At 34.5% G+C, this 144,179-nt stretch overlaps 3 protein-coding genes across 6 annotated transcripts; 1 reads left to right on the plus strand and 2 right to left on the minus strand.

The window, feature by feature from the left end:
* Positions 1-7,082: 7,082 nt before the first annotated feature.
* Positions 7,083-28,961, minus strand: LOC123557044 (heat shock 70 kDa protein 12A-like). The gene is made up of 4 exons (XM_045348235.2): positions 28,408-28,961; positions 11,626-11,841; positions 11,267-11,423; positions 7,083-9,804 (listed from the first exon to the last, which is right to left on the minus strand). The coding sequence occupies exons 2-4, from the start codon at positions 11,797-11,799 to the stop codon at positions 9,272-9,274; spliced, it is 864 nt and encodes a 287-aa protein (XP_045204170.1). The 5' UTR covers positions 11,800-11,841; positions 28,408-28,961; the 3' UTR covers positions 7,083-9,271.
* Positions 28,962-45,803: 16,842 nt separating this feature from the next.
* Positions 45,804-67,955, plus strand: LOC123557045 (histidine--tRNA ligase-like). 4 transcript variants are annotated; one of them, XM_053543357.1, is made up of 15 exons: positions 45,804-46,136; positions 53,789-53,951; positions 55,408-55,494; positions 56,398-56,517; positions 57,418-57,513; positions 57,923-58,048; positions 59,262-59,369; positions 60,442-60,540; positions 61,380-61,473; positions 62,932-63,059; positions 64,159-64,231; positions 64,640-64,827; positions 65,749-65,865; positions 66,533-66,679; positions 66,852-67,955. In XM_053543357.1, exons 2-15 carry the CDS (start codon positions 53,859-53,861, stop codon positions 66,912-66,914), a joined length of 1,539 nt encoding a protein of 512 aa, XP_053399332.1. In that variant the 5' UTR covers positions 45,804-46,136; positions 53,789-53,858; the 3' UTR covers positions 66,915-67,955. The 4 variants fall into 4 exon arrangements, with proteins under 4 accessions (XP_053399332.1, XP_053399333.1, XP_053399331.1 ...); XM_053543358.1 differs by lacking the exon at positions 53,789-53,951; XM_053543356.1 differs by lacking the exons at positions 45,804-46,136; positions 53,789-53,951 and adding an exon at positions 54,944-55,108.
* Positions 67,956-71,639: 3,684 nt separating this feature from the next.
* Positions 71,640-92,028, minus strand: LOC128556999 (histidine--tRNA ligase-like). The gene is made up of 8 exons (XM_053543360.1): positions 91,896-92,028; positions 87,017-87,148; positions 85,925-86,011; positions 78,118-78,237; positions 74,682-74,777; positions 74,090-74,215; positions 72,538-72,645; positions 71,640-71,840 (listed from the first exon to the last, which is right to left on the minus strand). Exons 2-8 carry the CDS (start codon positions 87,104-87,106, stop codon positions 71,646-71,648), a joined length of 822 nt encoding a protein of 273 aa, XP_053399335.1. The 5' UTR covers positions 87,107-87,148; positions 91,896-92,028; the 3' UTR covers positions 71,640-71,645.
* Positions 92,029-144,179: the final 52,151 nt, after the last annotated feature.

Consider the following 144,179-nt stretch of genomic DNA (forward strand, 5'->3'; position numbering starts at 1 on the left):
TAATAGAAAATATTTTTTTCAAAATCAAAAAGATTCAGATGAAAGTACTCATTGATCAAAGTACACTGCTTCTCAGAAAAATCAAAACTAAAAATCAAACATTGAGTGTGAAAGACATAAGAGGTGGAGCAGTAAACAATCTTATCCATACTGACAAAGCTTACAAAGCTCTGGCAAATATCCGAGGTTCACCACCATACTTTGAAAGGTGAGCAAAGACCTTTTTGCGATGATATGACAACTAGGAGCTGCTACTTTCTTTGTGACTCTGTCTGCAGCTGAAACAAGGTGGACACATCTCTTAGCCATACTTGAAAAAGTTGTTGACAAAAAAATTAAACTGAAGAGGAAATAGCTGCATTTACATGGGAAGATAAGTGTCGTCTGATCCAATCTGACCCTGTCACCTGTGCTAGACACTTTGACTATTCAGTGAATAAGTTTCTCAATGTGTTTCTCTTAACTCAAGCATCTCCACTCCACTACATCAAACTGAAGACTACTTTTACAGAGTCGAATATCAACATCGTGGATCACCCCATATACACATGGTTATTTGGTGCAAAGATGCTCCTTCCTATGGCACAGACAAAGAACAAGAAATCTGTAAATTTGTAGATAACTACATCACTTGTTCATTGCCAGAAGAAGATGACCCAATGTATGACCTTGTCAAACTCCAAATACACAGGCAAAGTCACACATGTCGAAAGAACAAGCAAAAACAGTGCAGATTTGGTTTCCCGAAACCACTACTTGAAAAGACTGTCATACTTGAACCACTTTCTGAAGCAGAGTTTACAAAGAATGATATTGCCACTCATAAAGCAACATGGAAGATCATCTATGCTGCCTTGAATGAAATAGATGACTCGGAACCAATCACATACACAGATTCCTTGAAAAACTGAATGTAACAGAGGAACAGTACATATCTGCAATCAGGTCTTCCAGCAAACGAGCAACAGTCTTTCTGAAACGATCACATGCAGAGACACGTATCAACAATTACAACATGGCTGTTCTGTCAGCATGGCGAGCAAACATAGACGTCCAAGTTGTCACTGATGTATATGCATGTGCAACGTATGTTGCATCATACCTGACCAAAAGTCAGCGAGGAATGTGTGAGTTGCTGAGAAAAGCCACACATGAAGCCATCCAGGGTGACACTGATATCAGACACAAAGTAAAAGATGTTGGAAATAAGTTTCTTAATTCCGTTGAAATTAGTGCACAGGAAGATCTCTACATATGTCTACAGTTACCAATGAAAAAGACATCTAGACATGTTATATTTGTCAACACCAGTCCGCCAGAGGAAAGAGTAACATTACTAAAACCAAAGCATGTACTTGAAGCTATGAATGATGACGATGAAAATATTGATTGAATGTAGTAACCTTTTATCTAGGTATTCTGAGAGACCAGAGAATTTGGAAAGTGTGACACTTGCTGAGTTTGCTTCATTTTATGAAGAAGTGAAATAACACTATGAGTCAAGGAAAGGAAAGCTTATTAAGAATACAATGGACAATTTACTACCAGAACCAGAAGACTGCATTAATGAAGATCAGGATGAAAACTTGTCTATCACAGCTTCTAACACTAAAACATCCTCAAAGAAGAGAAAATATAGAACAAGAATTAGAGGGCACATCATCAGATCTGTTCACTTCAACCCAGATGTTGACTCAGAAAAATACTACAGAGAGCTTGTGATGTTGTACTCTGCATGGAGGGATGAAGGTAATCTTCAGCATAGTTGTTCTACTTTCTACGACAAACTCAAACAATTTCAGAACCAAATAGAAGATTGTAGACAGAACTTTGAACCATATGCTGCTGTAGTAGATGAAGCACAAAAAGTACTCAGTACAGAACCAGATCTAGAAGATATCTGGAATAAAACTGCACCAGCAACTGAACATCACAATTTAAAAGATAAAGACAGGCAAGATGCTGGTATTGAAGACTACAACATTGCTGGAGACCTTGGCTTGCCAATTTCCACATCAAAAGATGATCTCCATGAATTCTATGAGGTGCCTGATGAACAATATAGAGAGCTTATGAGATCCCTAAACAGTAAATAGATAGAGCTTGTATGTGACACTATTCAACATTTGAAAACTTCTGACGAACCAATATTTAGATATTTGGGTGGAGGTGGAGGACCTGGTGTGGGAAAAAAATTTGTTGTTCGAGCGCTGTACCAGACAGCATTGAAATACTTGAATAAACAAGCTGGAGGTGACTTTGGTACTAGAAGAATTCTTCTTCTGGCTCAAGCAGGAAAAGCAGCATACCAGCTTAGAGGATCAACAATACACAGTGCATTGAAAGTTCCCGCTAACAGTAAGTTAGAATACAAACCTCTTAGATCTGGACAACAAATACATTGTGAAATGAGATTGGCAGTGTAAAACTTATATTCATCGAAGAAATATCAATGGTAGGGTTCAGAATGATGAATATTATTCACCAGAGGTAAATGGAAGTTATGCAGAATCCAAAACCATTTGGGGGTGTATCAGTAATTACGGTGGGGGGTCTTTTTCAGCTTGAACCAGTCTCGGACTCCTACATATTTATTCCATCACAAACTGGGTTTATGCCACTAGCAACCAACATATGGACCGATCTGTTCAAGATGTTTGAATTGAAACCGATTACGAGACAGGCTGAAAGCAAACAATTCGCTGAACTTCTCAACAGACTCAGAAAAGGATACCAAACTGCTGATGATATTAACATTCTCAAGAGTAGAATAATGAACTCCCCCAACTACCCACATGATGCTACACACCTAATGTACACAAACCAAAGTGTGGATGCACACAACAGCCAGGTGATCTTGAGGTCAGAAAACCCAGCAGTCACAATCAATGCTAAATATCGTGTTATTGGCTCAACTCCTCCAAATATGCGTCAGAGAATTTTGCAGAATTTTAGAAAAAATCATGAAAAAGAATTGTCAATTGCCAAATGTTGTTGTCGCATGTATAGGCATCTACTACGACCTGACTGTACATATGAACACAACAGATGGACTTACAAACGGGGCTTCCTGTCAAGTTATGAAAATAGATGTTGACAACTCCAACACATATGCATCCGGTACAATATGGGTCAAATTTCTAGATACATCAACAGGAAAAGCTCTCCATACAGAAAATCAGAGATTGCATAAGGCTGCCTATGATAAAAGCTGGACACCAATTCAACCGGTACTTAAAAAATATTCGGAAGGAAAATATGGTCGAGCCCAGATTCAAAGATATCAATTCCCACTAAGGCCAGCTCATGCAAAATCAATACACAGAGCTCAAGGGGATACGCTAGATGTTGCTGTTATAGATCTGACACTCTCACGGCGAATAAACCACATTCATTATGTTGCACTCAGTCGGCTGCAATCACTTGGTGGTCTGCTTATCACCAAGCTACAAGAAGATAAAATAGCTGTTGACAAACGAGTACAAATAGGAATGACAAGGTTAAGGAATTCCCCTTTAACACTCACTTATCGACTCCTAAGTGACGAACAACTGCCATTCAAACTTGCATTTGTTAATGCCAGATCCCTTAACAGATACATAGTGGATGTGCGAACTGACAGAAATGTGCAATCAGCTGATGTTATTTGTTTTTGTGAAACTAGGTATGACAGTAGTAATTCCTTAAATGACACATCTCTTCCAGATTTCACTCAATACAGGCAAGATTACCAGCGTTCAACTGCCACACAACGATCACCATATGGACTGGCCATATATTCAAAATCCAACTTCACACTTGGTCCCTGTATTGTATCCATGTATGTAGAAGAAACAGTCTTTAGTGTACAACAGAGGTCTGATGTTGTTATTGCCTTCATATATAAATCGCAAAAGGTTTCAAGTAAGGCACTACTACATCTTCTACAACAGATACAGACCAAATACATCAAGTCGTCAAAAGCTGTCTTACTTGGAGTCTTTAACATAGATTGGACTGGTCAATCTTCTGAAAAGCATGCCCTTGAGAAACTCATGATCCACACACTGCACTACAGCCAGGCAATCACAGGGCCAACTACTGATTACAACACGGCAGTCGACCTCATCTTCACTAACATCGAAACATACAAATGTGTGGAACCATAGAAGCATATTACACAGATCACAAGTTGTGCTGGATAGGCTGGTAATAAGGTATCTTTCCAGACAATATTTCCATGGGAAATACATGTAAAATTGTTTTGATTTGACCAGTTCACTTAAAATATTGAACAAGCCTATTTTAGTCATGACATATATTACCAAAATATTAAACTATAACCAGTGTTTACTAAATAACATGGTCTGGTCCCAGTTAATCTAACTATCAAAGATACCTTCGGGCGTATATTCTCCGCATTGCGGTGCTCTTGTTTCTTTACTGAACAGCAAAAGAAACTATCCAGTTTAATAACTGGGGTATTTTTTTATTTAAAAACTTTAATTTATAAATCACTTTTGTTTTTCATATCACATTACACTTGAAGAACTTCACGTGTAAAATTTTAAAAAATCAATCAACCGTGGAGACAGTAGTCGCACAATGGCCGTTTTGCACGAAATTGACGTGCGCCTGTAATTAACAATTTTCTTTTTGAAATTTTATTGTCATTGGAAATATTGATAATTGACTAACTCGAAAAACAGCATAACGTTTAAAAAAATATTGTTGGTTGCACCGCACGACTGAATCAAATTTAGCGCGAGCGCCCATTTGGGATGTTACAACGCAACTGACGCGCAGAATATATAGCCTTTCAAACGGCTATTGTGGGTCTACTGACTTCACGGTTGATTGATTTTTAAACAATTATAACGTGAAGATCTTCAAGTGTAATTTTGGTTTGAAGAAACAAGTCAAATTTGAAAAATTCAATTTTTTATTCCAAAATATACCAGTGATATATCCTGATAGTTTCTTTTGGTGTTCAGTATATTTTAATGATATCAAAAATACAACTGATGACATGACCTGCATCTGAATACCAAATGTTTAAGTTACTATATTAAAAGTGGGAGCATTACAGTATGTGTTGTGTGTAACTTTGAATAAGGTATCCTTAACACATTTTTATACGATTTCGCCAGGCATACGTTTGTTTTTGAAAACACAGAAAATGAAGTCAGACGACTTTCAGTTTTAACTGAAAGTGTAGAAAAGAAAACGCAAAGGCTAAACTTGAAAACGAAATTCGTATTTGCATTGGTCTGTAGTCGGGTTCACATGTAAGGGTCATACCGTCTAAATGTATGTGCGTTAACTCAATTTACTTTTTTTTTTAAATTTGGTTTTGGAAATGGGGAGTAAATTTTCAGCACTTTCTAACAATTTAAAAATGCCTGGGCTTGAGCACGACATGTCAGCTTTTCATCTACGAAAAAATATTTCCACTCGATAAAAAAAACACAAGTCCCACAGGGGTCCGTAACGGAGCAAGGGTATATGGAGAGTTTTGGAACTTCGTTCAAAAGTTCCTTTTTGATGTTGAAGTGTCAGTATATGCCTCGGATGTCAGATATTTCCGTAGTTGAGAGCTGAAGACCTAGACATTTCACAAATAATTACAAAATTAATTTCGTATAATAAATGTTGATTCTATGGAAGCGTGAAAGGGCCATCAGACGTCGATACATAATATTACGTTACAGGGTACCGTTTTACAAAAAAATCTTAAGATTTCACTTATCTTAGCGTAAGATATTGACTTACGAGAACTTTTGAGATTTTCTTTAAGTGTTTTACAAACGCTATCTTAAATCAGTTCTCGGGCCTAAGATAAGATCTGTAGTAAGTTATTCAAAACAATGGTCCAGTCTAACTTGACGTGACGTCACATGATGCGCACTTATCACAAGGAAGCAACAACAACAACAAAATGTGCTGAACAAATGAACCTGCGGGGAAAATTAAAGTTTTTGATCGATTTTCCGCTAATTGTGATATTAAAAATAAGCAATAATATTTCAACGACTCATACAGGGTAAGAACACTGTACGATGCTATGGCATCATTTCGTCTGAGTGGTGAATTCGGACATTTCGGGTATTAAGAATGATGCCGATTCTTTTACAACTGATTGATTTGCAGATTTGTATGTTGACGGTTTACAAGTGTACAGGTAGAACTTAAAATAGTATTACTCATTTTGCCTGGATGGCTTATTTCATGATCTAATATTTTACAGATATCATCCTTCTACGCTTTACCGGGGGAAGTTACCCGTATCTGCATTTTCCTGTTAGGAAAACTTAAAATTTGCAAAATCTAAGTAAGTCATTAAATACTGGTCAGACTTACTTGCTCCAATTAATTAAAAATTAATCAATACTCATGTAGAAACTTCAAATGGGTTGAATATTGACCCGTTCGACATTATATACTCGGTATAGGATAAATCCCGTTCTCCGGTATTTCCGTAAATAGGGTCAGGGGACTGGCGGGATTAACCGATATAACGACCGTGCACAATATAAGCGATCATTTAAAAGGATTTTGGAAGTTCTTACTTTCTCACAATAAAAACCTCGGCAACAAAATCTTTGCACAAAAAATTTGTTTACCTTGAAAAATGCGAAATATTTCGCACCATCGGCAACGAGCTACGGGAGCGGCATTGTAGAATAAAATATAAGATTTCAAAAATACAAGTAATAAGCTTTCAAAAATAAAGTAAACTTTGGGGATATGTTTGCTACATCTTAAATACAACAATGTTTAATGATAATATGCAAGATTTCTTTTATAATTTCTTTGTTTAAACCTTGAAAAAAGGATAATCTTAAACACGATCACTATATAGCGTAATGGCCGATAAACCCCTCAAAGTAAAGCGGAAACGGGTATTTATTGGTGGCTAATACCGGAAAACGGGATTTATCCTAGAATATCGATATGGGGAATAACTCATAATTTTAAATAAGAGACTTAAAACGTTGGATATGATGTGAACAGGTGCGAGGAGATATGTAACCCGAAACCGGTTTAATACAACAGAGACAGGGGATGACATGGAATTGCAGAAACAAAACACTAAATATAGATTCAAAACATTTTAAGGCGGCAACTTTTGCTTGAATGTCAACATAGTCATTATAATAGTTGTAATCATTACAAATACATTGTACATACACCAGAAAATGTTTGCAAAGGATTTCATCATGGATTTCCCAACAGAAATATGCAGAATAAGTTTGGAAGTGACAGTGCGGACAGGATATGATACATCCGACTGGAAAACGTACTGTTTCACTTCGCGTAGACTGAATAAATAAAGATGTGAGACAAAAAAAGAAGTGGGTGTTAAACCTGTAAACATATTTATTGACTATTTCATTATGTTTTAAGGAGGTCAACACACTGATTTCGTCAAGAATAATATTATGAGAAAAAAAACCCAAAAACTAACAAACAAATTACCAGCATTAAATGTTAAACTGCTACCCATTACCTTACTGTGGTTAATGGTGTAGGGAGACTGCGTTTTAGGAACGCGGCTTTCTCTGTTGAATATTCATCCTTTCTTCTTTCAACTTTCCCCCAACACCTCTATCCTTTAATCAATCCGTTTCTTGTATTTTGCATATAATTAAAATGTACTTTTTGTTGGATTTTTAAGCTGAGCGTCTACTATATTATTCGGTTGCAGTTTCTTTTTGTTGCGAACCTACTTTGCCATGCATAGCTTTATATATATGTTTGAGGTTTCTATGCTTCCGGAATCTACCCTTACCTTTTATCTTTTTATTTCTTAATTCCGGTAAGGCGATCAGCGTGATGAATTTATAAACAAGCCCGTCTCGAGCCCATATTATATATCTATCAACGTGATAGAAATCTACAGGGAAATACATGACTGAGGGGGGACACCAATACATGTAACAGTTTAAGCTAAACCAAGTATGTGATATCCCGTCCGAAGCCTTAACGTACTAAAACGTATTAGCGTCTGATGGCCCTTTCACGCTTCCGTAGAATCAACATTTATTACAGCTCTCAAATACGGTTATATTGTACATCCGAGGTATATACTGACACTCTCAGACAACATCAAAAACGACCTTTCGAGCTATTTGATGAAGTTCCAAAATTATCAATGTACCCTTGGTCCGTTACGAACCCCTGTGGGATTTGTGTTTATTCCGAGCTCAAATATCTTTTTGTAGATGAAAAGCTGACATGCAGTACTAATGCCCAGGTAATTTCAATTCGTTAGAAAGTGCTGAAAATTGACTCCACAATAGCAAAAAAAAAAAAAGAAATCCACGCGTAAGCAGGATCGCATAAATATGTGCTGGCCGTCCTAAGGTTATACTGGTTGTATTCAAGATGTTTACTTTGCAAACTATCATTTACCAGTGTATTTACAAATTTTGAAAGTGGTTCATCTGTAAAATCTGTAGGAGACCCTTTCATTTACCATATCGTAGGATATCTTATATATCCAACTGGTTGTTTAAACTGTTGGGTATATGTGGTCAGGTGGTTGATTTAGCTATCTTCGAATAAAATCGAATAAAGGTCGTTGGTTCCCTTTTGTTCCTGAACAAATGCCATTATAATACTTGGGGTATTTCTCCACAATGAAAATTGGACGTGTTTTAATTGTTCTAATTTAAAGATCAAAGAAACAAGATTTTAACTCCATTGGTGTGTAAGCATCTTTCAACGATCACAAAATGTAAGGCTGATCGAGTATGACAACAATTTCTACATTTTTAATCATTTGGTAGCAAAACATAATATTTAAGGGTAGATTTCTCGGAAGCACAGAGCACTAGAACACAGCTCCAGAGCAACGCATTTGCAAAGTAGGCCCACAACAAAAAGCTGTAATGGAAAAATATTTCAGACGGGTTGCTTCAAACATCCGACAAGTACATATAAGCAAAATGTATGAAAAAGAAAACATACATAATTCCAGGCTATCAAGAAAATGAATAAACTGATCATTCTTAACATTATAAATGCGATATTTCAAAAATTATTTACAGTGTGATTTTTATTTACTGACACAATTGTAAATAATTTTCTAGTTTGAAATGACAGGGAGTCTCTTAATGAAATCAGTGAAATAAGAAAGGATTAATGCCCCAATGGAGTATATGTGTCTGTGTTTCGTGATCCGATTCATACCAGACATCGGACTTAGGAGGTGTTTTAGTGACACTTAAGGGTTTGTGAGCAAACTGTACAGCTCCTCTACATACTGCCTCACTTGGATTAAGTGGAATTATTTACCGTTCGGTAGCGCTTTCCTTATGGCGTCTTGAAAAATAGGAGATTCGGATAATTCTCCGACTAGTATATAAGTAGTTGCTTCTACACTGTTAGGTTTTAAAAGTATTTCCTGAACGTGATGCACTATTTTATCGATGCATGGTTTAAAGAAGGTTTCATATGTCTCTGTTTTTATTCCAATCTTGCCTACAGCCCAAACGATCCCCTCGTCAGGTTTAGTCGTTTGTAGAATGCCTTGCATGATACAAAGTGCAAATTTGCATCGATACAAAGTAATTCTTACGTTTATCTGAGACTTTTGTGTTCTCATCCATTTACTCTTAAGCGTACGCTGAAAATCCAAAATATCAATTTCATTAAAGTCTCTTAACATCTGGTGCACCGAACGTCCGATAACAACTGAGAGCGTTGAATACAACTGATCATCGACACAGGTTCCGCCCCATGGGCCTTCATATGCCTTATGAAGCTCCAGCTGTTCTGTTTCTGTATTTCGCTTGTACACTGATATGTGCGTATCGTCATCTGAAATAAAACGGATAATACATAAATGTTTTGTCATGTTTACTTAATATGATATTCGCAGATACTAAAACATTATCAGTCAAACTGGGGGAAATGCCGTTTTCAAGGGCAGATAACTCTTTTTCGATACCGGTGACCTATGATTTTTATTGCATTTTTTTGTTTCTTAGATGATTGTCTTTCAATATCCAAAGTTTGAAGAAATTCTGTTATTTGGAAAATTTTCGCACCAAATTCTAGCATACGTCCTTAAATATGGCAAATTTTAAGCCAGAGTTATGAGACAAGATCATCTGTGGTTTTGGACAAGAAGATTTAAAAAAAATCCTTTATGTTGTCATGGCAATCAGAGTTCTACATGGACTTCAAGTTTTTGTGCAAATTTGATAGGGGGTCCACCCAAGGATTATTTACGTGAAGTTTAGTGTAAACCTGCCCAATGGTTTTGAAGAAGAAGATAGATTTTGAAATTTACAATATAGCTATATAGAGAAAATAAGCCCCGCTCTCTGGCGGCCATGTCTTTACCGAAACAGAATGATTTATGCAATCTTGGTAGAGGGTCACCTAGAGATCATTTTGAAACCCGTCTAACGGTTTCTGACAAGAAGATTTTTTAAAGATTTTCCTTCTGCATGGTTTTCAAATATTTAGGTAATTTTGAAAGGGGGTCATCCAAGGATCGTTCTTGTGAAGTTTGGTGTAAATCTGTCCAGTGGTGTTGATTTTTTCTTTTTACAAATTGATGACAAACGACAAATATCGCACGACGGACGATGGACACCGAGTGGTCACAAAATCGAATAATATATTTTCGCTTGTATTAATTTACAATTTAGTTTGTTATTCGGTATACTTATTCATCTCCCGTGTTAATAACTTCAGTCGGATTCTGTTCTGTTTGTGGTACTTTTAAACAAGTTTTAGTTAATCGTCTTTAACTTTACTGCATTATCGAGAAAGAAAACTCGACTTTCGTCCAAGTGCAAGTTAACAAAGAAGCCACTCTTGTGAGTCTCATTTTCACATAAACAGATAAAAAATGATATTATTTTAACACTACCGTCTATTCAATTAGAAGCTGTAAGAAATGATTTCATCAACAAAGCAGCAGAGGATTAATATAGTATGACACCGGACGTACTGCATGAATTTGTGCTATCCATAATGCGGCTAAATATTATAACTGATATGAAAGATATACGATACTAAGCTGGACACATTTAAGATATCCTAGTTTGTAGTTTAATAATTTTGTTCTATCAAATATTGTAGTTATGCCAATTAAAATAATTACATGTATTACAAAATGTTTCAGAGTTATGTTTGTGTGCAGGTATTTGTAACATTTTTATTTGATGTGGCATGCATGCATGGTGTACCATGATAAACAACAATAAAAACCGCAATTGTCTGTAACAGTTTACACTTTATTAAAATGAATATCTATCTAAAAACATACGTCCTGCGTTGATGACCACGATGTTGTCTTTTTGATTACCAACAGTAGATTCGGTGCCACATGCTTCGCCCATCTCTGTTTTATGCATTCTTTGACAGAAAGTAAGTGCAGCTACTGACTGAGTTGTCATTGAAAGACTGTCTTTTTTTATGCCTGCCTTTGAAATAATAAAGTAAATACCATTCTTAAATTATTAAGATCTATTTCAAATAGTAAATCTAGTGTATATTATGGACTGTTTTGAGACATATTACGAGATCACGTATATATTGATTAATGTTTGCTACGAAAACAGTTACAATTTAAAAATTCATTTCAGAAGTAAATATTAACATTATAAATTTATGATGTAATCTTACTTTATACGCAGCCTCTTGGATTAAAAGATGGGCATCGAGGGGCCATGAATCCGGAACTGCAATAATCCAAAATATGTCTCCTTCAATCAGTCCAGTTGATTTATGAAAAAGTTCCTCACATAACTGGCTTTTTAGATTGCCAATAATTGCGCCAAATACGTCTACAGCTTTCATTGACTTTCCATAGGTGTCATCTATTTCAATGTCTGAAGTTATCTGTTCAAATAAATGATTAGAACATAAGTGTAAGTCCTAATCGTTTAGCGTTTTTCTTTACATAAATCAAATTTTTTTTATTTATTATTCCTTCAATAACTTGTGATAAGCATACCTGCTTGAGTATTATTATTGTTTCTTAGCAGCCTTCCAGTAAAATACATACACAGTTTATAACACGAAAATTCAGTACAAAGTGCCTGTGCGGCGTTAAGACATCTTTTGTGGGCAGACATGGAAATACAAGGTAGCGGACGGAAAATCCTAGAAATGTTTGTTTTTACATGATAAAACAGTAAAAGAAAGTTGGTTGTGCACAAGTTCTTTCAATCTTAGAGGTCGGTTAAGTTAAGTTATGCTATAGTTAACGACAGAGAAATATATCTAACAGGCATATATAGATGGCAAAGAGCTGATACTTTACCCGAAGGCAAACGCATTTAAGTTACTCAGAATAGGACCCAGTATCGTTCTCTCTCGCCTTCTACCCATCCCCTCAATATTGATCATATCTTTATCAGATCTGGTGGTCCAAACATTGATTAAGTGATGAATTTTGTGCAGAAAACGTAGAAGAAAGGAGACATTTATTATTTTCAAGTATAAAGATGATTTTAAGAAATTACTACCTGTAATATACAATAACTTGTGTACCTTGGACGCAAATGAGTTTCTTAGCACGTATGTTCATTTAGCTGAGAATTATGCCATTTTTTCAACACCTATATACAGTGCGACTGTTAGTTTTTTTTTTTCAGAATATCGCTTGAAATTATACAGTGCTTACAGAAATCTAGTAGTTATCATGGTTATTTTAACCTTTTATATTCAAATGTCAACTTCTGAAGACAAGGCTTGTGCATTTTCATAGAAAAATTCGAGTATGTTTCTGAAAAATCGTCCGAGAACCTAATGCGATGCAGTTCCAAGCAAGTCGTTACGCAACGCAATCAATTGGATACCGTTCCGTTTCTTACTTGCCAAAAATGTCTTCCCATTACATAAGTTTGCATGATAATTACCCTTAATTCACAAAAAAAAATGCATTTCAACATATTGTATATTTATATGCTTTAGGTGTACCAACGGAGCTGTTTGACGGATTTTTTTTTATTTACTGATTTACTTAAGCACATCATTGATAAAACTCCATATATATTGCACAACTGGTATTGTATTACAAATGTATTTTATCAATGAAAAAAAGAAACAATTGGTATACTAATCAATCTGCACTATTTATTTGAAAGTGATCGTGATAAAAGGTTTGATATTGTTCGCATATCTATTTCATTGAGCATATCTTTTTATCATGCAAATATATCTGTTTGTAATTCTTCGGAACCCCTGACAAGTTCTTTATTTTCCATCCGTCAAAAGTACCGTTAAATTATAGAATTTCTTTTATCTTTTATTTATTAAAGCCACCGACACCACACTTAATATACGTGCTATTGTTGCATTGGTTGTTCGTGTCCAACGTTGTTACATTACGAAATCTTCCAAGAAGTCAGTCCTAGCAATTTTAGGTATCTTACCTGTAATAAACCTTATAAACTATTAAGTTTGTACCTACTTTCTTGAGTTTGTGTCTTTTACTTAATGTTAGTCGTGGCGTTCTATGCCTTTCCTATGTCCGTTGTTTGTCTGAAACTCTGTCGAAAATTTATCTTTTTTTCATCAGTCTAATTGTTAAAAGTAATTATCCGACTTTCTGACTTAGTTAAACCACACACCCTGTATTACAATCGTTCTAGTCCAAGTCGTGTCGTAATTATGACTTTCAATTAATTTTAGCTTGATACCACGTCAAACTCATCCATGTCAGAAGACTGGAGTAATAATTAGTGATTTGCAGCCGTGTATTAATTGTAAGATCAAAAATATAACCTTTTCGTTTGTTGCAAGTGGTATATTTATCTTGTGAATAGATCAATGTTTTGGCTTTTTCTGCATTAAATGTGTAGAATAAAAAATCAGGCATTGAATGTATACATGAACATGTGGCAATTAACAAAGTATAAAGCTAAGATCGATTTGGCGACCAAAGGTTATCCATGGTGTTCATAAAATAGCTGCCAAATGAAAATTATAAGATAAAGAGTAAACTCTTTCCGCAAAATTATTTTGTGAAATAAAATGTTGTCAGAATATAATAGTTCCTTATAGGAATACAACAGTTAATTTCATATGAGACAATGCACTAAGAATTCACCTGGGATGTTGTGCTTTCCAACAACTGCTATCCGGCACCTTAACGGGAGTAAAGGGGATCAGTGATCTTTATAGTGCGGCGATGAAGATAATGTCGTACATCTGGAGATCATAATGGTAAATGAAGTACAACAAGTCCTTGATGCAGAGGTGAAGCTGAAGGAAGAAGATGACCCATGTAGCTAAGGATTGACGTTGAAGGACGTACAAGCTGGGCAGGACAAAGACCAAGAGTTGGTCGTGTTCTTGAGGTTGTTAGAGACCGGAGAGAGACCAGGACAACTGGCATTAATTTTAGACTGTTAAATGAAATACAATGCTTAATTTATATGAAAACAAAGTGATGATATAGGTCAGTGCTAATGACGCAACATAGTGTGTTATCGGTGAGTATTGCATCATTCTTTAAATTCTGGTAAGATAACCCAATGTTTCCTATATCCACATGTTTGTGAGTTTATATATCTTATATATAACCGAACTGTTTGTAGCAGCTATCAACACGTATATTCAAGACGGCCTTGAAGATGGTCGCCAAAATATTTTATGAAATTACAGAAATACATATTTTGGCGGTGCCAAGGAATTTGAGACGGCTTTGAATGCACTCCCTTTTAAGTAAACTTTTCAATGACATCTTGATGTATTTTGATAATAATATCCTTGTTCTATTAGGCTTGGAGCCAGACAAAAATGTTTCGGAAGGACATAAAACATACATTATTTTAGACAGCGTAGATGCTAGACCCTTGTGTTGCCTAATTGATGTTATGACCGCTAATATGTTTCTCATGTAACATATTTTTATTATTTTTCTCACACAATGGTTAAGTTTTAATGATTACGTGTTACTTACTTACTATGAAAAATATGCAAAATCATTGAAAGGCAAGTCTTTGCCTTGCTTCGCTTTGCTTTGTACGATCAATAACTTACGACAAATTATGCCGAATTTATGAATGTTACTTCCTAAAACGAAAAGATTTAATAACAAACTGCTGTTGTTATATAGAACTTGCTTATGTGTGGATCGGATACCTTAACAATAATTGATAATATTTAAGATTATTTTTGAAAAACTTATTTTGAATGATAAATTCGGTTACGTATTGGTGTAAATTATTTTCATTAACCTTTCAGAACATAGTCAGAATAAATGTACACTTAAATTGCTCATAAACAGAACATAGAATAAAGGCACACTTAAATTGCCCAGAAGCCGTAATTTTCTTGTACACTTAGATAAAATCTATTTATTACACAAATGCAGTTACTACAAAATATCTTGAATGTAACAAAAATTATTATCACATACAGATGTGAATTATCATAAAGACGTTTAAAATGTTTCATTCTATAATGAAATGGTCGCGTAGAATATGATTTTTTTTTGTTCTATCTGGTGTGTGTGTGTGTGTGTGTGTGTGTGTGTGTGTGTGTGTGTGTGTGTGTGATATTAGTGTTTTAAGGTAACATTATGTTTGAACTCATATTAAAAGGAAACCATTTTATGCTTTCGTAAAGTTACATATTTTAATAGATGATGGACCAGACGACTCAGATATGATATCTTATTTAAAATCAAGCTCATTACAAAATAATAAATGATAATGTGTTCTTATAAGTCAATGAAGTTTAATCGGTATTTATAGGTGACGTACGTATTTTTTGACTGTTACGGAAAATACCCAGTCCATCAATATTTTGGTTTAAACAATATCTATTTAAAGCAGATATTCAGCAAACATACATTTACACAAATCAAGGATTGAGTAGAAAACTAAGCTTATTTAAAAACTTGTTCCTTATACGAGAAAGATAGCAGGGATAGCTGGTAACTTAGAAAATAAAGTATTTATAAACTATGGAAAACATGCAAATGAAACATGCATATCAATAATACATTACCAAAGACAACTATTTATCTTATTTAATTTGTCTTAAAACAGTAATGCAGTAACTGCATATGCAGTCAGAAACAATAAGTATTCCTTACATTGGTTTGGTTGTAAATTTACATTTATAACTTAGAGATATTTGAGCGAAGTAAAAAGCGGAGAAAGAATAGTGTGGTAGAGATAGAGATGGAGAAATAAAGAGATAATGTCATGTACACGAGCTGGGTTTGCGGTTGATTCTAGAATTATCAGCATTGAAAATAATGAAATAATAATATCGTATTATAGTGTATAAAAAGGGGAATGCTATGTATCAAAATGCTTGGTTGTTCTTAAGACATTATGGACCTGAGCGAAGATTTCACTATTTGAATCATGTTAGAGTTTTGGTCTCCAAATAGAAGTGTAGACAGAGAAGATATAGTAATGTTTTGAATGTGATTGAAGAGTTCAGTGCGTTGTTTGCGATAGGTATGACAATCAAAGAAGTAATGGTGAGTACTTGCGATTTGACCATATAGAAGACTGTTAGATTATGTATGTTTTTATTTTTGAAAACAGATGTTCGTTTAATGTGCTGCAATGAGTTCTGAGACGAGAGTGTAGAATATCTGATGCTTACGGTTGCCATTGTAGACATTGAGACTGCTTTTGAAAGAACTGAGTGTCGTGCAGTTGCGGTGACAAGAGGAAACTGATTCCAGGCATGTACAACCGATGGCAGGAATTAATTTGCATAGAGATGTGTATGACAATTGATATCCCTTGTGTTGTTGGCGTTTCGAAGGTTGTATGTAGTCGTATCGCCAACGTTATCAGGTACGAGAGAATTGAGATATGGAGGAGATAGGTTGTTTGTCGTTTTATTAAAGAGTGAGTTTATGTTTTTCTCTTCTTTGTTTGAAAATTTCAAAGAAGGTTTTCCTATAAAGATTATCGATAGAAACTAGTTTGGTTGCCCAACAGATAATTCAACACGCCTCAGTTGCATTTTCTCTACCTCGTATTGATAACGGAGGGAAAGATTGTCACAAAAGATGTCAGAATATTCAAGGAGAGGTCGAATGAAAGATATGTATAAATAGTTTCTAATGATTTTTGTCAAGAGTAAATTTGAGTGTGCACACAATACTGATACGCTGCAATGCTTTTGTCTTGATTGTCTCGATGTGCTCATGCCAAGTTTCATCGCGATAAAATGTGACTCCTAGATGTTTGATACTTGTTGGAGTTTACTTCTGCTGTAACTTTGTCATTCAATGAGAGAGGAGGTTGATATGGTTTGTTGTGTTTTCTTGAAATGTGCAAAGAAGTTGTTTTATTTGGATTAAATCAACTAGCCATTTTTCGGCCCAGTTTGTGATAGTATTGAGGTCCATCTGAGGTAATTGCTGACTGTACAGAATCATCAACAGTTATGTAGAGGCTTGTGTCATCAGCAAAGAGACCAATAGTAGAACCGATGTCCGTAACGGTGTCGTTGCTATAAAGAATAAAAGGAAGAGTACCAAGGATGGAACCTTGTTGAACACCAGCAGGTATAAGTACAGTTTCAGAAAAGGAACCTCAAAGAACGACTCTTTGCCTTCTACCAGATAGATAGTTTTGAACCATGGAAGAAGCTGGCCTAAAATTCCTTTTGATTCCAGTTTAGGAAGAAGACCACGATGCCAAACTTGGTCGAATGCTTTCGAAATGTCATAGAATACAGCCCTGACCTCTTTTCCCTCGTCAATGGCTTGAAAGAAAGAGTTGTAGATAGAAACAAGTTGATTGAAAGTTGAGTCGTTGGGAATAAAGCCTGACTGAAGTGAAGAGATAATATTGTTGGATATGAAGAAGTTGTATATGTGCTTATGAATGCTTTTTCAAGAGTTTTACTGATAGTGCTTAGCAGTGATATAAGTATGTCATTAGAGACTGTATGTGGATCATTATTCTTATGAAAAGCACAGAAATTGCTATTTTCCAAAGAGATGTTACCTAGCCTATATGAAGAGATCTGTTGAAAAAAAGAACATAGAGGACTTGCTATTTCTCGTGACAGATCTATGAGTATTCTACTGTTTATCTTGTCTGGACCTGCTGCTTTGCCTGTATTTAGTGATTTAAGTGCAATCTCTACTTCGTCATCTGTGATTTGAACTTAAGTAGGGACATTTGCATCTGGGTTTACTTGTAGTGGTGGAAGTGTTTTATTCTGATCGTCGAGTTGTTTTTGGGTTTGAAAGAAATTGTTCAGAAGGCTGGCTTTGTCTGTGTTTTATGTGACTATGTTTCCATTATCATGTAATGTATCGAGGCTTGATATGCTGTTGGGTGCTATGAATTGTTTGAGTAGTCATTGTTTTAAGATCTGGCTGGTTTAGTTTTAGTTCTATAAATAAACGTGGGACTTCAGTATTTTACAATTTTGACATTTCACATAGTCCGACGTTTTATCGAAGTTATGAATTTCCCGGTAGAGCTTTCGCAAAATTCTTGCGGAAGGTTTTACAAGTTCACGGTGGAAGTGACTAAAAAGCGATAGCTAAATACCAACAACGGACAAAGAAACCTATTTTACACATCCATTGAACATATATCTTACTTAAAATATTGAAGATCTGTCCGCCCTTTGAAAGTGGAATTTCGAAACTGTCAAATCTTCTTTATTATAAAGAATGATTTAAGACGAAAAAATATTCTCACGGTCGGATTTGAAAAAAAATGCGACCCGTTACTAACGTATTGTCTATGTAGTATGCATATGTTTATAATCGATGGGTGTAATCAGCATTTATTGGTTGTTATTTAATTAAAAGTTATTTAAATTAGTTCTAAGTTCATATCAAAGCAGTTTAAAAAGCTAGTCCACATGCATTCGGCGGTATCCATGCGTTAAATAATGGCCTCAGATTTTTATTAGTGTCGTTGGCTAAACGGATTTGTTTTCGTCTGAGCATGTATAATTGATTCTATATATTTATTCAGTGTTGATTGTTCATGATATTTCATTAAATTACGCTAGAAGGGTCTGTGTCATGCGTCGGGGAAGTGATTGGTTGTGCAGTTTGAATTACGGTAAACCAATGTACCACCTGTTTGAGAGTTTTCCTACATTATACTTTAATAAAATAAGGTCGAAATTTGTGCTATGCAAACGGCTGTTATTCGATTAAACTTGACACAGAGACATGTTGAACGTCCAAATATTAAAAGGCGCTCTGTTCAAGTTTAATGTTAATGAACTAGTTTAGTTTATCTGAAATCTTTAGGAATAAGTGGTGTTTGACTTGTTTGAGCATGTCAGCTGTTTTGTTTCTAAGCTGTTTGTATGCTTGCCAGTGTCGAGGGTTTTGTGATATTTTGGCTTTGTCATAAGCAGGTTGTCTTCTTTTGATACAATTGCTTGTGTAAATGTCGATATTATAATCAAAGAGCGACTGCAAATCAAATGTTGAAGCTTCTTGATGTAGACCTTCATAGTCCCCTTGATCAAATTTCCATACTCTCAGTTTAAACGTCGCTGATTTTGGCTTTTCATCCAGACAGCAGAAAATAGGACAATGGAATCTAATATTTTGGTCAAGAAAGGGTTCGGCGACCCCAGAAGTTTTGATCAGACAGGTAGGAGACAGTATGAAAAGGTCAATAAAAGTGTTTGAGTTTTCTGTGTAGTGTGTATGTTCTGTGATAAATTGTTTCATGTTGTATTGTATCATTATGTCTTGTATTTTGGAACGTGTTGAGGGTTTGTGGGTATCTTGATTGAAATCACCTGTGATGATAATGTCAGATAGAGAAATATCATAAGCAAGACCAATATAATTTTCTGTCTGAGTTAGAACTATAGGAGACGAGTTTGGTGGTCGGTAGAAGGTACCAAATAGATTTTTTCTGTGTATAATGTTAATCTCTAGCCAAATACACTCAATGCCGTCTTCTTCTAAATCAGTGCGCCTAACTGCGGAAATGAACTTCAAACGTACACGATTACACCTCCATGATTATCGCCTTTACGATCCTTCCGGAATATTGTTGCAAAGTTTTCAAACCTGAGAGAAGAAGACTCGATTGATCATTTAGCCAAGTTTCAGAAAAAGAAAGAACGTCGAAATGTTATAGTTCGGCCAGGAGAATATCCCTTTTATGAAAGAAGCTTTGTTCTTTATAATGGACAAATGACAGTTTTGGAAATCCTCGAAAATGCAAGAATCTAAAAGAGAGTTATCCATGGAAGATGACGTGGTCCGGGGTTTTGATAAATGTCGCCAGCTCTCAGAAGAAGCATTGACAACCAAATAATAATCCAAAGGTTGTGAAACATGCTAGACCTTTAAAAATGACATTTGAAAGGAAGCAAAAAGACCAAACCTCATCCTGTAAAATTTTAAGTCTGTACCTATCAGGTGATGCCAGCAGAAAATTCGTGTTTGGGTTGTTGTTGCATAATTATGAGACCGTAAGAAGATAAAGAGAAACTAATCTTAGAAGATGCAGGAAAAATAAGAGTTGTAAGGCTGGAAGAGACCGACATGTTGTTTCGAATTTCGATCTCAACACGTTGGAATGGCATTATCATATTCGTTTTCTTTGGACATTCACAGTAAAAAAGTGTGAGTATTAAACAAATTTGTATTTGTTTGAAAGTGCTTGCGATAAAATAGCTGTTTTACATGTTGACATGTAGCTGCTGGAAACGGAATCTATGAAATATAGCTAGTTGACCATCTCCTTAATGATGTATTCGATATTTGTATAATAAATGGCTATAAAAGTAATAAATGTTATTTTATAAAATAAGTCTATATTGAGAAGTATAGTATTTTTTACTAAATCAATTTGAAAATTACTATGAATCGAATCGATAAATGGATTGTTATAGTATCTATACAACCATGAGAGATCGAGCGATTCATCGGTTGAATTATTGAGTTATTATTTAGTACAACGCGTGTTTCAGTCACATATTTAATTACACGGGCGTGACATTTATGAATGAATACGTTTGAAGCGTACGATGTGTACTATATTGTTTAGCGTCTGTATTTTCTGAAATGCAATTGTTGGAATTTAAGTGTAGTAATTATTATAGTTTGGAGTGTTCTATAAATTATGAGATGATTGGAGACCATGTTTTGTAACAGTCAGTTATTGAAATATAATGCGCATGCAATTAAAATTCAAAAAGTCTGGATACGTCAGTTTAACATCATTTTATACATTAATGCAGCGGATTGCATGCCACATAAGTTATTAATTCGATTTCCTTCTTCAATGGGTATGGACAATGCAGTTAAGGAATAACTCGTTATATAATGGATTGGAATATTTAACGTATATTATATGGAAAAAAAACAATATTTATTCAATTAATTGTTGGAAAGCATGTGGATTAATTATGTCTTTTTGTGACACTGCCTTTTGATAGCTGTCAGTCTTGTATAGATACGCTTAACATATAATGCATGCATATATTTTTTCTCTTTTTGTCGTTGATAGTTTAACTATAACTGTTACGAAATAAAGTATTTTAGATTTAATTCTTCTTTTACTTTAATAATTATTCATATGACCAGACTGCTCTCCATAATTTAGCAGTACCATTACTGGAGTAAAGTTGCCTAGAGTAAAGACTTCCAATGTGTGTAGAGCGGTTCTACCAAAGTGATGCTTATGTTCAGGTACATGTTGCTTTGAAAACTCGGGCGACGTTAAATCCTACAAAATAAAATGAAATAAATTGAAAACTCGGTGCGCGATATTAATTGTCAATTGCAAAATATCAGATATCAATGCTAAATGCCAGACACCTTTTGCAAACTGTTTTGAACTCGAAATGACATTTATTAAGTGCATTGAGTACTGTGTAAGGCTATGGAAGCCGGTGCGCCATGCTGATTGCCAAATGCTAAATGACCAATAGTTCTTGCAAAATACTATTTGCTATATGCTTAGTGTCAAATATTGCCTTCTAAATGGTAATTGTTAAACAATTTATGATACTTGTTAATTGCGAAATACGACGTGCAGTAAATCCCAAATGCATATTGCTAAGTACTTATTCAGATATAGAGCTGAATATACTAGTGTATAAATGCATCCTTTAAATAGTCATTGGCCTTTGTAACATAACTATAATTATTATTATTAGTAGGAGTAGTATACCAGATTTATATCTCCCTATTAAAAGTAATTTCTTAACATTTTAAATTGAAGAGTTTCGATCACGTCATCTTCTAACCTTAAGAACATGTTATTTCTTCATATTGGGAGTAAGGGATAGTGCGTGGGGGTGGTGGTCCTGGATTTGGCCACCCGGAGTTATTCATTAACACTCGGATTTCGTCTTTACACATAGTCCTATATTTACATTCTCTTGGCTTTTCAAAACGAGATTATGGTATATGTATGTTTTTAATACTAAAGTCTTATAATGTAATTCATCTTAGTTAAACGATCATTTGGATTTCTTTTTTCATTTTGTTAACACACTGTAAAGTGATTTGTATATAAAAGAACTAAAAGAATGCGATGAGCCGGAGTTATCATACCAGATATTTTCTTCGTAACCGCATGCAGAGGATGTATACTGCTACTTCATGAAAGAAATATCTGAAAAGCTGTAAAACAGATATACTCTTTCCAAGACATCGTATACTCCATTGCTTTTTTCCATCAGGAATATATACAAATCATGACTGTACTTGATAAAATACCAATGGTGATGATATCTCCTGAATGCTGATTGCATAATACGATAAAGTAGACATTTGCTAACCAAACTGATTCGAATTAAACGTTCAGACACTTTGGTTTTTGCCGAAAGAACAGTTGCCTTGAGTACCCTTATCAGAAGTTTTCAATGTGCAAACGCATTACAAAGGCATTGACTTTTTCAAAATTTATAACAGTCTAAAACAAATTTGATAACTATTTGAAAAAGCACTGTCAGCTCAGATTTAAATGTAGTAAATTATTAATTTATATAAGTCGTTCCCGCTGTATAAGGATTGTCATTTCAAACTTATCATAATTATGCAATTTTGTTTGTACCTGTTGTTTTCTATGGAAACTGTACTTTGAAATAATAGGCATGCGATTTACCTTCTTTACGTTTAAATACACTTTTTGAAGCGATAACACTATTACAGGTAAAGTGATCTTAGCCTGCAAGTGATCATTTTGCAGCATTCAACAAAATGAAAAAAAAAATATAATTGATCTATAAAAATGAAACGTTTATCTTCTGAAATAAATATTTTCGATTTTAAAGTAGTTGGTTAATATATTTTAAGCGCGCTGTGATCAAATGTGAAAGAAAAGACAAAAGGACTGGCAAACAATTTCATTACGATATTCTTTTCTGTCGATTGTAGCATTAAAAAATCAGCAGTAACATAAAAGTAAAGCTATAAATATAATTTTATAGAAGAAATTCTTAAACAAAACTAATTAATTATTATGCACGAGCCACTTGGTCACTGAGATAGTAATTTCCATTATGCTAAATCCATGTCGTGGGTATTCAGTTTGATGTTATTCAAATAGGTCAAGTTTAACTAAAAATATTCTGTAGTTTTAGTTTCAAATATTTTTTTTTTTAAATCGGAATTTTCGAACGTGACCACTTTCATTAACCGTTGCCACGATTGAGCACACTGCTAAATTTCACGACCGATCTTGTAAGCCAATGTCTTATTTTACTTGATTGTTTTATCATAGTAAAAATTGATTGTAAATGGGTAAAGTAAGTGTAGCAGATATTTTGGAAACTGCATCTTATATTTAGCATTTGCCAGTTAGCATGGCACATCGGCTTTCCATAGCCTTTCATAGTACGTAATAAATATCATTTCGTTTTCAAAACATTTGCATAAAGTGTCTGGCATTTAGCATTGATATCTGATATTTTGCAATTGACAATTAACATGTTGCGCCGGGTTTCCAAAGAAACATGTACATGCACATTAGCATCACTTTCGTAGAACCGCTCTACACACGCTGGGAGTCTTTACTGTGCTCTAGGCCTGTTTTACTCCCATTGATGTACCGCTGAATTATGGAGAGAAGTCTAGTAATATGATTAATTATTAAAGTGATATAAGTATCAAATATAAAACACTTGATTTCGTAACATTAATTGTAAAGATATCAACGAAAAAAGATAACAATTTTATGCATGCATTATGTATTAAGCGTATCTATACAGTACAGACAGCTAAGAAAAGACAGTGTCACAGTATGACATAATTTATCCACATGTTTTTTTAAATATATTTTTCAACAATTGATTTAATAAATATTTTTTTTTCTTTTTTTCATATGATATACATTAAGTATTCCAATCCGATATTTAACGAGTTATACCTTAACTGTATTGTCGATGTGTATTGAAAAAGGAATCGAATTAATAACCTTTATGGCGTGTAAACCGCTGCGTTAATGTATAAAATGATATTAAACTGACGTATCTAATTTTTTCTTAATTTAAATTGCATGCGTATTATACAACATTTTCAAACCAAAAATCAGCCATAGTTGTAATTAGCCCAATCAATTATTTTCTGATTAAAACCATATTGGTTCAAAATTTAATGCACGTGCTAAAAACTAAAATTGCACGTACTGACGGCCGTTAAGAAATTTAGCAAGATATTTAGGATATAATCACTGCAAACAATAGCTATTCAGAACTTAATGAAAATATGAAAAAATCAAGTTAGTAATTCTACTACCTTTTGAAATATGACATAAGAAAGTTTCTTTCTTTTTTTTTTCTTTTTTTTTTTTTTTTGGTTTGCTTTCTTTAGTTTACGCGATTACCTGCTTCTGTAGCCGTTTCCATGGTTACGGCACACCGCTAAATTTCTACGACTGATCTTCAATGTCAGTTCTTATTTTACTTAATTATTTAATCATAGTAAAAGAGTTCTGTATGATGGGTAAATTAAGAGTGGCAGATATTTTGAAATATTCCTCGTATACAGTAAACATTCATGAACAAAAATAACTTATAAAATACCATTCGCGTCAAATTCTGACAAACTGACTAGACTCTCATTGATGATCTCAGAAAGAGACTATTATCTTCCCAATATTTCCCAAATGTACACGGAATTTTCATGCAATACAAAATGTCATGTCCTTATTGCTGACAAATATATTTACAGGTGTGTAGAAAGGTTGGCATTTTGTTATATTAATAGTATCCGATAGATTGTAGCATAAAAAAACGATAATGAAAACATTATCTAAAAAGTCGATTATGTCTTTATTTGTATTTCAGGGTTAACTTCACGGTAAATAAGGGTTTTCTTTGCAGTAAATACGATTCAAAAGAAGTACAAGTCAAATGGTTTATCGCGGCCAGAAATTTATACAAACCGGACAGAAGTTGCGAAATTGTCATTTGTGCAGGAAAGAAGCGTTTACCTAATGTCCAGTACTGGACAGGTATAGTGACTATGCACGGACACAGCCAATTTTCTCAGAGGGGGTCCGATCCCCTGCCCTCCCCCCCCCCCCCCCCACCCCCGCCTGGAAATTTTGAAATTTAGCACTTCATTTTTTGCATTCTGGGACAGTTTTATGGACTAACCTGTTAAATTTGGGAAAAATGATAAAATCAAGCTTTCTTGAAGGTAAAATTCTTAGTTTCTTTTAGATAAATAATATGAATTATGTCGGGGTCGTATGTAGCAGCAGCTGCATATACTTTACATGCAGTCCTAATGTTGCCTTTTCCGAAAAACATTTTCTTTCCTTCTTGTCTTCTTTCCTTTTTTAAAGATTTTACAGAGGGGGTCCGGACCCCCGCTCCCCCACACCCCCCACCCTTGGATCCGCGCATGGTGACATATCATGCTTTCTGTTTATGCAGGTAAACTTGTGTCTGGTTAAATTTCAACAGTGCACAATTGTCTGAACAGTGTACAAACTCATTACTGTTTTTTCAGGCAAGGGTGGAAAGTGGTAGAAAATGAAAGCAGTAACATTTTTATTTAAAAAAAAACACAATGAGACAAACATTTCCAACATCTTTGGACGGTTCAAAAATCCCATGTTAAACATACGATAAAGCCCGAAACGCGTGAAAATGTTCCGAATGTAAATCGGGTGAAGTAAGCGCTCTATGTATGCGTCTGGATTGATTAAACTGGGCGAGTCTACTTACTTATTACTTGAGGATGAAAAAAAAACGTGTTTTTAAATGTTGCTCTTAAACAAGGGTGGCGGTTGAACTTCTAAAAGTACAACAACAGTTAATTCACAACAAATCGTACGGTATGTTTTATAATCAGTAGAAGCTAGTCGTATTTACGCTTATGAGACCTGTTTCACCCACAAGTAAAGAATTCACAGGTCCATCATGAAATATTTTCCCCAGCGCACATATACTTGTCCTATTCAAAATGATCGCGGAACAACTATTTTGTCACAGATAATGGTTTCACTACCCGACTTCCCTTTTCTCAGTAATAGCATTAACATGTTATTGTTACAAATATCGCTTCTCTCGCTCGGTTCACAAATCCCTCACAGGTCTATAAACACAATGCAGACCTATTCCTTGAACAATAACTATTACTTAGAAACAGTCATCATCACCTTCAATCATCATCATCCTCTGAAACTGTTTCAAGTGTATATATTCTAGTAAGACTTTTCAGCATTTTAAGAAGCATGAAGAAAACATGTGAAACACAAATGCAAGTCTGTCATTAAAGTATTAACATAAGAATCACTTTTTCATATCTATAACTTGAACATTCAAATAACTGCCATTAACAGCCATATTATAATAACTTGATATTTACCATGCATATTCACACTTGTTACAACCTAAATCATGCATTATAAGCATGAATGCATCTGAAATTCATGGTCATTTAATACTAACAATACTCATTTTTCCTAAAGAAAGTCAGCAGTGAGGTTAATACTGCCATTAGCAGTCATTATATACACTTGATATCATTAGCATGTATATTTAAACTTGTTACTTCAACCATGGAGCATCAATGTAAGCATAGATGTAACTGTCATTCATATTGATATAATACTAAGTTATACTCATATCAAATTTACCTACACTAAAATTAATATTTATCTAGAAAAGTATGACCTATGTAAATGTAGTATCATATATGTTCTTTTTCATGTTAGAATGTTTTTCATCATTCCACACACATTATTTCCTGAAATTTTCATATTGTAATCAGCATCATCATCATGCATGTACTGTTTCCTATTGGTATCATAAGTATCAATTGACAATTAGGTTTGATCCTATTCATAACTTGAACATTCAAATAACTGCCATTAACAGTCATAATAGAATTACTTGATATTTTACCATGTATATTCAGACTTGTTACAACCTGAATTATGCAATTTAAGTCTTAATGCATCTGAAATTCATGGCCATTTAATATGAAGAATACTCATTTGTAGCATAGCAAGTCAACACTGAGGTGAATACTACCATCAACAGTATCAATTTACATGTAGGTTTAATCATATTCATAATTTGAACATTCAAATAACTGCCACCAACAGTCATATTATAATGACTTGATATTTTACCATGTATATTCACTCTTGTAACAACCTGAATCATGCAAGTTAAGCATAAATGCATCATTCATGGTCATTTTGTACTTATACTCATTTTTACCAAAAGAAGTCAGCACTGAGGTTAATACTGCCGTCAACAGTCATATATATACTTGATATTATCAGCATGTATATTCATACTTATCACTTCAATCATGGGTCATACATTCAATATAAGTATTTATGCAACTGTCATTCATCATTGTTAAAACTAAGAAATACTCTTTATCAAATTTACCTACACTGAAATTAATATTTATCTAGAAAAGTATGACCTATGTAAATGTAGTATCACATTATGTTCTTTTTAATGTTAAAATGTTTTTCATCATTTGAAAATCATTATTTTTCAGAAATTTTCATAATTGTTAACAAAATCATCATCATACATGTACTGTTTCCTATTAGTATCAAAAGTTTTATAATCATATACGTTACATTCTAATAAAAATAAGTAATAAAGCACAGAATTTGATATTCATTGATGAGAATGAAGCTGAAATTTTATCAATGTATGTATGCGTCTTGTAAGCAAAACATGACTGCCTCTTTCAGAAGAGGTGACACTATTTTAATAAACAGTTCACTAGTGCCCTTACCAGGTATGTTTCTGTATATGCAAACTTTAACTAAATTGATAGCGATAATATTTTGAGGTCATTCTTGGCGAAAATGTGAAATTGAAAAATATACTCAAAAAATGACATTGTGTTTTAATTTAAAACCTTCTACGTTTCTACTAAAATATAACATTTTGCAGAATAAAAACGTTAAGGAAAACCTTGCACAAACTAAGTATATTTTACAGGATTTTATTTTAAAGTAATACTGAAATATAAAAAGAAGCACTTACTCTTTTCCCTTGCCAAAACGTCTTAAATTCTCTAAAGAAGTACCAATAGAAGTCATCATTTTGTACAGATAATTCTGCGTACTTGTCTTCTGCAAGGAAACCGAAACTATGGGATGTTTCTGACCCATCAAACAATACCGCTAACGGGACCTTTGTTTGAACTGTATGAGTAGGTCCTGCCCAAAATTTCTTTACATTAATATTATTAGGTTCCCTTCTCAAATTGTCACAAAATCCAAACGAGTAGCAGCCGTGACTGTTCCCTATTTCTATCGCAGCTATTATGAGGTAACTACTTTTGCGATCAACTTCGTATCTGCTGGCAATTGTAACTGAAATTATAATCGTATGCCAAAACAAGCAAATTCGATGAATTGGTATCCCATGCCGAAAGGGTTTGTGGTGAGAAATGGCAAAACAATATATCCGGCAAAAAGTTAAGCATGTTACTAGGACGCAAATAATTTTATTAGTCAAAATCAATTTAACAGAAAACGAATGTTTAAAGTGTGCATAATAAATTAATGTTACATTGATACTGACTGAAGAAATTATTTTGAATGGAATATGTTTACTTTATAAGATTAGTATTTATAATTCTATGACTGGATGGAGGAGCGAGATGGGGGAATGGTACAACTTTGCATGTTGATAACTATTCATGGAAGGTTCGAAAAAATCTAAAATAAGGAATGATTTTTGGGGGGATGGGGGTTGGGGTGGGGTGAGGGTTAGGGGCTTGTGACCAAGGCAAGGGGGTGACCAGGTGTGGTAACACAACTTCGCATGTTTATAATAAATGTTAATGGAAAAGAATGAAAGAAATTTAATGAAATTCTACTAAATGGTAAGTTTGTTATGTACAAAAATGTGGATTAAAGAGAAATAACTCTGAAGTTACAAAAGAAATTCGGACGAAATTGTGTGTTACAACCACATTTTATATAATGGTTTGAATTCAATTTAAGTTTCATAGTTCTAGGTCAAATATATCACAAGTTATGAAGCAGAAATAGCCATATTTATATTACCCTATACAATTAACACTATAAACTTCTAAGGGCCATAACTCTAATGTTACTTGGGCAATCTGACTGAAACTTGACGGAACGCATAACCTCGTAGTGGTGAACATATATTAAAAAAAAAATTATTTAAATATTCCCAACCACTTCCTAGATATGGCTCCGGACGGATGGACTGAAAGTCGGATGGAAGGGCGTATGGACGGACAAAGCCAAAACTTTATCCCTATAAAAGGCAACTTTTAAATACGTCATCAACAGTTGGACTTGCATTCTTACTTACAAATAAATGCACGTCAAATGTTGTTCTGTAAATAGAAGGTGACCAATTCTACAAAGAGAAGCTAAAATGATATCATTTTAACAGCAAAATGTTTTATTTACAAAAATAAAATGAATAAAACTCCCCCAAATTTAGAACATTTTTTAAATCACTCGAAGATAAGACTGGAAACGGAAAAGTTAATAGCGTTACAACATGACAAATTAAGTTAATATTATAACAAATGGAATGGATTTGCTCTACAATTATCTACATAATAATATGAAATTAGACAACGCCCCAATCGGGAATCGTTACAGCCCATCAGCTTGTCCAGAAATATGCGTTTGTATCAAGTTTAAGGTAGATTTTGGAATAAAAAAATAACAATACTGCACATATTTGTACGGATGTGCAAGACGTTGCTGTTCGCACTAATTATGTGGACGTTTATTACGCACAAGGAAAAGGCGTATTCTTCCAAAAAAATCGGAATTCAGACGCTCTGTGGACGTGCCGGAAGAACACTTTTTTAATTCGATAGTATATCTCATTCGGTATATATTGCATGTTACCGTAGAGGGATCGATCCCGATTTTCTTAGCTTCTTGATATGTACTTTAAACAAATAATAGTATATGGGCGTCAATTTATAAAAATGAAATAGTAGTAACAGACACATATCTTATATATAAAACATGTTGGTAATATTGTATATGCATTATGTAAACGTTAATATGAGTCAGCGGTGTGTTCATAAACCGGAACCAGAAAACATCGAAAAAATTGCCTCAGTATATGCAGACAACAAAGACGAATAACTATATACGGACGTTACCGTCTCGCGGATTTTCATCCCCTATCATTATTGTCTGTATGATGTACATGAAGGGAAAAAATAAATGATAAAAAAGCAGAAGTTGATTAGACCTTTGAAACGTCTGTTCCAATATAATACTTAAGAGAATGTCTTACTCGCTTTTCTTTTTTTTTTTTTCTTTTTTTTTTTTACGAAACTGTCCAACAGTGTCTAAGTCATTGTTATGCTGTCGTTCCAAGTATACATTAAAGTATTGCAAAATCTTTTCATATTCACAGACAGTTTGCATAAATCTAGACATATATTATTAAACAAATTCATATATAGACAAACACTTGCGATACGAAAAGCACCAATATTACTTGTATTACTTGAATATTTACTTGTTAGATTTTTGAAGCAACCTGTAATATTTTTCCGTTATAGCTTCTTTTTGTTGTGGGCCTACTTTGCAAATGCGCCGCTCTGTGGCTGTTTTAGTGCTCTGTGTTGCCGAGAAATCTACCCTTTCCTATTATCTTTTGTTATTGTTATTCAATATTTCGTCTGACTTATTGCATATTTGCGAGGTAGAATCTAGGTGTAGTTCCGCCCCTTCTCTGTCCCAATCACGCAAAAAAGGTTGAGCATATATTTTCATATAGAATAAAAATTGTCCAACGTTTTGGATCGCTTTTAATTCAAACCTTTATATCGGTAGCATTTTGACTGCTTAATTAGTACGACCAAATGATTTGGTAAAACTGATTTTTATCGGAACTTACAAATTTATAAGATAACATGGTGTCTTTCTTTTCATGCTCAAACTTTGTCGAATATACGTCATACTGCATCAGTTGAGGTAAAACATGCCTAACATTGTCCCAGTAACAATGTCCCTGGACAAACCCTCCACACCCCTACCGAAATTCAAATTCCTTGAACCGTCCTTCGTTTGAAATTCATATTCAACGTTTCGTTATTCGACTGTTATTCTAAATTTTGTTATTATTATAACTTATTCAGTGTATCATTATTCTGATTGTAAACGTTCGATATTTTCATTATATATATTATAAAAGTCATTATTGATATTATTTCATATTTCATTATTGTTATTGTATATTTGTGATTGTCATGCTACATTTCGTTGTTTTTATTTTCTTTTTATTTTTCCTTTTTTTTTTAACTTTCGGACATATTGTTTAGATTTTAAAAAATCTTAGATATTTCCGAGTCATGGTCCTGTGACATATTTTGCCCAGTTCAGTATATTTTTACGGCCCGCCAAATGTTTTTTATAGTTTTAATTTGAAAACTTCTTGACTGTTTGGCCAAAGTATAAGGCGTATATTAGCATGCACTTTTCTATCATTCTGGCTTTTACTTCCTATTATTGTCATACAAGATTATGTGCTCTAGTTGCTCTCAAATCCTTTAAGAGATAAACCATGTAGTAGTTAATAAGTACAGTCCAGGCTAACTTAGCAATCCAGTTATTTCAACTGCATCCTGTGTTGTATGTCCTCTCTCTCTCTCTCTCTCTCTCTCTCTCGTGTATTCAAAACACTTTTGTGTATAGCGACTCCCTAGCTGACACGAGTATTCGGCCAGCTCAGAAGCAACCTTTTCACTGGAACGTGATGTCACACGGTATGCACAAATAATCAGCTATAGGTGGTGACGGAAACAAAAGAGAACATCTTCCATATTTGTATGAAAAAAAGAGAACATAAAACATTTTAACAGTAATCTGCGACAATGAATATCACAACCTGACTTTTACGGTGATGGTATTTACAACTTCGTAAGATATAAAGTTATGACATAGTCCGCAACATTATATGATACACACCGCATATTTGGTGTCAACCTCTTTCGTGTGTGTTACATAACATCTGATAGATCCCAAGCAGTTTTAAAAAGTTCACTTAATTGATTTTCTGCCGTGATTCGTTAAATAATGATGTTTAACTTGTTGCTATGACCTACGGTAAGCATTTTGATACCATAACGTGTACACAGAGCCCGTATAAATCATCGTTAAAGTCTGAAAATATAGACTTAAGTTTAAAATGCTAAAGTTCTCAGTCTAGTGATTTGATAAAAATAAATGTGTTTCTCATTTCCTAAATTTATACGAATACTCAAGCCCGAAATTTAAGTTTCGTTCAATACATTTCATACTATTAAACTCACGTTAATAAGTAAATCGCACAAAAGAAACAGATACGCTCAATGGCAGGAAGTCGTTTTTTCTCGCTCCCGAACTCTGAATAATTGACTAACACGTAGTTATGTTAAATGCCTCTGCCAAACACAAATCACTGTGAAATAAGTTTTAGTTGCATATAGTTGCATGGAATTCACTTCACAGTCCAGTACACCCTTTCAAAAAACAAGTTATTTAAAAAAGTTTCTTTGACAATATTTTATCTTTTTTCAAGCACACGGGTGTTATATTTTAGCGATGTCTGCGAGAAGACTTTTCTCCGGCGATTGCTGTAATATCCAACTTATTTATTTAATAAAAAATATCCGAAACTTTTAAATGGCAGGGCACTTTATGTCTGTCTTACACATTCTATGTAAATTAATCATCAAAAATCTGTTATTATAATAAATCAATTTGATAAAGCTGAAGCAGAAAACACTATCCACATATTAACAACAAGGTTATTTGAATATAAAGGTGACCTTACCTTGATGTGAAATGCCACAATGTTCAAAACATGTTGTGATTTAGATAAAACCGTCACATTATCATAGATATTGTGGTATCCGCGATGTTTTCAATTTATACGCTATCAGTACTGAGACACTCCGTCAGATTGTGAACTTAAGATATAATATGTTCGAATATTATAAACTTCACTTCACAATTCAGGTTATTTATTTATTTATTTTTTTTTTTTTTTTTTTTTTTTTTTGCTACAAATATAGGGCGTAAGCGGCTTCATGCGGTTGCTACATGCCTTAACATTGTCACAGCTCTATGAAAGGAAATGGACAACAGTGAGTTTCTCAGCAGTAGATAATTTTCAACAAATATTTAAATAGAAGTTTTAACTTTGCTTCTTCATGTCAAGTTTAACTGAACATTAATAAATATCTTTGTCTCCCCTCTCGCAACCAATTAAGGTGAGTACATTTGTAAGTAGGTAGGAAGGATTATACATTTTACATTTAATACATTCTAACCGGTCAATAGGTGATATAGTTATCCATACGAATGTTACATTAGTGTTTATGCATTTATTGCAACTGCATTCGTACAAATGGCCTGGTGGCCGTATGGTTAAATTCGCTGTCTACGGATAACCCTTGAGACCTCGCTTAGGATGTAGAATTCTTTGTGATTATGACATCCAGATGACTTACGAGAGGTCGTTTGTTCTAACCAGGTGCTGGCATTTGATGAAATAATGTTCGTAGGGGCACCTTGGGGTTTCCCTCACCATCAAAAGCTGGAAAGTCGCCATATGTCTGTGTGACGTTAAACCCGACAAAACAAAATGAACAAAGCATTCGTACCACTTTCAAGTCAACTCATATTTCTTTTTTTTTCACTGTTATATCAAAACTTCTATAACTGTCTAGCATAAAACTGCTGTTTTTGTCACTTTTCGGGGGTGTTTAAATAGGAGGTAAAACGTGTGTTAACAGAGAGATTTTCGCGCTCGCGTGCTTTTATAACACCTTTTCATATATGCACGTTCCGTGGCAACGCGTAAACGTCAATCGGCACCAAAACGGATAATTCAAAACGAAATGACGTCAACGTAAAAATACAATTCAGACATTCCCGTGCATTTCTTAGAAAATATCGTTGAGTGACATTGTATTCAGTATTTACACGTTTTTTGCTAGAATATTGTTACCGCATGTTCATTTTGTGTTATAACATTTGCAGAATCCCTCGGGATACGTTGGTGTCTTTCGTTAGAAAAAATGCAGTTAGTGCTAGAACACATTTATACTGTCACAATGTTGCGACCGGTTAGCATAACGTCAAAAACGTTTCGTTTGAACAAAAATAAAAAATATATGTACAGAGGATATTTGTTTGTTTTCAGTGAATGTGGTATATATCTCACTGAGAAGTGAGAATTTTCTAATCTTTTCACGAACGCGTTTTTAATTGTTTCGTTTTTATTGTTGTTTTTTGTTGTTTTTTTTTTTTTTTTTTGCTATAAAAGTCTCATTAAGTAAATTAATTTGAATCGAGAAATATATCATAAAGAACAAAGTGCGACTACAATTTTCATCCTGTTTCAAGCAAATAATTTAAATACAAGTAGATCTAGTTCGGTATTTACAGTGAGTGATATGCAGTGAGTGATATGGATTTTATCTCACTGATAAAACACAGTATTTCATCAGTTAGCATAAGATAAATTTATTTATGTATGTGTTTTGTGTGTTTCTTATACACATCTTTTAGGTCTACCCGCCGTTACATGACTGAAATACTGTTAAAAACGGCGTTAAACCCAAAACAAACAAAATCTTTAGGTCTAACATGACACAATTCCTAAAGTGTAAGCTATCTTAAAGTAATAGTATTGTTAAAATGTCGAAGTGGAAGAACGAGTTAAATTCATTTTAGACAAAAAATAAAAAACTTAAAAACTGTAGGATTCCAGAGCACTCATAATGGTAGAATGGCGCTCTAGCGACATGAACTATACTAGCAGGAAATCTGGTCTTTCCAAATTACCGACACCTTATGCTGGAAAAATTTTGAGACAATGTCTTAGCTGCTGTAGGCACATAATTTCCTCAAGTTTGACATTGATTTTGTTAAATAACGTGTTTTACCTGGAAAGAAATCCTGATACTTTGCAAATATTGCAGTAGTTTCTTTTTTACTTATGTATCATTTTAATGCTTTATAATGCAATTGCTTTTAAAAAAGTTTCTTATGGTGGCGGTTTCTGCATGCAAGAGAAATCAATGTAGCACAGTAGTAGATAAATCTACTTTATAATTTTTTTCATAAAATTAGAAATCTTCAAAGAGCTATAACACATATCTAGACCCATTTAAAAAACGAATTACTAGCATATATAATGTTCGTGATAAGTGACCTGTAAAAAAAACAAATAAATACAAGAAATGTAGGGAACATGTATCTTCTTAGAGAGATTTTCTTGGCTGACAGGTCAGCACTGTGGAATAACTTCCAAACTGACAGCTAAAATGTGGGTATGAACACGTGTAATTACCAATAAGTTTTATTTATATTTCTGTAAATGCAAAAGATCTTCTTCAAATGCTACCATAATGTCAAGTATAGGTCCACAATATGAAATAAGAAAAGGAACTAGCTTACATTAAATTGCCACTTTAACTGGGAAAACAATGATGTCCATTAACTGAGGCCGAAAGTGCTGTTCGATTACCTATTTAGTAGATTTTATACCTAAAGAAAATGTTTACTACCGACAATTTATTTTTGTAACCAATAGATATAACCATGCAGGAACTTCTAAATGCTTGAAAGTAAATAATCTGTAGTGTTTTATCAAACCGTGGATGAACAGGAAATTGCAGAGTAATCAAATTACATGAACTCCTTTCACATAAAATGATATGGACGGGCGTCTCCTCAATCTTGCGCTTTTATTATTTTTGTTTAATATTTGTGCAAATCAAACGAAGCCGAGTTTTAAACATCCATAAACCGGTTCATTCAATTCTGTATTTGTCAGAAAAACAGGCAAAGAAACATGAAAAATGGCTAACACCCTGACGAAAAAGTGCAACATTGTGCAAATAATTGCTGTGTTTAGTTACTGTAACACATGTATTAAGTGTCCAGTACTTAAAACGTACTGTTTAATTCTGTTCATCACATAAATTTGTTAAGAGTTTATATGTTTGCTTAAGCTAAGGTATTCATTGGTATGAAATTTAGGTCCAGTACGCCTTTGCTCTAACCGGCTATTGGTTCTCCTGTGGGACAGTAACCAATTACTATAAGTGGCATTTAAAGCATCTGCCGTTTCGTATTTTGGCCGACGTAAGTCCAACGTGTGGTGTTGCGTCAGCTGGATGTTATATTATTTTTTTTCTCAAATTAGCTTATCATTTTCTTGTTTTGAGAATGACTTACTTCTAAAGTGTGTAACTATATTTTAAATTAGTATTTATTATTTTGCTTAGATGTTATCTCAATTTTTATATCAACAAAGTAGATATAGTTGAAAACCCGAATGAAATATGATTACCAGTGATTTGAAATTGAGTGTGTTTAAGTTTGTGTCTATTGCATATGAATAATAACACCACATAAACAGTTCTGCACTATAACTTTGCTCTGTATAATCGGTTTAATTAGAGAATAGTATAGTTTTTTGAGTCGGCTAAACGCTGAAAGCGTTTGACGAGTCCTTGCTATCGCCCGATTTCTCATTCTCATTAAATGGCCTCACAACACAGCGAAGTGATGTAGTTTCAGCAACATTTACATATCTCTAAACGCAAAAGTAAGTATACTTTAAATTCACATCACTTATAATATGATTGAACAATACCTAATATATGACACGGTTATCGCCAGGTCCGTTATCTCTAAAATATCTGAACAGTTCTTTCGTCCATCCGTTACAAATTGTATGTGGCAATTCGCTGTAAAATTTTAATATATAAATTGCCATATTCAAATTTTATCATGTGCGAATATATACCAGCCGATAATGGCCTCCTTTGGAATTGCCGAAGGCAAATGTTTACTGGAAAAATATATATAGTCATGGGCAGTATCTTAGTGTCAGCTGTCAAATTGTAGTTTGTACTTTCAACATTTTTATTTCTGCGAACCACTCTTCAATTTTAGAGAAATATATTGGGTTTAAATACTTGTATAATGTCAATCAAAGTTTTACACGTTAGGCACCGATTGAATGTTCATTTCATTGATTGTAACAAAATCTCTGTTTAGTTGGGGAAAAAACTAAAAACAAACTGAAACTGGTAGACTATACTACCAATACATCAATCATTAGTCGACTCTCAGGCCCTTCAGGCCTTTGATTAATCTTTCTAAGAGAGAGAGAGAGAGAGGGAGAGAGAGAGAGAGAGTATTTTATGGTCTATCTTTTTTAAGTTTTTGTACAGCTTTATAAAGGAATGATTTAAGTAAATGATTTCAGCTAATTATCGTATTAATTAATACTATGTTTAAGTTGGCAAATTTTCTTTTTCCTATTTTTATCAATTATATATCAAAAGAGTATCTATGTGTAGCAAGTGAGAAATGATATGCTTATTACAGATAACAATTACAACTGTTCCAATTACAACTGTTCCACAACAGAAATATCCGGAAAATGGAAATAAAATGAACTATGAGCAATAGTTCTGGGATTGGTTCATTTCCATCGCCAAACGTTTTGGATAAAAAAAAATTCAAATAATGAAGCATACGGATTCTCGTGTGAGATATGATTTATGACCATGTCCTGCCATTAAATTTGTGAACGGAGCAGATGTTCATGTATATGATAGTGTAAAATCAATGTCTTATTGCCACCTAACTATGCTCGATCTATAACTGAAATATTCTCAACTTGGGTTTTAGTTGTTTGATCCACCGTCTGTTACATGAACTGGTCCGCATTTTCGCGATTGTAAGCTCCATTTTGATCGGCCCTTTCGTTCGAACCGTTGCATTTGAACTCTCAACAAGGATTTTATTCAACGAGAAAATCACAGTTTATGATATATAATTTCTTAAGGTTTCGATGGAGGCATTGAGAAACAAAAATCAAACAACACCAAATCATAGAAAGAAAGAGTTGTTTGACATGAAAATTGAACAGCATGTAAAACATGTATATTACTTTAAGAAACAAGTGTCAGTATACTGATATAAACATTGAATTCCGGAAAAGGGCTGCCAAAAGGAGCTCCACTTCCGGACAGTTAAACGCCTTTAAAAACTCACCATTTTCAAAGAACTGTTACACATGTTCGTTTTGATGCATTTGCAATAGCGTGCGAGTGGTGAAATTTCGCATAACAAGGTGGAACACAGTTTTCAGCAATTGTTTATCTTTATTTCTTTACAAATGGCATTCATTTTCAAAGGGAGACAACTGTTCCTGATTATTTTAAGTACAAATGGCATTCATTTTCAAAGGGAAACAACTTTTCCCGATTATTTTAAGTAATCTTTGAGAAAAAGTTGTCTCCCTTTGAAAATGAATGCCATTTGTAAAGAAAAAAAGATAAACAATTGCTGAAAACTATGTTCCACCTTGTTACGTGAAATTTCACCACTCGCACGCTATTGCAAATGCATCAAAACAAACATGTGTAACAGTTCTTTGAAAATGGTGAGTTTTTAAAGGCGTTTAACTGTCCGGAAGTGGAGCCCCTTTAGGCAGCCCTTTTCCGGAATTCAATGTTTATATCAGTATACTGACACTTGTTTCGTAAAGTAATATACATGTTTTACATGCTGTTCAATTTTCATGTTAAACAACTCTTTCTTTCTATGATTTGGTGTTGTTTGATTTTTGTTTCTGAAGGCCTCCATCGAAACCTTAAAATAAAAGCGTGTTCAATATAATTACAGCGAGTAGCTTCGTATAACTATGATCGTTGCATTTATTAGACACGGCGTCAAGCAGTAATGAATCGTTACACAGCACTTGCTTATCTTGCGCCAATCGGCTTCACATTGCACTGCATGGCATCAAGATTTTTGTATGTCGCTTTGCATTACACTAAGCGGTTTCAGTATGCATTAGAACAGATATGAACAGATATTGCGCTGATCGGCTGATTCGGCTGATTGACATAACCATTTTAACCTTTAGCATGCTAGATGAATTGTCGTCTGCTGGAAATGTCGTCTGCTAAAATTGTAAAGTTCATTCAATTTGCTCCAAATTGGAAGAAATATTGTCAGAGTTAACAGCTTGGAACCTGATCAGACGCCGATTTAATCGGCGTCTGATCTGGTTCCAAGCTGTTTGCAAAGGCTGTTAAATTCGCCTGCAGCATGCTAAGGGTTAAACTGCTTTGCGTTATACATTGGACGCATATTGGTCAAGAGTGTTAAAACGCTTTGAAGGTCCCAGGTTCGAAACCTTGTCACCCACTGAGATGTGTCCTTGGGCATGGAACTTTATCGCAACTGTCTTCAATCCGGCTGTAACAGGGTACTATAGTTAAATTGTCGAGGATGATTTAAATAGGCTCACTCAAAAAGTCTAGCTTAGTACTTGTTTCAGCAAGCGAAGGTAAATCAGTACAGGTTACTTGTATTGAGCGGTTTCAATACATATAAGGCGGCTTGAAGTTGTAATACATGAATTGCACGTACCCATGTTGTATCGGACGTCTTCACATAGGGCAACATGGCACCATGTTTCGAAGCTCACTTACCAAAACATTTTTGTCACAATATATATGACAATTTGTCGATTTACATATGTGAACAGTTTCACAAAAACAATCTTCTTTATAGAAATATTTGTTTGCCAAAATTAAAACATGCATAAAGTACATTTTATTTTTCAAGTTAGTCCAGCAAACAGTTAACACAATATCCTATCCTCTTAATTTATTTATATTCTAAATCTTTAAAAAGTCAGGGTTTAATTGAATTCTACATTGCATTTTGTTTTTATCCGAACGTGCAAAATTGCATTATTAAATGACATCAAAATATTATATGTTCAACACTGAGCTACAAAAGGTTGGTATCAACACTGAGCTACAAAAGGTTGGTATTTACAGCTCTGCGAAAAAATAACGACATTTTGAAATAGCTAAACCCGTATATTTCCAGAAACGGATTATTTGTAAAATCGCATTTTTCAGGATGGCGTCCAATTAGGAAATGATATATATTTACGGTGATTGGTGTATTTGCATTGAGATTTCTTATAGTATTTTGAACAAAGAATTATCAGTTACCACCGTCTTGTGTGTGACTTAAAATCCGTTGAAAAGACGTTAAACTTGAACACATACACGCATGCGCGTGTCTGCCTGTCTGCACCATCCCCACATCAGCCAAGTAGTCATATTGATATATTCCTTATCAAAACTGTCTTTCGATTAGTATTGAATAGAAAAACATGTTGGAGAACCCTAAATTCATAATGACATTTTCCCCATCGGATTAGGAATGGGGTAGCTGAGGACAGGTGTACTGGATTCACTTTTGAAATACCGCGGCATCTGAGGTTGTATTTTGCTGACGGGCAGAACTAATGACATGCGAACAGTAGATAGATAGAGTGGATACAATACTTTCACAATTGAAAATTGCAGAAAACTGACATTTTCACGAGCTCTGCAGACTCAGAAAAATAGCATAGGAGCACAGCCATATGGATCACCAGTGATGAGTTCAATCAGTTTAAATGTACACAGCCGCACTCTTTATCCCTATATAAGTCATTTTATCCATAAAACAGTTTAACTCTTTACGATTCTGACCAGTATGGGAAAATTTTGAATGATAATTTTACATTGCAGGGACGTGTACAGCTTGTAAGAAACTGCTTGTTGTATTGCCTAACAAAATGTCCTTAACATGACATAAGTTTTAAAGCCCATTGAGAGATCGAATACAGTAAACAAAGCAAATTTTGGAACGAAATAACTTTACGATAAATGGCATATAGCACATTATTTGTTTAGTTTTGTTTTTGTTGTGTTAAACGTCGCAAAGATACTATTATAGGTGATATGGCGACCTTCCAGCTTTGGTGGTGAAGGAAGATCCCAGGTGCCCCTCCGTGTATTTTCATCACTGACCTTTCTTGCGTCAGCTGGATGGCCTCCTCACATGGAGAAATCAACGCCTCGACTTAGGCCCTATCCGATATCAGTAAGGGGCAAGTGATTCAGAAGTCAGCGACCTTAACCACTCAGCCACGGAGGCCCCTTGCACATTATTCAAACACTATAAAACATGAATACTGACATCAGTAAGCCTGTCTCCCATTTCCTGTCGTAACTTATTTGATTGAATAACCTACATTTTTTAAAATAAATTGCACACCAAATAACCTATTTATTTATAGTAAAATGAATTCTTTTCACTAGACAGATAAAATTAAATTAGGTGCAATATAATATACAATTTTCAAGTAGATATATAAGTTTACAGTAGGTTGTCAAATCTACTTTCATAATTAAATATATCACAAGCGAAGACCACAATTTGGTGGTTACTGAAAGCTATAGGGCCTAATTCATCAGCATGCAATTATTGTAATACAACTCAGACTATGGTTCATAGAGTTTGTATAATGATGTGCAACAGCTCAAATATATAGGTTCAGATTCAGCGCTGCTGACAATGTAAGAGGCTTATGCCATTTAAAGTAATTTGTTTCATTTCAGTTTGATGCACATATGTCTTTAAAAAAAATTCTGCATATTATCATGTCTTCCCCCTTCTCCCACGATAATGGCATTGTTCCATTACTGATACATTTTGGCCATACGTGGGGGTTTAAAAAATGAAAGACTATCAAGTTTCCCAAGCTACTCAGTCCACCTAGTGCTCCCTGACAGTTGGTGATAAAAAAGTGCAATTTTAACCTATAAGACCTTATACATCTAAATGTAAAACATGTACATACATAAGCTGTTGTGCAGGAAAAGAGAAATATTAGTATGCTTAAAAACATGATAAAAGCAAGAATATATATACATTTAGTAATTATGGTTGGAACATCGATGCAGCCAGTGCTGATTTGAATCCGAATATTGATTCAGCACTGACTACATGAGATGGTAAGATGTTCAACTCTACCACAGTTCTGGGGAAGAATGAGTATTTGTAGTAGTCAACTGTGGTAGAAGGTATTTGCAGAGCTAAGTGAATCAGGTTCCCGCTGTCGGTCGCCAATGGCGCCAAATGCGACAAAATGTAAATTCTGGCGCTAAAAATCTTCAATTGGCGAATTTCATTGGCGCCTACAAGATTATCCTCGATCTGATCTTCTGATCTTTCTCAATGACGCAATAACGGATTATCCGATATTTAACACTACACGAAGACGAAGACAATACACAACGTGTCAATATCGATTTACACCTCGGGGCATAATTTAAAACTTCGCCGAGTCACTAGAGCGTTCCTCCACGAAAGAACGATTATCAGTCAATCTGATTCGCCAAATTTAGCCCCGCCTACTTACACGAAAGCAAATGAAACGAAATATTAGCTGCGTGCTTCGTCTAATGCACCACCTTTTTATGATGCAAAAAACGCGAGATTAATTTACAGGTTATTTTTTAATGACAATCCGATTCGCGGAAGTAATTGAGACCGAGAAAATACCACACGTCAAAGCGCGATAAAAAGGTACACATATTCTCCGATCGTAAATAGATAAATTTTGCACAAGCGTTGTTAAATAAATCTACGCGTTCGTAAATTTCAGTCGCGGCGGTCTTATAATTTCAATCGGAGAATTTATGAGATACAAATGAACTAAAGCAGTTCTTTTGGTTCTTTTACGTGCCCAATGTAAAGCATTGATACACGGGGGATAATTTTAAAAAGCTCAACCCCAGAGCTTCAAAACAAAGTGCTAATAATACCTGTAGGTGGTATTTTCGCTATACATTAGTATGTATGAAAGGAAATAGAAATTTAGTTATATATATAATGAAACTTAAGCATTTTAAAAAGCTTTTCAAAAATTATAAAATAATATAAAACAACACTGTTTTTGATAATTGACCTAAATTAATTTTGAAATAAAAATTTAAATAAAAAATAAAGAGATAAATATTCATGTTTTAAAAACTTCTATTTAGTGAAAATGACCCTTAAAGGGAGATAATTAAAAATGGCAAACTATATAAAGGGATAATTTTATAGATTGAGCAATTACTTTTGTTTAGAAAATGTTCTTGAAAATGGTTGAGAAGATTAAAAACTATTTTTGATTTAATGTGATATTAGGATAGACTGGTTCAAGAGCAAATTGCATGGTTACTGTAAAGAATCAAATGAAAAAGAGATTGAAAAAGAAAATGGTATGTCGCCCATCACAGACTATTGGCTCCAACTTGAGAGCCACTGGCGCAAACTTTTCCTGATTGGCGAATTTGTTGGCGCAAAGTGAAATTGACCCAGAGGAAACCCTATTTAAAATATTTTTATTGTTACTTTTTAATTTCACTGATGGTAATGTCTAGATTGTCTTGTGATTGGAGCGGGATATAGGACCGACATCAACATGATTATGAACCATCCTACTATATTTCCTTCTGGATTGAAAGGAATTCCAATTTTAATTTGCTAGGATAATTGTGACTGTGCCTGGGGTCTTGCTATAATTATTTACTACAAATTTCGCAGCTTGCCTCTAAATGTTTTCTAATATATTTATATCCTTCTGATGATAATGATCCCAAACACTGGAACAATACTCTTTAAGTTCGTCTAACAATAGTGTTATATGAAGCTGTCTTGGTACTACTCTTAGCAGAATGTATATTACGTTTTAAGAAACCAAGACTTTGATCGTCATCTTTACAGAATTTTAAAGGACCATAAGTTAGATGTACTTCACGCCTAGAAAGTACTTTTCCTGATTGGCGAATTTGTTGGCCAAGTTGATTGACCCAAGGAAACCCTATTTAAAATATTTTTATGTTACTTTTAATTTCACTGATGGTAATTCTAGATTGTCTTGTGATTGAAGCGGATATAGATCACATCAACATGATATGAACCATCCTGCCCATATTTCCTTTGGATTGAACGAATTCCAATTTTAATTTTCTAGAATAAATTGTGATGTGCTGGGTCTTGCATAATTTATGTTCTACAAATTTCGCAGCTTGCTCTAAATGTTTTCTAATATATTTATATCCTTCTGATGATAATGATCCCAAAACACTCGGTAACATTACTCTTTAGTATTCTAACAATGTTAATGAAACTGTCTTGGTACTGCTTCTTAGCAAATGTATATTACGTTTAAGAAACCAAGACTTTGACATGCTACAGATATTTTGTGTATATGAGGGGACCAAGATAAGGTAGATGTTACTTCTACGCCTAGATAAGTAGCTTGCCTGACAATTTTAACAGACAGGGGCATAGACAATATTTACTGGTTTCTTGATCTAGAAACATGAATGATATGACATTTGCTCACGTTAAAGGAAATCTTCAATTTATGCTCCCATAATGACAGGTAATTAAAAGGTAAAAGCCTATTGGTAGAGTGTCTGCTTTGAATGCGGGAGGTCTGGGGTTCGATCCCCGACCGCGTCATACCAAAGACGTGAAAAATGGTACTGGTAGCTCCCTTGTTTGGCACTCAGCAAGGCCGGGTAGAACCAGGAGGTAAAATAAGCACAGCTAGGTAAGTATCTGTTACTGGATACCTAGTTTGCCGCACAAGAGCATTGTAGCTCGTGTTATATGTTGGATTATATGCGACGTTAAATAAAGCTTACCTTTACCTTTACCTTTTGACGAACCCCCGAAGGACGCCTGAAATAACAGAAACCAAGCCAGATGTTGCCCCATTTACTACCACCCTTTGTGTTCTGTGTACTAGGAGAGCTTTGATTCAGGCATGTGCTGAGCACTCCCTGATGCCATATTAATGATCATTTTGTGGTAAACTACATCAAATGCTTTACTAAAGTCCATGATGGGAACATCAACTTGGCTTCGCTGTAATGATTTAGCTATGTCATGAATAAAACCCACAAGTTGGGTCTCACAAGACCGTAGGGCACGAAAACCATGCTGGAGAAAATAATGCAATGTCTGTTATAAAATTATCGAATATCACTTTAAGGGCTACGTACAATAAAGAATTTTACGTGAGTTTGAAGTTTGTTTAAGTTGCGAAAATCCTACATTAGCAATACTTTTAGCTTGGACTATGATTCTATTTTGATGTACATACTGTAAGTTATATCCAAATGATTTAGATTAATTATATAGAGAGCCTATCTATAAATGAAATAAACAGGACTAATCAGGATGCATAAATACATTGTATTTTGGGGGTAATTTTGGGGGTACATTTTGACTTTACCATTTGTCCGAAGCATTTAAATTGGTTTGGATACGTTTTGACCTGCACCCTTTAGCAGTAGGCAGATGTTGCTTAGGTTTGAAAGGAAAAGATTTCAGGAAATCCTTTAGAAGTATGTATTTTCATAAAGAAATTAATTATAATCAAGAAGGCCTACAATATTTCAAGTAGTTTTAGGTTACCATGGTGTTGGATAAATCGGACCGGAGAAATCAAGTTCCCGTACTAGGTACGGAGTTTATTACCAGCCGAGCGTCAAAGGGAAGTTACTCTTACTGCCTACAAGAGATGTGTGATGAAACAGATTTCAGAATTATACAATTTTTGTAGAAACTCGCTCATCTTTGTTATCTGTTATTGAGTGCTTATTGAGAATTTAACCTGCTTTTCCCAAAAATATTCTAATCATACTCACTTAGACAGTCGTTTGAACTAACCGGCGAACGTGGTCTTTCGCTGGAACTTGGAAGCTGACATCTTGGAATTTAGACGAAAAATAAACAATGTCAGATAGGGCTGCAATTCAAGAAGAAATTAAGAAACAAGGAGAGGTTGTGAGACAACTGAAATCAGAAAAGGCTGACAAAGATTTGGTAGGGTTTTCTGCCGATCAAGAAATGTTTTGTAGACTGGGTGGCGAGGGTTGTGGTGGTGGTAGCATAGGGGTCAGGCTCAGGTCACGAGCTAATTCGCAACAATATTTGATTACTATTTATCCCTCTATCTCTTACATGAAAGCTCTGGGGAAGATGCAATTCTGTATTGTTGTTTGATCGCCCGTGTTTTCATTCACATGCATCCATATTGTTGAAATCAAATCGAGACTGACACGGTGTACCTCCAGCATCCAGTTGTATTATTGGCTGATCCGTATATATGTCAGCCTCGTTTTGATTTCAACAATATGGACGCGTATGAATGAAAATTCAGCTATCAAAAAAACAAAGCAGAATTGCATCTTCATCAGAGCTTTCGTGTAAGAGGTAAAAGGGATAAATAGTTATCAAACATTGTTGTGCATTAGCTTGTGACCTACCCATGTCCGTATCTATCGCTGTAAAGTTGTTTTAGTGGAGTTCCATCGTTGCTCGAGTTTGGACACCGTCTCCTGTGACTACAATATTTCGGAACATTGTTGAAAGTTTGGATGCAGTTTTCTCAAGTTTGCTAGCACGCATTTGAGAAAGTTTGGTACCATCGTGCTCAGAATTTAATAGACAACAAATGGCATATATAGTTTTAGAAAATATTTCTTTAAAAAAAATACAGCAAGCGAAAAACCAAAGGGACATAAAACTTTGCTCTAAGTGAAATGATTTTCCTTGTGTTTTTCTTATAGGGTAGAGCCTGGACCTAGGCATGAGCCTGACCCCTGTGGGTGGTGGGGGGAGGAGGCTGTTTTGTTTTTGACTGATTATCTGATCAGTAAAGTAACCAAACAGATTTTCATCACTTAAACACTTGTAGCATAATGCTAGAAAGATTTTCTTTAAAAACGTAGGATACTGCGTATCGAGTTAGAGAAAACTTGTCTATCTGTATATAGAAATAAAGGCTAATAGACCAGTTTTGCTCTAAGCAGCAGCTACGATTATTTTACCGTAATCCTAGCCTCCTGTTCGAAGATTACAGAAGTTTTGTATCCCTAGACAACCGTATGACGGTGCATGGATACTATAGGTATGGCGGTATTCTCGATACTGACATTATAGGATAAATCCCATTTTCTGATACAAGCCACCAATAAACACCAGTTCCTGGTTTTACAGTGAGGGGGGTCCAGGGTCCTCCCCAGGCCTTTTCAGCCAGGCGCTGTGCCCGGCTTAAACATCTTATCACCTGGCTATAAAATTTCAATATATACAAATTTTCATATACACATTTTGTCACTGTAAACAAACCAAATAATTCCCCTGTTTTTATCATGCCCTGAGGCAAAATCGATAATGTTATAGTCATGGAACGTCGTCATGGACAGTGTTTCAAACAGTCAGCTTATTTTACCGCCAACTGTCAAATTGTACTTTCGTTTTCATGCATGACATTTTTTTTTGCAAACCACATTTTAATTTGTGCAGAAATACATCGGGTTCAAATACTTGTATATATCAAACAAATTTTGATATTGCATGTAATCAATTTTGGCGAAATTTAAATCCTAATATGCTTGTCCCTGTTAAAAACACTCTTTTGATAGAATGAAGTCACATTGACGTGCGGTGACCTCAAAGGTTTTTGTTGCGACCAAGAAAGAGCGCTTCTATATTTTACCTACTGTTTTAGATGAAGGACATATTAGAATCGAAATAATTTATAGCAAAACCGTGTTTTAACACAATTTATACACTCGGGCGGTAATATGTCACACAAATAATGTCACGAAGGCTGTGCCCTCGTGAAATTATTACGCCCAACGTATAACCGCCCATCGTGTATAAATAGTGTTAAAGCACTCTTTTGCTATAAATTATTTCTTAAGTGAAACAGGTCGGCAGAAAGTTGCGAATCTGTTCAGTTGCAACTTAATAAAACGGACACTGGTAGAACATATCGTATTTTCCATATTCACCAAATAATAGCTAGGCTATTTCAATAAAAACTACCTGCAAAACTTACAAAATTGCAGCTACTATTGGCGAAAATCGGTACAGATCATACCTGATACAGCATGGTATTTCGGACAACACAAATTCGGATAAGTCAATACATAGTGTCAGAGAAGGTAGAAAACATCAATAATTAGATTAAATTTCTTCTATTTTAAATATTCTTTCATGAAATGAGCTGCACTAAAACACGAAACACAGAATTATTGGTAGGTTTAAAAGATAGTGTTTGACACTGTAAGGACCAAATAAATCGACATTATTTCCTCTCATGCTATGTTTCTGTAAAAACTTAATTAATGCAAGAAAAGAATTACAATGCATAAAAAATTTTATTTTCTTTTAAACCCAGCTTAAATGAAAATCAAGTAAAAAATATTAAATAATGATTCTTGCATTGATTTCTTCTTGATTTATTTACTTATTAATTAGCTACCTTTGATAAATTTGTTAATTGTTACAGTTTCAGAAGCTGCTTCATAATTATCATTCTTATAATTCATCACCTCAATTTACTTAAATGAATTATATGTTTATCATGATAAACCACTAAAAAGTGTACCCGGCTATAACTCCACAGAGCCTGGCTATCAAAAATCCTGGGGAGAACCCTGGGGGTACCGGCCATTATGCTAATATAGCAGTAGTGTTATCCTTTTTTAAAGGTTTAAACAAAGAAAATGAATAAAAAAGTATTTCAGATTATCATAAAACATCGTTGTAATTAAGATGTAGCAAAAATATCCTCAAAGTTGACTTTATTTTTGAAATTTTATCTTTTATTCTACACTGCCGCTTCCGTGGCTTGATACCGAAGGTGCGAAATTATTGAAATTTTTGAAGGTTAACAAAGTATTATTTATTTTTTTTTAATTTTGTTGCCAAGGTCGTAAAATAATATTTTCATTGTGAGAAAGTGAGAACTTTCCTAAATCCTTATCTTCTGGAAAAAATTATCTCAAATATTGTACACAGTTTTTATATCGGTAAATCTCGCCAACCCCTGTGACCCTATTTACGAAAATTCCGGATTTATCCTACAATGTCGATACGGTCAATGAGGATACCGTATAACGGTACGAGGAAAGGCTAGAATTACAGAAATAAGGCATCAAATATATGTTGCGTCATGCTTAAAGGATGTTGTAAACTTATTCCTTTTACCAAAAATAGCAATTTTTCATGCCTGCTGTATTATTTTGTGTTATTGATCCACCATTTTGGGTTAGGCTAAATAAAATTATGTGTGTGGTTCCGGTTTCCCGACCGACCTTATATTTTCCTTCCCACCCTAACTTTTTTATTGTTATTGAATATCAGATTTCTTACTTAAGTTTTATGTTGCGATATGACAAGTGCTGCACAAATTTCAAGTTAGCAGTTATAATTAGTAAGAAAGTTTTAATTGTATTATTTAATTTCATCCTTTGTCTTATTTTTACAGCAGAAAATATTCTGTAAATAACTATCATGATATTATATCTAACGGTAAAAGTATAATCCCCCACACAAAAAAAAAAGAATTGCCTGCCTACCTACCCAACTTTAAAAGGTAGGGTCGGGAGACAGCAAACAAAGACTTTTTTAAATGTGGCCTTAAGTTTTTGCATTTAAGTCAACTTCTATCCTTAATAGTCAAAGCTATAGGAGAGATCGCCGTGACGTCACGCGTTAACATCTGTTTATCTGGTGGTTGGCAAAACAAATGATTTTAACACCGTTTGCGTATTGAATCAGAATTTTTAATTTTTAATAACTTTTTTGCTCATTTATGGATTTTCAAAATTCAGAAAGATTTGAAATACAGTGAAACACCGCTCGCTCGAGCATCGATGACTCGAGCACCCGGGCTCGCTCGAGCAATTCATGTGGTCCCGGCCGATTTCCTTCTATTTTCTATATGAAATTACCATGGCTGGGTCGAGCATCGATAACTCGATCACTCGAGCATGACACCTGGTCCCTGTGTATTAATTTACTCTTTGTTGCTTATGGCAAACTCGAGCAGAGGTGTCAAAATTCTTCATACATTCGGCGGTCAGAATGTATCGGTTAATTTAAAATTTTCGAATGTTGTGAGAATTGCATGATCTATTCCCCGACTATCTTAAATGTTTGTTTGTCGGTATATTTGATCTGAAAATGAGATCAATTATTGATGAAAGGTGGAAGAAAAATTTTATTGATCAAAATTGTAATTAATTATTACATTTTTCTGCGGGATCGAGAAGATAATTATGAGATCTTAATATTTTAATCATGCAAATAAAGGAAATAAGATAGCCTTTTCATAAAATTGAGACGATAATTATGAGATCTTAATTTGGGGAAGAAAATTGCGAATTCGATTACAGTATTTCAAATAAAAAAATGTCTTAGCTGTTTCTTTACATGTGTCATTTACGTTCTATCATAAATAACGTTTGTAGTACGTTTTTTTGAAAATGTCACGAGTATGTTATTATTACGCATCACCGTTTCCTCTGCAATGGTCTCGATGACAATTGGTAAAACAAACTTCAATTTTCTTCGTATGTTGGTCAATGTTTGGGTCGCTCGAAACCATGGATAACTCGAGCATTTTGCTCATCCCCTTGCGACCTCGAGCGAGCGGTGTTTCACTGTACTAACAATCTTCATATTTTTGTATCCAAATATCTTTTTTCAATGAATAACCGTTTTAAATGACATATAATTTTAAAAGCGGCGTAGTGATTTTCACAACCTTTAGAAAAACAGTGTAAGTTAAGCGTTCATAATTAATCCATTTTATTTCGAAATAACAATTAAAAGTAATCAATAAATTGCTTGTTTTATAACCTTTCCATTGATCAAAAAATTATTTATGTAATTTGTGTTTTAAGAAAGTTTAGACCGTTAGAAAAACATCACTGTTTACAAAAAACATGGACGGTCGGCTTCTGCCCACCCGATCACTGTCTTATCAGTTCTAAAAATAGAATTTGTATACAAACACGATCTCTCCTATTGCTTGAAAACTTGGAGCAGTTATTCACCATTAAAAGCTGATTCTGCACAGCAGGTACCATAACTCCCTCCTGCTTTTTGCAAGAATTATGGTCCCTTTTGGACTTAAGTAAAGAAAATCATGGGTAGGACAATATTTCTGTTATAATACAAGGACAAAAAAATTATATGAGTGTCTGCAACGACAAGGCAGTGCTCTTGTTTATAAGAAATTACGATAAAAAGCAAGATTTAAGCTATTTTAAACATCTCTGTTGCCATTGTTACTTTAAACTTTAAGAAAAATAGGGTAGCATTTAAAGTGCTTGGTATTTTGCTAAGAATATTACCCAAATATGCCATGTTAGTCATTAACAGAATGGCACTGAAGCCGTCGAAAGAGCTAATGCTCATACTAGTAAAATTATGCAGTTCAATGCATTCAATTATGCAGACTTGTACGACTAACAATGAAACCGAAATACATGGAAAAGTGTTAAATATCCATATTTGCCTTCTTTTCCCAATACAAAATACCTGTGGAGGGTCATGTATTTCAAACCTGGATAAAAATTGTACTTGAAGGGACAGAGATAACCGAAATTGAGATTGGAGCAGTTAACATTGTTAAAACATTAAATTACACGAAATACAAAAAATTGCTGCAGTTCTACTAATTTGAATTTACCCTGGTAACAAGGTAACCTACCTCTTTAACTCAGTCTGAGACAACTTCGAATCTGTCTTGCATGTAGGGAACCTATGACCGGGACAGCACTTTATTTAATCAGAAATCCCCTTAACTCGCATACACTGGATTTCTTGGGGATATAATGAGAATAGTGAGCTATTCAATTCATGTGGGTATTAGCAACTGATTCTGAGTCAGCATCACACCTGGCTAATTAAAGTTTTATGGAAAGTCCATATCTCAGTAACCGTTGCATGTATTAGATTGAAACTGAAGTTTTTATCTATATTAATGTTTACACCCAGTGTCTATATAATTAAATGAGAAATGTTATTTATAAATTCTATTTTTATTATAGACATAATATGTGGCAAATAGCATCTTTGCTCTGAGCACTGCAAGACTATTCACGGATATATCAAGTTAGACTAATCTAAACTTTAGGTACATCTGTAGTATTACTAAAACTTGACATAAACACTGTGAAATCTTTGATATCTGACGACTTAATTTCTTTGTTTTTGCGGTTGAGTCAATCTCCAAAATTAAATACCAGCATACAAAGTGAAATTCCTACTATTTTAGGCATAAAAAAAATGTTTGTTTCAAGTATCACAACCTACACTAAATTTTTGGCCTAACCTTAACCTCACTCCGTCAGAGGTCAAGGTCACAGGGGCCTGAACATTGAAAACCATTTCCGATCAATAACTTGAGTACCACTTGACCCAGAATATTGAAACTTCATAGGATGATTGTACATATAGAGTAGATGACCCCTATTGTTTTTGGGGTCACTCTGTTAAAGGTCAAGGTCACAGGGGCCTGAACATTGAAAACCGTTTCCAATCAATAACTTGAGTACCACTTGACTCAGAATGTTGAAACTTCATAGGATGATTGTACATGTAGAGTAGATGACCCCTATTGATTTTTGGGTCAGTCTATTCAAGGTCAAGGTCACAGGGGTCTGGTCATGTAAAATCATTTCCGGAAAATAACTTTAGAACCACCTGACCTAGAATGTTGAAACTTAATAGGATGATTGGACATGCAGAGTAGATGACCCTATTTATTTTGGGGTCACTTGGTCAAAGGTCAGGGTCACAGGAGCCTGAACAGTGACTTGAGAACCACTAGGCCAAGAGTGTTAAAACTTAGCGGGATGACTGGACATGCCAAGTAGATGATCCCTATTGCAGCCAACCATCAGTTTCTCTTTGACTTTCACTCATGACCCCTATTGACTTCTTGCCTATATGACTTTGCATTGGGGGAGACATGCGCTTTTTTACAAAAGCATCTTCTAGTTTTTGTTTTTGTTTTTTTTTTCAAAATTTTAACAAAAAGTTGCAAAAACTGCACTTTTTATGCTTTAAACATGGTCAGTGATGTTAGAAATCAACTTACTGATGCTCTAAAGGCATAACCCCCTTATTTGTATTCATTTTTGTACACAAAAATTATTTCAGAAAATGAAAAAATCCCAAACAATAAAATTTCAAACCTACCTGCCCTAATATTTTTTAGCATGTTACTTGAAACAAAGATTTTTAAGGCCTATTATTTTAAAGGGGAAATCTGCAAATTTATATCCCAAAGAACTAACTGTTTTTGCATGAAATTCATGAAATTTAATACCTGCAATATGAAAGGATTTCACAGTATCATTGTTTACAAATTCACTGTCTACTTAAATTACAGTTAGGTTATTTTATCCCTTATCATGCTGGACACAGTTGATTCTGCCTTTGCAACCAGTGTAGATCTGCACATGTGTGCAGTCTGATCATGATCTGCACTGTTTGCCATTCAGTCAGTATCGTTTTGATAAACACCCCTTTTAAGAGTTAATGGTACTTTGCAATTTGAAAGATGGACAATTTAGCAGCGTAAGGGTTAAAAACTTTATCTGTATAGACAGCTGGATAACAAGGCTGTCTGTTATAGACAGCTGTACTATTTTTATTATATTCACCAGATTTGCTGATTGGATTTATTCTTCATTTGCATATCTACCCGGAACCTTCAACTATACTCCAATTTATGTAATGATGTTGCCTTTGTGTCGATTTCACCAACGAATTCTACATTTGCGATGTCTGACTGCTAATTCCTGGATACGTCTCTTCTCTGATTCACAGGTATGTTTGTCTTGAGAATGTAGATAAAGACATCTCGAAATGAAAAAAATCTAAAAAAGGCTCGGACTGACTAGCATGACTACTATGATATAGGGATGGAATGCAAAAGGTGATTTAAAATCCAAAAAAATAATGAAAAAGATCTGTAAAAAAAGCATTGTAAACTTAAGGCACATGTAATTTAACTGTTTATATAAAAAGTTTAAAAAGTTAACTACAGCCATCTAGTAAGTCTCTGAAATCTTTTAGATTTTAGTTTGTCGAGTCCTTCACCTGTTTCTATCTACTGAGAAATCATTAATATTCTTGAGAGATTAAATTTTCATAGATTTCATGGTTTAGTGAGTCCACAAAATTTAATCCCAACAGATATCAGCACAAATTTGCCATTTTGACAAAACATCGAAATTTCCTTGTGATGAAATTAAATGATTTAACAATAAATTATAATAACTTATTTTATGCATTTAGTATATTTTGTTAAGTCTTTGGTACATGTAAATGCAGTTAGTTAAGGATTTTTTTTTCAATAGCTGAGGCTATGTTTTAAATGTTTAAATGCAAATGGAATTTTAGTGATAAATGATAATTAGTTTAAACACAGATTAAAATCATTACCTTAACTGATGACTGGCTTCCTGTTTTCTCCGTAAATGTACATTGTGTTATTAAATAAAGTATTTAAATAGAAAAGATTTGACAGATGGAACTATGAGCTGTAGAAAGGTATCTTATGTGTAATTGTTCTGCTTGTATTGCTTTGATTTGTCAATATATACAGAGTAAATGTACATAAATATGCTGCAATAGTTTAAATGCTGATAAGACTTGAAACCAATCATGAACCCTTTAATATTAGACATTTATTAGTACCATATGTGCTTTTCTCAGCTCTTGACAGTCATTATTTTGTCTATAAGTGGATAATTAGGGGGATATTTCATCATGCAGTGGTGAAGTTATTCAGTAGGACTTGTGTTGAAGTGGAATGCTTAAAAGTTTTTGACATATTTTTTGCTGATTGGATAATTTGTTGAGTTCAGATGGAAGGGTCAAATATTGCAGCAGAAAGAGCTGCTATTTTTAAAATGGAGGGGAGTGGAGATATTCATCATACCATATGTATTAATACAGAAAAATCAGCAGTAAGAAAAAAGGTTTGTTTCCATATTTGTGACATATCAAATTAGATGTATATGTTCTCTACTGGACTAAATATGGGGATGATAAGTTGGGAATTGTGAGCTGTATTACAAAGTAAAATTGTAGATGGAGTATTATCCTTTGGTACAGAAGGTAATAATGGTTTTATTGGAAGGAGGAGATGGAGGGACTTAGAATTTTACTTTTTGATTTTTATTAAAATGATTTAATCCTATTGAATTTATTGTGTACCCAACAAAGACACTGTGGATGTTTATGGTGTAAACAAGTCTTAGTTTGGTTTAAATTACAGATATCGGAGGAAGTTGCCAAATTACTTGAATTGAAAGCACAGTTAGGAGATGAGGCTCCGAAAAAGTTTGTCCTCAAATGCCCAAAGGTGAATATAGTTTTTGTTGCTTTGTAAAATATGTTAGCCATCTCTGCAGTTGCAGATTTCAGAATAAAGCAGTATGTTTAATATTTTTAAATGTTAATACGGAGAATAGACTTATATCTTAGCACTTCTATGTGTAGTTATTTTACCTCTATCAGTCAGGTGTGTAACTGTTTCAAGTTATCGCAGTTTATAACCCATCTGAGTTATTGCTTAAACTTTCATAACTTGTTTCAGTTAATAATATCATAAAATGTTACAAAGCCCTCCTGTGCCAATTCCTTATTATGAATGAGACTAATGCAATTATTTCTTGAATCCTTGACCTTTTATCTTTCCAGCTATGCAGTAAAAATTTTTACGCAAGGCTGATAAAGTTTTACGCAAATGTTTTAAAGCTATAAAACTCTTAATATCCCATTATGCTTATCAGGTCATGCTCAGACTAAATGAGAATTTGATTAACCACAGTTTGCTACTAATTTCACTTTAAAGGTCACTTTGTGAGAACAGCAAAAAGACTTTTTTTGAATAACTTACCTGAGTTAACTACTTTTTATAACTAATACAGGTTATAAAATGCTTGAAAAAGTAACTGAAATAGGTTACATAACTTAAAACAGTTACACCCCTGACTGTCTATGATCATGTGATAATCGCTTTTCACTGCTTATGATTTTATGACCCAGCTTGGGATGAAGAATTCTGGCTTCTTGCAGAACATTGATAGTTCAGCCCAGCACCATTTGCTTTCTCAAGCCAGGTGATTTTTATTATGTCTGAATACAATGAGAGGGTGGGGGATGGGAGCTGAGTCTGTCTGGGCCATTTAAAGCTGGAAAGTTCTCATATGATCTAAACTGAGTCAGCTTCATGGTATTTTATGTTTGAATCTTTATTATTCAGGGCACTCGTGACTACAATCCCCTGCAGATGTCAATACGAGAAGGTGTATTTAAAACCATCATAAGCTGCTTCAAACGTCACGGAGCTGAGACAATAGATACTCCAGTATTTGAATTGAAGGTATGTTGTATGTGACAGAAATAAGTTGGTTTTCTGAGAGAAGTAAATTCTTGGGAACCTTTATAAATGCAGAAAGGACCATCATGCTTTATAATGTATATTATACTTAATGAGTAACTTGCCAGTCAGTAGTCAGAGCTAGTGCCTGAGATCAAAAGGACTAAAGACAATAGTTTTGACTATCGACTGACAAGTCATTCAGTGTGTGTTTTAGTACCAGGTAAATGAAATAAATTTTCAAAAGGATTACTTCAAGTTTAAACTTTAGCATATCAAAATTTAGCATTTTTCTGTACACTAGTCAATAGTACAAACCATGGACTAGTGATTTATATATATAATGAGTCTTGTTTTACCCTGCTTTTTCAGTTATTCACATGTGAATCAGTTAAGATTTTCCAGTATTTAAGGTGTACTATTTGTACAAATCCACATAGAGTGGTTATATGGAGCCTGACCAATTTATAGCTGCATTAAAATAGTAGGGAAATCAGTTACAATAAAGTGAAATCTTCACCATAAAGAAATTGCAGTTAGTCTTTTGGTTTCTTAACTCTGAACATTTCACTTCATGGCCACTATTCTGTATGTAGAGAAATGATGTTTAAAGTAGACAATTTCATGCTTATATCATACATATGATTTATGATGACAGTTACTTTTCTGATCACCATTTACTTACCAAATACAATTTTTATCATGGTGAAGTAATTTATGATCTCAAAAATTCGTAATTTGAGAAAGGTCAAAACCTTTGGTCTGTTTTCAATTGAAGACTCCCAAATTTGTTCTTTGATTGGTACATGCCTCATAATCATATTTGATTGTATTTTGGCATGAAAATGTTTTGTTTTTTTGTAATTGTATTGAATTTACGATTGAAATTTTCTTACTTTATAGGAAACGTTGACTGGGAAGTATGGAGAAGACTCGAAGCTAATTTATGATCTGAAAGACCAAGGGGGAGAACTCCTGTCACTAAGATATGACCTTACTGTATCCTTACATATCCTAGCTGAAAAGGTTATGTTGCATCATTTTGCAGTTAGAGCACAAGTCTTGTAAGATAAGAAGCACTAGCTAAGTATGTAGCATGCAGCCTAGAAAAACTGGGTTATCTACTTATTTCAACCAAGTCAGTAGGAGAGGTCAGTAGTTTTGTGGAGCACTGAATGCAGATTTCATAATAGATTTAACATATTAAGTAATTCCTATTGAAGAAAACGATACAAGGAGGTAACATATGTTGGGCTTTTTATCACTGGGTAGATGTGAAAGTCTTTCATGTAGGCTGCAACGAAAGAAATGTTGAGCAGTTGCTGCAGAAATATCATAAATTATGCATTTTATTAGTGCCCTTGAATTTTTCAGTGTTATATTTTTACTACCTTGACCAAATATTCAGGTACCATTTGCAAGATATCTAGCCATGAACAAAATTACCACAATCAAAAGATATCACATAGCTAAAGTATACAGGAGAGATAACCCAGCCATGACTAAAGGAAGGTTCAGGGAGTTCTACCAGTGTGTAAGTACATTTAATCCAGAGATATCTAGCCATGAACAAAATTACAACAATCAAAAGATATCACATAGCTAAAGTATACAGGAGAGATAACCCAGCCATGACTAGAGGAAGGTTCAGGGAGTTCTACCAATGTGTAAGTACATTTAATCCAGAGATATCTAGCCATGAACAAAATTACAACAATCAAAAGATATCACATAGCTAAAGTATACAGGAGAGATAACCCAGCCATGACTAGAGGAAGGTTCAGGGAGTTCTACCAGTGTGTAAGTACAGTTCACATAGGGAGTATCATATCCATTTGTTATTTTGGAAATTAAGCAAGACAAAGGAGTTTAAGAGCAGTCACAGTAGTCCAGTGGTAACACTGTCTGGCTACGAAACTAGGAGGCGTGAGTTCAAGCTCCTGCTCCTCCAACTGACAGTTACTGTCACTGGGATATGAGTCTCTTGTATAGGTGCTTTATGGCTAATACCCTAAAAAACTAGAAAGCTTTTGGAATTGGAGGTTTTCTGTATCTTGTTCTATTCTCTCACTTACATTACTTACAGTCTGCTGTAAGAGTCACCCATGTATCACCGGTGGTGACTGTCTTGGGTCTTCCTCCACCATCAAAGCTGGAAAGTCGTTATATGACTTATAATTGAGCCGGTGTGACGTTATACGTGCTACAAAGATATTATTTTGGTTTGCTTTCTATTTTCAAAGTTTGTTACATACAGTGTGCAAGAAATATAATCTTGCACTGGTTGTAGATACAAATGGGAATATCCAGCTCTCAGGTAACTCTTTTTGCAACAATGAGAAAATGCCAAAAGTTACCCCCATATCGTGTACTCTATATCTGTAGTCAGTAGCAGGTTATTAAGAAGCTCATTAGGTTGGATATATTTAACTGTATGGAAACTTGAATAATTGTCTATTTCTTGCAGCAGGGCTTTTGCAGTGAATATTTTCATGGAGCATGATAAAAATCAGTGCCAAAGCTCTGCTGATATATTGCATTATATCTCATGTTTATATGCATTGGGTTCTAAGAAAGTTAAGATTGTCATAAAAACAAAAACAGAAAAAGATCATCATATAAACACTTTGTACAGGTGTATTATCCATATCATACCTTTTCATTTATATAAAGTTACTCAGTCAAAGCAGTTACACACAGGAAAAAAAAACAACATTGTAACATGTTGAATGTATAATGTGTTGCAGGATTTTGACATCGCTGGACAGTTTGACGCTATGTTACCTGATGCAGAATGTGTAAAGATTGTGGCAGAAATTCTTACACAGCTAGATATTGGAGAATACAAAATTAGGGTAAGTTTCTGTCACCTTCTAAAAGTTTGATTTAAAATAAAACAGCTCTTCGGAAGATATGTAAAATATCTTGAACATTTATCTTTCTTCCTTAACACATTCTCCTGCATTTCAATATTTGAGCCGCGCCGTGGGAAAACCAACATAGTGGCTTTGTGACCAGCATGGATCCAGACCAGCCTGCGCATCAACCCAGTCTAGTCAGGATCCATGCTGTTCGTTTTCAAAGCCTATAGCAATTAGAGAAACTGTTAGCTAACAGCATAGATCCTGACCAGACTGCGCAGATGCGCAGGCTGGTTAGGATCCATGCTGGTCGCAAAGCCACTATGTTGGTTTTCCCATGATGCGGCTCATTTATTTTTGGACATAAGGAAAAGATACATAGATGCAGTGTAAAGCAAAAAGAACACAGGAAATTGCAATGGTTTAGAATATTCATCTGAATTAGAAGCCAGTTCTATAAAGATTGACTGCTGTCTGGACTTTATAAATTGAACAGTATGTTTTGTTAGCTCCCAATTTTTATTAAACACCTAGGTATTATAATCACTTGATCTTTAGCAATTGCTAGAATCTATAAAATGAGTAAATTTAGTCAAAACATGAAATAAAAAGAAAATTTGTTTGTTTTACATGTAAACTCAAATATCTTTCACTCATGAACACAATATCTTACATTTTCAGTTGGGGCTATGCCACTCCTGAAAATATTGCATCTGTTGTTTACTTGTGAAAATATCCCCTATTTATCATCATAAGGAGAGTTAGTAGGCCAAGAACTATAGTTAGATAAACAAAAACCATAACTCTTTCTTGCATCTGTTTAATGTCTGGCCTTGTCAGACTAATGTTGGCACTTGCATGGGGTTCTCTTGTTTCAGTTATTGTATTAATGAAATTTATCACAGATAAAGGTTTTGACTGTTAGTTAAAAAATCTTAAATACTTTCTCAGTATAAATAACATTGTTATAGATGTGGTTATATAAACTTCACATGTAAAAATGGTCTCCTTGTTTGTTATGAACAGTTATATAAGCTTATACCACAGTTATAGTTTAACATTGCAGGTAAACCACAGAAAATTGTTAGATGGAATGTTTGCAGCATGTGGTGTGCCCGATGACAAATTCAGGACCATTTGTTCTGCAGTTGATAAACTAGATAAGGTGTGTTCTGAATCCCTTTTCAGCTTTATTTAAGAACTAATAAATTCCAACAAAATAATTTTGAATGAAATCATTTGAGTTCAGATGCTCACAAGGGCTTATATAGACTTCTCAGTGATGGACAATGATATTATTATTCCAAAACATATCATACAAGTATGAAATCTCTACTTATTTAACACTTTTGCCAAGACTTTAAGAAACAACTGGAGAAGTAAACTTCATAAATCCACAAATTATCTCAAAGATATTTGCTATAGATTATGTGTTTGTGTAATGAACAGTTCAGTAAAATACCATTTGCTCATATTTCAGCTGGTATAGAATGTGGAACAAAGGCAACTTTTATGTGTCAGCTTAAGTGATGCTATACTTTAATATGCCAGACATACTGATGAATATAACTTTCTTGACTTTCATAATTTGTGCTGTGCCATGAGAAAACCAACATAGTGGCTTTGCAACCAGCATGGATCCAGACCAGCCTGCGCATTCGCGCAGTCTGGTCAGGATCCATGCTGTTGGCTTTGAAAGCCTATTGCAGTTAGAGAAACCGTTAGCGAACAGCATGGATCCTGACCAGACTGCATGGATGCACAGGCTGGTCTGGATCCATGCTGGTCGCAAAGGCTGTTGGTTTTCTCATGGCGCAGCTCATTTGTCTGAAAATAATACAGCTTTTGAGTATAGTTGTGATACGTAATTTGGTTATGTACAGTAAAAATGATACATTAGAGAGTATGAAACCTAGAATGTACGTTAACCTTCTAAATGAAAAAAAAGAGTCATTTTGGAAAATGTTCGTGATTTAGAAATATTATTTTAATTTTTCTTTTAAGACATTCTGGGAGGATGTCCGGGCGGAAATGGTAGATGAGAAAGGCTTGAGTCCAGAATCTGCAGATAAAATAGGACATTTTGTCAAATTTAGTGGTATGTTTTCTGCAGTTTTGACATATATGTACTTTAGCTTATGTCAAAATAAGCTTAGCTGATATAAGTTATCAGTTTTATAGATACAAGTGTAAAAAAATGTTTAAATTAATTAATTGTATGTTTTGTTGGGCATTTAATCATGCCAATGCAGTCTTTAGCTCATCTGATTTTTGGAAAAAAAATGATGAGTTATTGTCATCACTTGAGCGGTTGTCGGCATCGGCGTTGCCTGGTTAAGTTTTATGTTTAGGTCAGCTTTTCTCATAAACTATCAAAGCTATTGCTTTGAAACTTGGAATACTTGTTCACCATCATAAGCTGACCCTGTATAGCAAGAAACATAACTCCAGCTTGCTTTTTGCAAGATTTATGGCCCCTTTTGTACTTAGAAAATATCAGATTTCTTGGTTAAGTTTTATGTTTAGGTCAACTTTTCTCCTAAACTATCAAAGCTATTGCTTTGAAACTTGGAATACTTGTTTACCATCATAAGCAGACCCTGTACATCAAGAAACATAACTCCATCTTGCTTTTTGCAAGAATTATTGCCCCTTTTGGACTTAGAAAATCAGTTTTCTTGGTTAAGTTTTATGTTTAGGTCAGCTTTTATCCTAAACTATCAAAGCTATTGCTTTAAAACTTGCAACACTTGTTCACCATCATAAGCTGACCCTGTACAGTAAGAAACATAACTCCATCCTGCTTTTTGCAAGATTTATGGCCCCTTTTGGACTTAGAAAATGTCAGATTTCTTGGTTAAGTTTTATGTTTAGGTCAACTTTTTCTCTTAAACTATCAAAGCTATTGCTTTGAAACTTGCAACACTTGTTCACCATCATAAGCTGACCCTGTACAGCAAGCAACATAACTCCATCTTGCTTTTTGCAATAATTATTGCCCTTTTGGACTTAGAAAATCATTTTCTTGGTTGAGTATTATGTTTAAGTATACTTTTCTCATAAACTATCAAAGCTATTGCGTTAAAACTTGCAACAGTTTTTCACCATCATAAGTGGACACTGTACATCAAGAAACATAACTCTATCCTGCTTTTTGCAAGAATGATGGCCCTTTTTAGACTTAGAAAATCATGGGTAGGACAATATTTCTATTATACGAAAAAAATCAGATGAGCGTCAGCACCTGCAAGGCGGTGCTCTTGTTTTAGATGATATGAGGACTTTCCAGCTTGTACCATTTGAAGAAGATCTAACATGCCAATCTTGGCAATTTTTCAATCACAGATGTGTGTCTGGGTAGAACTACTTACCATCTAATAGTCTTCTGGATAGGAGAGTCAACAAGTCCTGTCTGTGATTCAGAGTGAAGGGCATGTTTTATATATGAGATATAAGTTACTGCAAAAACTTTCGTAAAAATTAATCATGAACATCCATTATTTTCTCAAAAGCATTCTTTTTTGTTACCAGTTTATTTTATTCTTTCAATTCCCAGGTGGTATAGATACTTTAGAACAGCTGATGAAGGACGAGAGCTTATTGAAACAGAAAGATGCAGTGGAAGGTCTCCAAGAATTGAAGCTACTGCTAACATACTGTGATCTATACAAAGTTACAGATAAGGTAATATTAAATTTTGTTTTATTCCTTTCAAGAAAGAACTTTCTCATTAATCTTTTACTACTCTAGAAGAAAGGTTACAAGAAGTTGACTGCAATTTCTCCTAATGTTACTTTCTAGTTTCTATGTAAAACCAGTGTTATTAGAGGTTAAGGTAGAGTAATAATCCTGCACATATGCTTGCTTTTTGTTAAGCTATGATCTTCTTATTACTTGACTGCTTTTGTAAGGAGTTGTAAACTCAATAGGGTATTGAATATACCATGGAGAATATGTATTTACTAAAATTCTATAAGGCGGTTAAATAGATTTTGGTCAGCAAATATATATTCTTTTGAAAATCTTTAAAACTGGTCATTTACGCTCATTTGTGTTCACTGAATTCTTAATACATGGTAGATTATCACTGGAGGTATAATTAGAATCTGTTTTTGCTGTACTCGTTATCCTTCCAAGATAGCATTACTTCCACATAAGTATTAATAAAATATAAAAGCTGTGACTAATGAATGATATGAGTATTAGACCTGTAGTATTATATTTGTTAAAGATGTGCATTGACACTTATATACATTGCTGAATTTCATTAGAGATCGAGTTTGTAAAATCATTATTATATACCTCCCAAATATCTATCAAACTAAAAACTGAATATTATTTCAAAATCAAAAGAAATAATCCACTTCTTATTCCTTAAATAATTTGCTTACATAAACAAGATATAAATTATGAAAACTGAATAAAATGTGTAGAGCAGATGCAGTGGTCCAGTGGTAACACAGTCTGACTACGTAACCAGGGCTCGACAGTTCGAGCCCCCACTTCTCCAACTAAAATTCTTGATATTGAGATAAGAGTCCCATGTATGTGTTCATTACACCTGGCACTAAAAAACCATGGAAGTTTCTGAATTAGAGCGTCTTCTGTTTCTTGCATTATTCTCACACTTACATAACTAACAGTCTTCTGGAGGAGTCGCCCAACATATGGATTACATGTGGCAACTAAAAATAAACTTATATACAGAAAACTGTAAAATGTCACGAAATGTTGCTTAAGTGTGATCAACCACTGTAAAAATGTTGCAATATATATCTTTTAGGTTATATTCGATCTGAGCCTGGCTAGAGGACTAGATTACTATACCGGTGTCATCTATGAGGCATGTTTACAAGGTATTATAATATTTGTCATATAGTACACGTGTATAATGACCATATGTTTGTTAAAGGTTTAATCAGTGGCATAGAGGAAATATATTACGAATGAAAACATTGATCAGGGAAGGAATGTTTTTAGAGTTTGTTTGTCTGAAGACAGTTTGTCTGAGGTCATTAGGCTTTCACCCCTGATTCATGCAGGGAAGCTGTCAGTTACTTGTGGAGAAGTCATAATTAGTACTGAATCCAGGATTAATGACTTTGTTAATTGACATTCACCGCATATTTAAGTGCGCATTTCCTGCAGTGATAAAAAGGCAAGTTCTTTGGAACCCAATTGATCATCTATTTTACCAGACAGTGTTTTTTTTTTTCTATGAATGCATATATACAAGTGTTACACATATTGCTGGTATTTGACAGGTTTTGCCCACAACCCTGCAGCGTCCAAGGACAAGGAAGAGGAGAGTGTGAGCGTGGGAAGTGTTGCTGGAGGCGGGAGGTACGACGGTCTAGTCGGAATGTTTGATGCGAATGGGAAGAATGTGCCATGTGTTGGTGTCAGTATTGGTATAGAAAGGGTTTTTGCAATCATGGAACAAAGAGCATTGGTATGATAGTTTTATTAGACTGAAAATTTTAAAATATAAAGGTAAAGGTCTTGTTTATTATAGTGTCACCCTTATTGAAAGGGCCAGCCAATTTTTGCTTATGAGACACCTTTATTGTGCGTACTAATTACCTCCCAACTCCTACCACTATGTTTGTATTGTATTGTCATACAACCAAATGACATTTTGTCTATCCTTTACTTGATTTTTCAGTAATAGAAAATGGTTTAAAGAAAAAAATTGAAATTTTAGTCTGCTATAGATTTAGACTTGACATATGCCATGTCATGTGTAAGAGTATGTGCAACCATTTGTTGCTGATTGTGAAATTTGTCAAGTATATGGAAGGCATATTTGCAGGGATTACTGTATTGTCCAAAATGGAATTTCACTAGCAAAAGAGAAATATTGTAGGATATTTGTTTATGATAATACAAAAGTATTTTGAACTCCATCGCATCTTCACACTGAATAAATTCATTATGATCTGATGGTGTATATAATTTATTATGTCTCCCACCACACAGTCTGTCAATCTGTGTGTGTGTCTGTCTGTCACAAAGCTTGTCCGCACTCTAAGTCGAACATTTCTCATCCGATCTTCACCAAACTTCAACAAAATGTGCCTGCCAATAAGTGCTCGGCCAAGTTCGATAAATAGCCAAATCGGCCTAGGCACTTCGGAATTATGGCCCTTGAATTACCAAAAACACTTGATTTCTTGCGCAGTTTTGCCCCCAAACTGGCACCTATACTGCTAGTAGTATTGGCGTCCTTTTGGTGTCAAGAAAGCGCATGTGGATTAAGTAAACAGTATATAAAGACTGACTTACTATTTAGATGATTAGGCAGTTGTGGGAGACATGAGCTTTTCTCAAAAGCATCTCTAGTTGCAGTATAATATAGTATTGTGATTTATAGGCAAATAACACAAAGATCCGTACGACAGAAACAGAAGTGTACGTTGTCTCTGCCCAGAAAGACCTGGTAGAGCACAGGCTGAAACTGTGTCAGGAACTTTGGGATGCTGATATAAAGGTGAGCAGCCAAAAATTGTCAATTTAGTAATGTAGGAAAGGATGAATTCACATTTGATCAGAACTTGAGGAATACCGGGTAGTTTACTTCTGTAACATTACATTACCTCAAGGTGATGTCTTAATTTTTCAGGTTAACTATTAAAGAAAAGAAAAGTAATTGTTCACAGAATGTATATGATATAACATAATAAAATAGAATTTGATATAAATGAAAGAATGCTTCAGTTGGAATTTTCCAATAACAACTGAGATGGATCTGCATTCCAATTTAAAAGTATTTTGAAAGTATATTAAGACATCTAAACCCTTTCACTGATCAAAATCATGATTGTGTCAGTGTGTTAATATTTGCATTTTTGCAACTACAATGCAAACTATAGAGCAAACACTGCCAGGAAGCCTGAACTTAGATATGACTGTGCAATGCAGAGATTCGTTTAAGCTGTCTTATAGGATAAGTGCAATGCAGAGATTCGTTTAAGCTGTCTTATAGGATAAGTGCAATGCAGAGATTCGTTTAAGCTGTCTTATAGGATAAGTGCAATGCAGAGATTCATTTTAGAATGAGCTGTCTTATAGGAATCTGCATTGTGAATTATAAATATACTGTAGTACATTTTTGTGATACATTTATGATAATGATTTGTTGATTTGTTTTATTACAGACTGAACAGTCTTACAAGAAGAACCCTAAGGCGTTGGACCAGTTCCAGTACTGCGAAACTAATGGTATACCCATAGCCATCATCATAGGACAGTCTGAGATAGAAAATAACTGTGTTACAATGAGGAATATAGCTACAAGAGCAGAGGTAAATATGACCGTTATGACATTCTTTAAACATACATGTAGATAGAAGACTAAATTTTCTTATTGTCTTATTTGTGAAAAGAAGGATGTTACTGATAAAGATAAAAGAAATATATGATAACATTCATCAGAGTTTTCTTCCGTTTAGTTATTTTTATTTTCTTTTATTACAGAGGAAAGTCTCAAGGGATGACTTAGTTGAAGAAATAAGGAAAGAACTGGCAGCATCAAGTTAACATGACACTGGATAATAGACTTTGTCAATGTGCAATGAGCATACTCAACAATCTTCTTAAATGGCCGTTTTATATACTGTGAAAGATTTCTGAAATCTCAGTTTCTTTTTTTTTACACGATAAACAAATTAAACAATAATGGAACTTTGTGATTTTAATGCAAATTACAGTGTAGTGTTATTTATAATATCTGTAATTTTAGAGGATAATGGACATCTAGTGATTAAATTTACTGTGTATGTTATTTGATAGAAGTTTGAAAATTCATTTATTTTTACAACTAAGACAAGTATTAAATGAATTTAGTGTCACCGTTGACATTTAAGCCTGTGGTTTCTTCTTTGACTGTGTTTTTTAGCAGCAAGTGTAGTTACAGTATACAGTTTGTGTATACTGAGCCACCTGAGTTCTATGTAATGTTATGAAAACGGAAAATAACTCTGTAAACAAAAAGAATAGATGTTACTTAAGGAGTATGCCTATACCAATAAGATGGAGACCAAAGTCTTGACTGAATTTGGTGTAAGTTTTCACTGCCATTGGTCAAAGTTGGATAGGTGTAACAAATAAGGTAATCTAGCTGTAGGTTTACTCCACATTTTTTCCATATAAACGAAATTTCTGCAAGTTAAATTGATTCAAGACATTTTAAATTTCCATTCTATTCAGTTTTTTTAAATTATAATAGTCCTTTAATGTATTTCTGTGAATGGAATTCTCTCAGTGACGAAAAACTGTTTCATTTTATGTTTGACACAATATTTCTTTGAGTTAATAAAGGATGTGATTTCTTTATTTATTTTCATCCATTTGGACGAAATGATTTGATTAAATTGCTCACATTTTGCTCACAAACTTGTTACAGTTATATGTTTCAAATCATTTTTCAAAAGACTTACTTATTGTCATAACACAGGTCTTATGTTCAGGTTTCTGTGAAATAGTGATTTCTTAAAAGTGCTTGTTTTCATGCCTAGCATGATAACAATATGATGTTTACCACTTTCACTGTACTTCTATAATAAACTACTTGATGATACACTTCAGTGTTTTTTTTCTGACTTTACACATCTTAATAACAGATGTCCTCCACACACTGATAAATTTACAACAGAGGTCCAGAATTGATCATGGCGATGTTAGTCTTGAGTGTTGTACATTTATGCGGTAGCATATAGCACTGTTGCTGTCCGTACATCCGTCTGAATGTCCGAAATCTGGTGTGTCCAACTCCTCTCACACCTTTAGCCCGAGTTGCTTCAAGCCTTTAGTGATGAACAAACTTCACGTGCAGATGACCATAAAGGAAGGAGCTTTTGCTGTGACTTTTACCACATTTATGGTCCTTTGACAGTCATGCTTTTATAAATATAGAGAGAAATCTTGTTTGTCCAACACTTTAAACACGATTGAAATGATACGCTTACATCTTCCACAGATTAACTAGCTTGATGTGCAAATTACCTTAAAAGCTTTTGCTGTGATTAATTTTACAGCAGTTACGGCCCTTCGATAATTTTGCTGAACAAATCTTGTGGGTCCAACTCTGCAAATACTATTGAAAGTTTCTTAGATACAGGACCTTGGTGTGAAGAAAGAAATATTGGACTTTTTCTTTGCCTAGTTTTTCTAGAACTATGGCCCCTTTTTTTGCCCCCACTTTGGTGGGGAGTGGGGGGGGGCAAATAGATTTGCCCTTGTCCTTCCGAGAATGTTGTGTCGCGCCTAGCTCCAAAAGTATTTGATGTAGAGTCACAAAACTTTACAGGAATGTTGGTCAGCATGTGTAGTTGTGCACCTGGGGTTTCGCGTCCAGATTCATTCAGTCGTGTAGGAGTTATGGCCCCTGACTTAGTTAAAAATTGGTTATTGGTCATTTTAATGTTGTGTCGCGCGTAGCTCCAAAAGTATTTGACCTAGGTTACCAAAGTTTACAGGAATGTTGGTCAGCATGTGCAGTTGTACACCTGGTGTTTCGCGTCTGGATTCATTCCGTCGTGTAGGAGTTATGGTCCCTGACTTAGTTAAAAATTGGTCATTTTAATGTTGTGTCGCGTGTAGCTCCAAAAGTATTTGATCTAGAGTCACCAAAGTTTACAGGAATGTTGGTCAGCATGTGCAGTTGTGCACCTGGGGTTTCGCATCCGGATTCATTCAGTATTGTAGGAGTTATGGTCCCTGACCTAGGAACAAATTGTCCTTTTAACGTTTTCGCGCGTATTGTTTTCCCAAAGTTGATCTGTGTACTTTGTCAAATAGCGGGGGCATCTGTGTCCACAGATGTCCCATGGACACATTTCTAGTTAATTTTATAAAATAGGCTGTGGTGTGTAACTCCTCATACACTTTCTGAAGGAATGGATTCAAAGTTGTTCAGAAACTTACCTGAATACAATTTGCTTCAAGCGCTTAATCGAACATCCTTTATGTGAAAATTGTCTGTACTAAACTATGCGCATTATGTAGGGGATGTTCTACGGGTACAAGTGTATTTAATTTTGGATTCCCATTTTATTTAATAAGATATTCTAGTGCATGAATACGTGTAATTACCTCCTCAGCGTATTATTAACTCACTTGAAGCACAGGCTTATAGTGAGCTATTAGTATAGGCGCATGGTCCTTCACACTTCATCCATCACCAACATTTAACTTTATATCGTCATAAACTACCGGTCAGAACAACACAAGTATTTGCTTTGTACTAACCATTTAAGGTGCTTTCTCAATTTTTTTTTCAAACAAAGGCACTTGGCAGCTAGAGCTAGAAATAGACAAAACTTTAAACAATTTCGGTATAACATACTAATTATAGTAATTATTAGGTCCTTTCCCAAATTTGTTGAAATAGGGGGGCGTGGGGATGGGGGGAGGGCATTTTTGCCCCTTTTAAGGCCTTCCAGAGCTAAAATATAAATAACTTCAAATGACTCTTTATGAAGTGCTTGGCAGATCTGTAGTATCATTATAAAGTCATCTCCAAATGTTTTTCAAATGGGTGCACTTGGTTCCTTTTAGGGGCCGCTAGAGCTAAAACTAGCAAATTTAAATACCTTAAAACGACTTCTTATCATGAACGATTTTTTTTTTCACATGAACCACTTGATGGATCTTTATTAGTCTTGGCCTGAATCATAAGGTGTTTTCTTTAATTTGTTCAAGTTGATACTCTTGACCCCTTTTAGGGCTGCCGAGACCTCAAAATAGAAAAAAAACAACTTTTCCGCAAGAATCACATGTTAGATATTCATCAAATTTGGTCTGTAACCTCAATATAAAATCTATTGATTTCAAATGTGGATACTTGGACCCTTTTAGAGACCAATAGAGCTAAAACAAAAATACGTTTAAACAACTTCTTACGGACAGCTTGATGGAGCTTCATTAAGCTTGGTTTGTAAAGTCTTTGTATGGTCCTCTTCCAGTTTTATCCAAATGGGGGCACTTATCTTTTTTGGGGGCTACCAAAGCTAGAATATAAATACTTTTAAAGAACTTCTTCTCATGAAGTGCTTAATGTATCTTCATTAAACATGATCTATTGATATTTTTCAAGTCTTATCATAGATTTCTTCGATTTGGTCTTTTGGTCCTTTAAAAAAAAGGGGGATAAACTATTTTGAACATTTGAATAGATGCTTTTGCGAATGGTTTATTTAGAACCGACAGTTTGTTGTAACGACATGTCTTCCTACACTGACAACAAATATGTTTAAAATTTTAATCTTACTGATTTTTAAACTACACAAAAAGTATTTTATACTTCAAGTAGCCTATTAGTATTTTAAAACAAACAATTCCAATATATTCGAATATATATGCTTAAACATCTGAACATTTTACCAGAGCTCAGTTTTGCTTCAAAATACTTACGCCCCCCTTCGCAGAAGCAATGGTAAATTGCTTTGCACCTGTCGGTCAGTAGAGCCCGAGCATCTGAGAATCGCTTAATAGCATTCAAACTTGGTAGTATGATTGAGTTTTGAAGTAGTTCCACTCAGTAATTTGAGAACCACTTTACCCAGCGCCATCGATCTTGGTGGCCTGATTAGACTTACGAAGTAGATGACCCCTTTAGTTTTTTTGGGTCAAAGGTCACGGCCACGGGGACCTGAACCTTGAGAATGTTTTCTGTTCTATAACTTGTGAACCACTGGATGCAGAACCTTCTAACTTAATAGCATGATTGGGCTTATGAAGTTGATGACCCCTACTGTAGAGATTTACCATAAGCCCTCTTTAAACAAGGGTAACAATCTGTTCATACAGTGAAAGTTTGGCGTAAACACCGTTTGTCAATCCTAATCCTGTCTATGTTATATCAATGCAATGGAAAAGTAAGCTATCACTGGAGACATTTAGAATGTATTACAACTGATCACTTATCTAGATCTAGCGTTAAGTAAAATAAAAAACCACCGGCACTAGATCAGACAGAAAATTACATTGTGCATGTTATGCCCTTCTCCAAAGTATACTATAAAAATGTGGTAATGCATGGGAAAATATGCTAGCTCTTCCATTTTATTTTACTTCTTGCTGCATAACGATATGAAATTCACATTAAGTAAAATAATTTGAAGCGAGAAATACACTATAAAAACAAAGTTCGGATACTTTTTTCATCCTTATTTAAGGAAATAATTTGAAATTCATAATCATCGGCAAAGCAGTGAGTGATATGCAGTGAGTGATATGGATTATATCTCACTGATAAAATACAGTATTTCATCAGTTAGCATAAAATAAAATGATTTTATTTAAATTATTTGGTTGAAATTTATCATTTTTCAGAAAAAGCTGAAAAGGAGTCCAGAATATACTCACCTTATCTAATTTATCAACTGCTGAACAAATGGTCCTGAATTTGTCATCGGGCACACCACATGCTGCAAACATTCCATCTAACAATTTTCTGTGGTTTACCTGCGATGTGAAACTATAACTGTGGTATATGTTTATAAAACTGTTTATAAAAAACAAGGAGACTATTCTTACATGTGAAGTTTATATAAGCCATATCTATCACGATGCTATTTATACTGAGAAAATATTAAAGATTATTCAACAAACAGTCAAAACCTGTGATAAATTTCATTGATTCACTGAAACAAGAGCACCACCTGCAAGCGCCAACATTTGTCTGAAAAAGACCAGATACTAAGCATAATGTAGAACAGAGTTATGGTTCTTGTCTATAGTTACTGGCCTACCAATTCTCATAATAATGACAAACAAAAAGTACAGACTTTCTAAACTACAGCTTACACAGTTTCCGAGAAAATGGACCTAAACAAAAGTGTTAAACGGTGCCAAGGCCAAATATCAAGTGACGATAATACGTGCACTTTTAATAAACACCAGAAGAGCTAATAATACATACTGCTTAATTTATAACCACAGATAAAGCAGGAAGTTTGTACAGAGCAGTCTCCTAATTCAAATTATTTATCCTGTGCTCCTTATGCTTTAAGCTGCATCTATGTATTTTTCCTATTGTCCAAAACAAATACAGAAATTTTACAGAAATTTGTTACGTAAATGCTCAAAATATTTTTACATTCTTTCAATAAAAGCATATTTTATCATGATTGAAACACCGTGTACCTTTTCTACAGCTTACCCTAATTTTGTATTCTCCGATATCTAGCTGTGTAAGAATCTCTGCCACAATCTTTACACATTCTGCATCAGGTAACATAGTGTCAAACTGTCCAGCAATGTCAAAATCCTGCAACAGGTTATTTATTCAGCGTAACTGCAATGTCTTTACAATGAAGATTATACCTGAGCCGCGCCGTGAGAAAACCAACATAGTGTGTTTGCGACCTGCATGGATCCAGACCAGCCTGCGCATCTGCGCAGTCTGGTCAGAATCCATGCTGTTCGCTAACAGTTTCTCCAATTCCAATGGGCTTTAAAAGCGAACAGCATGGATCCTGACCAGACTGCGCGGATGCGCAGGCTGGTCTGGATCCATGCTGGTCGCAAACCCATTATGTTGGTTTTCTCATGGCACGGTTGAATACATTGTAATTCTTCATAAATGAAAATATATAATATTGACAATAATACACTTTTGTACAAATTATTCAATACATACAGACATAAAAACTATAACATGCAATATATGCTTCATGAAAATGTTTACTGCAAAATTTTTATTGCACATGAAATAGAGTAATATTCCAAATTCACTTATAGTTAAATCTTATCAGCCTAATGAGCACTTTCTGGTTTCACAAAGATTATAATATTACAATCTGATACTAGCTATAGATGCATAGATGCAAATGGGAATATTCAATATGTGGGTGACTGTTTGGGCATTGCCTTATTACTGCAAATCAGTAACCTGAGATCTGGATATTCCCTTCTGTGTCTACAACCAGAGACATTTTATCTTTTCATGCAAACTTTAATTCATAAATTATGAACATGTAAAGCAAAATAGTTTCTATAAAGCACTCTTCCTTAAGATAGAGTACTTTAACATAAGAAAGGAAATTAATGTCAATAAACAGAAATGACAAAATCACTTTTCAAATACGAAGAACAACAAAGTTTTAGTTTAATTTTATCGTGTGTAGCGTAAAGTTACGTTTCTTCGATGTCATTTTTAAATTGAGAAATATACTTTATATAAATGAAGCAAAGAGATTCAAACTACTGAGTTATTTGATTTTCATCAAATTTTACATACTAAAGCAATATATAATCAATGCAGGAATTGTCAGTTGTCATAAAGAGCACAAGAATGATTCGGAATGGGATTGCCAGATGGGTTTTGCCGGCATGACTAAAATCAACAGACACGCCAGTCTGGTGTGCAAACAAGAACTTCAAGCATCTTCTCAACTGTTGATACTGATTTACTATGACAGTACTTTCAACTTTAATTCTGATCAAGCAGAAAAAAGATCATTTCTGCAATTCAATGTTACGATATTTCTATTTCTTGGGACGAACAATTCCACATCATCCTCTGTATATATAAGATAAATTTTGGGCAAACCATTTTTGCTACCTAAACCGGACTTGCTTAATATCAGACATATTGCACTACTTAAGTTAGATTCTAAATAACTCGTCATGTTAAATTTAAAATTTAAATAGCCCATGTTTTATTTCAAAAATAACAAATGGATAACATTCTTTATGTGAACTTTACTTACACACTGGTAGAACTCCCTGAACCTTCCTTTAGTCATGGCTGGGTTATCTCTCCTGTATACTTTAGCTATGTGATATCTTTTGATTGTGGTAATTTTGTTCATGGCTAGATATCGCGTAAATGGTACCTGAATATTTGGTCAAGGTAGTAAAAATATAACAAATGAAAACTTCAAGAACAATAATAAAGTGTATATGATATTACTACAGCAATAGCACTGGGCAACATTTCTTTAGAGCAATAGACCAATTCACAGCATCTGTTAGGGACTTTCATGTTAACCCAGTGATGAAAAGGCCAATACATGATATCTCCTTGTATTGTCTTTTTTTTTCAACATGAATTATTAAATACATGTTAAAATTATTATAAAATCTGCATTCATTGCTTCACATAACTGACCGCTCCCACTTGCTAACTTGGCTAATTTAAAAATAAGTAGATGACCCAGTTTTCTATCACATACACTTTCAAATCATGCTACGTACTTCTTTGCATGACACAAGGAGTGCTCCTTATCATATGAGACAAGTGCTCTAACTGCAAAGTAATGCAAGCAACATAACTTTTTGAGCTAGGATATGTAAGGATACAGTAAGGTCATATCTTAGTGACAAGAGTTCTCCCCCTTGGTCTTTCAGATCATAAATTAGCGTCGAGTCTTCTCCATACTTCCCAGTCAACGTTTCCTATAAAGTAAGAAAAATTCAATCGTAAATTCAATACAATGACAAAAAATCAACATTTTTATGCCAACCTACATCGTAATATGATTATCACACATGTGTAAACCAATCAAAGAACAACTTTGGGAGTCATCAGACGAAAGGTTGAAATGGCAAGGAATGCCTTAATTGCACATAAAAGCCATCTCAAGACCTTTATAACGCTGAAATAATTTTTAAGATCAGACCACTTTAGAAAAAGATATATTGCAGTTTGAAATTTAAGAAGGCAGCCATTTTAGTGTGCTTGTGAGGTCAGTTACACACTGCTGAATTAACCTTTTAAATAGATAAGTTTCATATGGTTCTTAAGTGTAAGGTGTTAAACATTTTAATTATTTTCACTCTAGCTAGAACAAATTGAGAAACTATTTTATAGAAATAAGTAAATACAGTTCAAACAGAAATTTAATAAATCTGCTATTTTTTTTTTTTTTTTTTTTTTGCTATGGAAATAAAATGGCGGCAATTTTCATTAAATATTTAAACGCTCTATTCTCATTTTTCAGCAGATTTTGAAAATTCTTTGCCTCTTTTAATGATTAATAAATCTTAGGCTAAAAAATATGTGTGGTTCAAGTAACCAAACCGACCCTATTTTTTACCACCGACCCTAAGACTGTTTATCACGTTTGGGAACGAAAAATTTTCGCGGTTACGAATTAGCCTGAGACGAAACAATAATAAAAATAATAATAATTTTAGTTGAAGAATCTTTGAGACACAAATGAATTAAAGCAATTTTCTTGTTGTTTTTTTTTTCACGTGCCCAATGTATAGCACTGATACACGGGGCGAATTTGTAAAAGCCCCACTTTTAGTTGGCATTTTCGCTATACATTAATATGTATGGAATGAAATAAAAATTGATATATATATAACGAAACTTTAAGCATTTTAAAAGTCATAAAATAAAATAAACAACTCTGTTTGAAAATAAATGACATTTTAATGAGAAGATTAAAAACTATTTTTGATTCAATGTGAAATTAGGATGTACTGATTCAAAAGCAAATTGCATGGTTAAAGTATCAAATGGAAAATAATGGCTACTACTTCTGGCACTTCTGGCTATAAAATGACTCCAATGTTTTGCAACTGGCTTAAGCCATGGCTACAAGTGTGAAAGAGCCAGTGGAAGCTCCTTTCAGAATTGCTAAAGAATAAAATGTTTACGACATATAACGTGAACAACATTTATTTTGCACGCGGCCGCATGGTTCCCAAGATCCAATCAAATAATCCGTTTCAAAAATTTAGAACCGCCCACTACATTTTACCCCATATATAAACAGCCCACGCTTCAGGAGCGGTCTTTTTTCCTGCAAATTCCAAGAACGAGAGGTAGACAGTTAAATTTTTAAAAGTATACATTTAGAAAATAAATGTACATGTTTAAAACCGCACCCACCCTTCCTTTTTTTCTCGGCTTATATTATCTATTTTCAGTGGAACAACACGATTTCAACCATGGTGCCTGATACGTGAAGGTGGTCTCTTAATACGATACTGACTCCAAACCTAGGATATCGTCATGACTGGATTCACGCATGCGCACAACACATTGAAATTATAGATAATAAACATTCAAGTTCGCTAGAAGCAAGTGATGATACAGAACACTTTTTACACTAATTTTCTAATTCTTGTTATGGCATAATACTAACATGCATCTGCAGAATGTATTCTGGGATTTTCTACCGTAATCGGGGAAAATCTTATTTTATTAAAATATCTATCATTCAGTCATGGCCAAATTAATGCCAAACCTTAGCTAATTAAAAACGTAAAAATGAAAATGTTTTGTCTTATATACTTACTGTTTCATTTACAGCTAAATCACATTGTAACGACATTAAACAAAAGGATAGTTGAAACAAGAGTCCATTGAATCTCGATTAAAGTACTAAAGTACTATATATATTTGAATGTCGTTACGGTGGGATTTTATTTTCACGGGTACAATAACTACAGTGCAACCTCTCTACAACGGCCCTTCCCTTGAGCAACATCGTTTTTACCTCAACTCCTTTCAAATGCTCCCAGAAAACCACGACAGGCATAGCATGCTATTTTGTTAAATATTTCAAGGTTTTAGATGATTTAACAAGTTACTTATAAATAGAAACATCTACTTCAATATGCTTTGCCTGTTGTGGGTTTTGTGTCCGAGTCGCGTTGCAAAATAATTACATTTCACGCAGAAGTCTGGTTTAATATTTTTGCAAGGATTCGAACCTTGGTTTTAATCCGAAGAAGGGATTATGTCTTGACCAGTAGACCATCCTGGTGCATGTAATAATAAAATGGCACTAAAGATTGTATTATACTAGTATTGGTGATATGTTTATTACACAAGTATGACCACTTATGTTTGTTACCACTTGCGTCAGGGAGAAAAGCCTACCTACCTACCCTATTTTTTTACCAATGTTACCTGAACCACACATATATATTTTTTAGCCCTAGCAGAAATACTTTACATAACAGCAACATTGCCTTTCCCTTTGATCTTTTTAAAACTTCTGATGTTTTTAACATAAATAATTTCCATTAAAGAGAATTTATATTTTATGAGTAAATTGCGCTAAGAAAAACAACTGCCATCATAAATTACAAATGTATAAAGTAAACATGAAATTTTTAACTTTAAACATCATTCCTCTGCATAGCGGATAGTGGTTATGGAGTGAGATGTTCAGCATTAAGAAACCGAAGGACCGACTGATTTCTTTGTGGTGAACATTTCACTTTACAGCCCACATCCAATGTTTTTCCTACTTTTTACTGGAGCTATAAATAAGTCAGCATCTAAATACCTAGTTATCTTTCTACAAGGATTTTGTACAGGTAGTACATCCAACACACACTATGAGAACAGATTAGAACATTTTGATGTGTTTCACATGTGACTGACTGAAAAAGCAGGATAGACACTATGATTACATGACTCCTTATATAAATCGCCAGTCAACAGTTTGTACTATTGACCAGTCTATAGTACAAAAATAAATTTTACCAGGCTAAGTTGAATTTTGAAGAAAAACTCTTGAAAACTTATTTATGATACCTTGTTATAAAACACACACTGAATGAATGTTGGTCAATGGTCAAAACTATTGCACTTAGTTCTTCCGATCTCACGCAATAGCTCTGACTACTGGCTGACAAGTCGCTCTGTTAAGTATATATTATACATTATAATGCATGATGGTCCATTATGGTGTGATGTTGCACATTCAAATAGGTATCTCACAACTGACTCCTCTCAGAAAATCAACTTATTTCTGTCACACAGACATACCTTCAATTCAAATACTGGTGTATCTATCGTTTCAGCCCCATGACGTTTGAAGCAGCTTATGATGGTTTTAAATACACCTTCTCGTATTGACATCTGCAGGGGATTGTAGTCTCGAGTGCCCTGAGAAATATAATTCAAACATAAAAACAAGTATTCAGCGATTTGACAGTAAAATGAATATGTCTCAGTAAGAGACCTCTATGGTCTGTGGGCCAGTTTCTGAAAGTCCTCTAGTTTTTCGATTTCGTAACCCAGAAATTAGGCAAAGGTTCATCCAATTCAGCCATTAATACATTCATTCCGGGATTGTTTAAGACCGGATGTCGCTTTCTACCGTATGTCAAATAAAAATTATACACATTTTAGTAAACCTTGTGTATGAAAAATGCGGAATTCTCTCTCTTTGAAAGTATTGTTGGCTACACACGAATTCTTAACAGATTGTTTCAATACTGACTTTCAGATATTAGGGTTTTGCTTATGTAACTGTTCTAAATCAATTAAAGCTTCTCTGTAACAAAGTTTTCCAAATTTTGACGATTTCTACCAAAATTTAGGGGTCAAAATACCCCACCCACCCGAGCTACATTTTTGCCATTTTAAATAACTCATAAAATTATCAAAATTACTATATTTTTTAATAAGACATCATCAAATAATTGTGTTAAGATTCACAATTTTATATATTTTCATGAGAAAATATGAAATATTGCAATCACTTTAGGTTATAGACAACGTGCATGCAAATGTAATACATATAAATCACATGCTGTTTCTCAATAAATCAAGCCTATTTGTGTTTCATTCAGAAAGGTTTTGGGTACCAATAATTTTCTTCTATTTTAGATGTCAAAGTAAGCTTACATGTATAATTTTAACCTTTATTTGATAAATATACTTTAAAATGTAACATACGTAACAGCCGCCACTCAAATTTTCCACCTTGAAGAATTAGCAGCATTGAAAATACTCCAGCAATTGCATTTGTATGCTTTTAATTAAAATAAACTATGCACACATGACCGTTATAATTTTGTTGGACTTAACCCTGTAACTATTCTCAATTATAGGATGTCGACAAACTACAGTAAAACAACGATGCCTCTTTCAGCATCACTGTAAAGATAGCATAGATTTAATAGCATTTTATTGATTCTGCTTCAAAAGATAGCATATTGATAATTAACAATATACTTGGTTACAGTTTGTACGCAGTCTGAATATTTTTGTCTTTCATTCAAAATAAATACAGAACGTGAGGGTATCTAAGAATCAAATATACGTTACCTAGGTTTTAGTTTATACTTATTTGTTATAGCTCGATTGTAATGAAAGCTTCAAGCCTTTTGAAACCACTCTTTGAGTCCGCTTCCTGGAGAAACCAATACTGGTGCCATATGAGAGGTCATGGTCGTGATCCTAGTGAGGTTCGAAACCAGAACCACTGGATGAGCGGCCGGCACCTTATCCACTAGACCACCTCTCCTACCTAGGTTTAAAAGGTCACCTATTCAATTTTATATTTCGTATATAATTATTCTAGGCTAATACATAAATCATGCTTACTGGCATCGCAAAGCACCAACTCAGTCAGTTTTTACAGCATTACAAAGATGAAATGAATAATATATTATGAAACTACGTTACCAAGATTACACAGAACATTAAGTAATATTAAAGCTACATTAAGTAACATTAAAGCTATTATAGTTTTGGGGTTTCGATGGACTTAGGCGGTTTCAAGACAGAGGATTTTATATTTTAATGCATTGTTTTGATATTCACGGAAGGTAAGATTGTATTCATCACTGAAATTATCGGTTTATATGCATTATGTGTTCAAAGTTGCTGATATAATTCCTGAAGTAAATAAACACGGCACATTTTGAACTTATGGAGCATCATACATATACAGTACAACATGGGTACATGTAGTGAAACAAATGACACTTTTGTAAAACATGCTTTTTAAAATAGTTCTGTTTCTGACCATGATGATTTTCAAATATCACTTAAAATGTGGGACGGAATTACTGAACTACGAATTCATATTACATTCCCTTAACGGAAACATAGATAAGACTCCTTGTTCATATCCTGATTGTGGTATCATTACTGTCAGTTCTGCGTTCTTACTAAAATTCAATATTCTATTTTCAAAACTATTAACAAATACAAAGAAACTAGTTCGTTCAAAAATTGGTGTATTTCAACTGTTACATTTAGATTACCTTGGTATGTAACTGTGTTTCAACCATTAAGTCTAGTAACTACCTTAATCTAATTTCGGTAACGTATGTTTCAGAACTACACAAGAGGACACATTATAACACCTATGTACACCATATGACAGAAATATACTCTAAATTTTGATATGAGAGGTTGCGTGGAAGTCACTTTTCGGTATCAGTATCAGAATAAGTTCATCATACACGTATAAATGCATATGTACATACTTACAGAGTCTGTACTATTTGCTTGGAAAAAGCCAGTGGTAATTTGATATCTTCATGACATATCTGTAAAAACTCTTTTTAGTTAAGTGCTTTATTCCGTAGTAAAATCATTAAGCTACATCCTAAAAGGGATTGAAACATACGTTACTTTAAATATTAATTACAACAATACCAATAATTATTGCTCATTCTTGCATAAAACCTTTGTTTTTTGCCGATTTCGGGCATGCACAAACAGGGAAAAAACGTGTACAAACAAGGAGATTCTCGTGAGCACGCGCTGTTGGTGAACGTTTTGAATATGCTGTTGCGGGTCCAACGTAAGCAAATTATGGATCCCGAATCAATTTTGGCCGAAGTCGAAAGGTCCGAGATTTATGAAATCTTTTCATCTGCATTTTTATTAAAAATATCATTTTTCAACCTAACTTTACTTTAACTTGTAATAAGCGCTACCTCTCTTGATACGCGACTGAATTGACGTTCCTTATTATTGTATTATTACGCGTATTTGACTCAAAGTAAGTTTACACGCCGCGATTTAATCCCTGAAAATGATAGGCAAACAACATTTACAAAAATACAATTTCGTTTTCCAAATTAATTTGAGTCGAGAAAGTTGACATGCTAACTTTAAATCTTACACTAAAACTTTTAAAAAATGTTTGTGTCTACGTTACACATCTATGCAGTCTACTGATGTAGTGATGGTGTGTAATGTAAAGCATAAACATGACGAAGTGTAAAGTTTGAAGGATTTTTCCATAGTTAATGAACATTTGATGAACAGAAGGTATTTATTATATATTTTTCAATTTATTTGTAGATCTCACCAACCATGTTTGAGTTTATAAATCCAATCTAAATTGATTATATCGATGTTGGAAAAATTCAAATTTTTGTGTTTATCAAACTTTGATCGCGATGGGGTGGGGTGCAAAGCAAAATTTTCTTGTTATAGGCCTAGATATTTCATTTTTAACGACATGAAGAATATAGGTATCGATACCAGTTTCTATAAAACGATAATATTTACATTTAAAAAGCGTAAGGGACAGACTATTAATTTAAACCAAGCAGAATTGTGTTCTGTCGGCACCTCACCTGCACATTGTGTAAAGACAGGATGCCGTGTATGCCATTTTCTCATAATTCAGAGCCGCTAAAGTTCCTACCGATATATCGTAAAAAAGGTGGAGTCATGCTTATTTTACATATATTTAATATTAAAGAAATTACCACAACAAGAATGTCCGTTCGACATGTATAAAATATGCACTGTTTCTGTATGCCCTGGAAATGCATAAATAAAACATGTGTCCATAACAACCTGAAACGGCCGACTTCGATCGGCTAATGTCAGCTGAATAGTCTTGTTTTTTTTCGATATTTCCAGCACTTTAGTTGTGTTTTATGCAAGAATAGCGATAACACACGTTTGTTTCGTGAAACAACATCTGCAGAATCCCTCGGGCTATGTTGGTGCACTCGCCCTACGGGCTCGTGCACCAACCAATCCCTTGGGATTCTGCAGATGTTGTTACACAAAAAAACGTGCGTTAACCCTACATACAACCAAATAAAAAAAACAGATACGATACACGACTTTTTGATTCCAGGACTTGCTCAATTTATAGCTGCGAAGCTCTGTACTACCTATTCATTATGTCAAGCAAATGCATGACTACAGATATATTCATAACAGTTTGGCACTATTTCAGAGGAATACGCGTTGAAAGGATTTTGTTGAATGATGTATGATATATCTGACTATTTCTATTTCCAACAAAACAGATAAAACTTTCAAGCACAACCTAAAGGTACATCAATATATATGCATCTTAAATTGCTTTGATAGGTTTAGAACTGTATATGCTCATTTCTAGGATACACTGTATATGTAACATCTATCAGGCAGCCATTCTGATACAAATTGATATTACATTTTAGCTACATTCAAAATCCTTTGAATGAAAATTGAGAGTAACATGTTTAGTTTTAAAAGAAATAAAAGCAGTATTTAAATCATATTACTATTATGTCTTTTATGGTACGCATTTTGAAAATGGCGCCATCTTGATAAAACAATAGAAGTAGTTCATATTGGTAACGTAGTTTTCAATTGAACATTATAAATCCTTTAAAATGTTTAAAAAGACATAAGTGTTTGTACAATGATCTTTTTCACTACCTCAGAAGAAAGTGACAATTTCATGATATGTTCCATTCTCCATTTCTCATTATTCCACTAGGATACACTGTATATGTAACATCGTTCAGGCAGCCATTCTGATACAAATTAATATTACATTTTTACTACATTCAAAATCCTTTGAATGAAAATTGAGAGAAACATGTTTAGATTTAAAAGAAATAAAAGCAGTATTTAAATCATATTACTGTTATGTCTTTTATGATACGCATTTTGAAAATGGCGCCATCTTGATTAAAACAATAGAAGTAGTTCATATTGGTAACGTAGTTTTCAATTGAAATTATTTTAACTTCTATTACAGCAATGATTACTTAAATCTTATCCATATGTATGTTTGCAAACTTACTTTTGGCGACCAGTTTGAAAATGACAGGACAGTATCTTTATTAGATTGATCTGGATAACCAAACTTCAATCCTTGGAAACTTATTTGGTTTGTTTTATAATACTGAATATCTAAACAGTAGTAGCTCATCAATATTTGTACATGTAGCCGATTTCAGGTGGTCATTTTGTGAGCGGTAAAATCCTCTGTAACATGTTTCAATCAATATCAAGTGATTCGTGTTATAGTTTTGACTTTTAAAGAGCTACGCCTCTTTCATATGTGCATGTGTGATGAAATTTAAAGCAGTTATTTGGAAATTTGGAAAGTGGTGGCCGTCTAAATTTGTATAGTCTGCGTAACTAAATAACCTAATTTGTTGGTAGATTAACAAACATACATTTTGGGTGATTTAATAACTACGTACAAAATGACTACTAAGAAGACCTAAGCTAGAAGAGAACTAAAGTCATCAAAATATAAAAACTTTTGTTGCATTAACTCATATGTATAATAATTTTGGATTAATTTGAAATAGCTGTCATCTTGAATAAAGACTTATATTGCTGGATCTGCTTCCATTTTGATGTTCTCCATAGGGAACTTCTATAAAACGTTTGCGGTCGTTTTAGTTTTTGCAATACTTTCATCATTTTTACTGCACTAGCAAAGAATAGGTCTGTCAGTAGGCAATTCGCCCAGAAATAAAACATAAACCAAAGGTTTAGCCAACTGATATTAAAGTGTAAAGGTGTCTGAAATTTTAGTTAATTATTCATTCATTTCGTTTTCATTACTGTAAACATTAGGATTCTGTTCCTTTATAAAGGATTAAAAGTTCTAAAGATTTCTCGCATAAATATATGTACTAATGTGGTGGGTGGGGTACATCAACCCCTACTTTTTACATTTTATTCAGTATATAATACATATCGTAGCATTCTTTGACAACAAAAGTAAATTATTGATTATTTCAGACATTAAAAGATAAGATTTGTTATAAGAAATGTCGCATAAATGTCTCTTTTACCATCCAAATCGGCGATATCCCTATGCAATGCTAAATCGTATTTATTAGACACCAACGTTTTTAAAATCGTCATTAAATTTTACTGACATGTCGCTCAGACCGACATCCACCCTTAAAAGTTTCCTGAATGATAATATAACATCATGGTATAGCTCATCCTTTGCCTAATTTCTGGGTTACGACTTTCAAATTTTTTGGCCTTGGCCCACGGACCACTACTACAAAAGGAGTATGATGGTAAAGATATATTTTGAGCTTCAAGTCATTATCTTATACAGTACTAAAGTTATGTCCAGAAAACGAAACTTGTCAAAAAATTAAGTATGAAAAGGGCATAATTTGGTCAAAATATAAATCAGAGTTTTGGTGATTGTTACCAAACATACAGATGATGATGATCAAGAAATATTTTAAGTTTCAAGTCTTTATCTTATATTGTACTAAAGTTATATCAGGAAAGCGAAGATTGCCAAAAACAAAACAAAAACTTTTAGTACGAAAGGGGAATATTTCTGTCAAAAATACAATTAGAGTTATAGTGATTGTAACCACACATGCAGATGATTATAAAGAAATATTTTTAATTTCAAGTCATTGTCTTTTAAAGTACCAAAGATATGTCTATAAACAAAGCTTTTGAAAAAAAGAAGATGAAAATAATTCCAAGTATAACAACTTTGTAACCTTGACCTTCGGTATAATGGGCCCAGCCCCTGCACATACTTTGTTTGTATGCTGGACAGTGTTTATGTGAACATACAATTAGATACAAGCAATAGTAACAAAGATATGTCAGACAAACAAATGTTGCCGAAAAACTTTAACATTAAAAATAATCTAAGTATAACACATTGGTAACCTTGACTTTGAGCATAATGGGCCCAGCCCCTGCACATACTTTGTTTGTATGCTAGACAATGTTTATGTGAAGTTACAGTAAGACATAAGCAATAGAAATCAAAGACCTAAAGGGCCTGAGAGTCGGCTAATGATTGACCAAAACCTTTGACCTTAAAAATAACATAAGTATAACACCTTGGTGAAATTGACCTTGGGTATAAAGGGCTCAGTCCCTGCGCATACTTAGTTTGTACGCTGGACAATGTTTACATGAACTTACAGTAAGATATAAGCAATAGTAACAAAGATATGACTGAGAAACAAAGGTTTCAGAAAAACTTTAACCTTAAAAATAACCTAAGTTTAACACCTTGGTGACCTTGACCTTGAGGATAATAGGCCCAGTCCCTGAACATACTTTGATAGTATGCTGGACAATGTGTATATAATCAAAAGTAACAATATGACAGAAATACCAAGGTTGCCAAAAAATTTTAACCAAAAAAGCTCACGCCGACGCCGACGCCCGACACCGACGCCGACGCGACTTTGGCACACGATCATACGACACCCTTCAAGCTTCGAATGGCCCAAACAGACCCAGCCCCCATTCCCCATTTAATTCAGACATATCTAGCTCGAGTAAGCACCAAGTCCTGGGCAGATCTATGACATTCTACGAGGAGCCAGAATTCTTCATCCCAAGCAGGGTTGTAAAAATCAAAAGCAGTGAGACCTTAGTGATTTCAGTCCAAGAAATTTTAAAATACAATATCGTGGAGGTAACATATCTACACATAAAAGTGTTAAGATGCAAGTTTGTTCTTCATGTTAATAAGTAAAAAATATTAAACATACTGCTTTATTCTAAAATCTGCAACAGAAGACTGTGATGACTTACAAATTAAATTTTTACAAAGGAACAAGAACTAAATAGTCACCTTTAGGCATTTGAGCACAAAATTTTTTGAAGCCTCATCTCCTAATTGAGCTTTCAATTCTAGTAATTTGGCAACTTCCTCCGATATCTGAAATTTAATCCAAACTCACACTTAAATACATCATGAATATCATAAATGTCTATAGTGTCTTTGGGTACACAATGAGTTCAAAAGGATTAAATCATTTTAATAAAAATCAAAAAGTAAATTTCCAAATCCCTCCATCTCCTCCTTCCAATAAAACCAGTATTACCTCCTGTAGGAAAAGCTGAAACAGCTCACAATTCCCAACTCAAAATCATGCCATTATTTTGTCCACTAGATGCATAAATAGAACATTGATAAAGCATTAATTTATCTCAAGTATTTCAAGTCATTTAAAACATCATTTGTTACTAATCATAAGCGAAGCAGCTTGAGGAAAATTATGTCTGTTTCGTAAGGCACATTTATTTTAGTTAAATATCAAGTATAGCCTTTATAGTGCGAGGTATGATTATAAGATATTGTCACCAGTAATATGTATGAACATTTAATAATTTATTAAACGAATGATGCAAGATACACCTTGACTTGCCTTGACGTCCAGATCTTCGACCTTCGGCAACAGTAGAATAACAACATTGTGTTGCTATCGGCAATGGTCGGTTAATTAACTAAATAGAGCGTTAAGTTATGACGGAATCATTTTTAAGAAACTATGTTAAAATCATATAAACGAAAAAGTTAATAAAGGTCATGAAGGTCGTTCTAATTGTCTTAGGAAAGGCGAAAGGGACCGTATAGGCCTAAATTTCTGTGTGTTTGCCTTAGATGATGCCGAAGAACGAAGATCAACGCGTTGAGGTCAGCGTTTAAACAATAAATTAATAGGTAAGCAAGGTTTAACTTATTTCATTCTTTACACAATGTTCATACATATTACTGGTGACAATATATTATAATTATACTTCACATAAAGGCTTTATTTTATATACATGTATAAAACAAAAAATGACGGTGCACTAGACTTCAGGTCTACTGCACCGGTGACGGTTCACTAGCCACCTGATTTAGCTATACAGAACAATGCTTCATGAGCAGAGATCCTACCACACCCTTGTCAGCCTTTTCTGATTTAAGTTGTCTCACAATCTCTCCTTGTTTCTTTATTTCTTCCTGAATTGCAGCCTTATCTGCCATTGTTTATTCAGTCGCGTCCAAAAAGTCCAAGATGTCAGCTTCCTGCACAAGATCACGTTCGCTGGTTAGTTAAAACTTTTATATAAGTGAGTAAAATTAGAATGATTTTGAAAAAAAACAGCTAAAACAAGAGGGTCATTGACCCTAAAGCGTTCACCTGTGACAAGGCTTCAAGTGTGTTTGTATAACGTAATGGTACAAGTATATAGTTAGGTTTCTTCTTTGTTAGCCTATATTTTGTTAAACGATCATGCCTTTCCTGTTAATTTGTCGTAATATGTCTGCACATTCTGCACAGAATACATAAGTTTAATATAAATTGTTGACCTAGTATTTTATTGTTACATCTTTTATGGATAAGGAGCATAATTCTGTTCTCTTTTTTTTTTTTTTTTTTTTGAAGCGGAGGTCAAAATCGTATACTTCGTGAGAGCATGATTTAAAATGTACATACAGGTATAAAGGTATGCGTGTATGTGAAAACATATATGTCCATGTATACCTTTTCATACTGCATGCATAAATATGTATACTCCCATATGAACAAACACGTCTAGAGGAGATGTTCTTTAAAGAAATTGTAGAGGATGGACATCCAAGGATCCACAAAGCGCACTTCGTGTTTATGTTACCTCCTTGGATGTCCATCCTCTACAGTTTCTTTAATGAACTTCTCCTCCATATGTATGGTGTACCACTTGGGTCAAGGTCTGCTTTGCGTGCGCATACGTTTCAAAATGAAAGTCAATTGTAAAAGTATGCGTGGATTAACCAAAGACAAATATTACATTGACTTTTATGAAATGGCCAGTGCTACTAAGAAACAGTACAGAGAAACTTAAGTTTATAAAAAAATGGAAATGGAAAATAAAGTAAAAAGATACTTAACTTGACAGGGGGAAGGAAGGGTGTGTGCATAGAAGAGACTAAAACCCAATATAGGGTAACATAAGAAAAAGACAAGAGGAAGAACAGAAAGTAAAAAGGAGGGCTATGAGAAATAATAAGAAACAGTTTAACATATAAGATAATATGATATAAGTTAGTGTATGAACAATATGAAATAAGATATAAGTAACACTGAGAAAATTTTTCATTATCTTAAATGGTGGTGGGGTATAGGGAGTATATTATAATAATAGAAGTTAAAAGAACGGAGCGTGTTGATGCGACAGATAATAAGAAACAATATGTGATATAAGTTAAAGCGTACTTTAGGAAGATACATTTGAATTGAGAAGTGTGCAAAAAAAAACTTTAACCAACTTTATTACAGAATCTTAGGTCTACCACATCATTCTTGATGCAACTTTTAATTTTTCCAATCATTATCAATGGAGACATTTAGAATGAATCAAAACAGATTATGCCCTTCTCCAAGGTATATTATAACAACTATGGTCATGCACGGGAAAATATGCTAGCTCACTTCAATTGCGCACGCACAGTTCGGACGGATACTATCGATCCGAGAGCTCACGTACTTTTATTGCAACAATTGAGGCCAAAAGAAGTTTACACAATATTTCATATCCTACATAAAAACCCATTTCTTAAGTGTCAAAGCCGTACCTATTTATATTTGCTGCACTGCTAGCTTTGCTTGACATATAAACATTAAAACGAATTAACTTCAGCGACTAATAATGTAAAGACATATTAAACAGATTGGAAAAAGTAAAGGTAACATTTATTACATTTTTGCAAGGAAATGAACTTTGACTATCAATTATTAGGGCTGACCTTGACTTTTTGCAATAAGATTTGTATTTCTGGTATTGGCTGATACTAATACATTACATAAATAAAGCCCAGTGACCTATGATAACAAACTATTTTTAAGAATAAAAATAAATACCAAATGTGCCATTTTTTTTTATTTTTGACTTGAACATCAAGTTTGCCCTTCATTCCTTTTAATGAATTTCTTATTTCTGTCATTGTTTGACATATATACATTTTTTTGACAATCAGAGAGTTACTGTAATTAAACAGTGAAAAAATGGTAGGCATAAACTTTACCCTATCCCCAAATATTTCTACAAGTGAATTTTAACTCCTAAATCACAAACATAAGTGAACAAAATATAGATAGGCACGGCTTTGACACTTAAGAAATGGGTTTTCATAAAGGATATGAAATATTGTTTCCATATTGTTTTCAAAAATGTGTTAACCTCTTTGGCCTCAATTGTTGTAATAAAAGTAAATGAGCTCTCGGATCATATGCATGTGACTGGAGTACTAAATGTTGGATACGCACAGTATCCATTTGCGGGAACATCGCATTTTAGTGAGAAATGTGCGACTATATTTTCCCGTTGGGTACAGCGGTTCTCATAATATACTTAGGGGTAGGATATAGCGTGTACAGTGGTATTTTCTTTCAGTTCTGGTGTCAGTGATAGTAGTCGGTGTTAACGTATTAATATGATGTACACGTATATAATGTATATAGATGTCATTTAAAACGAAACGTCATTTATGCTTTAATTAAGTCAGACAATTATAACATTATATTCCGACAGAATAGAATACGAAGAGTGAAATGAAACAAGATTAAACTTGCTGAATAATGCATACTGGTTTCCCAGTAGTTTTCGGACCGAAATCGCTATTTTTTGCCAGTAACTTTCAAACAAAACATAGTAGAAACATAAAATTTTCACAGAAAAAAAGCTAGGTTCTTCGTAAACACCATGCAGAATTCGTATTACATTTGCGTTCATAACACAAATGTAGATGAGGCCTCAAACGGGGCAATTAATTCCATTAATATCTCAGTTAGTCCGAGTAGTTTTCCGGACCTTTCATTGTAAATGTTATTACCTTTCTGTAAAAGCAAAGATTTCCGATTTCGTTATATATATTCAAAATTAAAACTTAATTCTAAGGCGTGATGATGATTTGAAAAGTTTATTTCAAGAATTTAACAAATACTAGATTTATAATACGCCTATTACAGTTACATCTAATTACGTTTGACTGACGTTTGTAACGTCATGCTAAAATGACGGGACGTATTTAGCGGACTGGTAATATTACAAGAACGAAATTAAGAACTTTAAATATAATTAACAGCTTTTTTTAAAAAAGAGAGAACAAGACCGGTCTCAAAATTGGTAGTCTAACGCCCTGACCACTCGGGCATGGACACTGCTGCTAAAGATTTGATTGATAGACGGTATAGTAGGTAAATCCCTATCTATGTTTGTTCCTATTTTTAATCAATAATCAAATGCCGTAGCGTAGTTAATATGACGATTTTTTGTGACTTCCGTTTTAATTTTTTACTATCGGAATGTTTTTACTGTATCGTCTGTAAATTAGCAAACTCCAACGCAGTGATCTCCCTTGCCGCTTCGCTCATTGATCAATGAGCGAAGCGGCAAGGGAGATAACTGCGTTGGAGTTTGGTAAATGGGAGCATCAATTAAGGTTATAACACACTAAATAGTTGTTGTTCTTTATTCTATATAAAATCGACCTATTTCCAATGACCGCAGCACACATCAGGACCCATTTTAAATGTCTGTAACTTACATTTTCTTGAAGAATATTGTCAGTGCTAACTAAAGATCAAGAGAAAAGTGGGGGTCATGTTTGATGCAAGAAAAATAATTTCAGTCAAACACACAAACTGCAAAGTCAGCTAAAAAATGAGACCCCAAATTATATTATTTCCATGAAATATTTTGTCATGTTGTTATTTCATTATGAAAATGCTACCTACATGTCAAGCATAGATGTGTCATGTGGTTTTTGCAAAAAAAATGCAAAGAAAATAAGGAAAATAGCTCTACAGAGCAAAAAAACTGAGGACTATTTGTATCCGCCATTATTACCTTCAAGAGGCCTCAATTTCTGCGCATGCGCAATGTAACTGGAATTCCCCTGCAGTTGACAATCTCTTGTGTAAACATTACATCGAAGTAAATTAAAACAACCGGGATATTCAAATAATAAATAAGTTCGGTAATGCTGGGTTTTCGCTGCTATATGTAAACCCATTAAAGGTCTTAATGATTATAATATTGTTACCAAGCGTAAAGTCTATACAGCACGAAACAATCTACTGTATGGTGATGAACATCTATCTTATCAACATAATATTTCCCTATTCACTGTCGTTCAACGATTTATCATCTCAACAAATAGATTCAATACATAAGCTGCGACAATCAACATCTCCCCTCTCCCACCCCCAAACGACGAAGAGAGACAATAGCATAAACAAGCTCGTTAATTCTTCAATCATCATTAAACAAACACACACACACATACACACACACAAACCACACACACAAAAACTTTGCATTATATACATACATTTTTCACATTCATATTACGATTAACACAACATGATACACATACTTACACAGCCTAGTTACTATTTTTCATTTAACCTCTGTTTTTCTTATGGAGCGGAATTCATATAAGTTTTAAGTAGCTTGTTTTCCAATCCATTCGATTGAAAATTTCTTTGTTTGTTTGATTGATGTATGTCTTTTTATCAAACTTAGTTAATTTGAATATAGTACTCATGTTTGTATATACAATTTGTGGAAATAAATACAGTTTAAACTAAATGTAAAAGGTCCGGAAAACTACTTGGGTCCGGAAACTACTGGGAAACCAGTACTCATATAGTAGTTTATCTTTAATAAATCGAACTGAAACTGTTTACATTAAACGTACATGTATTCATTCTGTTAACAATAAAATTAAAACAGATTTGTTTTTCAAAGTAAATAAATCCAGTTTAATCATTAAAACTGCTCTTTCTTACCTGTGATCAAATAAGAAGTTTTTCGATCGTTCGTGGAAAGAAATTCACTTCCTTTTTCAGTTTTAATCAATATTTGCAAAAACTATTTCAAGTCACCTTGGTCTGGCTTTTCCATTATCTAAAGTCACATTCACAACAAAACAACTATAAATCTATTTAAATGGCTTTTAAAGAGGAAACCTAAGCTAGTGCCTAGTAAATAATTTTCAGAATGGTTGTACGTATAAGTTCGAAAATATAAGGGCTTAAATTTACGATTATGATAAGTGCATTAATGCCCATTATGATGTAAATACATGATACACTAGAAGAGCTGAATACTATTGCAACTGTTAACAATTTAATCTACATAAAGCTTCCTGTCCAAGCGATAAGTTATTATTGGCTTCAGCCGATACCTTGATTGACCGTAACACATACCTATACAATAAGATTTTGGATGCCAATAAACTTCCCTAAAATTTGGTCACAAATATTCAAAATGCTTAAATATAAAAAGGAGGTCGACAACAATACAAATACACTGGGATAATATTAATAAGCGATTTAACAAGAAGACTAGAAACAATTCGATAGGAATAATATCTTGAGGAGATACTAGAAAAGTAATAATAAGTTTTTTCTAAGATTAAACCAAATGACATTTAAAAAAACTAAACACACAGCTTCTTTCAAGCAGATATCGTAAATATGAAGATTCTGACCAGAATTCATCAAATCGGGTTGAAAATGCCGCCACTGGAAGATCAACAGTTTTTCTGTTTGACATAGTGGCCTACATTTTGCTGACAGTCATATTATCCAGTTTCAAACCTAACCTAGGTTTCATAGACACATTTTATGACCAAGTTTTATAAAGATCAAGCAAAAATATGGTATCTGAGTTTTTCAATAATTTGACCCTAGCCTGTAACATAGTTTTCGACCTTAAATGGCCAAGTCACAAACTTAGCCTGTGCAATATAAAGCCAAACAAACTGATTATTACTCATATAGATCAGGCAGAAAATTTGACGTTTAGAGTCTTAACGTTGTTTTTTTTCACACTCAGACTACATTTTCTAAACTTTAAGACAAACATTCTGACCATATGTTTTTATGTACGTCATGCAAAAAATGTGGCCTCTGTTATGTTAACAGTTATTTATGATTTTACCCGGTGGTCTAGTTTAAGACTCCAAATAACCTAATTTTAATTTGACATAAATTTTATAAAGACAATTATTCTGTCCAGGTTTCATGATAATTAGGTAGACGTTCAATCTATAGTTCGAACACAACTTTATTTAGGCAACGATTTTACCTAGTTACGTTTTGGATCAAAGATGAACTAGTCGGAAATGGCATAAAGGTGTGCTTACGATAATGGAATTTCTGTAAGATAGCGTACTATGCGTCTTAACAGTTCGATCCTTTATTCAATTCTGCATAAACAACTCAACAACATGACGTCAATATCTGACGTCCGACGTATACATAAATTGGCGGCAACGTTAACGTTATCACGACATCCTGGGGGCCGCTAAATGATATATTTTGCAAAACATCATGACATAATGATATCTCTAGTGTCTTTTCATAAAATGAATGCTCAGATAAAGGAAATGTCTAAAAATTTACAAAAAAAGTCACATTTAATGTCCTGCAGAATGCACCAGTCACGAGTTCGTATTAAGGAATAGTACAACTCTAAACATGCTTGAATTAAAATAAACTTCAAATTAGCGTGTCTTTTTATCTGTCACAGTATATTCGCGAATTTATGAAAATGAACCACTTCGCAATAATGACTAACTATGATTAATGAATCTGGCATCTCTTCACATTACACTCGTAAAGTTTAAGTGTTTCTATAGTTCACACATTCTAGTGGGTATAACTTCACTATTGGTCTGGTTGTAGTTCCGTTCGCGGTTCTAATTGTAGCAGCTTGGGTACGATCGTCTCTTCCGGTAATTAACTGCTCAACAACGCCTAGTTTCCATCGGTTCCGTAGACATTCATCGTGGATTTGTACTACGTCACCCACGGCTATCATCTGTTCATTCGTTCCTGATTTATGGTGAGATTCACGTAATGCTGTTAAGTACTCCATTCTCCACCGTTTCCAGAAATGGTCAAGGAGCTTTGATTGTAATTTTGCCTGTTTTGTAACCGCAGAATGTTCGTCAAATTTGGATGAATCAAGGTCTAAGGTAGTTGTGTTACACGGAAGTGACGTCAGTCTCCGGCCGTAGAGAAGGTGTGACGGTGTTAGTGGGTCCATGTCATCGACACTTGATGACATCTGAGTTAACGGTCTGTCGTTCAGCATGGCTTCGATCTCCGTAACTACCGTTTGAAGTGTTTCCATGGTAACAAGGGAGCATCCTACAACTTTCTTCAGCGCTATTTTTGTGAGACCTATTAGTCGCTCCCACCATCCTCCATACCATGGTGCTCGTTTGGGAATGAAATTCCATTCTGTGCCTTTTCTGCTTAATGTTTCTCTGACTCTGAGTTGACTGGAAAATATGTTTCAAGCTTTCTGACGCACTTGTAAACGTTGTAGCATTGTCTGACATCATGACCCTCGGAACTGATCTCCGGCTTACGAAACGCCTAAAAGCTAGTAGGAATGACTCTTTGGACAGGTCTGGTACAACCTCTAAGTGTAAGGCTCGAGAATTGGCACATGTGAATAAACATATATATACTTTTATTACGCTTCCGGAATGGTCTCTTACGTATAACGCACCTGTGTAATCAACTCCAGTCACGGTGAAAGGTGGAGCAGTAGCATCGTTTACATTCAGAGAATAACGTTTTAAGGACCTACCGATTTCATTAAGCCAGCAAATTGGCTTAGATTTCTGGGTATGAGTCATTTTTAAAATGGTCTTGTTAATTATACATAGTATTGTATTTACTTTATTAAAATCGTCCACTTTCTTTAATCATTGCACTCCTGACGAAGAAAAAGGAAATAATTATATTGAAAGATAGTTGCCTAGTGTGCCCTGATGTGTACGGAAAATCAAACAGATACTATATATACATTACGATAGTTGAGCCGTGCCATGGGAAAACCAACATAGCGGCTTTGCGACCAGCATGGATCTAGACCTGCCTGCGCATCCGCGCAGTCTGGTCAGGATCAATGCTGTTCGCTAACGGTTTCTTTAATTGCAATAGGCTTTGAAAGCGAACAGCATGGATCCTGACCAGACTGCGTGGATGCGCAGGCTGGTCTGGATTCATGCTGGTCGCAAAGCCACTATGTTGGTTTTCCCATGGCACGGCTCAGTTTATCTTTATCCTTTATGCCTGTAATGTCAATTTCTCGAGTCAAGGCTGCATGTCAGATAATTTTGAGGTTAAGTTTTGTTTTCCTGCTGCAGAGATTGAAATAGAAGATAGTTCAATATGCAACGTAGGACATGCCAAAAAGTGCCAAAAAATACTAACAACATGATAGTACGAAATAAACTGATAGATCTAAAACAAAAATTAAAAACAAAAGTTTTTCCGACCAAGCTTCCTGACAATAGTTGATCTGCATAACCATATAAATAAAATTATTTATTAAAGCTAGGTAACTTTAGAAGTGCAGGCTTTTGAACTTTCTCTATTTTCTGTTATGGTCATTTGTCTTATTCTCAGTTGCCTTTGAAATTCTGCTGTGCCATGCAAACAGAAGCTTTAAAACATTTATTAAATCCCTAAAATAAAGGTATAACGTATATAATATTTTACACCGATAATTGGATAAAAAATGATATAAAATTTACCAAACAATCAACTGTTGATTCTTCACAATGTTAAAAGATCATTCTAAGGTTTAAAATCCAGCTTAAATACAGAACTAATTATTAAATGCGACACTTTATATCTATATCCTTCACTTTGGAATAATTTTACTTAGTTTAATATTTTTGTTTGAAACCAGTGATGTCAGATGTTTCTCCTGCATGTGTGGGAATGATAAGACAAGTAGCTCATATCTATTTTAAAATGGAAAGAACTAGTCAAGTGTTATATTGCATTGTTTCTATATTCTTATCTGTACATTGACCTTTGTGAAACAATTAAACTATGGTCTCTATTTGATGACAGCAACATCGAAACAATTATAATGCTGACGGAGCATTTGACTGCAAGTTACAAGGTAATTTGCATATTTAATACTGGCTTTTGAATATGTAAACAGTAACACAAAAGTAACAAAAGGAACACGTTGTGTTTGTGTTTGGACGAGGGTCCTGCAAAAAGGACTGTCATTGGGTTCGGATTTCTTAAGTGCTAAGTTTTATCAAAATTACTTTTATTGCAAACATTCAAAGTATTCCCCCTTTACCGAAACACATTTTTGTAACCTTTTCCCCAATCACGAAAAGCAGATAAATAGTATTCTTTTGGTATCTGTTGGAGACACTGATAAATGGCGCTGCCAAGAGAACTTCTGGACTTATATTTATTTCCAGAAAGTATTTTCTTTAGCCTTGAAAATAAAAAAGTCACAGGGACTCAAATCAGGCGAATTCCACCTTTTCAAAAGCCAAAAAAAGAGGACTAAACAACCTCGCACTTGTGAGAGAAGGCGTTGTCGTGTATAAGATGGACTCCAGACCATCCTTTGCTTGAACGTTTCTTATTGTAAAACTTTTTCACTCTCTTCAGTACAGAGTTCTTATAGAATCGTCCAGTGACTGTATGACCAGATGGACAAGGCACTTGAACGACTGGCCCACTAGAATTGAGGAAAATTGCGTACAACATCTTTTTCGAACTTATGGTTCTCTTGGCAATACAGGGGCGTTTTTCTATCTTTTCGCTTCCGCCCTTCTCTATGGCTCAAACATGTGCACCCAGGTTTCGTCAACTGTTAGCATGTTAAAAATATCCCGACTATCACAGCCTTTGTATGTTTTCAAAAGTTCCAAGGCACATTTAAGGCGTTGTTTCGTTTGCTCCTCAGTTAGCAAATGAGGTACCCACCTAGCGCAAACCTTTCTCAGGCCCAAACCCTTTTTCAGAATTGTTTGCACACTGCCTTCTGATATGCCTGTACAACTGCATATTCTTTCACCGTAAAGCGATGTTTGACTTGGTAACAGAGGTTTTAGGCCTACCAGAACGGGTATCGTCTTCGACAGATAATTTCCCAGCTTTAAAAGCTTTAACCCACCTAAAAACTGTGTGCATTGAAATGGCCTGAGGTCCATATATAGCACACAATTCATCAAATATTGGCTTTGAATCTATATCAAGCCTAATGCGGCATTTAATATAGCTACGAATTTCAGTCTTTTTGTCAATGTGACAAGTAAATTGATCAGTGTATATGACTGCATGTATTTCAATTTGAAATAACTCGGTCATTTGAAAAGGAATTTGCTCGAAATAAACGGATATCTTTAGCTATTGGACACATCATTCAAGTGCAATGCAGGATTTTGAAAATACCTGGGATAAAACTAAGGAAGCCCATTAGTGACAGAACTTTTTCAGGACCCTCGTATGCCAAAATAGCTTATGATGACTTCTTTGAAGAGGGAAAGTGTTACGATCGCTTACGCATAGCCTGTACGTTTAAAGTCAATCTCTGACAAATGCGTTAGGGAGTCGACTCTTTGGCTTAGGGATTAGAACATTGGACTTGCACCCAAGCGACCCGGGTTCGAATCCCACCAAAGGCAGTTGGGATTTATCGTTATAAATTGCTATGCCCTTTGATTTGTTACGCCCAAAAGTCGTAAGACATGACATTAACTGAACAGCTCTAAATTTCTTATTTTGCAAATAAACTGCAGAAAAGTTTGTCACTGCGGAGCATCACATGATCAAAATAATCTCTAAACCAAAATAAAAATATGAATAATATGGGATAATATTGAAGAATATTTTGCTGTAAGTTTAAAATATAGCCTATCACATGCCAACATACATGTACCCTTAAACTACATGGAATTCAATCACAATGACCTTTTGATTATCTAGAACACTTCAAGAAACTGATACTTATTATTTTCCTTAGTGTTTGTACTTACAGGATATCTATCATTATTGTCAACTACATGATAATTTAACAATTTTCATTAGTCACATGATAGGCTATGTTTAAATTTCATATCTTATCATAACAGGAAATTTGTACATGTTCTTCAAAATATAACTTTGGTTTAGAGATTATTTTGATCATGTGATTCCCCACAGTGATGTGTTTTGGAGACAAACAAACCTCTCTTGCGGGAAGATTTTTTTTTACTTCATCATGATGAAAGCATGCACATACAAGCAGCCGGCTAAACTTATTTCATAATTACGTTTATCGAAGCTGTAGATGATAACATTAATTACACAACTGTTCTATTGTTCTCTGCGGGTTAATAACCAAAATGAATACCTACATACCATACCTGCGCTCATGCACAGGTATCATACCATGCCGGAGCACGTGAAAAGAATGTTAGATGAGTTCAAACTGTAATGTTTATTTAACGCCATGTTATTGTCCCTACATATTGACCTGACACTCAAGAATATTCCGTATATTTTCGGTCAATTAATTCTCGATGTCTGAAGTTAAACAGCAATATAAATACTGCGTATATATTTCTTTATAATTATCGCAATGTCACATGTGCAAATAGCTGTGCCGACAAAACGTTCAGCTGCTGCACTGCATCCAGCATACTGACCATTTCCCCCCAAATTTTATCGGTAGAAATATTGCCATACTTATCTGATCAAACCTTATGGTTTATAAACGTTATGAAAAATGTTAAATAATACATATTTAAAAGTATCTTACATAAAAAGACAAGGTATTTTTCACCAGCGTTTCCTGAAAATGAATACTAGATCTACAAGAGAAAACAATCAGATTTTGTGAAATATGTTACACCGATATTGTAAAAGTAGCATCAATAACAACATTACATTGAATTAAAAAAAATGGTCTGAGGTGATTTTGAACTCGTGGTATCGTGCGTGGCAGTCAGACAACTACCACTATTCCACAGTGTCATTGGTTATTTATATTGGGTATTTCAGGATACATATATTTCGTAAAATAATGGAAACCCCAGAAACTACTGGTGAAGAAAAATGAGTGCCAGGTCAGTCAAGTAGAAGTTTCAAATGTATACTTCTTTTTTTTTTTAAATATTGTATATTTTGACCTTTGAATTACGATCCTCATGTTTTCCTCAATAAGATACATTCACGTCTCAGTACTTAACAGGGAGGAGTAGAAGAAGATAATCATTTTAATTATTATTGTTAGATGATGTTGATGTTGATGATGATGGTGATGACAACCACGACCACGACGAAATAGTACATGCAGAGCCCGAAACTAAGTTTATGATGAAAAATGTTTTATAAACATGCAACCGAAGTGTGAAGTTGTGCATTAAAAGATAAAAAAAACTCCCAACAAACTGTAAATGCATTTACATTTGCGAATTAGCAGAACTTTTATAAACTTTTTTATATCATTTTACGTATTTCAGTTTACCTACTGAAGTTAAAGTAATTCCCAAAATAATTCATTTTCTGACTGGGAGAAGGAAAGACTTATAAATATATAAATAAATAAATAAATAAATAAATACTAAGAAGTTAAAATGACGTTGTGTAAGTCGGTTACTTACCTCTTAGATCGGTGTTCATGAAATGAAAATACCCGCGCTCGTGCGGTAACACCTCGAGCGCTACGCGCTCTCGGTGTCACGATTCGCACGAGCGCGGGTATTTTCATTTCATGAACACCGATCTAAGAGGTTAGTAACCTACACATAAATGCATTAAGTTAAAACTTACGGTTTATGTCCACATTATAAAACATGAATTTACATATTTTTACTGTCTTAGTTTAATTCCAACAAATACATTTGAAGTTTTTATATAACTTAGCAATTCCTTATGAGTGCTACATATAAATGTATTATATATAGATTCATCGCTTTAGCATATTGCACCGCGCGTATCAATCAAGAGGCGAATGAATAAATACAACATATGTGATAATTAAAACTTCCTGGCACAGGGGCGGGATATTATTTAAAATTTATATGCTCATCAAAGTGTTACATTGACAGTATAGTATTACAATAAATTCAGTTCACAATGATCACATTGGAAACTCTAGTTAATACATATTGCATTCGATAGATACAAGCACGTGTTTCCTTTAATTCAGTTTCACCCCTACTAAACCATAATCATTTCAAATTCTGACTTATTTTTCAAATAAACATGAGGAATACTGTTGACATCAGCTAGGATAATTTATTTTAATTATGAGTGAAGAAGTCACTATGTTTGATCTGGGATTGGCAGAAATTTACAATTGAAGATACCCTACCAAAATCGTTTTAAATGATAATTTCTGAACTAATAACGATAGTCTGGGCATTTCTTTTATGTTCTTTAAAATACAGTTTATATATGGTATCCTATATTGTAAGAGATAATTGGCTTGGTTATACCATAATAATATCTTACGATAATAGGCTGTTTTATTGTTTTTCATTCATTCTTACTTAAGCTGTTAAACATGAGATACGCTTAGGTTTTTAATTCCATTTTACGCTGAGTACACACTGTTAATATTGCATTTTATGTTAAGTATTATAATCATGTACAGTCATTAGAGCAATTGTCAGTTTGGGAAATTAGCTGACTGACCGCTGAAGATATTAATCTAATGAAACTTAGGAATATCACATGTCCACTTTATTGAAGTCCCAAATTTATCACGTGGCTTCAAACGTTCTAAGATGTTAAACACTATTGTTGGATCCACCTTTTCCGTAGTAAGATGTTTTCTTGATAGGGGATTTATCCACGGCGCAAAGCGCCGGGGATGAAAATCCCCGAGACGGTAACGTCCGTATATAGTTATTCGTCTTTGTTCTGCATATACTGAGGCAATTTTTTCGATGTTTTCCGGTTCCGGTTTATGTACACACCGCAGACTGGTTGTCTGCATGAACATCCGAGTACCCCGAATCAGTCACAGAAATTCGTAAACCGCGCCAACATGATTCTTTTACTTCTTTTTCGTAATGAAAACTGTACATGCAACTGAAAAAAAAAACACTTTTAAAACAGTAAGGAAGTGTAAAGGCCGTCAAGTTTCTGCGTGGAATGCAAACAAACAAAAAAAATCCTAAAGCCAGTGCGAGAACGCTGAATGACGTAACCGTCACGGCTTCCCGTAAATTTTGCAAAGTATGATATTCGCTGTAAGAGGTATGATGACACTAAATGTAAACTACAGTTAGAGCGAAGTTTCACTTTCTTGAGCGTTGAATACTTCTTTGTAAGTGGATATATAAAAGATAAATCCCCATGCTAGGCGGTGTCTTAATTCATATTATATTTTGTGTCGCTTTTGGCTTTGAATAAAGGCAGATAGCATGTAATATTGTTGTTTTGCTGTAAGAGCAAGGTAGTTACCATGTGAAAATGTTGCGTTGCTCTAGGTTTGTAATCAAGGTACATGTAGTTCCAATTCAATACCGTTGTGTTGATCTAAGTTTAGCTTACTTAAGCTAGCAGCGAGGTAGATATCCTGTGAAGTTGTTACATTGTTTAAGGTTTTCAGTGCTAGGTTGATACCATGCGATATTGTTGTGCTGTTCTATGCTTTGTGTCCTTGACCTAAGAGCAAGGAAGTTAACCTGTGAAATTGGTGCATTGCTCTAGCAATTGCGAACTTAACGTAAAATTGAGGTAGATACCATGCAATACAGTTAAGTTGATCTAGGTTTAGTATACTTAAGATAAGAGCAAAGTAGATATCCTGTGAAATTATTACATTGTTTAAGGTTTTGTGCACTCCACATAAGACTGAGATATATACCATGCGATGTTTATGCGTTGCTCTTTCTTTTGTATACTCAGTGAAAATGTTGCGTTGCTCTAGGCTTTATACACTTTACATAGGAGCGAGGTAGTTACAGTGCGATAGAGTTGTGTTCTCTGTGCTTTGTATACCTAACCTTAGGGAGAGGTAGTTACCATATGAAATTGTTGCGTTGCTCTATGCTTTGTATACTTAACGTAAGAGCGAAACATATATCCTCTGAAAATATGTTGTGTGGGTCTACATTTTACTTAACCTTAGAGTGAGGTAGATACCCTGCAAAAGAGGTTTTGCACACGATTTGATTTCAAGACATTGTATCTAAAATCATTTGTCAATCAACAGCTGAGTACTTGTACAATATTCATGAGCTGTATTTTGGTTAAATGCTCAATGTGACATATAGTTGAAAAATGGCGCCAGACCCAAATCAAACAAAATAGTTCACTCTAGAACGCAACAAATCGGTCACTTTTTTGCATAGACTGGCTAATCAGGTTTGAAAGACGGACAAACCCACACATTTTAGGCGAAAATTATTTCTATCAAAAATCCATAAAAAGTGAGTACTTTGAAAGTGGCTAGTCGTACAAACTTATTGACATATAAGGTTCTTGCAAGATATTCTTATAAATAACCAAACATATTGTGCAGAAGGTAGTAAACCGTTGCAACACTTTTGAATTAATGCAGAAAATTTACATTCTTCTAGTATTTTTACCAATATCTAACATTTATTTTCACCCAGTGTCTTTTTTACATTCTATTCCAATCTTGGTGGAAAGGAACATATTGCAAAATTTCACCATTATCTTGGGCGAGTAGCTGTAAAAATTGACATATGACATACCTAGCTATTTTTTTAAATACGTTTCTATTCTTAATTATAAACCCATGTGTTACTGTTTCCGCTTTTGCGGTATTGTATATTCAACCATCTCTGTATCATGATCTCAATTTGTAATCCGCACTGAAACAATAGTCACTTCTTGTTAAAGGGAAGTGTGTGTGCTTGCGATATCACATGGAAAAAGACAAAGTCTAATATTTTTCAGTTTTCAATGAAGACAATCACAATGAATGAGCAATGAATGATAGCTGGAAACTTTAAAAACTCCTTTCGTGTATTTTTGTACTTTGGAATTACTTATCTTCCCTTCACGACACAAGCTTCTAGATGAGACACTTCGCATTTTTTGTTCCCTTCATCCTTATAGTTTATAGATAAGTTTGCCTTTAACCTTTAACCTGCTGGTGGGAAGTGATTCTGCCTTTGCTACCAGGACCAAGATCAGCCTGCACATCCATCATGGTCTACACTGTTCACTATTCAGTCAGTTAATTTTTCGTGAACACCCCTTCGAATATGAAATGGTATTGCCCAAATTGAATGATATACCAGTCCATTTTAGAAATTTAGCAGGGTAAGGGTTAAACACTTGCATTTTATCAGATATGCACGTTATATCGCTTAACTGTTGCAAAAGATCAACTTCTACACTTCCTAAACTATAAACAAGATGCACTCAAAATAGAATTGGTCGACTAATAACATCCTGAGAAGATTTTATCTAAATTGATTAAAACTTCCTGATAAGTCCGCTGGGCTAAGCTAAATAACATATCATAGAGTAATGAGAAGATCCTTCTTGAGAGATTTATATTATTTTGATATAACCATATTTTATTGCTCTCTAACATACATATATTACAATAACAATTTCAAAACAGAAAATGTACTTCCTTTAGGCTGAAGACAGAAAAAATAACGATCACAAAAAGTAACATTACATAATCTCACACAATAATGAACTACATAGACAGTTAGTCAGGTATTTTACAGAAACAAAATATAAAAAATACAGATCTTCGTGACAAATCCATGAAACCGGGTATGAGAAGAAGTCGTTTAAAAAGAGCTCTCGACTGGCTGCCTCTAAAAGGGGTCATGCAACAATTTAAACGAACTGGAACCACAGATCAGTCTAAGGATTTTACAAACCTAGTTTAGTGTTGATCTATCTATCCTTCCAGAATATAAGAAGAAGTCATGTGAAGGTTTTTTAATATTGGTGGCCCTTAAAATGGGTTTAGCGGATTCACTACAAACATGAGAGAAGTCCATATGGTACAAGAAACGGAATCGTTTGAAATATTTCTGTTTTAGCTCTTGCGGCGAATAAAAGATCGTATGCGGAATCCTTTAAACAAATTTGAGAAAGATCAATAGAAAGATGCTACAGACCAAATTCGGTGAAGATCAATCAATCTGTTCATATCAAGAAGTGGCTCATTTTATTTAACTTTTCCGGCCACAAAATTGTCTAAGCAGAACCATTTGAACGGACACGAGAGAATTCTATCTATCTTCATACCACGTTCGGTGAAGATTATCCAGTGATTTATTAGAATAAGTTCCTTAAATATTTGTTCCTGTTTTAAGCTTTAAAGACCCCCAAATGGTGCTAGTCAAAGCTATTTGATAAATCAACTTAAAAGATGTTTATAAAGGATGCTTCATACCAAACTTGGTGAAAATCAATCAAAAGGTCCGTGAGAAGTTGTTTAAAGGTTTCACTAGTTTTAATTCTATCGGCCCATAAAAGGGTAACCATATGAACAAAACTGAGAATATCCATACCAGAATACGACAGACCAAATGTGGTGTATTCATGAAAATGTTTTAGTAAATATTTTGGTGCAGGAAGATGGGCTATAGACAACTGCCACTGAACCATCCATTTAAACTAATAGCTCACCAGAGTAAAGCATTTTACTAGTTCATCTTACAATTGACATATAAAATTCCTAGCTTTATTTCCACAAATCAGTTTGAAACATCATTTTATGCATGTGTGATGTTGGTCACGTAAGTATCCTAAGTAGCTAACTATTTCTGTCTGTAGTCAAGGAGGCTTCATTGTCTTATTAAGTACTATCTACATAAACAATAGTAACCTCTTGTTAACAGGAAGAACCATCATGATAAGGGAAATGACGAATGAATACAAGCCTACGCTAAGCAACAATATGAGGATAGACTTAAAATAGAAAAATCAAGAATATCAGCTAGCATGCTATTTGTTCGTCTTACTGTGATGTACTTAATTTTGATTACTTACAATCTGTTAATATTTGATATCCTAGCATTTATCTAAAGGATGATGTACTTATTTGACATGCAGATGAAATTAAATAAACACTGAATGCAAAACCAAAAACACAAAACATTTTTTATAGTAAGAGCAGCCTACCAGACCAGTCGTAACTGACTGGTTTAAGATAAACTTGATATTTGGGGCAATGGCCATGTACGAATATTTCATTCTGTAGTGCAATGTATGGCTCAACAATTGTCCAATATCATATGCGTAAAACAAATTTATACAAAACAGATGGTCGGTTTTGATTAAATTTTCAAAACACCATTTACTTGCGAGATACTAAAAAATAAAAGGGTCTAGTTGGAAAAGTCCACACGTATAATAGAAGTGTCTGCATTAAGTGGATGAAAGGCTCTAGTTTCTAGACTTATTTAACTATAGTTCTCTGGGATATATATCATCAAGCAAAGGAGCAAAATACTGATTATCCATGTTTCATACATGTATCGCAGATAATGTGAAATGCTATTAAAGGCACTGATGCCATCTGGAGATAGGCTTAACACAAACTCTCTTTCATAGCAATATCAAACCAAGTATGTTACGAGTGGCGTGCAGTTAGTTTCCAGGGGAATTCCCAATAAGCCACATACAAACTTCATGACAAACTGGTCTTTCAAACTGCAAACAATTTAGAAAAAGTCATTGGTTCTTCGTCTCTTCTTTTGTTAGATATTCAGTGATATATGAACCCTATGGCCTAAGTTTTAATTATTTAAATTCCTTAATCTGAACTTGAGAAAATAAGCAGCCTTAGTAATAAATACCTTAATCCTGATGTCTGGGGCTGGATATGCAATCCATATTATTAAGCCGTTCATATGAGCTAACATTGTTTCTGTCATTTGTGAACCAGTGACTTTTGTATTTGGCAAAACCGTACTCATGAATACCACCTATCTTAGTATTGATATCTTAAAGTCCTATGACCCATTTCTTTTTCTTTTCCCTAGCTCGAATAATTCGGCGGACATTGATATTTTATTCGTAAAACAGTGACATCGACTACCATAAATAAATCCAAGCTTTCGTCTCGACTTAAACATGTAGTTCTAGGTTTATTGCAATATCGCAACATTAAATAAAGGTACTGAGCGGACATAGTTTGGCGCCGACGGAACATCAAATTAAAATGGAAGAAAAAAAAAAAAAGTGAAATGGTCGCGGCTTCATATCATTTAGAGTATGGCATACTACAAGTTTGAGTATTAATACAAGGAAAATCACCAGGTGCATTGCTTAGCGACTTATAAGGCAACGCCTTAGAAGCAGAAAACGAAGAAACTGTCAATGTGCATAGATTTCCTTCTTTCAAAACTTATAGAAAAGTGAGGCGAACGAATAATTCAGACTAAGAGACACGCGTTTTCTTTAATAAATAATATTCAGTCTATATAATATACCGAAATGTACATGTAGGCAAATATGTTTAGAGGGCCAATTAATATTTAACGAAATAAATTTCGTCCAATCAGCACTAAAACTTTTGTTCTTTAAAGGGTCCTAAAATTAATTTTAACAGACAAGTTCAAGTTTCAATGTATTTGCGTCATACAATGCTTTATTTACATAACATAATGAAATTTTGATTTTTTTGCAAAGTCTCTCTGAGGTTAAACATACGCATGTATAACATTGCAAATTCTAAGTAATAATTGCATGAGCTTATATAAAAAGAACATCTCTACTTTGTTTCTAGCATTAAACAAGTTGGTTGTTTTACCATTTTTATCAAAATCTATCTTGATTCTGCACTGCTGCTATTACAACTACTAATACTGCTACTACTACAACAGCTGCTTCTAGCACTACTACTACTACTTCTAGAACTACTACTACTACTGCTACTACTACTACTACTACTGCTACTGCTACTGCTACTGCTGCTGCTGTTGCTACTGCTTTTACTACTGCTGTTACTCCTGAATATTTCACATGTCATCATCCAAAATCGCTACTTTTTTCATAAACATTGTCTCACTAATGTTGCTTACTAAAAAGAGTACCAATTTGTTACCTATAGAAGGATTTATCTATTCTTACTTTTGCAGAAGTCTACAACAGCCATAGAGCGGGATTTTTAAAAAATATATGAGTGACTGCTTAAGACAAGTTGAAATCAGAACAAAATGTCAATTTGGGAAGTTAAGTGATTGCTTAAGGCAAGTGTCTGCTTACAGGTGGCTGGTAAAACAGGTTTAACTGTACCTCCGAAATGTAGGAGGTGAAATATCACCATCTAGTGGTACTAAAGGCCTTGAAACATTTTAACAAAAATGGAGATGTCATTAAAAGGGCGGTTGTGATTGTGAACTGTAATACTTTGGTCCGGTGAGCTATCGCCTGTACTGATGTAGAAGAGATTACTTACTGGTACGATGAAGCGCTGCACTTCCATTTGCCTGACAAGGCTTCCGTAGTACTTGGCTCAACGCTGAACTGTTATTTTAATTAAAAAAGTAGAGAGTTTGTGTTGACATCCCTGAAATGATAACTATCTTTATTATTACGTTAAAAGTCATGGTTAGCAAACGTGTACAGAGTAAAACATCATTCTTGATACAATGAAAATTCAATAATTTGGAATAATTTGAGCCATTGAATAACTGTGAATGGCAGGTATAAAAAAATATGAGAGACAAAAAGTTGGATCAGCATTCTTAGAGTCGTCAAGTTCCAAGTGTGGAAAAATAATTATGTTTCCATTCTGTGCGAAGACAAACTGTTTTAGGTCAGTCATCGTTCACTCTGTCCATCAAAAATTTTTGTCCGCTCTGTATCTTTTTACCAAAACTATCTCTTGCTGTCAACAATATACTATTATGTATTATCAGAATCACTACAATCAGATTAATTCACAAAATTTAGAAAACATGATTATTCTTAGAAATATCGCAAAATAAATATTTTATTTTCAAAACTGTGCTACAATCTGATTATTGAATTGAAATGTTACCCCTAATCAATATTTTAATGAAAATGTCATTCATTTAAAAAGTCACTTTTTTGTTATTCATAATAGACAGAACTGCAACACATGAAACACAATCACAGCGAGATGGTCCAACCCATCAAAATATGTATAGAGGTGTCACTTATATGACAAGCAGAGATCTGCTATGTGATTTCAGCAAACAATTGCAAAGAAAATATAGAAAATAGCTCTACACAGCAAAAAAAAAAAAAAAAAAAAAAAAAAAACAGCACTGTTTGATTTTTTATTTTGTTGGGTTTAACGTCGCACCGACACAATGATAAGTCATATACTTTCCAGCGACTTTCCAGCTTTGATGGAGGAGGAAGACCCCAGGTGCTCCTCCGTGCATTATTTCCTCACAAGCGGGCACCTGGGTAGAACCACCGACCTTCCGTAAGCCAGCTGGATGGCTTCCTCACATGAAGAATTCAATGTCCCGAGTGAGACTCGAACCCACATCGATGAAGGGCAAGTGACTTGAAATCAGTGACCTTAACCACTCGGCCACGGGGGCCCCGAGGACTGTTTGAATCCGCCTTGATGCGACTACCATTTTTCCGCGCCATTTTCCTATTCAGTGTCTGCATGCCTATAACAAATAACACGAAAAAACCCTGATAAATACTTTATGTGTATCGACATGCATTATTAACGAATAACTGTGTTTCGTTTAATCGCTAGATGTTTTATTGCTTTAACCAATGAGAATGCAGTTGTTGTTCGGGTTTATTCATTTAATAGTGCAACAAGATTTCACATATCCACTGTTTCGCAAAGGGCCGTTCAAGAGTGCGTTCGCGTATAAGATATTTTTGATAGGGATTGTATTGTTTATAACAAGGTAATGCCATTTTAAATTCTAGAAATTTCTTAGATCCTCATATCATTTCCATGCAGGTGTAATGAAGTATTTCGACCCCCATAGAATAATGACCCCCCCGGTCATTATTCTATAGGAAAAGTGACCCCCCGGTCATAGTATTGTGACCTCCAGATCATAGTACTATGACTCCCCCACGTGAAGTAAACTGAACCTCACGAAGAATATTGACTCCCATAAAAAAAACGACCCCCGGTCATTTGGTCAAATTTAGTGATAACTCATGTATCTAAGGCCTAATTGCAGCATTTTATGCCCCCACTCGGGGGAGGGGGGCATATAGATTTGCCCTTGTCCGTCCGTCCTTCCGTTTGACCATTAGCCCCAGATACCATCACTTGACACAGAAATCAGAGCATTCCGCAACGGGAAAAGGGATTCTATTTCTAGACGCTGTATCTTGGTGTATACATTTTTTTTTCAGGAAAATAACAATTCACAATACGTTCACAAAACACACCAGTGTCAATAATCCCTGCAAACTTCGGTATGAAGTAATTCTTCAGAAGAAAACTGCACAAGAAACTGCTAGCATAGAACTTAGTATTAATAGAAGTTGCAATACTTAGCAATGGCAGTAAAGTACGGTAGCTGCAACAATAGAAAGTTGTAGTAGTAGTAGTAGTAGTAGTAGTAGTGGCAGTGGTAGTGGCAGTTGCAGTAGCAGCAGCAGCAGCAGCAGAAGAATAAGTGACAGCAACAACAGCAGCAGGAGAAGAAGAGGTAGATGTACAAGACGTATTAGTGGAAGCAGGTATAGTAGTAGCAGTAGCAGCAGTTGTAGTAGTAGTAGTAGAAGTAGTAGTAGTAGTAGTAGTAGAAGAAGAAGTACATGTAGTAATAGCAATAGAAGTAGCGGCACCAGTAGTAGTAGTACAATCAAAATGTTAACTATTGGCAATGGAGGGTATTAGAGTTGTAGATCTAGTAAAATTGTCCGTTAGGTTTGGTGGGGATCACTTTTTAATAGATATTATCGTCGAAAGTCTTTTTAGGAGCCGGTGTTTTACACGGAAAGAGTAACTCTTTTAAATAGAATAATGTCCGGGAATCGATATTGTATGAGAGTTCGAATGTAGTAATTTCGGCAGTGAGTATTTTACATGGAAGGAGTCACTTTTTCTATAGAATAATAACCGGGATCGTTATTCTATGAGATTCGAAGGGAGTCATCTTTAGGGAGTCAGTATTTTACTTGGAGGGGTCAGTTTTTCTATAGAATAATGACCGGGGGGGGGGGGGGGGGGCGTTATTCTATAGAGTTTTCAAAGGGAGTCAGTTTTTTATAAGGGGAGTCAATATTTTACAGGAAAGGAGTCACATTTTCTATAGAATAATGACAGGGGGGTCGTTATTCTATGGGGGTCGAAATACTTCATTACACCGGCTGTATTTTTGTCAATATAAACATTAGCAAATGCAAAATGTTATCCATTATATTTCTCAAAGATATATTATTTCTACAATGTGTGTTTACCTTATTTATCAACAGTTTCATGCCCTGAGTCTAGAGATGTGTTGAAAGACTTTAGATACTTTGGTGGTTGATCTTTAACATTAAGAATAAAAATCTACAAAATAAAATGAATACCGTACACCATAGCGAAAATCTTTGGCATTGACAATATTAATAAAATGCAGACAATATTAATAGCCAGATCAAGTTTTTAAGTATTGATTACTTTTAACTTACTTATCTTTTTATTACTTCATAAGTTAAACTAACAGACGTATTCAAATATTGCTATACATAACATATACATTTTCTTGTTCGATAAATTTCAGGAATTACTTGATTTTGGATAATGAGTCAATAATTTCAGGATTTGATGATTTTAAAAGTGTTTTTTTTTTTCAAAATAACTTCAGAAATAAAATCTATTTATTCGTTTGTAACAAAAGGCACTTATTCTAAAGCTTAGTTTGCCGTTCGCAACTATCGTTAAATTAATTATAAATTAGTATCATATAGGCATAATAATTAAGTATACTCCTAAAAGATGATCTGTATCTGTTTATTTGAGTGTTCTTTTTAAACTGATATATTTTTATATTTACCCAATTCTTCCTGTTGAAAATAATATGTACATTTGTATGAATAACGTGTTTTAAGAGGCGTGGATTTTGTAAAGAGTTGTTCCGTCCAGTAGTATGATCCTTATCCTTCGTATTTGTCTCTCTTGTTGCATATTTTTTAACTTTCGATACGTATTTGACAAAGTCATGTGAACCCATGGATATTTATTTAAACAATCTTTTTAAGAGGCCATGTAATACGAACGACAGAATTAACCATAAAAGATTAATAAATTTGACGATTATTGTGCACCCCGCCCCATGAGTGGTGGGGGCATATAGATTTGGTCTTGTCCGTGCATCCGTGCGTCCGTCCGTGCGTGCGTCCGTCCGTTCGTACGTCCGAAGTTCGTGACGCGCCTAGCTCGAAAAGCATTTTATATAAATTGATGAAACCTTGCATGAGTCTTTATCATGATATGAACTTGCGCACCTCCTATTTTTCGTCTGGCTCTACCCCCCATTTTCAGAGTTATGGCCCTTGAAATAGTCAAAAATGCACATTTTGACCTTGTGACACGCCTAGCTCAAAAAGTATTTGATATAGATTCATGAAACCTTGCATGAGTCTTAATCATGATATGAACTTGCGCACCTCCTATTTTTCATCTGGCTCCACCCCCTATTTTCAGAGTTATGGCCCCTGAAATAGTCAAAAATACACATTTTCACCTTGTGACACGCCTAGCTCAAAAAGTATTTGATATAGATTCATGAAACCTTGCATGAGTCTTTATCATGATATGAACTTGCGCACCTCCTATTTTTCATTTGGGTTTGCCCCCAATTTTCTGAGTTATGGCCCCTGAAGTAGTCAAAAATCCACATTTTCACCTTCTGACATGCCTAGCTCAAAAAGTATTTGATATAGATTCATGAAACCTTGCATGAGTCTTAATCACGATATGAACTTGTGCACCTCCTATTTTTCATTTGGGTCCGCCCCCTATTTTTAGAGTTATGGCACCTGAAATAGTAAAAATGTACATTTTCACCTTATGACACACCTAGCTCAAAAAGTATTTAATATAAATGGTTGAAAACTGCGTAAGTCTTTATCATGATATAAACTTGCACACCTCTAATTTTTTGGCTGGCTCCACCCCTTATTTTTAAAGGTATGGCCCCTGAAATAGTAAAAAAATGCACTTTTTCACCTAATTATATACCAAGCTCAAAAAGTATTTGATGTAAATTCAGGAAACCTTGCTGGAGTCTTTATCGTGATGTGACCTTGCACACTTGGCATTCTTCTTGAGAATCTTAGCTCTTATTACAGAGTTATGGCCCTTGAAATAGCCAAAATAATGGATTTTTTGTTTGTGACGCTCATAGCTCAAAAAGTATAGCGCCTAGAATAATGAATCCTTTTCATAAAATGTTTGTTGAGGCTATACCCCATGAAGACTGCAAACATTTGAATTATTGCCACTTATTTGTGACAAATGTACCAGTGGGGGGCACACCCTGTGTCCTACAGACACATTCTAGTTAAGATAATTTTGTTTTTTATATGCAACTCATTCACATCCAAATATACTCGTTTCAATCTGATAAATCATGGATTATAAAATATTATATAAAATGTTGTTAATTGTTAATATTGTCAACCGCTCTACATTGAGTATCACTTGTTAAAAAGTAATTATTAAATTATAAAATTAGTATTGTATTTTTTTTTTAAAAAGTGGACCGCTAAAATAAAGACAACGTTTTATAACAATATCTTTTGTTTCTGAGAAAAGAAATGAGGAGCAATAATGCAATGTTAATGAACAAGAATTTTCATAATAACCCCGTGATAGATCCGAGTATGTCTTATTGGCCTGAGGCAGAGGACAAATACGATATACCAATGTTTTTTTACCATGACATTGTGAAAACTTATGCTATATGCATTTTTTACATTGTTGACAGCATTGTTTCGACATAAAGTTCATATTTTTCAGTTCAAACTGTTTACGCATGTACATGATTTAAATTTGCTGAGATACAAACCCTGCACTACTTTCGTGGAAAACAATCTGCTGCAAATGCGCATCATTGTCATCATCATCACTGTGCAGCATGAAGTCACTAAGCAAAAGTTTTCAAGCCAAGTATAATATCTTTTACTGGCTGTGTTGTTTACTTCCAAAGTATCTCAATATGTATTGCATTACAAATAACATTACTATATGAGGCAGAGAATGATCGCTCTTTTACTAATATTACTAGCAAATTTAAATGAAACATGTTTTATTTTCTTTAGAAAGGCACATTCTATTATATGTTTCCAACAACTTACCTAGAATTAATTTAATGTATCTGATGGAAAAGATATTCTCTATGACTTTAATTTAGTCTAACATAAAACAGGAATTCGTTCCGCAAAACCTGAAACTTTTGTTGAAATGAAAGAATTGAGGTTATATTTGATTTAGTTACAAAAATCTATAAAAATATGAATATATCTGGAAACAATACATAAATGAGTAGCTAGATTGTCCTGTAATTGCTACGTTATATTCACAGGTTGGAAGTAACCGAGAGTAAAGCGAAAAGATGAAATGTCTGTTGTGCCCGTAAATAAGGGCGACCCGGATTACGACAAGTATCAGATGGAGAAAAACAACAGGACTTTGGAACTGATTCCTGGGAAATTTACAGGCGCGCTGAATATCAAAACTGATATAAAGATACAACTACAAAATCTGATGGAAACTTCAGTCAAATCTGTCTGTGAAAAAGACCTAGGAGAGAAGCAGGATTTAATTGACGACCTTAAAATCCAGATCATCCAGCTTGAAACAACCATAGAAGAAAAGCAACAAATGTAAGCATATTTTATCATATACAATGGCTTTCCCATATAATCGCAAACATTTTAGGAGACCAATTTTTTTTTCTCCTTATTTTCCTTTTTTTCAAGTAAGTTTTGATGTCTTTCAATACTTGTTATTGATTTATTGTACAAAAAGTGGAAACAATTAATTTGATAAGCGATTTCTTGCTGTTCAAAGTGAATTTACCTCTGAAACTGAAGGGATAGAGTTAGACATGATTAAAAATACTGAGTTACATGCGGTAAAAGTTCTCCATTTTGCCTTCATTCTTTAGATTACATATTGTGGAAGAAATGTAGGTAGGTTTTACTTCTGCCTCAAGGTTATTTTTGAATGAAGTGAGCAAAATTCAAAACAGACCCGCATGATTTGCCCTTAACTTTTCAATGTCGGAGTTAGAATTCTGTCTCATTAAATCCGTTTACTTTAGGTACCCTGGTAAAAATGATACTGACAGTTTTATTTTAAATTTTATAATTGTTTACCAATAGTTTGATGTTTCTTTCATAAAAAATAATGGTATAATGAATTCTCTGCGAACGTTTTGGATAAAGGCTGCCACTTTGAAATTTGTCTCTACTTGAGCTTGCGGAAATACCGTAAATTACACAGAATTTATAAAATACGGCACGGTAAAAGTTTTTAAAAGTTTGCAACAAAGTGCGAAGTACGGTCAACTTTAAGAATATACAAAGCAAATGTCATTTTTTAAACATCACTATTAGGGCCTAATACCTTAATTATAAAACAACAGGTGCCTTGTAAGTTCGGTCAATATGACGTTTTAACGCCCTCGGTCGATATCACTTTTCCAGGTCATTGATATGACCCAAATGACATTTAAGCTAGAAATAAACTGAATAATGGTCGATTTAAGGATTACTAGTAATCGACCAGGGAAAAATGTTGACCAAGGACATAGCCTTAAAAGCAAAAATGTTTTATTATTAAATGAAACAATTCGAAGTTTACTCAGACATGTTCATTGTTTCTAGTGTTATGGATTTCAGTTGTGTATGTTTTCGATTTGTGTAAAGTTATATAAATATTAAAGGCATAATTCAATGTTCTTTTTTTGAAATATTGGTTGTTGTCGTAAACAATTTTGTTTTGGAATGACTCCATTCAATTCAGCAGGAGGGGAAGTATATAGTCACCGCTTCGTCCGTACGTCCGTTCATCCATCAGGCAATTCTTGTCTGGAGTATTTTTCAGCAACCACTGGTTGAAATTTAGCCAAATTTCATAGGAGGCTTACCTGTTAAGAGGAGGTGCGCATATTGTATTGCTGTTCTAGTCTGATGATGTTTCAGTGAGTTATCGTCCATTGATTATTCAACATTTGTATACTATAGTACAATTCTTGCCCAGAGTAACCACTTTAAAGGAAGCTTCACCCTCAAGAGGAAATGCGCATATTGTCTATATTGTCTTCGTGTTTCGGTCGGATGAAATTTTCACCGATTTTTTGCCGTGTTAGTATTAAAAAAAGTATACTATAGTACCATTTCTTCTCTGGAGTATTCCTCAGCAACCACTAGCTAGAATCCATCAAAGCATCACAGGTAGCTTTACTGGTAAGAGGAGATGCGTATTTTATCTTCACGCTCCGGTCGGATGATGTTTCACTAATTTATTGCACTTTATCCAACATTAGTATAGTTACTATAGTACCAATCTTGTCCGGACTATTCCTAAGCAACCATGGCAATGGCTGGGATTCATCGAAACTTCATGGGAAACTTCACTCCCAAGAAGGGCTCGCGTATTGTATTCAAGGTTCCGGTCGGATGATTTTCACTGAGTTATTGCCCTTTGATTTTGATTATTCAACATTAGTAAAATTTAGCACCTTCCTAGTCAGGAGTATTTCTCCGCAACCACTGGCTGGAATTCAGCGAAAATTCATAGGATGCTTCACTCTCAAAAGGAAGTGCGAATATTGTCTTCATGTTTCGATGGGTGATCTTTCAATTAGATTTTGCTCTTTGATTATTCGACATTTGTTTACTATATGTGCCCAGTCAGTGAATTCCACTTTTGGTCTCTTAATATGCATTAATCATATTTCGAGGAGCATCCATCGGTTTTACCGATATTTTATTGTTTTTGTGAATGACGATAGATCAGTTTCACGGAAAGGGCTGTCGTGTGATCATTGTTCACTAATCATATGACTGTGTTTAGATGACTTGAAATGGCAATTCGTTTTTTTGGCTCCGCCTTTGTGTGATCATTGATCTTTAATAATGTGACTGTGTTTAGATCAATTGAAATGGCAATTCCTTTCTTGGGTCCGCTTTCGTGTGATCATTGAGCGCTAATCGTGTGACTGTGTTTAAATCAATTAAAATGGCAATTCGTTTAGCTCTTTTAATTGCAGAAATAAAAATCAACTTTTTAACAATAGAAACACATGAAGTCTAGAAATTGATTTCTAAGATACTTAGATGACCAAAATTATTTACAAATGTAAATTTATTGTAAGAATAACTATGTGAGGTATATATCAGATACTTACAAACAAAGATATGTTTTAGATTACTTCGCTTGCACTGTCACAATTGACTGGAACATGAAAATATCTTTTTTTTTCAACAAAGACACATATGATATTCGTCTATGTATGATTAACTCATGAATCTCTGCATCAGGTATTTTGTCAGCTTATTTCCTTCAAAAATGAACTTTCAACAATTCGATAATAAAGAGCAGACACTGCATTTTTGATAACAAAATGTCACATTTATGAACAGATATTGTGGTGCATCACAGACAGGTATAGTAAAGGTGAAGTTATATTGATCTGTAGTAGATATGGCTAATACAAAACAAGGAAATGTCACATTCAAAGAACGTTGCCGCACATACAGCACTCTACATGTTAATAGAGGTATGTGCAAATGTATACACATGGACACTGGCTAGTCATGTGTACATATAAACACAAAGGAATGCAATAACAACATAGAAGTAACAAGCAGACACACACATGCATGAAGAAGGAACAAAACACGGTACCGCCTTTAAACGGTCAGTAGCAAAATCACCGCTGATTATATTTTGGCAACATACTTCAGTGTAAATAAAATTACTTACTGCCGCCCGGTGAATCGCTTTAAACACGTAACAGTAACTACAGGAACACATTGTAAAACACGAATATCCTCATGTAAAGGTATATCAAAACCCATGGCGTAAACGTATGTACTGAACAACTTTGCAGAAGCCAGAACAACTAGAGAATAAAAAATGATCATTAAGGGCACACAGAAGCAGGAAGGTCAGTGAACAATTATCAAACCAGTCCGTCCCTTGAGGGGAATCTCAGAGCTTATTGCCACGGAATTTCCAACCTGTCCTGTCCTGTCATCGCACCATTAAAGAAGAAAGCATAGACCCGAGAGTTTTACGAAAGTTTTAATTTTATCTCCATAAAATTAGGTTGTGATAAACCTGGTCAAATATTATAGGAGTCGTTTGTAAAATATTACTTTTGAATTTAAGAAATAACTCATAATAAACTTAACAAGAGCTGTCTCCATAGGATGACATATGCCCCCGATGGCACTTTGAATGAATAGTTATGGCCGATGTTAGAGTTTAGGACCTTTGACCTACGGAGCTGGGTCTTGCGCGCGACACGTCGTCTTACTGTGTCACACATTCATGCCTAGTTATTTTAAAATCCATGCATGAATTACAAAGATATGGACCGGACACGCCCATCAATGCACTATCATGAAAAAGACCTTTAACGTCTAAGTGTGACCTTGACCTTTGAGCTACGGACCTGGGTCTTGCGCGCGACACGTCGTCTTACTGTGGTACACATTCGTGCCAAGTTATTTGAAAATCCATCCATCGATAACAAAGATATGGACCGGACACGCCCATCAATGCACTATCTTTTAACGTTTAAGTGTGACCTTGACCTTTAAGCTAGGACCTGGGTCCTGCGCGCGGCACGTCGTCATACTGTGGTACACATTCATGCCAGTTTATTTGAAAATCCATCCATCGATGACAAAGATATGGACCGGACACGCCCATCAATGCACTATCCTTTAACGTCTAAGTGTGACCTTGACCTTTGAGCTACGGACCTGGGTCTTGCGCGCGACACGTCGTCTTACTGTGGTACACATTCATGCCAAGTTATTTGAAACTCCATCCATCGATGACAAAGATATGGACCGGACACGCCCATCAATGCACTATCCTTTAACGTCTAAGTGTGACCTTGACCTTTGAGCTACGGACCTGGGTCTTGCGTGCGACACGTCGTCTTACTGTGGTACACATTCATGCCAAGTTATTTGAAAATCCATCAATCGATGACAAAGATATGGACCGGACACGAAAATTGCGGACAGACCGACAGACTGACAGACCGACAGACAGACGGTTCAAAAACTATATGCCTCCTTTCGGGGGCATAAAAAGTGTTTGTGAAGTTAATGATAATGATAGTCCTGCGGAAGAAACTTTTTATTAATGGTAATTTTACAAAGGTTAAATGTCTTCAACACGACTGCAGGCTGTAGTAAATCGTATAAGCTGTGAAATATAAAACACATAAGATGTAGCACGGGGAACAACTCCATCAAGATTAAGGAAGTTGACAGTATCAAAATTAAAGCCATCTCTCTTGTTACATATTTTCCATTATTAATTGGGAGGTTTAAATCTGAAAAGGAAGCAATTTTATCCGCATTGTTAGTTTTATTTAACTATAGTTCTCTAGGATATATATAAGCAAGCAAAGGAGCATAATACTGATTATCCATGTTTCATACATTGCAGATAATAATTTTAAGTGCAGTTAAAGGCACTGATGACGTGCTTAACACAAAATCTCTTTCATAGCAATATCAGTACATGTCTGTGACAATTGGCGTGCAATTAGTTTTCATGGGAGCCACATACAAACTCATTTAAATTCCATTGAACGGGTGAAAGAAACATAGAATAACTAGAAACAATATTTAAATTTGTCGTTTGGCGCTTACTTTTCTTTATGTGTTTCAAGAATGGCGGTCATTCTGGGTAGAATCTAATACTGGCCAATTTGTTATCTTATTTCCAACAGCCTTTCATTACTGAATTTAACACACCGTATCCTCACCTTTTACCAAGTTTGATGCCTTTCCCGCAAGTACGATTGTTTTCACCAGATGACTGCATTTTTACCAATATAATGTACATTAACGTTATAAAATGTATTTGTAAGTTTATTCACACGTATTTCAATGATATTAATCTGATTTTTGCAAAAACATTGGCAAACAGTTTTATCATAATTAAAGTCCATCTTAAGACAACTTTGACTGGAATTATTATCATTTGTATCCCATAAAGTAGAGCCCCCAGAAATCTTAACCAGATTGTTTCCCGTGGTGCAAGCAAGCGTAAGTAAAAATCAAAAATATTTTTGTATTTCTGAAAAATATCAGCGGCTAAAGCAAAGAACAACATTTTAATGAATTAACTAAATACTTCATATTCTGCAATCATATTCAGTACAAAAGTAGCTGAGACTGCAGTACTAATATACATAGGTCAGTATTTACATTTAGCTGTAAAGAAAGCATGTTCGGAAACTTCCACGAATCCGCCTAGAATAATTTATTGCACCCTATATGTTTCATGCGTTCTTGGATTTATTTAGATGTTTTGTCACCACACATGTCGCTAACCATATCATGAAAATTGTACTCATCTGTCAAACAAGTAAGATTAAGAAATTTAAAGGAATGAACAAATGAAACAAAAGTGTACATCAGTTCGCCATCTTCATTCAAAGCGTGCAAAATTTACAGTAACACTTTGCTAAAACCTACCAATTTATCATATTTATTAATGAAAGTGACACATAAGAAAATTCCTTATTACGTGAAGTGTTTATGAAATATTGTGTATTTTATTGTGTGTCATTTGTTTTATTGAGAAAGAGTCCGCATACTATATATATAACGTGACACTAATAATCACATTTAACATTATGTTTGTCGGAACTACGGTGCACATTTGTGAAAGTCTAAAATGAGAAAAGAAAATATTCTTTCTGTTATTATAACCATCACTACTTCTACTACTACTACTACTTCTACTTCAACTACTAACTACTACTACTTACTACTACTTTTACTACTACTACTACTACTCACTACAACTATTTACGACTACTATTTAATATTATTAAAATTTACTGCTACTACTACTTACTACTACTACTACTATTACTACTACTACTACTACTACTACTACTACTACTACTACTAACTATCATTGCTACTTACTACTACTACTACTACTACTAACTATCACTACTACTACTACTACTTACTAATACTACTAGTACTAGTACTTAATATAACTACTACTACTGCTACAGTAACTACAACTAGAAATTACTAATACTCTTTACTACTACCACTACTACTACTACAGCTGCTTACTGTCTCTACTACTTCTACTAATAGCTACAACAACTTCTTACTACTATAACTACTATAGGGAGAGCGCGGATCATGGGGATGGAGTTTGATACCCGGGCTGGGCGTATGTTCTCCGTGACTATTTGATAAAAGACATTGTGTCTAACATCATTCGTCCTCCACCTCGGATTCAATTGGGGAAGTTGGCAGTTACTTGCGGAGAACAGGTTTGTACAGGTACAGAATCCAGGAACACTGGTTAAGTTAACTTCCCACCGATATATAATCGAACCTGGACCCGAACCCGGGCGTTGTAGTTCAGCCTGCTAAACATTGCGCCACTGACCCCTGACTGATTTAATGTCATTCAAAAAAATCATTTAACGTCCTTCATGCATTCTTTAGGTGACTCCATATAAAAATGTATTCCATTTAGTATTACGATAATGAAGAAAAACGTTTAGATAAAGTAGTTTGGCAAATTTACATGGTAAAAAGGAATACAAATATAAGACAACAAATTATAAAAGAAACAGTGGTAAAGGATCGCTCCCCGAGATTAATGCATCTCCAGCATAGGAAGAGATACTAAAGTGGTACTAAAGGCTTTAAACGTTTTTTAAAAAAGAGAGATCCTGAAATGGACAGCTGTGATAGTGAGCTGTAATACTTTAATCCGATGTGTATCGACTTCACTAATGAAGGAGAGAGTGTTATTGATCTGAAGAAATGATGTTCCATGTATATCTCGTCCATTCTCTCTCTCTCGTTCTGTTGTATTATAAACTAATTGGATGGTAAATTAAATGACATCTAGCTCCAGTAATAAATTGTAATTTACTCTCACAGATAGCAGCTCATATAAACCGACATATTTCATATTCAGCAAATGTCTTTATTGTGTCAGTAGCACAGGAATGGCATATCTAAACTTTAGTTTAGAAGATTGAATTATGTTTAGTTAAAAACAAATCACTAAATTGTCACAATTACTTAATTGTCTGATGCATTAGAAAAAAAAAAGTACTTGGAGGTTAGATAAAAAAATTAGTAGTCTCTTCTCACTGAAAACAGGAACTGATTCGAACAGCATTCAAGAAAATAAATGACTGGCCTCTAGTGAAAGAGAGCCTAGTCAACCACAGGCAGTTAGACGTGGTTATCTGTAACAGTGAAAGAAGCTTTATCATTGAGGAAGATAATACTTTAATCCTGAGTTATCACTCTAAATAGTGTAAAATTATTATGAAGATCCATCAGCTGCATCACAGCCTCGGTTGGTGAGAGCAATTATAAAAAAATATAAATATTGGTCAGCCAATTTGAACGTAAAATCATTTGCTTGACCAATCAGACCACTAAGGCAAACTTGATAACACTATACTTAATAAACTTCGAAGATACACTACATAGATACACAACAAAAGCGTGCAAGTAAATAGTATACTTTAAGTATTTTCAGTAAGGCGATATTTTCAAGGGCGCTCATCTTTTGTCTGATGAGGAAAACGTTTAACTCCTTCTAGGAAGCTAGCCACGCTTTTTGGCCATCAAAACACAAATTGACAATAAAAACATGAAGGGCTTTGAGGAAAACATTTTCAAGTTCTTCTGCGAAAAACTTTTGGTTGCATCATGTTTCCAGGTATTAAAACATAAATGGGTCAGACTTTCGGTGCATGCCCAAGGGCGTTTATTTTATGCAAAAAGTGAAGCTTTTCAATTACGTTCTTTTCTACGTGTCTGAATTTAAATCGGTCGTTCCTGTAACGACTTTATTTGAATAGAATAATATCACTGGCCACGGATATAATTATGATCATCAACTAATATACAATATAAAGTACAAAACTATATTATAGAGAAAATGACTGAGCTAAGTCAGAATGCCTAAAAAAAACTACAAAATATGTAATAAGAATTATGTAAAGCAGATGTAAACCGATAAACAGTAATTTTAAAGGAAGCTATTTTTACAGAATATAAAATATAATAATGCATTCTTTAGATGACTTAACATAAGTATTTAGTATACGATGATGACGAAACACGTTTAGATAATGTGATTAGTTTAGCACAGTGGCATGGTAAAAACAAATACAAATATGAGAGAAGAAATTATAGAAATAGAGGTAAAGCTCACTCCCCGGGATAATGTAATTTATACCTCCAATCTCCAGCATAGGAGGAGATTAATGAGGCGTCATATCCCCATCTATTAGTATTAGAGGCTTTAACAATATCCTTAAAAGGGCAGTTTTGATAGTGAGCTGGGATACTTTAACCGGTGTGCCACCAACTACACTGATGGAGCGAGTACTTAGTCCATTCTGTGCCTTTCGTAACGATTAGATGATACAATAAAATGGTATTTACCTCCAGTAATAAATTGTAATTCCTGTTTAGCAAATAATTTTATAAATATAACAACACTGAGATGAAGTCGGGGCGACGTTTTACGGCCGCCACACAGCACTTAACACCCTAAGACTTGCATGTTTGAAGAGTATAAGACTTGCATGTTTGAAAAATATATATAGTACAGTTTCCTTTAAATTTTTCTACGCTAAAAGAAAATGTTGACCGATGATTGCTCTAAGTTTAGTCCCGAATACCCAGCATGGACAAACTTGGTTAAAGTTTACTAGATACTTCTCATTAAATTACTGACACTTTTGATAATTAGATTTAGAATTCTCGTTATGAGGCGCTATGTTGTTCCTACATTTCCAGTTGTTTCTTTTAATAATAGTTTATGTAGGAGTTTGGTAAAAATATTTAATTTGTGATATGCTAAATCTAGATGATGTACATTTCTGTAAGGCCACACGAAATTGATGTCTTGTTCTTCGGATTTTTTTTCTCAAAAATATTTGGGGCGAGCGAGCGAAAAAATTTTTAAATATTTTTTTTTTCAAATCATCAATTATTGAAGCGAGCGAAGAGCGATGAAATAGAAAAAAATAATCGCTTGTGTCATGTTTAACACCAAATCAAGTGTATTTCTATTCAAAAGCCGGTAAAACAAATGTGTGTGAAGTAACATTAAGACAGCATTGTCTTTGTAGTATTGAATGTTTAATGTGTGATGCATACAATAAAAAGTAAGAAATACATCAGTGCTTTTATTACTCTGAAATGTCTTATTTATCCCATATTACTTAACAATTTTCTCTTCTCGTGATATTAAACCTTCTAACCCTTACAGTGCTGGAAAACATGTATCTATTACAAATGCAGATTACACAGCACTCTACTGAGCCTGTTAATCTGAGGTGGTACAATTGGGTGCTAAGTCTGCAAGCTGTTTTTTTTTTTCAGAAATCAAATCAAAATCCAGCACTTTGAGAGTATACAAAGTAAACAAAAACAAATGTCGACACTTTTGAGTGACATATAAGCAAATGTCTAGAATTCCTGATGTATTGTCATGTACCATCTTAAATATCACCAAAACCAAATAAAATATTGTAGAACAATCAACAAAAACAAACACCTGCATTTGAAACACACATAACCCCGGCGGGTTTTACACGACTGTATCTGCGGAAAGATTTATCTTATTGTATAGCGCAGCAGCCCTAGCATCTCTGCTCGGGGAAGTCTAAACAGTTGTTGCTGAAAATACCTACTGTTCGCCATCTCAGTATGAGACATTTTTAAAGCGATCGAATATTACAAAAATTTAATCAAATAAACTGATACTACCGGGGTAGGTATTCCTTCTGTGTGGTAGGGAGACTACGTAGTCGGGTCGGTGACTGTATTAACATGTTCTTCCGTTGCTCCGATAAATGAAAAGCAAGGTGCGTTTAAAATTCGAAATTTCCACTTTTTTTCGTTCCTACTGATTTCGACCAAGCGCAAAAAATACGTCAGGTGCGGGCGGTCTAAAACTTTTCTTTTTCCATTTCCCGTCAAATTGGTGCGGGAAGTCCGACGTACAGGTAATCAGTTTGGTGTGGCCTAAATATAACTGTCTTTCAAAACTACAACATATGTATCTTATGCTTGAACTAACTTTGTGATATAATCAATGTCCGTTTCTACACAACTTTGAATAATTATACTGATTATTCTCAGACATTTTTTTCAATGATATATTTTGTACTTTGTCGAGGACTGTAAATGTATCCACGGCCAATGATATTATTCTATATAAATAAAGTCTTACAAGTTAAATCATGATTTGTAACTACATGAAGATCATATTGTAAAAGTTTGGTTGTAATGTTAGTTCAAATAATTTTCATCAGTGTGTGGAACCCGAGAATTGGACACAAGGACAAAACCATTCTTCATTATTTGCGTTCCGTATCCCCACGTTAAAATAGGTAGTCAGTGGCGAAGTGGCTATCAGGCTGGACTACAAAGATAGTGAATCGGGTTCGATTCCCGGTTGCGGCTGATATCCCAAAATTACAGTTTCCAACAGTATCGGTCTAGACCGGATACTGGAGAGTTAAAATCACGCCTACAGTAAATGTGGGCTCGGTTGTAAATACATTGTTCAATCCATTCCAGGTGGGGACTTCAATCGACCACTCACCTTTAACATGAAACTTTACCTTTATATTTTAAACGCCACTGGGTGTGTTACATTTTGCACCAAGGGTGCGTTTATTTCTGTACCAAAATACAAAGAAAGAAGAATTTTTGAAAAAAAAAACTATATCATTTTCTACTGCCTAAAAATGCCAAGTATTTACGCTAACATTAGTTGTTAAATCAAACCGTTACCACTTTAAGTTGAGTATATACGGCAATTAAGAATATAGTTAAACCCGTCTTAAGCAGCCAGCCAAGGGAGTTGGGAAAAATGGCTACTTACAGCAGGTGGCTACTAATTGCAGGTAATTTATAGAATGAATGGTCATTTTTGGAAATGAGACACTGGCTGCTTAAGACAGGTTGGATGCTTAATAGAGGTGACTGCTAAAGCAGGTTCTACTGTACACTATTATTCAACGATAATTATCCGCTATCCTCAGCATTTACAGGAGTAATGTTATGAGCCTCGAAGCATAAAGTTGATCTATAGCAATACACATTGACCTGGTCATTGTCACCGTTTGATGCGCGAACTCGTTGCGCATAATTAGAGTTTGTTTTCACATATTGACCATGCATTCGAAGATAATTACGTATGTTGACCTTTGTGACAAATAAGATGTTTGGCATGTTTCACAAAGCCACTTTTCAATCCTTGAATTTAGTAATATGTAATCAGTCAGACAGTCGCCTCAATTAGGAAAGAATAATTTTAACGTCAGAGGTTATTTCTAAGGCCACTGAGTTTGATTTGCCGGCTTGTTATAGCAACAGCTTCTGAGGTCAGTTGCTCAGTTGGGTGTGACTTACCGAGAAGGAACAATAAATATGACTTTTTAAAATTCAGACACCTAGAAAACGATTCATTCTTACATAAAGATAAACGCCCTTGAAAGTACAAGGGTGCCCGGATCCATTTATGTTTTAATACTTGGAAACATGATTTTACCAAACGTTTTTCGCAGAAGAACCTGAAACATTTTTCCTCAACGCCCTTGAATGCATGTACTTATCGCCAGTCTATGTTCTGATAGCCAGAAAGTAGTATAACGAGACTATCTTCCTAGAAGGAGTATAATGTTTTCCTCATTTGACAAAAGACGAGCGGCCTTGAAGATATCGCCTCGCTAAAGATACTTATAAATATACTGTTTACTTGCTCGCTTTTTTTGTCTACCCGTATAATGTAATAATCACACTTCACACTTACAGATTGGTCCAAAATTGCGAATATCTTCATTCCTGCACAGTCGCGTATGATGCATATCTTACATTGCAGATTAGCCGATGAGTAAACTTAACAATGTTTATTTTAGTCTCAGTTTCATAATACCTAATAAAACTGTGTAAAGTGCGCAAAGACAGGTATTAGTTTTGAATTACATGAAACCATTTCTAAAATAAATCATCTATCGTCTTTCAAAACGGAATGAAAAGCAAGGACCATTTTCTGTTAGAATCTAAAATATTCATATACATTTGAAAGAAAAACTCACTGTACATTTATAATATTATCTATTTAAAGTTTTATAAATGACCGATGTATATATATTCTTAAAATATTTTTTATTACATGACATGTGTTCGTTTTTACTAAGTTTTAAGCATTCTGACTTAGTTTTATACTTTGTATTGTAAATTAGTCGAGTATCATAATTATATCCAAGGCCAATGATATTTATTCTCTTCAGAAAAGTCATTATAAATACAACCGATTTAGATTTAGGAATCCAAAAAAGAACGTTATTTAGGAGCTTTCTTCTTATATAAAAAAAAAACAAACGTCATTGAGCATGCACTGAAGACCAAGCCTATTTATGTTTTAATACCTAGAAACGTAGTGCAACCAAACGTTTTTCGTAGAAGAACTTGAAATCTCCTCCTCAACGTCCTTGAAATGCCAATCTATTATTGAAGGCCGAAAAAAGGCCCTGTTTCCTAGAAGGAATTAAAAGTTTTCTTTATTTGACAAATATAAGCGCCCGTGACCAACAGATGGAGATTCGAAATCAGCGGCCTTAATTATCCCTATTAAACAAGGAAAAAAATAATTTAAACCAATAAATTAGTTTTCAAGGAACAAGTGCCTCGGTAGCATAGTGGTAGTGTCCGCTTCGAGTGCGGGAGGTCGTGGGTTCGATCCTTGGCCGCGTCATACCAAAGACGTAAAGAATGGAACTAGCAGCTTCCTCTCTTGGCGCTCAGCATTAAGAGGGTAGTGCTAGAACTGGTCAGTCCGGTGTCAGTATAATGTGACTGGGTGGGTTATCATGTCACGTGTCTACGGCGTGATATTCCAGTGAGGTAGCACTATAAAGTTGGGCAATGTGTTTACTGATACAAGTAGACACCGTCAGCACTATAATTACTACCCTAATAGTACTTTCTTATTTTTCTAGTGCATCAGACAATTAATTATAGTAACTATGACATCTTAGTGATTCAAGCTCCTATACTAAATGAATAAAGTAATTTAAATATGACATTCCTCAATCAAACCGAGTCTGCAACTTTCACTGTTTGCCTTGTTTTCGGTGCTTCCGAGGGATCTACTTTTCAGATTTTATTTTTTTTTAGAACATGTTTTACATGTTTTATTATCTACTGATTCTCTTGAAAATCCATTCCATCAGTATTTAGTTTACACTGATTTTAAACTACTTCAAGTTCCGGTAAGTCTTTTTTAGTTACTAAGATCATCCTCGATGTAGCAGTCTAGAACATCACAATGAGAGCTTACAAAGAATATTTTGACATTCGGTGCACCCTTAATTACCCACAAGTTTAGAAATTACCCCTTTATAGTGAGGTCTCATGCATAGATAAAATTTTACATTCGACACGACAAGGTCAAAGAAAAGCCTAGTTTCGCCATTTTAACATATTTATTCAACGTCTGTTCAGCATGTGCATAGAGGAAAATCAGTTTGTTTCAAAGTAGATTCTTAGATATTTTGTATAAAAATCGCACAAATGAGTGCTTTTACACCGCACACAAACATGATTACGTTTACACTCAGCACTCAATAAGAATACGAGTCCATCTAATAGTATATGCTTTACTTTAAGACGTAAATTATTTTGTAGCTCTCAAAAACAATGAATTGAAGCGATATGTTTTCGTGATAATTGTCTCGAAATAATGAGTTGTTTTAATGCGTTAATGTCTTGCAAATGCGAGAACTATATTTCTATAATAACAATGTAAAATCATTGCGACACGTCTTCGTAATTACGAGAAATTCTGGTTAGTACGGGATAAAAAGTACAATTTGTCTCTAGGCGAGTCTGTTCGACTTCCATACTTTCGTATCACCGACACTTTAAATCACTTACATAAGATATTTTGACCATTGTGCGGATGCTTAAGACAACCAAAATGCAAATTATCGTGATGTCTGCATATCATAATAATGGTATTTATCATTTAATGGCAAATCAGTATATAATTTGATTACTTTGTTAACTGTAAATTCATTGATTATCAATACCGTGGTGACAATGCAATAGTTCTTTCGCACAGTAGGTAAGGTAAACATGGCTGCAGATATCAGAAAATATAGAAAAATATTGGTCGTAGAGAAGACTTATTATCTAAAGTCACTGTGTGTGTGTCTGTGCGTGTGTGTGTGTGTGTGTGTGTGTGTGTGTGTGTGTGTGTGTGTGCGTGAACGCAGCCAACTGGGTAATTTCGTATGAATACACACCAACAAACCGGGGATACGCCACGAACCGGGGAATTCCCCAGTTCAATCTAACATACCACGTTAATCCTGACCTTGAAATTTAGTTAACTCTCGAAATTTGAGCCTATTCTGAGCGATAAAAATTTATTCCCCGGTTTGCAGGTTCTAGTCATACACATATCTCACACACAATTAGAATTTTACCAGAGTGTGTATCCTTCGCAATTTTCTACAGTTCCCCGGTTAACCTGTATGCAACTCGTAGTACATACACACCAAGGTTTAAATCATTATCACTGATTTAACACATATTTTCGTCATCTTAAGCTCGTGGGTGAAATAATAATGTTGATCATTAATTACTTACCAATTATATATGTTTTCACCTTCACAAGACGATATTATATATCTATGTTTCCGAATACCTTGTCCGGCTTATCGTTTCACCATTTCGCTGTAATTGCTATGTTAAAAAAATGATTTGATAATAGAAATATTAAATTGAGAATAGGAGCATCACTCAAAATATACCGTGTATTTATGATCTTTCAATATATATTCATTTTACAAACTTTCAACTTCAAGCGGTGCTTATATATGCATTGCTTTTTCCGGAAATATCTGTCAGTATTAGATCTATAAAGAATTTCTTCAAGCTGTTCACAACAGTTAATGGAATATGTTAACAGATGACACCACTACAGCTATATTTCAAAGTCTCTAGTTGTTAAAAAGAACGTTTGTTACTCGCTCAAAGAAAATACTATAAAAGCGTTGCATATTTAAAGCAATATGAACGTATTGAATAAATTTTGTTCGAATTAATATAATTTTTCCACTTTATTTACATTTCTTTAATTCTTCTAAATTCTTGATATCATATATATCTTTATTTACATTTCGTTAATTCTTCCAAACTGTTTATATCATTTATTTCTTCATTTTAAATATACTTATGGTAATTCAGTCGGTATATAAACGGCCTATTACCGCTAAACTGAAATTTACGACTTGCAACTTACATCGGGCATAAATACTTATTTTTAATGAACTTGCTAAGTATTATTTATAGGGTGTAGGTATGGGCACCCGAACAGTCATTGGTATTTCAGCGGGATTCACACGGGTCCTGTGCCCTGTTTGGGGATTATGTGCGATTTCATTAATAAGCCAATTCTTTTTAAATTTTTCAGCATTTCAAACCTTCATCTATACATTAAACAATTGAGTGGTATTTATCATATCAATAAAAGCTATCGAATAATCTTAATCATTTCCTGTATAGGTACAGCAGTACTTTAAGATTTTTCGAAAAAAATAAACTTGACACTAAATTTCTGACGAAAAAAAAGTTGTCGGATAAGTCATTTCTTTTTATTTGGCCATATAACGCTACTGATTGAACAATACTTGTTCATTCACAAAGCCAGTACCTTAGTTTATTTGAAATGCAATAATTAGATTTTTCAGCTATGTTTTATTTCATGTATTTTGTAAATATTCGCACTAACTTATATTTGTCTCTGCCAAATAGCGGTTACTTCGGGTACAAAGTTGATTTTTACATTGAATATGTTGCATTTCAATAACGTTTAATTTAGGGTCTCGGGTTTATTCATCTTCAGCCGACATAGGTGCTTATAATTGGTTAAAGGCCAAAGTTTGCATGTCTCTCGAGGCTTCCTTTTGGTTAAGGGAAAGAAATAAGTTGCATAACTCTAACTTCACTTCAACAGTTTAGCAATAAAATACAGAGTTTTTGGTCTCCCAAAAGTAAAGTAGATACTTATACCTCTCAAATTACTGTGCTGCATTTGAAAAACGGCTGCATTTTTTATGTTCAATACCTCCTACGATGTTTATATAATCAGCTGTCTACTAGTGTCTGACTATGTCAAGGGTAATAAATACTGCAAAGCCGAGATATTTTAACACAGTTTTATTTATGAAGTATTTGTCAAATTTAGAGACCACATAAATCATAACATTAGTACATTATCCGATTGGTTTTATCTACTACACATCAAAGAAAAGGATACAAGGATCCTACTCCAGTACGTTGTTAATACAGTTTAAACAAGCCTAGATCATAGCTAACTCGTGCAATTATCTTAACACGGAATTTCGCGCGGTTTTTGTTCAGCGGTCGCCATGTAGAAATTCATGTTACAAAAATGTTTCAACAAAGCATAGGCTACGAAGTGTGTTGTACATGTCCGAAATAATTGTAGTTTACGACGGTTCTAATAAAATGATAATGATGCGGCTGCACGGGTTTATGAACATTTGTCAAAATATGGAGATCGTGAGATACCAACTAAACACATAGAAAACCATGGCAAAACAATATTTATCTTATATTCTCATGCAAAAAGAACAACAACAAAAAACAACTTAATAAAATTAGATGTTCACGTTACGGACATAATTACATACCCTGTAGAAAAATTGTCACCAGAACCTGCAACCTGAAGCACATTATCTTAGTACTTGTAGTTCTACAGAACCGTCACGGATTTGCTATATAATATTTTAATAAGCGTCTTATCTTTGTAAACTATCGCTTTTAAGTTGTAACACAAAAACGAAAGTTTCTGTTTGTCGAGACCATTGGTATATCAAGTGTTATCATTGACGGTCTCGTATATGTGTAAAGTATAAAATTTCAAAGTCTCAGTGCGTTACAGACATACCAAGGATAATTTTTACAATACATATGCTCATTAACCAAAAAGAGAATTTTTCCTGCCACTGACATTCCTATCTTTCAATTATAAGTATGAATATGGCTTACAATTATCTGCACATGATATTTTCTTCAACTTCAGGTCCGTAGAAAAACAACGTTTTAAGAAATTTTGTTTGATGGATCAGTTTTGTACATTCAATGATATATCACACCGTATGTATATTGCGGTAGCACTTAATGTGGTTTTTTTGGGGAACGAAGAGCGAAAAAGATTTGTGATTGAACTGACAGTGCTGATGAAATAAAAACAATAACAGTAAGCTACAGACGAGTTCCCAAGGTGTCAGAAAATACAATATGTTACGCATTGAATGAATTCCAATATCTTCATAACTTATCACACATGTACTAATCGTTAATGGAAACTTGAAAACAGAGAAATTTTATTACCAGGGTAGTGACAAAAAAGGATCTTTATTGAATAGAAAGCTTTCAAATACATAACGACATTATTCATTGTTACATATAAGATTATTTCATACTTCATTCATGTAACTGACCAACACAAAATAAGACATTTCCCTATTCGATGACACACTAACGCTGTATTTATTATAGGTGCAAGTACATTTATTTTAGTTTTGACAGTGGCATAAAAAATCATGTTCAGTTTCAAAAAAGAAAATCGTCACAAAATTGGGAAAAAGATTTTCCCAGTGTGGGATCCGAATAAAATCTGAAAAGTAGATCCCTCGGAAGCACCGAAAACAAGGCAAACAGTGTAAATTGCAGACTCGGTTTGATTGAGTCTGTTCATGAGCAGTAATGGAAAATGCAACACTGCCGACTCATGACCCTCACAAATTCTGAAAGATTAACTGTGTAAAGTAAACGTACTAGTGAAGCCTCGTTTTCTAAAAATAAGATAGATAGAAAAACTTTTTATACGAAAATAATTATTATTATATTGGTAACCAAATATATATGACCGGAAATGCTGTTTGTTTAATACTTTGTTAATATTAATTGCGATTTTCTCCGGCAAGAAATAACAATTTTCATGCAAAAATCAGAGGCTGCGTATCATTGCGGAGGTTGAATGAACGATTCCCCGATATTTAATTCTTGTTTCCTCATATCAAACCTGAAATTTTACTTTGCAAATATGCGCTAAAGTCTTTTTCTAAGAAAATCAAGTTTTCATTAGCCTGTTATCGGATGAAAATAAATGCTTTGTCACTGTTATTCTTCCTGATTTAAGGTTATGTGCTATCTTATTCAAATTAACTACCTCGATAACTCTATTGTTTTCGTCTTAATTTTAACACAAAGGTCCATGTATGATAAGGGGTGTTTTGGGCCCCCATTCCAAATTTGTTTAAATATGTATCAACAACTTGGCAAATGTGTGTATTTTCTCATTTCAGTTGCCAAATTTCTCAAATACTCCATTAAATTCATAAATATAATTTATTTGTGTCTGTGTGTTTGTAAATATTTGATTGATTAGGGGATATACGTAAAGAAAATTAAAAAACAGTGAGTGGAGATTTTATTTACCTAAACTAAAAAATTTCACGATAAATAATTATTACCATAGTGTACAATTCTTTATAAAATTAGAAAACTGCCGTATAATATTTGAAATAGTGCAGAAATTAAGGGAGATAACTCTTCCTTACTCCAATCAGCCATTTGTAATGGAAAACTTTAGAGTGGTTTGAACCGTTTTATGTCATAGTCTTCTATTTTCAATTACCACTTGAATAATCCAAACTATAATAAATTAAACGACTCGTTACCATGGTAACGGAATGTCCATGAATATAACTTCACGTAAATGAAGAGTCTGAGCTCAATTTCTTTTCCTTTTTCATCATATAATTCTTAAGTTACCTCTACATGTAGTGTTATCTGTCAGTGTTTCATCTGAGATGACTTCTGGTTTGCCCTTTGTCTGTCTGTCTGTCTGTCTATCTGTCTGTCTGTCACTCAATCCGTCTGTCAATCTGTCAGTTGCGATCATACAATAATTCCAAAAATAAAGTATATTTATGATGTAACCTAATATATATATAATATATATAATGTAATCAATATATATATATTGAATATTTATATTCTTTTGTTTCTGTTTTCCTTTGATGTTTCATTGGTAACAACACGTCTAAATGTAAGACAAAGGATCCTATAATGATTTTGAAGGTGCAATTGTCAGCTAGGAAATACAGGTTTTACAAACTCTTTAAAATTATATTTATATTTTCCGTGGTGCACTGGAGAGTTTGGAAATATGTCACAGTTTCAAATCGAACCTCAGATTTCTTTCTTTCATTTATTTGCTGTGCATGCGCAGTTACTACCAGGAGCGGTTTCAACCACTCACGCCGATCTTATGCTCAAACAGTATCTAAGTAAAGTACTGGCTAAAATGAATAAAGACGATATTGCATGACTTTGATTAATATAGACTTATTCCTGTAATCGGATGTATCGGGAAATTATTATATTCCTTATTATTCGGCGCCGATATCAAGAAGGACGCGGTCAAGCTTTACATGGTCGATTTTGACTGGTTCACGATGATTTATTGCGAAACGTCGCTGAATGGCTGAAACCTTTTACCTGTAGTGTAACAAAACTAAGAATATCAGCGAAATATGCCAAAGGTTCAACTAGCCGGTTCTAGTGTGGGGCGGTGGTGGTGATTTTTGCGTGATATGTTTCACACTTCATTACCTCTCATGAACAGATTCAACTTAACCAAGTCTGCTATTTTTCATTGAAATAAATCAGAGGTTCGTCACAGTCCCAAATCGAACCTCAGATTTCTTTCTTTCATTTACTAGTACTTGGTGAGTATGAGCAATTACTACCGGGAGTGGTTTCAGCCAATCACGCCGAATTTATGATCAAACAGTATCTAAGTAAAGTATTGCTAAATATGAATAAATAAATAACCTTTTACCTGTAATGTAACCAAACTAAAACTATCGGCGAAATATACCAAAGTTTCAACTGGGGAACCATAGTAAACCTCTGGTATGCGAAAATGGCTATTATTACATAATCTTTTATAATCTCCGTTAAGTTTCAGTCTAACCTAAAACGTCAATATTTTTCCATATTGACTTTCAAATTTCATATCGGGTGTGTCTCGTCATTTGTGACGTCAGTTTTATGTTTGTCGTTGCGTTTAAAAGTTCTTTCCCGACGATATTTTCAGCTTTACACGTGCTTAAGAACAAATTAATATCATTTATATAATATTTCTAAGTATACTAAGTAAATGCGCATGTAATAAAAAGAATATTAGATTTTAATCGAGAAATATGCACTCGTTCTTTCGCGGAATGATACTGCGCTTCTAAAGTCGCGCAATATTTCCGCTGCAGAATAATCGGCGTGAAGTTGGCAGTACAGCAGTAGGAGCAGTTAACTGCTGCTACTGCTAGCAGTTACAGCAGTTAACTGCTGCTACTGCCAGCAGTAGGAGCAATTTACTGCTGCTACTGCCAGCAGTTACAGCAGTTTAATGGTACTACTGCCAGTACTTATAGCAGTTAACCGGCAACCGTTACATCAGTTAATTGCATGTACTACTAGCAGTTAACTGCTACTACAGCAAGCAATTACAGCACTTCAAAATGCTGTTATACCAGTTTGATTTTACTGGCATCAGGTATTTGGTATATCAGTGTCCTACATGTAATACTGCCAGCAGAAATTTTGTCACTAAAATCAGTTTATCTGTTTCCTGTAGATGTTACTGCCTCGTCATTTATTTGTATATTTAGATATTTCACTCAATGCAGTTTCATTTGTTTTCTATATGACATTAACATCTTCTGAATAAAGGATTTATGAGGTTTTATTGGTTTCATATCAAGGTCAAGAAGGCGTAATAGAGCGCCATCTAATGGAACGTCAAACATTACGCTTGACGACGCCACGTCTTTGCGTTCTAAGCGTTGACAGCAAACAGCTTGTTTGCTAAAGATTTCATTACGCATCCAGTTTTTTTTTTATCATTTTCAAACAATTTAGTATTTACTTTTAGTTCATAAAAGGGGTAGATATAACTACTGCCCACTTTAAATTAAATATCTTTTCTGATTATATTCTTTTCCATCAAAGCTAGAATGAACGTAGTGAAGAAGAAAAACAATATATATGTTTAGAGTAAATATATGGCTAAGATTTTGTCAGCATTTGACTGTATTCATATTTATCGCTGGATATAGCCACTAAATCGATGCCATTTTCAACTTTAGCTTGAAACAACAACCGGATGATATGAATGAACCGAAGTATAAAATATGAAAGATCGGTGCCGTCTCTAGACTTTTACGTAAAAATTTAGAACCCGGGTCCCCCGAAACATGATCGCTCAGAGTCTGTTTTAAAACAGCACTATCAAAAAAAATAAATATATATATTTTTTTAAATATGAATATGAATAAACGAGAGAGAAGTGATAACAATTAACTTCCGCGTTTCAGAAATTAACTGCTAACTTCAGTTTTTTTCTTTTAAATATATTTGATTGCTCTTTGTTTCATACATAAAAAAATACAAGCATACCTTATAAACAAAGAACAAAAAAAAATAACAAACAAGAAAAAACAACAGCAAAAAAACAATTGGGTCGGGCTATAAATCATTTCAACATCGGCATATACAGCCATTACCACAATGTTAACTTTCACCTTTTTAAATGAACATTTTAAACCATGGTTAACAAATATATGCATTTCCAGTTTTGAAACTATAAATACAAGTGACCCAAGGAACAAAAATGGTTAGGAATTAGTCTCTTGTCTAAATCATCCAGTCAAAAATTACCCCCACCCCTCATATCGGACCGAATGACACACTTTTTAGAGGGTCCGTCAATCGAGCGATCATAGGTTTGGTGTCCGGTACGGTCACTCTATCCGTGATTAAAGTTTTTCAAGGGGACAGTTGTTTGGAATTAGTCTCTTGTCTAAATCATCCAGTCAAAAATTACCCCCACCCCTCATGACACACTTTTTGGAGGGTCCGTCAATCGAGCGATCATAGGTTTGGTGTCCGGTACGGTCACTCTATCCGTGATTAAAGTTTTTCAATGGGACAGTTGTAAGTTACTGTGGACAAAGAGTTTAGTGCTTGTAACAAATAAAATGTTGATGAAAACGGGCGTAAAACCCGAACACAAACAATATTTATTCACGGCTAATTCTGACTTTTAAGTTGGTCGAAATATGAAGAGTCATATCGACATGAAATTAACGACATACGTTAAAAGGGTGCGGACATGAAGTAAAGAAATAATTGCATTTATGCATCTGATAAACCTTAACTGTGTTGGGTTTACGCCGTTTCTCAACATGAACAACCTTCAAATTATGCCACCCCGGACCCACACCCGCCTCACACCTCGACCCGGGTTCCTCCCAAACAAGAGTTTTCCTGGAATGGCGGCCACCTGTGCCTGGTGGGGGACAACCCTCTCTACAACGGCCACCCGGTCCGATCCAAAACTAAAGGACTGGGGCGGATGGGGGCGCCCAAACTGAAAAAAAAATGAAAAATTCCGAAAATGGCCTGAAACCAACTTTGAGACCCGCTCACGAGTAAACAAGAGTTTTCCCGGAAAACCACTATGCTGACCCTCCATAGACCGCCACCCTCTACAACGGCCACCCGGTCTCAACCCTAACTAAAGGTCCCATAGGGACCTCCTATTAACTGCTGGAACGATTTTAGGCCATCCCGGACCCACGCCCGCCTCACACCTCGACCCGGGTTCCTCCCGATTAAGAGTTTTCCCGGAATGGCGGTAACCCGTGCCTGGTTGGGACTACCCTCTCTACAACGGCCACCCGGTCCGATCTAAAAGTAAAGGTCTAGGGCGACGCTGGGGGCCCCCAAACTTCTCACTTATCCCAAATCTACATTATGCGATGGATTAACACCTAAATCTAGTTTAGTCCTAATTGTCTTTACGGAGCCAGGAAATCCGATTCTACCGCAAGCAACTTTTTGTCAATATTTATTCCTATCTTCACTTCAATAATCATTAAAGATAACACATTGAATATATATGCCTATAAAATACATTTACTCATTTTATTTAGAAAACGTGCCGGGCCAAACTTACTTTAAGTTTTCACTACTTTACCATAGGCGTAAGAGCAGGGGTTATTGGACAGGGAGCGCACCCCTTTCCCCAATTTTGAGCGTGAAATAACAGTACAGAAAAGGAAAAATGCCAATTTGAGACAACATTTAGATGTACTGATAGGGTTCTACTTGATGCGATGTCTGTTGTGAAGAAGGAAAAGGTTTTTATTTTACACAAAATATCTGATGTCAGTAACATCATCAAACTAGTGTAACAGCTTATTAACTGCTGTAACTGCTGGCAGTAGCTACTGCTGCTACTGCTGTACTGCCAACTTTAGGCCGATTAATTATTATGCTTGATGGCGTCATATGTTTCCAAAGGTTTACTAGTGTAGCGGCTGTAAAAGGTATCCACTTACTTTGACTCATGGTTGCTATGTTTCCTAGTCCTTTTGTTCGGAGTCTAATTGATTTTACTGACATACAATTCAGCTCGAGTGAGGGATTTCGCATATTTCGTTACTTCTAATGAAAATACACTATGAATATAATTTGTGTGATCTTCTAATTGTTATTATCATTTATAAGTTGGTAAAAAGTTCTTAATGTGATATGGTTTGGGATAAAACTATACTTCGCTCAATGATTAATGCCTCTTCCAATATTTAGTCTTTATAACAGACTCCTGACAACCTGACAATTAACTTCTCGTTTTCTAGTGAAACAATTAAACGATATGGCAAATAATACATAAAACCTGATTCAAACCTACTATACATAATCCTTAGTAAACTGATTTCTCTATGTCATATCTGCTCTACTCAAAATTAAGAAGTAGAAGTATAATCGTTGGAAGCACTGAGAATAGCATACGCAGTCAGAGGCCACCTACAACGAAATATGTAGTTGAAAGATACAGTAGACGGCAATATACATTCTAATAATACGAAAATGATAAGGAATTTGGGAGAAGAGTTAGGCGAATTTTTTATTCCTAATTTGGAAAATTTAAAAGATTTTGTTTTGATGTGATCTGTGGCCACAGCACAAATAAGAGCTCTAATGGCAGCGTACTCGATGTTTTGAAGCCCGTTCACTCGAAACTATCTTACATCAACAAAAGATTCAGCAAAATTTTCTCATTTTCAAAAGAAGCACAGTTTTGCAAACTGTATGTCGGAGACTATCAGTAAATAGAAACCTGACTACATGCAAACGTTTAACAGAAATTTCTATATTAAAAACGAGCATAATTTTCACATTATGATAACAGCATTTCTTGCCATGCGAGGTGAAGATGCTTCCTCCAGTTTTAAAGCGGTAGAACGAATGCACACTTTGGGTATATATACATTAATTTTCATCTTTTTATACTAACACGCAATACTGTTTATACATGCAAACATGCTTTGTTTTTTTACATAGACACTGTGCATTATATGCTGATTGGTTTCATAATTAAGCGGAAGTTTAAGCGGGTGGACGGATAGCTCAGTGGTTTGCACACTGGCCTTCCAATCCTGAGGTTGGGGTTCGATCCCCGGCAGCTACTCGGGAATTTTCAGAAACGCTTTTCAGTGTTTCCCACCCAACTAGAGGTGTACTGGTCAGGAACCCAGGCAATCCTTGCGTGTATCAGACTCGTGCTATACACTGGGCACGTTAAAGAACCAGGCTGTCTATTCGCAACGAGCTAGGCTAAGTTAGCCGGACAAGCCTGTATCTGATTTCTGATCTCTCTGTTGTGGGGGCTTTGTCTCACTCTGTCCCTCTGGTCAGATCGCTCTGTGTCTGTACTAGTAGAGGATGAATTATGCGCCCTGTGTGGCTGCATTTGAACTATGTAAAGCGCCTTTGAACGTGAAATTGATCATGAAAAGGGCGCTATATAAATCTGGTATAATAATAATAATTATTATCCATACAACATACACATGGAAAGAAGTTGAATTGTGAATTTGTAAATACATACTTACATTCTAGTATACAATGTGCGCCCCAAAACTGTAATTAAGAGTGACACCAAACCATATTTTACGGGGAAAGACATAAAATGGATTCTTTTCGATGAGTTGCGAATGTCGTGACGTTCGTTATGAAAGAATGCAGCCGTTTTATTATTTTCCTGTTTGTTAAGATTTGCAAACTGATGACAAACGAACATCTACAAATGTAATTGTCTGAGAGATGCGAAATTGCGTGAAAAAATGTGTTTAAGAGGCGACTGTTTCTGATGAAAAATAATGATAAAATCCTTTTCTTGTTATCTGATTTTCAAACAAAACATACTTTTTTACCTTCAGCAAACTTCAGCAATTTTAACTTCAATTTAAGACAAAGCAACACATTCCTTTCTACATTTAATGTCATCCAGTTTAGTTTACTGTTTTGTTTGCCTGTCACTAACGTTTATTTGTGATGATCATATGATGGATTGTCAAAACTTAACATAACTTTACACAACGATATCTTTTGAAATTGTCTTCTCTTTTATTTCAACAAGTTAAACAGTTTTTTGGTAATGCAGATGTACAGAGAAATGATATTTTGCCCTCCGAATTGCAAAACATAGACCGTAAGGGGACGATAAATGTTAAGATTATTTTGTGCCCACTGTAACTTAATTTAATTTGTACTTTGTTGTTTTTGCAGTTTGATCAACCTTTTCCGTAAGAAAAGTTTTGCATGATTTCTCTTTGAATATAAGACAATACCTTTCACAACATACAGCAATGATTTCATAACCTTAAGGTCTGTAACATGAACCTTTTAGTTGAAAAAAAAATCGTAACATGCTGGAAACAAATTATGATAGCATATTTTCCATTGTAAATTAGAGACCACATTAATCATAACATTAGTACATTATCTGATTGATTTTATCTACTACACATCAAAGAAAATGACACAAGGCTGACTCCAATACATTCTTAAAACTGTTTAAACACTTGGAAATTCTAAAGCCTAGATCATAGCTAACTCGTGCATTTGCCTTAACACGGTAATTTCATGCTATTTTTGCGCGGTTTTTGTTTAGCGGTCGCCAAGTATAGAAGTTCATGATAGAAAAATGTTTCAACAAAGCATAGGCTATAAAGTGTGTTGTACATGTCCGAAATAATTGTATTTTACGACGGTTCAAATAAAATGATAATGCTGCGGCTGCACGGGTTAAGGATCATTTGGCAAAAAATATAGAAACCGTGAGACGTCAACTAAACACATGGGAATCACAGCAAAACAATTCTCATGCAAAAAAAAAAAAAAAAAAAAAATAAAATTTGATGTTCATATAACGAACAGATATATCCTACAGATAAATTGTCCCCAGATTCTGCAACTTGAAGCACACTATTTTAAAACTTATATCATGAATTTGCTATATTTTAATAAGCGTCTTATCTTTATAAACTGTCGCTTTTAGCATTATAAAAGTTATTAAGTTGTTACACAAAAACCCATTGACGTGTAAAGTTTGAAAGCTCAAAATCTCAGTGCGTTATTGACATACCGATACCAAGGGTAATTTTTACAATGCATGTGCTCATTAACCAAAAGGAGTTATTTTCTGTCACTGACATTCCTATCATTCTACAATAAGTATGAGTATGACATACAATTATATCTGCACATGATATTTTCTTCAACTTCAGGTCCGTAGAAGTTCAATTTGATCAAAACAACGTTTTAAGAAATTTTGTTTGTTGGACGGGCTGGGAATTACCTCACTCACCTGCTTATCAGTTTTGTTCATTCAGTGATATATCACACCGTGCGTTTATTGCGGTAGCATTTTATGTGGTATTTTGGGGAAATAAAGAACGAAAATTATTGATGATTGAACTGACAGTGCTGATGAAATAGATACAATCACAGTATTCTACAGATGAGTTCCCGAAGTATTAGAAAATACAATATGTAACGCATCGTATGAATTCACAACTTATACATGTACTAATCGCTTGATTGAAATTTGAAAACAGAGAAATTTTATTGCGATTGAAGGATTTTATTGAATATAAAGCTTTTAAATACATAACGATATTATTCGTTGTTACATATATGGTTATTTCATACTTCACTCATGTAACTGACCGACACAAAATAAGACATTTTCCTATTCGGTGACACATTAACGCAGTATTTATTATGGGTGCAAGTATATTTATCTTTAGTTTTGACAGCGGCATACGTATGATTTACTGGTATTAATAGCATTGAGGGAAACACAAATATTTAATAATCATAAAAATACTTACGATATAAACGTTTTGATTAAAACAACAATATCATGAATTTAAAATACCTATGACTGATTTCATTTTAATCTCCTTGATCAGAACGATTTTTACACGAGCATTCCTTTCTACATGTACTTTGTTTTGAAAGAGTACTGATAAACTTTGCGGTAAATTCAGCTGTTGCTTCAGTTTTCATTCTCCTACCTTTGTAATGTTTTACTTTATATATATTTTCGTGATCGAAACTCCAGATAGTTTTGTTTGCAATTTAATCATGTTCAGTTTCTAAAGGAAAAATCGTCACAAAATTGGGAAAAAGACTTTCCGAGTGTGGGATTCGAACACACGACCTTCACAAATTTTGAAAGATTAACTATGTAAAGTCAACGTTTTACTGAAGCCTGGTTTTCTAAAAAAGATAAAAACAAAACCTTTATATGGGAAAATAGTTTAGAAACAAAATAACTATGACTGGAAATGCTGTAAACTTTGTTTAAATCTTTTTTTTTAATATTGATTGCTATTTTCCCGGGCAAGAAATAACGATTTTCATTCAAAAGTCAGGGACTGCGAGTCATTGCGGAGTTTGAATTAAGATTCCCCAATTTTCATTTCCTGTTTCCGCATATCGAACCTAAAATTTTACTTTGCATTTAAATAAGCGCAAAATTCTTTTTTTCTAAGAAAATCAAGTTTTCGTTAACCTGTTATCGGAGAGAAAAGCGCAAATAAAAATAAATGCTTTGTTTCTGTCATTCTTCCTGATTTAGAGTCATGTGTTTGCCTCAGTTCTATCTTATTCAAATTAATTACCTGCTACTATTGTTTTCGTCTCAAGCCTGAGTCATGAGTTGATATCCTACTCTGGGAATGTCATTTTTGTAATGCCTTATCTTTTTGAAACTTATCATGATTAAATAGCAAACGGTACTATAGTTTAAATCATGATAATGCGTACAATGTATATATAATAATACACAGTTTAAATGTAGGAACACAACAACTGGAAAATATACTGAATATTACGCCGATTGGGAGATTATCCAAATAAATTGTCTGTGTTTTTGTTGTATGCATGATTTCGTTAATCCGAATGGTTTTTAAAGGAACCGCACTAATGTGTTTGACTGTTAATTCTGTCTTTTGAACGAGTAGAATTGAAGGAAAAATAAATTGTCTGCTTAGCACAGATTTAAGGGCGGATCCAGGGATTGGGGCATTTTTTCTCGCTTGCTACAGCTGTTTAATTGATTTTATTTTTATTATTATTATTATTTCTTGAAACCGGTATGCAAGAAAAAGATTCTACCACTGGTTATAGGTGCAGATGGAAATATCCGGCTCTCGGGTAACTGTTTAGGCGGTAACTCGGCAGAGAGCCTCGTTACCGCCTAAACAGTTACCCTCGAGGCCGGATATTCCTATCTGCACCTATAACCAGTGAAAGAATCTTATAATATCGAAGTTCAAAAGTTGCTGTAGGCAATGGGAAGTGATTTAAGCACACAACTGATAAAACCAGATACTGTTTTGTGCTTTATAATGTCTCTGCATCATGAGTCTGGTTTGTTCTTCGATTGTTCTATGTCTTGTCATAAACAGTTATTTTAATGTTAACATTTGACATAGACAATTTTTGATTGAATGCCGCATAATTGACGTGCTACATGTACCTACATACAGAATATAGAACTTTCTCTATTGTCTGACCGCCTCTGTTTTTGGGTGGTTAGAATCGCTGACTTAAAATTACTCTTAAGTACTCACTGATTAAGGGGCATGGGTTCAATCCTTGCTACCGACCAGGTCTCTTTATGTAAGAAAGATGACAGCTTGAGTACTAGTACTTGATTTTTCCAGGAACGATTGTTGGGTAAACTGCCCACCTGACATAACTGAAATAGTGTTTAAAATGGCGTAAAACCCATCAAATCAAATCAACTCCCTCGATTGTCTTTTCTCATATATATGATATGTAACAGGAGCTTCTGCATTCACCATTTTAATAGCTAGTTCCTCGTTTCAACTTTACACACGTACCCGGTTAGTTATACACTTGTACCTCATTTAATCTTTACACAAACTCCCCGTTTTGTTGAAACACACAATTCCACATTTCGTCTATACACAAACACCCGGTTTGTTACACATTCACCTCAGTTGGTTTAAACACAATATTCCCCGCTCTGAATGTGAAAAATCTCATTGCTTAACAATTGAAGATATAGTTTAAGATCATAAGAATAAGAGTAACTGTTGACAGAAATATGATAACTGTAGCTACAGTAATAAAGAAGTTCCCAGTTGGTAGGTTTATAGCTTACATCCCATATTGGTTGCGTTTACATGTATATGTATGTGTGTGTGTGCGTGTGTGTGTGTGTTCGGGTTTAACGTCTTTTTCAACAATTTTTCGGTTATATAAACGACGGTGTCTACTTGTAGCAGTGAGCACAATGACCAACTTTATAGTGCTGCCTCACTGGAATATCACGCCGTAGACACGTGTCATGATACCCAACCCAGTCACATTATACTGAAACCGGGCTGACCAGTCCTAGCACTATCCCCTTAATGCTGAGCGCCAAGCGAGGAAGCTGCTAGTACCTTTTTTTACGTCTTTGGTATGACGCGGCCGGGGATCGAACCCACGACCTCCCGCACTCGAATTTAATTTGCCTTAAAAATTAGCTATCAAAGGCTATTTGATTCAAAATGGCAAATTTTCATTTTCAAGTATTTATTTACATCGCTCGCCTTGAACATGTATAAAGGAGAAGATCAGTTT

This window comes from Mercenaria mercenaria, chromosome 5 (assembly GCF_021730395.1).
Source record: "Mercenaria mercenaria strain notata chromosome 5, MADL_Memer_1, whole genome shotgun sequence".
Lineage (NCBI taxonomy): Eukaryota > Metazoa > Mollusca > Bivalvia > Venerida > Veneridae > Mercenaria > Mercenaria mercenaria.

Coding starts and splice junctions, on each gene's coding strand:
- LOC123557045 (XM_053543356.1), top strand. CDS start 54,995: ATGGAAGGGTCAAATATTGCAGCAGAAAGAGCTGCTATTTTTAAAATG. Junction 60,541..61,379: donor CAGTTGATAAACTAGATAAG/GTGTGTTCTGAA, acceptor TTTTCTTTTAAG/ACATTCTGGGAGGATGTCCG. Junction 63,060..64,158: donor TATACAAAGTTACAGATAAG/GTAATATTAAAT, acceptor TATATCTTTTAG/GTTATATTCGATCTGAGCCT.
- LOC128556999 (XM_053543360.1), bottom strand. CDS start 87,106: ATGGCAGATAAGGCTGCAATTCAGGAAGAAATAAAGAAACAAGGAGAG. Junction 78,238..85,924: donor TTGTGCTCAAATGCCTAAAG/GTGACTATTTAG, acceptor TATATTTCTCAG/GGCACTCGAGACTACAATCC. Junction 71,841..72,537: donor TCGGAGAATACAAAATTAGG/GTAAGCTGTAGA, acceptor TTCACATCGCAG/GTAAACCACAGAAAATTGTT.
- LOC123557044 (XM_045348235.2), bottom strand. CDS start 11,799: ATGAAAGCTGTAGACGTATTTGGCGCAATTATTGGCAATCTAAAAAGC. Junction 11,424..11,625: donor TCCAAGAGGCTGCGTATAAA/GTAAGATTACAT, acceptor ATTATTTCAAAG/GCAGGCATAAAAAAAGACAG. Junction 9,805..11,266: donor CGTGGTCATCAACGCAGGAC/GTATGTTTTTAG, acceptor GTTTTATTTCAG/ATGACGATACGCACATATCA.